The sequence below is a fragment of the Bufo bufo genome, chromosome 2, assembly GCF_905171765.1.
Source record: "Bufo bufo chromosome 2, aBufBuf1.1, whole genome shotgun sequence".
In the NCBI taxonomy this organism is placed as follows: Eukaryota; Metazoa; Chordata; class Amphibia; order Anura; family Bufonidae; genus Bufo; species Bufo bufo.
The window spans coordinates 454,904,667-455,048,845 of NC_053390.1; the positions used below are offsets into that span (position 1 = coordinate 454,904,667).

General features: G+C 44.5%; 2 protein-coding genes across 4 annotated transcripts; both read left to right on the forward strand.

Moving 5' to 3' along the window:
* Positions 1 to 15,137: 15,137 nt before the first annotated feature.
* SLC39A3 (solute carrier family 39 member 3) lies at positions 15,138 to 26,243 on the forward strand. 3 transcript variants are annotated; one of them, XM_040417601.1, is made up of 3 exons: positions 15,138 to 15,388; positions 24,372 to 24,694; positions 25,315 to 26,243. In XM_040417601.1, the coding sequence occupies exons 2-3, from the start codon at positions 24,488 to 24,490 to the stop codon at positions 26,050 to 26,052; spliced, it is 945 nt and encodes a 314-aa protein (XP_040273535.1). In that variant the 5' UTR covers positions 15,138 to 15,388; positions 24,372 to 24,487; the 3' UTR covers positions 26,053 to 26,243. The 3 variants fall into 3 exon arrangements, with proteins under 3 accessions (XP_040273535.1, XP_040273534.1, XP_040273536.1); XM_040417600.1 differs by having other exon boundaries at positions 15,138 to 15,364; XM_040417602.1 differs by lacking the exon at positions 15,138 to 15,388 and adding an exon at positions 15,542 to 15,735.
* Positions 26,244 to 40,705: 14,462 nt separating this feature from the next.
* On the forward strand, positions 40,706 to 78,966 carry DIRAS1 (DIRAS family GTPase 1). The gene is made up of 2 exons (XM_040420414.1): positions 40,706 to 40,975; positions 77,276 to 78,966. The coding sequence occupies exon 2, from the start codon at positions 77,295 to 77,297 to the stop codon at positions 77,889 to 77,891; it is 597 nt and encodes a 198-aa protein (XP_040276348.1). The 5' UTR covers positions 40,706 to 40,975; positions 77,276 to 77,294; the 3' UTR covers positions 77,892 to 78,966.
* The last annotated feature ends 65,213 nt before the right edge of the window (positions 78,967 to 144,179 follow it).

The window sequence follows — 144,179 nt, forward strand, 5'->3', positions numbered from 1 at the left end:
CATCTAAAAACAAGCTCTGCGGCATCCCCTGCGAAGGTGATAGGGTGTCCTGGACGACATCCTAGAAAAGGCCACAGACAAAAAGAAGGGATTTCCCTCTGAACAAAGGAATTTTCGTCAAAGACTATTTTTTCCTACATCTAGGGGCAGACAAGACCAGAAAAGAAAAGATTTTTCTCCCCGGTGGCGTTCGGGAAGAGAAAGAGGTCGAGGTTTTTTATTCAACCCCTCAGACTCCTCCCAAAAGCCATCAAAACAATGATGCCAGAAGCAGGGTAGGAGGAAGACTAAAATACTTCCTCCCAGCCTGGGAGAATATTTCCAACTCCCCTTGGGTGTTGGATGTAGTCTCATCAGGCCTAAAGTTGGAATTTTCCTCTCTTCCCCAGGAGGTGTTCCACATCACCAAAAAAAACGATCCAGTTCAAGCGTTAATTCTAGATCAGATAAAGATCCTCTTACAAAAGGAAGCGATAGTGTCAGTTCCCCCAGAAGAACAGGGAACAGGTTATTATTCTCCTATATTTCTAGTCAAAAAACCAAACTGCTCATACAGAGCCATTATAAACTTAAAAGGACTGAACCAACATCTACTTTACAAACGATTCAAGATGGAGAGCATAAAATCCACAATAAATCTATTACAGAAAAACATCTTTATGGCAACCCTAGACCTCACCGACGCGTACTACCATATCTCCAATCTGCAGAGAACATCAGAAATTCCTCAGATTTGCAGTACAACAAAATTCGGTGGTACACCATTACCAATTCCAAGTCCTTCCTTTCGGCATTATGTCAGCACCAAGAGTCTTCTCCAAAGTGATGGCAGAGGTGATAGCAGACCTTCATCTAAGAGGCATATTAGTTGTGCCTTACTTAGGGCTCTTTCACACTTGCGTTGTCTGGATCCGGCGTGTACTCCATTTGCCGGAATTACACGCCGGATCCGGAAAAACGCAAGTGAACTGAAAGCATTTGAAGACGGATCCGTCTTCAAAATGCGTTCAGTGTTACTATGGCAGCCAGGACGCTATTAACCACTTCAGCCCCCAGTGCTTAAACACCCTGAAACACCAGGCCACTTTTTACACTTCTGACCTACACTACTTTCACCGTTTATTGCTCGGTCATGCAACTTACCACCCAAATGAATTTTACCTCCTTTTCTTCTCACTAATAGAGCTTTCATTTGGTGGTATTTCATTGCTGCTGACATTTTTACTTTTTTTGTTATTAATCGAAATTTAATTTAAAATAAAAACTTCCATGAACTCACTATGCCCATCAGCGAATACCTTGGGGTCTCTTCTTTCCAAAATGGGGTCACTTGTGGGGTAGTTATACTGCCCTGGCATTCTAGGGGCCCAAATGTGTGGTAAGGAGTTTGAAATCAAATTCTGAAAAAAATGACCTGTCAAATCCGAAAGGTGCTCTTTGGAATATGGGCCCCTTTGCCCACCTAGGCTGCAAAAAAGTGTCACACATCTGGTATCTCCGTACTCAGGAGAAGGTGGGGAATGTGTTTTGGGGTGTCATTTTATATATACCCATGCTGGGTGAGAGAAATATCTTGGCAAAAGACAACTTTTCCCATTTTTTTATACAAAGTTGGCATTTGACCAAGATATTTATCTCACCCAGCATGGGTATATATAAAATGACACCCCAAAACACATTCCCCACCTTCTCCTGAGTACGGAGATACCAGATGTGTGACACTTTTTTGCAGCCTAGGTGGGCAAAGGGGCCCATATTCCAAAGAGCACCTTTCGGATTTGACAGGTCATTTTTTTCAGAATTTGATTTCAAACTCCTTACCACACATTTGGGCCCCTAGAATGCCAGGGCAGTATAACTACCCCACAAGTGACCCCATTTTGGAAAGAAGACACCCCAAGGTATTCCGTGAGGGGCATGGCGAGTTCCTAGAATTTTTTATTTTTTGTCACAAGTTAGTGGAAAATGATGATTTTTTTTTTTTATTTATTTATTTTTTTTTTTCATACAAAGTCTCATATTCCACTAACTTGTGACAAAAAATAAAAACTTCCATGAACTCACTATGCCCATCAGCGAATACCTTGGGGTCTCTTCTTTCCAAAATGGGGTCACTTGTGGGGTAGTTATACTGCCCTGGCATTCTAGGGGCCCAAATGTGTGGTAAGGAGTTTGAAATCAAATTCAGTAAAAAATGACCTATGAAATCCAAAAGGTGCTCTTTGGAATGTGGGCCCCTTTGCCCACCTAGGCTGCAAAAGAGTGTCACACATCTGGTATCCCCGTACTCAGGAGAAGTTGAGGAATGTGTTTTAGGGTGTCTTTTTACATATACCCATGCTGGGTGAGATAAATATCTTGGTCAAATGCCAACTTTGTATAAAAAAATGGGAAAAGTTGTCTTTTGCCAAGATATTTCTCTCACCCAGCATGGGTATATGTAAAATGACACCCCAAAACACATTCCCCACCTTCTCCTGAGTACGGAGATACCAGATGTGTGACACTTTTTTGCAGCCTAGGTGGGCAAAGGGGCCCATATTCCAAAGAGCACCTTTCGGATTTGACAGGTCATTTTTTTCAGAATTTGATTTCAAACTCCTTACCACACATTTGGGCCCCTAGAATGCCAGGGCAGTATAACTACCCCACAAGTGACCCCATTTTGGAAAGAAGAGACCCCAAGGTATTCGCTGATGGGCATAGTGAGTTCATGGAAATTTTTATTTTTTGTCACAAGTTAGTGGAATATGAGACTTTGTATGAAAAAAAAAAAAAAAAAAAATCATCATTTTCCACTAACTTGTGACAAAAAATAAAAAATTCTAGGAACTTGCCATGCCCCTCACGGAATACCTTGGGGTGTCTTCTTTCCAAAATGGGGTCACTTGTGGGGTAGTTATACTGCCCTGGCATTTTCCAGGGGCCCTAATGTCTGGTAAGTAGGTAAATGACCTGTGAAATCCGAAAGGTGCTCTTTGGAATGTGGGCCCCTTTGCCCACCTAGGCTGCAAAAAAGTGTCACACATCTGGTATCTCCGTACTCAGGAGAAGGTGGGGAATGTGTTTTGGGGTGTCATTTTACATATACCCATGCGGGGTGAGAGAAATATCTTGGCAAAAGACAACTTTTCCCATTTTTTTTATACAAAGTTGGCATTTGACCAAGATATTTATCTCACCCAGCATGGGTATATGTAAAATGACACCCCAAAACATATTCCCCAACTTCTGCTGAATACGGAGATACCACATGTGTGACACTTTTTTGCAGCCTAGGTGGGCAAAGGTGCCCAAATTCCTTTTAGGAGGGCATTTTTAGACATTTGGATACCAGACTTCTTCTCACGCTTTGGGGCCCCTAAAATGGCAGGGCAGTATAAATACCCCACATGTGACCCCATTTTGGAAAGAAGACACCCCAAGGTATTCAATGAGGGGCATGGCGAGTTCATTGAAAAAAAAAATTTTGGCACAAGTTAGCGGAAATAGATTTTTTTGATTTTGTTCTCACAAAGTCTCCCTTTCCGCTAACTTGGGACAAAAATTTCAATCTTTCATGGACTCAATATGCCCCTCAGCGAATACCTTGGGGTGTCTTCTTTCCAAAATGGTGTTATTTGTGGGGTGTTTGTACTGCCCTGGCATTTGAGGGTCTCCGCAATCATTACATGTATGCCCAGCATTAGGAGTTTCTGCTATTCTCCTTATATTGAGCATACGGGTAATGAGATTTTTTTTTTCCGTTCAGCCTCTGGGCTGAAAGAAAAAAATGAACGGCACAGATTTCTTCATTCGCATCGATCAATGTGGATGAAAAAATCTCTGCCAAAAAAAGAAAAAGGAGGGGAAAGGCGTCTGCCAGGACATAGGAGCTCCGCCCAACATCCATACCCACTTCAGCTCGTATGCCCTGGCAAACCAGATTTCTCCATTCACATCAATCGATGTGGATGAATAAATCATTGCCGGGATTTTTTTTTTTATATATACAAAGTGTTTGCCAAAGTATATGAACACCGCCACCTCCTCAGCTCATATGCCTCGGCAAACGTATCTTTTACTGCAGAGGAGAAATCTCGTCTTGCAGCGCCGCATACACCGACTTGCGTGTAATCTGACAGCAGCGCAATGCTTCTGTCCGAATGCACATCAGTGCTGCAGCTAGTCGATCGGTTGGTCCACCTGAAAGGTAAAAAAAACAAAACAAAAAAGAAAAAACCAGGCCGCAAAGCAATAACTTTATTAACTGTTGAACAGAACATAGAAACTTTTTTTAAACTTTTTTAACTGAACATTTAACTTTTTTACTTACCGGTATTTTTTTTTTTGTTTAGTTTTTTTTACCTTTTATAGAACAAACCTCTCCTTCCCCATGGGACAATGTGCAAAGCGCAAATCGCCCAAAGATGTGGCGAAGTACGTTATGCACTTTATCCCAGGTGAAAGGAGAGGTTTGCAGCAGCTGTGAGTGAATGGGCCCTAATAGCCCTGTGTGCCTGTCCTGGTGAGATGTGATCCCTATGCTAGGTGTACCTGTGTGTGGTACTTCCGGAAACACTCTCCATAGCATAGGGCAGGGTGGTCAGCACAGTCAGGACAGAAATAGCGGGTGTCACGCCTTATTCCACTCCTGCTACAGACACGACATCTTTTTCGGGGTGACGGTTGGGTTGAGGTACCAGGAACGACACTGGGGAAATGTCGCTCGTGTAGACGGCTAACTACACTGGTGGATGGGGCCACGGAACCTCCTGGGTAAAGGAGGTTCTCGATGATCTCTTCCTGGAATTTGAGGAAGGATCCTGTTCTCCCAGCCTTACTGTAGAGAACAAAACTATTGTAGAGCGCCAATTGAATTAAATATACAGACACCTTCTTATACCAGCGTCTGGTTCTGCGGGAAACTAAATACGGAGACAACATCTGGTCATTGAAGTCCACCCCTCCCATGAGCGCATTATAGTCGTGGACACAGAGGGGCTTTTCAATGACACGGGTTGCTCGCTCAATTTGGATTGTCGTGTCTGCGTGAATGGAGGAGAGCATGTAAACGTCACGCTTGTCTCTCCATTTCACCGCGAGCAGTTCTTCGTTACACAAGGCAGCCCTCTGCCCCCTTGCAAGACGGGTGGTTACAAGCCGTTGGGGGAAGCCCACTCGACTAGTTCGCGCGGTGCCACAGGCGCAAATCCGTTCTATAAACAAATGCCTAAAGAGGGCCACACTTGTGTAGAAATTGTCCACATAAAGATGGTACCCCTTGCCGAATAAGGGTGACACCAAGTCCCAGACTGTCTTCCCACTGCTCCCCAGGTAGTCAGGGCAACCGACCGGCTCCAGGGTCTGATCTTTTCCCTCATAGATCCGAAATTTGTGGGTATAGCCTGTGGCCCTTTCACAGAGCTTATACAATTTGACCCCATACCGGGCACGCTTGCTTGGGATGTATTGTTTGAAGCCAAGGCGCCCGGTAAAATGTATTAGGGACTCGTCTACGCAGATGTTTTGCTCAGGGGTATACAAATCTGCAAATTTCAGGTTGAAATGGTCTATGAGGGGCCGAATTTTGTGGAGCCGGTCAAAAGCAGGGTGGCCTCTGGGACGGGAGGTGGTATTGTCGCTAAAATGCAGAAAACGTAGGATGGTCTCAAATCGTGTCCTGGACATAGCAGCAGAGAACATGGGCATGTGATGAATTGGGTGCGTTGACCAATATGACCGCAATTCATGCTTTTTTGTCAGGCCCATGTTGAGGAGAAGGCCCAAAAAAATTTTAAGTTCGGAAACTTGGACTGGTTTCCACCGGAAAGGCTGGGCATAATAGCTTCCCGGGTTAGCGGTTATAAATTGTGTGGCATATTGGTTGGTCTCTGCCACGACTAAGTCCAAGAGCTCCGCAGTCAAGAACAGCTCAAAAAATCCCAGGGCCGAACCGATTTGAGCCGTCTCAACCCGAACTCCAGACTGGGCGGTGAAAGGGGGAACTACTGGTGCGGCTGAAGTTGGTGACTGCCAATCAGGATTTGCCAGCACCTCAGGGACTCTAGGGGCTCTACGGGCCTGTCTTTGCGGTGGCTGCGACGGGGTAACTATTGCACGTGCCACCGTACCAGCTTCAACTGCCCTTCTGGTGCTCGCCACGTCACCATGTTGTACGGCAGTGCTGGTACTAGGTCCAGGAAGGGCTGCGCTGCTGGTGTATGCCTCACCACGTGATCCGGCAGCGATAGCCCCACTCTGCTGCTCTTGAAGCGGATCCTGCGTAACCTGTGGTCTAGCGACATGGGGCCGGGTACGCCTGGTGCTGCCAGGGACCTCCACCTCCTCGTCCGAACTTTGGGTCAGAGAGCCACTGCTTTCCACAGGTTCATATTCTGACCCGCTAGATTCGTCAGATGAGGGTTCCCACTCCTCATCCGACTGGGTCAGAATCCTGTAGGCCTCTTCAGAAGAATACCCCCTGTTTGACATTTTGGACTACTAAATTTAGGGGTATTCCCTGAGACTACCCAAGAAAAAAAGCAAACCTGTCTTACAAAGGGGAGGCTAGCGAAGTACCGGAGGCTGCTGCGGTTGATAAAAAATATCAAAACTGATTTTTTTATCGCCGCAGTGCGTGTAAAATGAATGTGCAGTGATCAAAAAATAATAATTTTTTGTCACTGCGGTGGGGCGGGCGTGGGTGAACGCACGTGTGGGCGACCGATCAGGCCTGATCGGGCAAACACTGCGTTTTGGGTGGAGGGCAAACTAAAGTGACACTAATACTATTATAGATCTGACCGTGATCAGTTTTGATCACTTACAGATACTATAAAAGTACAAATGCTGATTAGCGATACGCTAAACAGCGAATAAAAGTGATTGTGGTGCGGTGGGGTGGGCGCTAACTGACGCTAACTACCTAACCAAGGGGCCTAAACTATCCCTAAAACCTAACAGCCAATACCAGTGAAAAAAAAAAAGTGACAGTTTACACTGATCACTTTTTTTTCCTTTCACTAGTGATTGACAGGGGCGATCAAAGGGGTGATCAAAGGGTTAATTGGGGTGCAGGTGGGTGATCTGGGGCTAAGGTGTAGTGTTGGTGCTACTCACAGTTCAGTCTGCTCCTGTGCTGGATCCAACCGACGAAAAGGACCAGCACAGGAGCAGACAAGCCATATAACAGATCATATTTACTAATATGATCTGTTATATGACTTTGGATTGGATTTTTTGAAAATCGCCAGCCTGCCAGCCAATGATCGTTGCTGGCAGGCTGGTGACGAAATACTTCTTTTAATTTTGCCGGCCCGCGATGCGCATGCGCGGGCCGGCTTTGAGCGAAATCTCGCGTCTCGCGAGATGACGCGTATATGCGTGACTCTGCGCAGCGCTGCCACCTCCGGAACGCAATCCTGCGTTAGGCGGTCCGGAGGTGGTTAAAGTCCTGGTTGCCATAGTAGTAGTGGCGAGCGGGGGAGCAGTATACTTACCGTCCGTGCGGCTCCCATGGCGCTCCAGAATGACGTCAGAGCGCCCCATGCGCATGGATGACGTGTCCATGTGATCACGTCACCCATGCGCCTGAGGCGCCCTGACGTCACTCTGGAGCGCCCGGGGAGCCGCACGGATGGTAAGTATACTGCTCCCCCGCTCCCCACTACACTTTACCATGGCTGCCAGGACTTTAGCGTCTTGGCAGCCAAGGTAACCATTCAGAAAAAGCTAAACGTCGGATCCGGCAATGCGCCGAAACGACGTTTAGCTTAAGGCCGGATCCGGATTAATGCCTTTCAATGGGCATTAATTCCGGATCCGGCCTTGCGGCAAGTGTTCAGGATTTTTGGCCGGAGCAAAAAGCGCAGCATGCTGCAGTATTTTCTCCGGCCAAAAAACGTTCCGGTCCGGAACTGAAGACATCCTGATGCATCCTGAACGGATTTCTCTCCATTCAGAATGCATTAGGATAAAACTGATCAGGATTCTTCCGGCATAGAGCCCCGACGACGGAACTCTATGCCGGAAGAAAAGAACGCAAGTGTGAAAGAGCCCTTAGACGACTTCCTAATAGCAGCAGGATCAGAGAGTCTTCTATTAGAACAGATAGGCTTTGCTTCACTAACTCTAACAAATCTGGGGTGGCTAATAAATATAGAAAAGTCAGACCTCCGGCCAGAAAAAAGAAAGATCTTTTTAGGAATGCTGCTGGACTCAGGTCTCATGAGGACCTTCCTCCCACAGGAGAAAATTCAGACTATCAAGCAGGAATTTACTCTATTCCGCAGCAAATCAAGAGTGACAATCAGGTCAATAATGAAGATCTTGGGTCTGATGTCCTCAACTATCCCAGCAGTAAAGTGGGCTCAGGCTCACTCACGAACCCTTCAGTCTTTCATGCTCAGAAGGTGGAACAAGAGCATAGCTTCTCTAGAGCTGAAGGTAAAACCGTTTTGTTAGTAGCTATCACCACGGCTAGAAGGGTGGGGGAAATCCAGGCCTTCTCGTGCAGGCCCCCATACCTGTCCATCAAGGATGATAGGATAGTACTGAGACATTCTCCCTCTTTTTTTGCCTAAGGTGGTCTCTAAGTTCCACTGTCTACAGGAAGTGTCTCTCCCTTCCTTTGCATCCCCATCAGGCAGCCAGGAGCAAAGACTGTTCCATAACCTGGACGTAAGAAGAGCAGTACTTGCCTACCTAAAGTCTACGGAAGATCTCAGGAAAACAGACTATTTTATTCAATTTGCAGGTCCAAATAAAGGGAACGCAGCAAGCAAAACATCTGTTAGTCGATGGATCAGATCTGCAATCTTGACTTGTTATGACTTAAGGGAGGTTCCTCCTCCGGCGGGATTGAAGGCCCATTCAACCCGATCTGTAGCAGCCTCTTGGGCTGAATCAGCAGAGGTTCCGTTAGAACAAATTTGCCAGGCAGCCACCTGGTCATCACCTTCCACTTTCTTTAGACATTATCAGTTAGACGTGTTGAAGAACAGGGAGTTATCATTTGCTCGCAGAGTATTATCTGCGGTTGTCCCCCCCTGATATAGGATTCCTGTTATTCCTCCTGTCGTGCCGCTGGGGGGGGCGTTTGAAAAGATTTCAATTACTTACCGGTAATTGGTTTTTCCTCTAGCCCCCACAGCGGCACGGGGAATTTCCCTCCCAGTAATTATTCTAACTTTTATTAAAAAAAAAAAGTATCCTTGTCTAATTTCAATAACACATAAAGATTAACATTGTTGCATCCATTCTAGAGTCTCTCGGTTATTTACTGGAGCAGGTAAGGGGAGGGGAGTATTTAAAGATCTCCACGTTGTTTCCTGTCCCTGGGGAGGCGGGGTATCCTCCTGTCGTGCCTCTGTGGGGGCTAGAGGAAAAACCAATTACCGGTAAGTAATTGAAATCTTTTGTCACCTTAATCACAAAAAGTACAACAGCAAGCGATCAAAAAGGCGTTTGCCCACCAAAATAGTACCAATCTAACCGTCACCTCATCCAGCAAAGAATGAGCCCCTACCTGAGATAATCGCCCAAAAAAAAACTAAAAACTATGGCTCAGAATATGGAGTCACTAAAACATCTTTTTTTTTTTTAAAAAAAGATGTTATTGTGTAAAACTTACATAAATAAAAAAAAGTATACATATTAGGTATCGCCGCGTCCGTATCGACTGGCTCTATAAAAATATCACATTACCTAACCCCTCAGATGAACACCGTAAAAAATGAAAAATAAAAACTGTGCTAAATAAACAATTTTTTGTCACCTTACATCACAAAAAGTGTAATAGCAAGCGATCAAAAAGTCACACGCACCCCAAAATAGTGCCAATAAAACAGTCATCTCATCGCAAAAATCATAACGTACCCAAGGTAATTACCCAAAAACTGAAAAAATTTGGACTCTCAGACTATGGAAACACTAAAACATGCTTATTTTTTTTGCTTCAAAAATGAAATCATTGTGTAAAACTTACATAAAGAAAAAAAAAGTATACATATTAGGTATCGCCGCATCCGTGACAACCTGGTCTATAAAAATATCACATGATCTAACCTGTCAGATGAATGTTGTAAATAACAAAAAATAAAAACTGTGCCAAAACAGCTATTTCTTGTTATCTTGCCTCACAAAAAGTGTAATATAGAGCAACCAAAAATCATATGTACCCTAAACTAGTACCAACAAAACTTCCACCCTATCCCGTAGTTTCTAAAATGGGGTCACTTTTATGGAGTTTCTACTCTAGGGGTGCATCAGGGGGGCTTCAAATGGCACTTGGTGTCAAAAAAAACAGTCCAGCAAAATCTGCCTTCCAAAAACCGTATGGCATTCCTTTCCTTCTGCGCCCTGCCGTGTGCCCGTACAGCAGTTTACGATCACATATGGGGTGTTTCTGTAAACTACAGAATCAGGGCCATAAATATTGAGTTTTGTTTGGCTGTTAACCCTTGCTTTGTAAAAAAAAATATTTTAATGGAAAATCTGCCAAAAAAGTGAAATTTTTAAATTGTATCTCTATTTTCCATTTATTCTTGTGGAACACCTAAAGGGTTAACGACGTTTGTAAAATCAGTTTTGAATACCTTTTGAGGGGTGTAGTTTCTAGAATGGGGTCATTTTTGGGTGGTTTCTATTATGTAAGCCTCACAAAGTGACTTCAGATCTTAAAAAGTTGGTTTTTGAAAATTTCTGAGAAATTTCAAGATTTGCTTCTAAACTTCTAAGCCTTGTAACATCCCCAAAAAATAAAATGTCATTTCCAAAATGATCCAAACATGAAGTAGACATATGGGGAATGTAAAGTAATAACTATTTTTGTAGGTATTAGGCCTCATGCACACGACCGTTGTGTGCATCCGTGGCCGTTGTTCCGTTTTCTGTGATTTTCTGCGGACCCATTGACTTTCAATGGGTCAATTGAAAACTCGGAAAATGCACCGTTGTTCATCCGCGGCCGTGATCCGTGTTTCCTGTCCATCAAAAAAATACGACCTGTCCTATTTTTTGGACGGACAACGGTTCACGGACCCATTCAAGTCAATGGGTCCGTGAAAAAACACGGATGCACACAAGATTGGCATCCGTGGTCCGTGGCCGTAGGCTACTTTCACACAGACGGATCACAGATCCGTATGCATAAAAGCTTTTTCAGAGCGGAGTTTTCACTTTGTGAAAACTCAGATCCGACAGTATATTCTAACACAGAAGCGTTCCCATAGTGATGGGGACGCTTCAAGTTAGAATATACTAAGAACTGTGTACATGACTGCCCCCTGCTGCCTGGCATCACCCGATCTCTTACAGGGGCTGTGATCCGCACAATTAACCCCTCAGGTGCCACACCTAAGGGGTTAATTGTGCGTATCATAGCCCCCTGTAAGAGATCAGGTGCTGCCAGGCAGGAGGGGGCACACCCCCCTCCCTCCCCAGTTTTAAATTCAGTGGTGGCCAGTGTGCCCCCCCTCCCTCCCTCCCCCCCCTGTATTACATTCATTGGTGGCCAGTGGGCCCCCCCTCCCCTGTATTACTGTACATTCATTGGTGGCAAGTGGGCCCCCCCTCCCTCCCCTGTATTACATTCATTGGTGACCAGTGCGGCCCCCCTCCCTCCCCCTCCTAATTAAAACCCCCCCCCCCCCCTATTATTGGTGGCAGCGGAGAGTTCCGATCGGAGTCCCAGTTTAATCGCTGGGACTCCGATCGGTAACCATGGCAACCAGGAGGCTACTGCAGTCCTGGTTGCCATGGTTACTTAGCAATTTTTAGATGTCTGTGACTGGCCGGGCTCTCCTCCTACTGGTAAGTGAAAGGTCTGTGCTATAAGCAATGCGCCGCACAGACCTTTCACTTACCAGTAGGAGGAGCGCCCGGCCAGTCACAGACAGCGAAGGTAAGTATAATGCTTCTAAAATTGCTAAGTAACCATGGCAACCAGGACTGCAGTAGCATCCTGGTTGCCATGGTTACCGATGGGGGGGGGGGGATTTTAATTAGGAGGGGGAGGGAGGGAGGGAGGGAGGGGGGGGAGTTTGTGAAGGTAGACCGAGCCTCTAGGTGCTAATGACGCCCCCATAGCACCTAGAGGCTCATTAGCATATCAATATAAGTTCTTTTTTTAGCGAAACGGCTGCCCCAAATGCAATTATATTAGGATGGTTCGGTAGAGCAGACACAAGCAGACCGCTAGTGTCTGAAAGCTAATTATGTGAAAACAAAGTGGTAGAAACCCTTTTAACCCCTCAGGTGCGGCACCTGAGGGGTTAATTGTGCAGATCACAGCCCCCTGTAAGAGATCGGGTTCTGCCAGGCAGCAGGGGGCAGTCATGTACACAGTTCGTAGTATATTCTAACTTGAAGCGTCCCCATCACTATGGGAACTCCTATGTGTTAGAATATACTGTCGGATATGAGTTATCTAACTCAAATCCGATGGTATATTATAACATAGAGGCGTTCCCATGGTGATGGGGACGTGTCAAGTTAAAATATACCATCGGATTGGAGAAAACTCTGATCCGATGGTATAATGGGGACTCTTGACTTTACATTGAAAGTCAAGGGGGAACGGATCCGTTTGCAATTGCACCATATTGTGTCAACGTCAAACGGATCCGTCCCCATTGACTTGCATTGTAAGTCAGGACGGATCCGTTTGCCTCCGCACGGCCAGGCGGACACCAAAACGACTTTTTCCTTCATGTCCGTGGATCCTCCAAAAATCAAGGAAGACCCACGGTTGAAAAAACGGACACGGATCACGGACCTATGGACCCCAAAAAAAAAACGGTCGTGTGCATGAGGCCTTACTAGGTATTATAGAAGTAGAGAAATTGAAACTTGAAAATTTCCAAATTTTTCAAAATTTTTGGCAAATTTGGTATTTTTTTTTTATAAATAAAAGTGTTTTTTTTTTTTTTTTACTCCATTTTACCAGTGTCATGAAGTATAATACAATCAGCCGGCACTCAGTGGTCAGCCGGCACTCAGTGGTCAGCCGGCACTCTGTTCAAGAGGCGTGGTGCACGAGTCCGAGACAACGATCCCACTTGTATAGACAGAAAAGACCGGCACTCACTTTTTCTTCTGCTGATTAAATCTCTTTATTCGTCACATATGAGATATTCTGTGACGCGCGTTTCGGCTCCAATACGAGCTTTTCTCAAACAGATAGATATAGCATACAAAATGACACAGTATACACGATTTAAATAAGCGGAAATGACATCAGGTAACCATAGTGATTAAACAAACAAAAGTAAAGCAAAAACAGAAACACGTGAGAAGCGACCCAACTGCAGCAGCATCAATCAAAATAGTAGTATTTGAAGAGCATACGGAATTCTTTCAATGATCATGGCGGCTTCTAATTCAGATGATGCAGTTGGGGGTTCCTCACGTTTTCTGAAAGAATACATGAAAAGACAAATAAATACAAAAATGTATATATACATTATATAAAATGGAGCTTGGAAAATTACAGGAAGCTATTCAAATCATACTCCCGGTTTAACCCCATGGGTTCCAATGTCTGTAATGTATGAATCCAATAGGATTCGCGTTTTTTCAACATTTTAATCCGATTACCCCCTCTGCGAGGTTGTGCCACATGTTCAATGATTTGAAAGCGCAATTGCGCAATATTATGTTTACAGCGATTAAAATGGTAAGGAACCGGTAGAAGCAAGTTGTTTTTCCTTATAGTGGACTTGTGTTTAGAGAAGCGATCTTTCATTCGCATGGATGTTTCTCCTATGTATAGGAGTCCACAAGGGCACTTTAGTAAGTATACAATATAATTAGTTACATGTGAACAAACCCCTAACTGGGAATCGCTTGCCTGTGTGGGGATGTGTGAAATATTCCCCTTTAATTACACTTGAACAATGTATACACCCCAGGCAAGGAAACGTGCCCTTTCTGGGAGTAGATAAAATCTGTTGACGCTTCTCAGTCTGAATACTGCTCACATCGGCCCTTACCACCATGTCGCGGATATTTTTATTGCGTTTGTAGCACATTAAAGGAGGGCTCTTAAATTCTTCAACAGAGGGGTATGCCCGGGACAAAATGTTCCAATGTCGAGTGAAAATATACCGACATTTGTTAACCCATGGGTGGTATTTAGTAACAAATGGAATATGCGGCCCCCTTGGCTCCTCTCATTACCTAGCAGTGCAGCGGGATAACCTCGATTCTCAAATCTCATTAACATTTCATCAAGGCGTTTCTCTTTAACACCCGCATCAGATACAATCCTGTGCACCCTCTGGAACTGAGAGTGGGGTAACGCTTTTTTGACTGTAGGGGGATGATAACTAGAAAAATGGAGAAGAGAATTTCTATCGGTGTTTTTAATATACAGATCAGTCTCAACCAACCCATTCTCACCCTTTATGACCAGGGTGTCCAGAAAGTTAATTTCATGATCGTTATAATGCAGAGTAAACTAAAGCTCGGACCCAACCGAGTTCAGGTAATCTGCAAAATCACGAAGGGATCGAATGCCGCCCTGCCACACGCAAAACACGTGACGTGTTTTGCGTGAAGTACAATACGTGATGAAAAAACAATCTCAGAATGGCCTGGATAAGTCAAAGCGTTTTAAAGTTATCAGCGCTTAAAGTGACACTGGTCAGATTTGCAAAAAATGGCCAAGTCCTTAAGGTGAAATAAGGCTGTGTCCTGAAGGAGTTATGGTAGTTTTTTTTTTTTTATTCTGCCCATTTGAATGGAAAGTTTGGATGTGGATTTAATGCAGAATCCACACCAAGAATGAACGTCTATTATTTTTTTCCCCATGCAGTGTAAATTAACAAGCAGTTTTTCCCATTTAAATCAGGGGAACTGTTTGTTTAAAAAAAAAAAAAATCAATCCTATTGTAATAAAACATTGCAGACTATAGCCGCGGGCTATAGCACAGTAACCCTCTCATGTATGCAGCCTGCATCCTCCCTATAAACCCCTGCACGGGTCTCTGCTGATGGGCTTGCACTTCCGCCTTGAGAAAGCACGCAAACAGCCTAACGTCATGTACGCATGTAACTAATCACATGACCGTGACATCATCAAAGGTCCTTATGCTCACTACCAATAGCGAACGCTTTGCTTGCAAGTGGGATCACGAGGTCATGACGTCACGAAAGTCCAAGTCTTTACTTGCGTGCAGACAAATCAAATGAAGGGTTAAGTTCCTATTACCTCATCTGCAGCCAATCAGCGTGGAAGACCCTTCAGAGGGCGTGTCCTGTGTGCGGACCACCGGAGCTTAGGTCCTGGAAATATCAGTGCTGCCGGTTGTTGTCTTGGAAAAAAAAAAAAAAAAAGAGAGAGACCACGTGACCGGCTCTGCAACCGACATGTCACCTGCAGGTAGAAGGCTCGTCATTAACACAGGTGACGGGGACGTACTGGACATCCAGTGCACAGGGAATGCTGAGGGTCAGAAGCTAAGTCGGAGAAATGCCGCCATGTCCCTAATGATAAACCCTGTTACTGGCTCTCATAGGAATGTTATGTTATAACTATGGAGGGAGGTGGCTGCCAGTCATGATGCCAACAGTTTCAGCAAATAACTCATAGGATGGCAGATGAGCTGCATTTGGGCAGGTCACCCTCAGGACTGAACAGCACTTGGCATTTTGCTCCAGCTCCACTGTAGCCAGTCACCTGTTATAAACGTGACCACCGAGGTCACTGATTGGCTGCAGTCAGTATGTACCAGATCGCCGGGGATTGAAGAGGTGAGCAGTGCTTTTGTTATTTTTATAACATTTGCGGCTCCCTTAAAAAAGACGTGCCCACATACTCCACTTGACTACTGCAGCCAATCAGTGGTCATATGCCATGGAAGCCAGTGATTGGTTATTGCCGATGGGGATGATCAGAGTGGTGGTGGGTGAAATAAGGGAATATATTCTTTTATTTGATGACCTTTTCTTCCTGGGGGAACCTTTTTAATAAAGGCTCATGCACACAACTGTATTTTGCAAATGTGTCCGATCTGCATTTTAGGGTCCATTCTCACTTCTGCAAAATGGGTCCGCATCCGTTCCGGAACAGGTGCGATCCCATTCGTTTTCAATCCGCAAAAAATAGAACATGTCCTATTCTTGTCTGCAGCCACGGACAAGAAAAGGCATTTCTATTATAGTGCCGGCCATGTGCGGTCAGCAAAATGTGAAACGCACATGGCCGGTGACCGTGTTTTGCAGACCACAAAACAGTTGCGGACGTGGGAATGGACCCTTAGCACACAGACCCATTCATTTCCGTGGGTCCGCAGTAAAAACGAACATCACACCGATTTCCACTCCGCAAATTATTCAACATGTCTTATTCTTGTCATTTCTAGTGATGGTGGGAAAATTCCGGATAGCACATGGATGGTATACATATTTTGGCAGACCTAAATACAGACACGATAGTGTGCATGAGGCCTACCACTGACAAACCCTTTATTCCGCCTGTCACAAGTAATTTCCATCAGTGATCACTGTGTAAAAGCGGGTAGAAGCCCCCAAAAAAGCTTAACAGGGTATTCCCATCTCAGACAATGGGGGCTTATCACTAGGATATGCCCCCATTGTCTGATAGGTGCGGGTCCCACCTCTGGGAACCCCACCTATCTCTAAAACAAAGGCTAACACGAGGCCAGCAAAGTGATTGCTGGCCACCACCAAGCCTTCCTATTGACCTGCCGAAAATCCCCATAGAAATGAATGGGAGCTGTGGCCGCACAAGCACTCCCGTTTATTTCTATTTTCGGCGGCCCCATAGAAATGAATGGAGGGTAGCCGCACATGCGTGGTGCGCCTTCCGGTACTTTTCCAGCTCTGTTTACGAGATCCCACCTCTGGGACCCGCACCATCATACAATGGGGGCATTTCCTAGCAATATGTACCCATTGTCTGAGATAACACAACCCTTTTAACCACCTCAGCCCCCAGTGCTTAAACACCCTGAAAGACCAGGCCACTTTTTACACTTCTGACCTACACTACTTTCACCGTTTATTGCTCGGTCATGCAACTTACCACCCAAATGAATTTTACCTCCTTTTCTTCTCACTAATAGAGCTTTCATTTGGTGGTATTTCATTGCTGCTGACATTTTTACTTTTTTTGTTATTAATCGAAATTTAACGATTTTTTTTGCAAAAAAATGACATTTTTCACTTTCAGTTGTAAAATTTTGCAAAAAAAAACGACATCCATATAGAAATTTTGCTCTAAATTTATAGTTCTACATGTCTTTGATAAAAAAAAAATGTTTGGGTAAAAAAAAAATGGTTTGGGTAAAAGTTATAGCGTTTACAAACTATGGTACAAAAATGTGAATTTCCGCTTTTTGAAGCAGCTCTGACTTTCTGAGCACCTGTCATGTTTCCTGAGGTTCTACAATGCCCAGACAGTACAAACACCCCACAAATGACCCCATTTCTGAAAGTACACACCCTAAGGTATTCGCTGATGGGCATAGTGAGTTCATAGAACTTTTTATTTTTTGTCACAAGTTAGCGGAAAATGATGATTTTTTTTTTTTTTTTTTTTTTTTTCTTACAAAGTCTCATATTCCACTAACTTGTGACAAAAAATAAAAAGTTCTATGAACTCACTATGCCCATCAGCGAATACCTTGGGGTCTCTTCTTTCCAAAATGGGGTCACTTGTGGGGTAGTTATACTGCCCTGGCATTCTAGGGGCCCAAATGTGTGGTAAAGAGTTTGAAATCAAATTCAGTAAAAAATGACGAGTGAAATCCGAAAGGTGCTCTTTGGAATATGGGCCCCTTTGCCCACCTAGGCTGCAAAAAAGTGTCACACATCTGGTATCCCCGTACTCAGGAGAAGTTGAGGAATGTGTTTTGGGGTGTCTTTTTACATATACCCATGCTGGGTGAGATAAATATCTTGGTCAAATGACAACTTTGTATAAAAAAATGGGAAAAGTTGTCTTTTGCCAAGATATTTCTCTCACCCAGCATGGGTATATATAAAATGACACCCCAAAACACATTCCCCACCTTCTCCTGAGTACGGAGATACCAGATGTGTGACACTTTTTTGCAGCCTAGGTGGGCAAAGGGGCCCATATTCCAAAGAGCACCTTTCGGATTTCACTCATCATTTTTTACAGAATTTGATTTCTAACTCCTTACCACACATTTGGGCCCCTAGAATGCCAGGGCAGTATAACTACCCCACAAGTGACCCCATTTTGGAAAGAAGACACCCCAAGCTATTCCGTGAGGGGCATGGCGAGTTCCTAGAATTTTTTATTTTTTGTCACAAGTTAGTGGAAAATGATGATTTTTTTTTTTTTTTTTTTTTTCATACAAAGTCTCATATTCCACTAACTTGTGACAAAAAATAAAAACTTCCATGAACTCACTATGCCCATCAGCGAATACCTTGGGGTCTCTTCTTTCCAAAATGGGGTCACTTGTGGGGTAGTTATACTGCCCTGGCATTCTAGGGGCCCAAATGTGTGGTAAAGAGTTTGAAATCAAATTCAGTAAAAAATGACGAGTGAAATCCGAAAGGTGCTCTTTGGAATATGGGCCCCTTTGCCCACCTAGGCTGCAAAAAAGTGTCACACATCTGGTATCCCCGTACTCAGGAGAAGTTGAGGAATGTGTTTTGGGGTGTCTTTTTACATATACCCATGCTGGGTGAGATAAATATCTTGGTCAAATGACAACTTTGTATAAAAAAATGGGAAAAGTTGTCTTTTGCCAAGATATTTCTCTCACCCAGCATGGGTATATATAAAATGACACCCCAAAACACATTCCCCACCTTCTCCTGAGTACGGAGATACCAGATGTGTGACACTTTTTTGCAGCCTAGGTGGGCAAAGGGGCCCATATTCCAAAGAGCACCTTTTGGATTTCACAGGTCATTTTTTACTGAATTTGATTTCAAACTCCTTACCACACATTTGGGCCCCTAGAATGCCAGGGCAGTATAACTACCCCACAAGTGACCCCATTTTGGAAAGAAGAGACCCCAAGGTATTCGCTGATGGGCATAGTGAGTTCATGGAAATTTTTTTTTTTTGTCACAAGTTAGTGGAATAGGAGACTTTGTATGAAAAAAAAAAAAAAAAAAAAAAATCATCATTTTCCACTAACTTGTGACAAAAAATAAAAAATTCTAGGAACTTGCCATGCCCCTCACGGAATACCTTGGGGTGTCTTCTTTCCAAAATGGGGTCACTTGTGGGGCAGTTATACTGCCCTGGCATTTTCCAGGGGCCCTAATGTCTGGTAAGTAGGTAAATGACCTGTGAAATCTGAAAGGTGCTCTTTGGAATGTGGGCCCCTTTGCCCAGCTAGGCTGCAAAAAAGTGTCACACATCTGGTATCTCCGTACTCAGAAGAAGGTAAGGAATGTGTTTTGGGGTGTCATTTTACATATACCCATGCTGGGTGAGAGAAATATCTTGGCAAAAGACAACTTTTCCCATTTTTTTTATACAAAGTTGGCATTTGACCAAGATATTTATCTCACCCAGCATGGGTATATGTAAAATGACACCCCAAAACATATTCCCCAACTTCTGCTGAATACGGAGATACCACATGTGTGACACTTTTTTGCAGCCTAGGTGGGCAAAGGGGCCCAAATTCCTTTTAGGAGGGCATTTTTAGACATTTGGATACCAGACTTCTTCTCACGCTTTGGGGCCCCTAAAATGCCAGGGCAGTATAAATACCCCACATGTGACCCCATTTTGGAAAGAAGACACCCCAAGGTATTCAATGAGGGGCATGGCGAGTTCATTGAAAAAAAAAAATTTTGGCACAAGTTAGCGGAAATTGATTTTTTTGGATTTTGTTCTCACAAAGTCTCCCTTTCCGCTAACTTGGGACAAAAATTTCAATCTTTCATGGACTCAATATGCCCCTCAGCAAATACCTTGGGGTGTCTTCTTTCCAAAATGGTGTTATTTGTGGGGTGTTTGTACTGCCCTGGCATTTGAGGGTCTCCGCAATCATTACATGTATGCCCAGCATTAGGAGTTTCTGCTATTCTCCTTATATTGAGCATACGGGTAATGAGATTTTTTTTTTCCGTTCAGCCTCTGGGCTGAAAGAAAAAAATGAACGGCACAGATTTCTTCATTCGCATCGATCAATGTGGATGAAAAAATCTCTGCCAAAAAAAGAAAAAGGAGGGGAAAGGCGTCTGCCAGGACATAGGAGCTCCGCCCAACATCCATACCCACTTCAGCTCGTATGCCCTGGCAAACCAGATTTCTCCATTCACATCAATCGATGTGGATGAATAAATCATTGCCGGGATTTTTTTTTTTATATATACAAAGTGTTTGCCAAAGTATATGAACACCGCCACCTCCTCAGCTCATATGCCTCGGCAAACATATCTTTTACTGCAGAGGAGAAATCTCGTCTTGCAGCGCCGCATACACCGACTTGCGTGTAATCTGACAGCAGCACAATGCTTCTGTCCGAATGCACATCAGTGCTGCAGCTGGTCGATCGGTTGGTCCACCTGGAAGGTAAAAAAAACAAAACAAAAAAGAAAAAACCAGGCCGCAAAGCAATAACTTTATTAACTTTAGAACAGAACATATTAACTTTTTTAAACTTTTTTAACTTTTTTACTTACCGGTAATTTTTTTTTTGTTTAGTTTTTTTTACCTTTATAGAACAAACCTCTCCTTCCCCATGGGACAATGTGCAAAGCGCAAATCGCCCAAAGATGTGGCGAAGTACGTTATGCACTTTATCCCAGGTGAAAGGAGAGGTTTGCAGCAGCTGAGAGTAAAAGGGCCCTAATAGCCCTGTGTGCCTGTCCTGTGAGATGCAATCCCTATGCTAGGTGTACCTGTGTGTGGTACTTCCGGAAACACTCTCCATAGCATAGGGCAGGGTGGTCAGCACAGTCAGGACAGAAATAGCGGGTGTCACGCCTTATTCCACTCCTGCTACAGACACGACATCTTTTTCGGGGTGACGGTTGGGTTGAGGTACCAGGAACGACACTGGGGAAATGTCGCTCGTGTAGACGGCTAACTACACTGGGGGATGGGGCCACGGAACCTCCTGGGTAAAGGAGGTTCTCGATGATCTCTTCCTGGAATTTGAGGAAAGATCGTGTTCTCCCAGCCTTACTGTAGAGAACAAAACTATTGTACAGCGCCAATTGAATTAAATATACAGACACCTTCTTATACCAGCGTCTGGTTCTGCGGGAAACTAAATACGGAGACAACATCTGGTCATTGAAGTCCACCCCTCCCATGAGCGCATTATAGTCGTGGACACAGAGGGGCTTTTCAATGACACGGGTTGCTCGCTCAATTTGGATTGTCGTGTCTGCGTGAATGGAGGAGAGCATGTAAACGTCACGCTTGTCTCTCCATTTCACCGCGAGCAGTTCTTCGTTACACAAGGCAGCCCTCTGCCCCCTTGCAAGACGGGTGGTTACAAGCCGTTGGGGGAAGCCCACGCGACTAGTTCGCGCGGTGCCACAGGCGCAAATCCGTTCTAGAAACAAATGCCTAAAGAGGGCCACACTTGTGTAAAAATTGTCCACATAAAGATGGTACCCCTTGCCGAATAAGGGTGACACCAAGTCCCAGACTGTCTTCCCACTGCTCCCCAGGTAGTCAGGGCAACCGACCGGCTCCAGGGTCTGATCTTTTCCCTCATAGACACGAAATTTGTGGGTATAGCCTGTGGCCCTTTCACAGAGCTTATACAATTTGACCCCATACCGGGCACGCTTGCTTGGGATGTACTGTTTGAAGCCAAGGCGCCCGGTAAAATGTATTAGGGAATCGTCTACGCAGATGTTTTGCTCGGGGGTATACAAATCTGCAAATTTCTGGTTGAAATGGTCTATGAGGGGCCGAATTTTGTGGAGCCGGTCAAAAGCTGGGTGGCCTCTGGGACGGGAGGTGGTGTTGTCGCTAAAATGCAGGAAACGGAGGATGGCCTCAAATCGTGCCCTGGACATAGCAGCAGAGAACATGGGCATGTGATGAATCGGGTGCGTTGACCAATATGACCGCAATTCATGCTTTTTTGTCAGGCCCATGTTGAGGAGAAGGCCCAAAAAAATTTTAATTTCGGAAACTTGGACTGGTTTCCACCGGAAAGGCTGGGCATAAAAGCTTCCCGGGTTGGCGGATATAAATTGTGTGGCATACTGGTTGGTCTCTGCCACGACTAAGTCCAAGAGCTCCGCAGTCAAGAACAGCTCAAAAAATCCCAGGGCCGAACCGATTTGAGCCGTCTCAACCCGAACTCCAGACTGGGCGGTGAAAGGGGGAACTACAGGTGCGGCTGAAGTTGGTGACTGCCAATCAGGGTTTGCCAGCACCTCAGGGATTCTAGGGGCTCTACGGGCCTGTCTTTGCGGTGGCTGCGACGGGGTAACTAGTGCACGTGCCACCGTACCAGCTTCAACTGCCCTTCTGGTGCTCGCCACGTCACCATGTTGTACGGCAGTGCTGGTACTAGGTCCAGGGAGGGCTGCGCTGCTGGTGTATGCCTCACCACGTGATCCGGCAGCGACAGCCCCACTCTGCTGCTCTTGAAGCGGATCCTGCATAACCTGTGGTCTAGCGACATGGGGCCGGGTACGCCTGGTGCTGCCAGGGACCTCCACCTCCTCGTCCGAACTTTGGGTCAGAGAGCCACTGCTTTCCACAGGTTCATATTCTGACCCGCTAGATTCATCAGATGAGGGTTCCCACTCCTCATCCGACTGGGTCAGAATCCTGTAGGCCTCTTCAGAAGAATACCCCCTGTTTGACATTTTGGACTACTAAATTTAGGGGTATTCCCTGAGACTACCCAAGAAAAAAAGCAAACCTGTCTTACAAAGGGGAGGCTAGCGAAGTACCGGAGGCCGCTGCGGTTGATAAAAAATATCAAAACTGATTTTTTTATCGCCGCAGTGCGTGTAAAATGAATGTGCAGTGATCAAAAAATATATATTTTTTGTCACTGCGGTGGGGCGGGCGTGGGTGAACGCACGTGTGGGCGACCGATCAGGCCTGATCGGTCGCCCACACGTGCGTTTTGGGTGGAGGGCGAACTAAAGTGACACTAATACTATTATAGATCTGACCGTGATCAGTTTTGATCACTTACAGATACTATAAAAGTACAAATGCTGATTAGCGATACGCTATTCAGCGAATAAAAGTGACTGCGGTGCGGTGGGGTGGGCGCTAACTGACGCTAACTACCTAACCAAGGGGCCTAAACTATCCCTAAAACCTAACAGCCAATACTAGTGAAAAAAAAAAAGTGACAGTTTACACTGATCACTTTTTTTCCTTTCACTGGTGATTGACAGGGGCGATCAAAGGGGTGATCAAAGGGTTAATTGGGGTGCAGGGGGGTGATCTGGGGCTAAGGTGTAGTGTTGGTGCTACTCACTGTGAAGTCTGCTCCTGTGCTGGATCCAACCGACGAAAAGGACCAGCACAGGAGCAGACAAGCCATATAACAGATCATATTTACTAATATGATCTGTTATATGGCTTGTGATTGGATTTTTTAAAAATCGCCAGCCTGCCAGCCAATGATCGTTGCTGGCAGGCTGGTGACTAACTTGTTCTTTAACTTTTGCCGGCCCGCGATGCGCATGCGCGGGCCGGCTTGGAGCGAAATCTCGCGTCTCGCGAGATGACGCGTATATGCGTGACTGTGCGCAGCGCTGCCACCTCCGGAACGCGAATCTGCGTTAGGCGGTCCGGAGGTGGTTAAAAGGGGTTCAGCAGGAATAGAAAAACATGGCTGCTTACTTCCAAAAAACAGCAGCACACCTCTTCACAGGTTGTGTGCGGTATTACAGCTCTGCCCCATTGACTCCAGTGGAGCTGAACTGCAATACCAGGCACAACCCATTGAAGAAAGCAGCCATGTTTTCCTAATCCTGGACAACCACTTTAAAGAGTTTGTCCCACAAAAAATATTCTACGTTTTTCAAACCAGCACCTGGATCTGAATACTTTTGTATTTGCATGTGAGTTATTCACTGAAATCTACCTGTATAGCGTCACCTGCTGACAGGACACGCTCCCGGAGCTGCAATACTGCACACAACCTGTGGACAGGAATGCTGCTGTTTTTTTGGAAGTAGACAGCCAATAAATATAGCAGAGCAATTGCACCAATGAATGAGGAGATCTCTGGCTCCATCTCAGGCACAGGGCTGGCTCGGGCTTTGATAGAAAGAGACTTTCCTGTACTATGTGATATCTGATTTTAATTTTTACACATTACTCATGGGATAACCCCTTTACCGGGGCTTTAAAGATTATTTAAAGTTCTGTCCTGTTCCTTTACTTGCACTTGTATTATTTATTGTTCCTCTTTTTGTTCTCATTGTAGTTACTTGAAAAGACATGACGGGAAGTTGCCCTCTCCCCTTGTGTCCTGAAGCTCTTACCATCCCAGCTTGACACTGGCATTATTCTGCATCTTCTACGAAGACCTCAGCCGTCAGAATGAACCTCATAGTGGCAAAGCTGCTGTGCTTGCTGGCGGTGTTTGTGTTGATGATGTTGGGTTCTCTCCTCCCAGTGAAAATGATGGAGGCAGACTCTGAGAAGGCTTCTCGCTCTCGGAGGGTCCTTGCCTTGTGCAATTCTTTTGCTGGAGGCGTATTTTTGGCTACTTGCTTCAATGCGCTTCTACCCACAGTGAGAGAAAAGGTATCTAATGATCCTGAAGAACCATTCACCTTACATTTTGCTTTTGTTTGCCCGTGTGTCTGCTCTTCAGTGAATTTCACTGGCATATTATATGTCTAAAACAGGGACGGCCAACTGGCGGCTCTCAAGCTGTTGTAAAACTACAATTCCCACCATGCCCTTCTGTAGGCAGTCTGGGCAAGCTAGGAGTTGTAATTTTGCAACAGCTGGAGAGCCTCAGGTTGGCCATCCCTGGTTTAGAACATTGCTTTGATACTTTGCTTTCTTAGTATTTCTTATCTCTTGGGTGTGCTCACTTGAATGGTAGCTGAGCTGCAGTAACCGGGCATAGCCCCTATACTTTGAATGGCGTTGGTCTTCCAGCTTCGTTCAAGGTGGTAGTTTCTTCGTCTGCAGGGAACAGTTGATCAGATCGGTGGGAGATGCCAGGTATTGAACCCGTACAGATTTAGGTTATCAATATCAGAAGTATGGGAAAAAAAAATAATTAAAATGTACTCTAAATATTGCTGCTCCATTCACATGACCCACATATGATGTCAATGTAGTTGTAATTTGTACCCAACCTCTATAATATAAATGTGTGATTCCATTTTGCATATCTCTTTTCATTCATCTAGATTTTCGAGGTTCTGAAGATGGCGAACATCAACACAGATTATCCACTGGCTGAGACTATAATGCTAGTTGGGTTTTTCCTCACAGTCTTTGTGGAGCAAGCTATTCTGACATTCAGGAAAGAGAAGCCTTCTTTCATTGACATGGAAACGTTTAATGCAGGATCTGACGCTGGCAGCGACTCTGAATATGAAAGCCCTTTCATATCTTCTAACAGAGGCCATAATTTATATGAAGTTGGCCACAGTCACCACTCTCATGGCTTAAATATCCAAGAGCTGTCCCGTTCAAGTCCACTTCGACTCTTCAGCTTGGTGTTCGCGCTCTCTGCCCACTCAGTCTTTGAGGGCCTGGCACTTGGCCTTCAGGAGCAGGGTGATAAAGTGCTAAGCCTTTTCATTGGTGTTGTCATCCATGAAACACTAGTAGCAGTGGCACTTGGAGTCAGCATGGCTAAGGTGAACATTCTGCTTCGTGATGCAGCTAAGATGGCCATATTAGTAAGCATTATGATTCCCATTGGCATCGCCACTGGAATGGCGATTCAGAGTGCCCAAAATTTGGCCAGCAGTATTACCTCTGCTTTGCTGCAGGGCATTGCAGGAGGAACTTTTTTGTTTGTTACATTTTTTGAAATTTTGGCGAAGGAGCTGGAAGATAAACATGACCGATTATTAAAAGTGCTTTTCCTGGTTCTTGGGTACACTGTTCTAGCAGGACTTGTCTTCTTCAAATGGTAACAGAAGATGGAGTGTAGTTACAGAAAATATTTCTATGTGTACATACCTTAGATGAAACATCATATTGTAAAAAATGTCTTCTTTTTTTTAAAAGATCTGATTGTAGCTTTAAAGGGAAACTGTCATCAACATTATGCTGCCCATACTAACGGCAGAATAAAGTAGAGACAGGTGAGATGATTTCAGCGGTCTGTCATCTATAAGTTAAAAGTAAGTGGTTGCTGAGAACCAACATCACAATCATTGCAGACTGGGCCTGGAAAATAGTCCCGGCCTTATGAGAAGAGTCCTGGTTATTCATGAAGTCCTGCTCTCCTGCCCACCTGCTGATGACTGACAGTCTTCTACCTAGTTTTCTCCCTTTCTCTCTAGGAAAGAACTGCCAACCATCAGCAGATGGGTGAGAGAGCAGGAGATTAGGAATAACCAGGACTCTTCTCAGGGAGATTTGACTCTTTTCAAGGCCTGGGCTGTAATGATTATGATGCTGGTTCTCAGCAACCACTTACTTTTAGCTGATGAGCGACACACCGCTGACATCAGCATTTCTGTCACTACTTTATACTGCCCTCAGTACGGTCAGCATAAAGGTGATGACAGGTTCCCTTTAAGTCATTTGTTTTCTAAATGTCTTTGTCTAGTTTTGAAAGACATGTATAGTCTTTTGTGTCTTCTGTATGATGAAGTGCCACATGAGATCTTCCAAATAACTTACATGGCAACTGAAATTGCCTATTATTGTAATAACGTACAAGTCACCAAATAAAATGTATCTATAGAAGTTCTAAACCTTAATGAGAATCTATCATGTGGTACATACAACCTAATCTGCAGGTTATAGAGGAGGAGGAGCTGAGCAGATTGATGTATAGTTTTGTGGGAAAAGATGGAGTATAATCTGTATTTTATTCTTGTAAATCCCTGCTTTTTCTGTGCTTAGGAGTCCAGTGGTTGGTCCCACTTAGTAACTGACCACTATCGCTCTGTGCACATAAAGGGAAGGTTAGTAAGCCTAGAAAGAGCAGGGATTAAAATGAATACTGAACCTTTTCCCACAAAACCTTCAGTTTTTCATTGCTTACTTCTAGGGGATAAATGGTCACTGGATGGACCATTGGATATCTGTACTGTGACTGTCATTCGTCCTGAACCTGTATGTCCCATCACGTGACCATGGATGGATTTTTTATGCCCTATAATTCAACAATGAGTATTCTGTTTGGCTTGATTTCTAGACCTCTGCTTGCTGTCATTCAATAGGAATCTTTAGGCCCCTTTCACACAGGCGTTGCGGATTGGGGCAGGGTGCGTTCAGGGAAAATGGTGCGATTTTGACACTAAAACAAGTCAGTTTTCACTGTGATTGCGTTCCATGTTTGCGTTTTTTTTGGCCGCGCGGGTGCAAAACATTGTAATGCGTTTTGCACGCGCGTGAGAAAAATCAGCATGTTTGGTACCCAGACCCGAACCCGGACTTCTTCACAGAAGTTCGGATTTGGGTTAGGTGTTGTGTAGATTTTATTATTTTCCCTTATAACTGCGCTCATCACATGGTCCATCACATGATCTTTTTTACCATGGTGATGGATCATGTGACGGACCACGTGATGAGCGCAGTGACGTCATCAAAGGCCCTTTTCCTGTGCACAGCAAAGAAGAAGACAGAAGAGAAGCCGGGTTGCGCGTTCAAGTGGATTAAGGTGAGTTATATTTTTTAGAATTTTTTAACCCCTCCAGCCCTATTGTACTATGCATTCTGTATATTAAGAATGCTATTATTTTCCCTTATAACCATGTTATAAGGGGAAATAATAATGATCGGGTCCCCATCCCGATCGTCTCCTGGCAACCGTGCGTGAAAATTGCACCACATCCGCACTTGCTTGCGGATGCTTGTGATTTTCACGCAGCCCCATTCACTTCTATGGGGTCTGCGTTGCATGAAAAATGCAGAATATAGAACATACTGCGATTTTCACGCAACGCACAAGTGATGCGTGAAAATCACCGCTCGTGTGCACAGCCCCATAGAAATGATATGGTCCGGATTCAGTGCGGGTGCAATGCGTTCACGTCACGCGTGGAAAACTCGCTCGTGTGAAAGGGGCCTTACTGTTTACTTGCAGGTCATGTGATGGACACCCAGGTTCAGGACTGATTACAGTACAGGTTTGAGGCTGGGCTTCCACACTTTGGCAGTAGTTTGCCATGTGGCAAAATCGCTTCTGCAAACTGTCGTGGTTTCTCCCGAAGTGCAGGCAGAGCACTTAAAAAAAATCACGTTTTTCACCATTATTTGTCAAGAAATTATAGCAATTCACTGTAAACTGCTGTCAGCTTCATTCTGCAGTGAGCAGAATGTAGCATCAAACTAGGAGCCCGCTGTCACTCAGAGCAGGGGGGCTGTGAAACCTCTCAATGCAGAGAGCACTTCACAGTGAAGCTCCACCTTTTGGACACTTGCAGGAACAGTGCACAGCAGAATAAAAGTGCATATTCACACTAGAGATGGGAAGTTCGGATCTTTTACATGAATCGGTTCATTTGAATCAGTTAATTCAAATGAACCGATTCATGAGTCAAATCTTCGGTTCACTTGCTGAGTCGGCTGATAAGCAAGTGAACCGAAGCTCAGGTGGCATGCGCAGTGGATCGAATCTTCGTTTCACTTGCTGAGTCAGCTCTCGGGCTGACAAGGAAGTGAACCGAAGCTCAGGACAGGAGCCGTGGTGCGCAATGTCACCCAGTCTACAGTACCAACTACTAAGTGAATGTGAATATGTGATAATAACAGTAACATTGGCTGATCATTTAGACATAAAATAGTACACAGTGCAGACATCACACAGGTAATTGAAAATAATGTGTGCATAATTTTCTAATAAACCAGAAATTTCTGTATAAAGAGAGCCTAATCTAAATATGGATCTCCTGTAATCTAAACGGTGTCATGTAATTTCTGTTATCTCTCTGCTGACTGTCCAGCTGTCTGTCCCTTATCACTGCTGCAACAAAAGCATTAGACTCAGTGTATAATTTTCTGGTGACACACAGTTCTTTTAACTCTGTAACTCATCTGATGACTCGCCATTCTTCAAGGGTCCATTCACACATCCGTATGTGTTTTGCGGATCCGCAAAACACAGTGTCATGCCCTGCTCAGGCTATGTGCGGAGGTCTGCCAGGTTAGCAGCACGTGTGTAGCCTTTTGTTTTTGTTTTGGAGCTGAGCTATATCCGCCTCCCTTCAGGTGCACTGGGTGGGGTCGTTGGTTTGAGTTTAAATTACGCCCACTCCCAGTGTCCTGTGCGGGTTATAGCTTTTGTCTGGCTCAGAGGAAGGAAGGAAGGATTTGCTGTTCCTGCTCAGAAAGATAAGTTGGTTTTGTTTATCTTGTGGTTGTCTGTCTAGGCTGTTAGAGAGACGCCTGCCCCCTCCAGGTCTGAGGGAGCAGGCTGCCTCTTTCCCTCTTTCACCATCTTAGGGATTTTAGGGAATCTTCAGCCAAGGCACGAGGACATGCTCATTGCCACCTTCAGGGTCTGAACGTGGGCATAGAAGTCTAGGGAGAGCTGGTAGGGATTTGTCAGGAGGTGACCTTGATCCCCAGCTTCTTGCCTAGACACTTGTTTGTTGACATTCTGTGAATCTTGTATCCTGTCCGCCGTGACACACAGACACAGGCAATGTGCATTCCGCATTTTGCGTGTCGCACCTCATCGGAACTGTCATAGAAGATGCCTTTTCTTGTCCGCAATTGCGGACAAGAATAGGACATGTTCTATTTTTTTGCGGAACGGAAGTGCGGATCCGGAAATAAAAATGAATGGGTCTGCTCCTGTCCGAACATATGCAGACGTGTGAATGGACCCTTAGTCATTTAGGTGGTTTTTTTTTGTTACAAACTTTCATGTGTGTTTTACTGAGGAGATGCTTCTTTCTAGCCACTCTGCCATAAAGCCCAGATTGGTGGAGTGCTGCAGTAATGGTTGACCTTCTGGAAGTTTCTCCCATCTGCACACAGAATCATTGTAGCTCAGCCAGAGTCAACATTGGATTCTTGGTCATCTCTCTTACCAAGGCCCTTACTCCCCATTTACTTAGTTTTTTGGGGTGGCCAGCTCTAAGAAGAATTCTGGTTGTTCCAAACTTCTTATATTTAAGAATTATTTCAGTGCAGCAGAAGTATTTGTACCCTTCTCCTGATCTGTGCCTCCATAAGATTATGTCTCAGGGCTCTCCAGGCAGTTCTTTCCTCTTCATGGCTTCGTCTTTACTCTGATATACATTCTTAGGCCGGGTTTACATCACCGTTTCGTTTTCTGTTCTTCTGATCCCTCAGAAGAACGGAAAATAAAAAAAACACCCTGTATTTTAAGCATCCGTTATGCTCAGTTGTGCACATTTTGCATCCATTTTGGCAGTTTCTATTTGAGATCTGCTTTTTTAAATGGGGAAAAAAGTCCTACACAAAGTAGGAAATTGCTAAAACAGATGCAAAATGTACATAACTGAGCATAATGGATGCTTAAACTACAGGATCTGTTTTCTTTGTTGTTTTCTGTTCTTCTGACGGAAAACTAAATGGTAGTGCGAACCCGTCCTTATATAGACAGGGTTGTGTCTTTCCAAATCATGTCTAATCAACTGATTTCACCACAGGTGGACTCCAATCAAGGTGTAGAAACATCTCAAAGATGATTAGGAAAAATAGGAGGACGCTAGAATTAAATTTTAAGTGTCACAGTAAAGGGTCCAAACTAAATTATAGCTTTTCCTTTTTAATAAATTTGCAAACATCTCTAAAATGATGTTTTCACTTTCTCATTAAGGGGGATTGAGTGCAGATTGATGGGGGGGGGGATGTAATAATGTGGAATAATACTGTACAGAGAGATGGCACTCAGAGCCTTAGACTTTTCCTGCCATTCATCAGTTGCAGTTTAGGCACTCTTCAAAAGGTTCGCCATCACCAGTACATATGAATATAAGAAACTTTTAACTATATCTTATCAGAGAAACAAATGCCTTGTTCTCCACTTATTTGGTCTCCCATCATTTCCTAAACCAACATTCTTTCTGAATTCTGTAATGAATTTGTCTTAAGAGACCAATAGGGGCTGCCAACTCACTGAGGGATCAGATTACATCAGCCCATAGAAGTCAATAGAGGAAAAGGGAGGAATGTCCGGGAGAAACAGAGACAGGCACTGCACATACAGCAGCTATTAGTGTTATATATCATATATATCACTCCAAATGCATTATTCACATCTATACTGCTCAATACTTCTCTATGTCCTGTACTGCTTCTGAGTGATTCTCGGTGAGGAATCAGTATCTGCTATCTCCATGTACAGTCTATGGGGTGCAGCTTGTCTTCACCCACCAGTTCAGAAAAAGCTGAGATGCAGCAAGAGGAGAACACTGCTAAAAATTCCAGTTACAAGTCATATAATGGTCAGAAATTATTCTATCATATATACACATATGGCAGCGAATTCTGAAAAGACAGGTACACGATAAGTTTTGTAAGTTGCAAGATGAGGCCTCTATGGACTGGACTAGTTTTTCGAGCACATCCCACAGATGCACAATTATATTGAGATCTGGGAAATATGGAGGCCAAGTCAACACTCTTGTTCATTCCTACACTGCAATGTGGCAGGGCTCATTATCCTGAAATTAGGAAACGCCATTGCCATTAAGGGGTGAACTTGGTCATTAACAGCGTTTACGTAGGTGGTAGGTGTCAAAGTGACATCTAAATAATGCCAAGATCCAGGGTTTCCCTGCAGAACATTGCTCAGAGCTTCTCACTGCTTCTGCTAGATTGCATTCTGCTTCTAGTGCATCCTGGGCCATCTCTTCCCCCAAGTAATCAACATGCAGTCCTGGCCGTCCAAATGATGTAAAAAAAAATAGAAAATTTGAGATTTTATATGGAACAGCTTTTCACCATATTTTGTGTACAGGCGATTTAATTAACTATGTCAGCTCTGAATAAATCCAATCATTTTAATCTCACCCTTCATGCTCCTTATCAGTTTAATCTCCTTTCTCTGTACTTTTTCCAGTTTCAGAGCATCCTTTCTATGAACAAGTGCCCAGAACTGAACTGAATATTCTAGATAAGACTGCACCAAAGCTTTGTAAAGTGGTAATTAGAGATGAGCGAATTTAATATTTTGAAATTCGTTCACGCTTCGTTTACTGGTATAAGCTGAATTCCGTTATGGATTCCGTTACCACGGACCATAACACAATTCTATGCCGAAATGCATAACAGAATGCCTTTAGAGGCAATCCATTATTTATTCCGTCAAAATAGAAGTCTATGGGCTGCAAAACAGATCCGTCCTGTTTCTGTTATGCAGGAGAGGACTCCCTTGCATAACTGAAACGAGACGGATGCGTTTTGCAGCCCATAGACTTTTATTATGACGGAATAAATAATGGATTGCTTCTGCATTTCGTCATAGAATTGCGTTATGGTCCATGGTAAAGGAATCCATAATGCAGTTCAGCTTATACCAGTAAACGAAGCGTGAACGAATTTCATAACCTGAAATTCGCTTATCTCTAGTGGTAATATTTTGTTCCTATTCCGCAAATCCATGGCCCTTTTAAAACACAAGAGTATTCTGGTGGTCTTAGAAGCAGCTGATTGAGATTGCATGCCGTTATATAGTCTATTATACCAGATCCTTCTCTGAGATACTTACAGTATCTCACTAAAGTGAGTACACCCCTCACATTTTTGTAAATATTTTATTATATCTTTTCATGGGACAACACTGAAGATATGACATTTTGATATAATGTAAAGTAATCAGTGTACAGCTTCTATAAATGTAAATTTGATGTGCCTTAAAAATAACTGAACACACAGCCATTAATGTCTAAACCACTGGCAACAAAAGTAAGTACACCCCCTAAGTGAAAATGGTCAAATTGTGCCCAAAGTGTAAATATTTTCTGTGGCCACCTTTATTGTCCAGCACTGCCTTAATTCTCTTGGGCATGGAGTCCACTATAGCTTCAGAGGTTGCCACTGGAATCCTCTTCGACTCCTCCATGACGACATCACAGAGCTGGTGGATGTTAGAGACATTGCACCCCTCCACCTTCCGGTTGAGGATGCACCACAGATGCTCAATAGAGTTTAGGTCTGGAGACATGCTTGGCCACTCCAGCACCTTTACCCTCAGTTTCTTTAGCAAGGCAGTAGTCGTCTTGGAGGTAGGTTCGGGGTCGTTATGATGTTGGAATGCTGCCATGCGGCCCGGTTTCCGAAGGGAGGGGGATCATGCTCTGCTTCAGTATGTCACAGTACATGTTGGCATTTATGGTTCCCTCACTGAACTGTAGCTCCTCACAGCTGGCAGCACTCATGCAGCCCCAAACTATGACACTCTTACCACCATGCTTAACTGTAGGCAAGACACACATGTCTTTGTACTCCTCACCTGATTGCCGCCACACACGCTTGATACCATCTGAACCAAATAAGTTTATCTTGGTCTCATCAGACCACAAGACATGATTCCACTAATCCATGTCTTTAGTCTGTATGTCTTCAGCAAACTATTTGCAGGTTTTCTTGTGTGTCATCTTTAGAAGAGGCTTTCTTCTGGGATGGCAGCCATGCGGACCAATTTGATGCAGTGTGTGTAGCATATGGTCTGAGCACTGACGGGCTGAACCTCCACCCCTTTAACCTCTGCAGCAATGCTGACAGCACTCATACGTCTATTTTGAGAAGACAACCTCTGGATATGATGATGTGCACGTGCACTCAACTTCTTTGGTCAACCATGGTGAGGCCTGTTCTGAGTGGAACCTGTCTTGTTAAAGGGGTTCTCCAGGAATTAAGAAAATAAAAAATACATAAATATTACTTTTATTATAAATGTATTCCCAAATACCTTTCATTAGTTATAATGGCTCGTTTTGTCTAGGGAGCAATCATCAGGAGAAATTAAATGGCCGCCATCCTATTAGTGCACACAAAACCTGTCCTAATCACACAGGAGGACAAGATACTTCACAACACTAAGGTAAAGAGCTGACTCATCCTGGTCTGCTACTTGTCAGGAATTATAATCCTGAATACAGCTGATAAGATCTTCAGCTGAATCTCTGTAGGAAGGGAGCTCATGAGGAGACGGAGAAGAGGTGGGGATGTGGTTAATGAGCGGCAGCACTTGTATCCAGTCTCCATTACCAGTCTGTCCTGTCTGTACTTCATGTCTCCTCCTGCACTCCATTCCCATAGAGATTCAGCTAAAGTTCTTCAGCTGTATAATTCCTGACAAGTAGGAGAGGAGGATGAGGCAGCTCTTGTTGTGAAGTAACTTTTCCTGCTGTGTGATTAGGACAGCTTTTGTGTGCACTAATTGGACGGTGGCCATTTTGTTTCTCCTGATGTTTGCTCCCTAGACAAAACAAGCCATTATAACTAATGAAAGGTATTTTGGAATATATTCATAATAAAGTTATATTTAAGTATTTTTGTTTTCTTGAATCCCAGAGAACCCCTTTTAAACCGCTGTATGGTCTTGGGCACCGTGCTGCAGCACAGTTTCAGGGTGTTGGCAATCTTCTTATAGCCTAGGCCATCTTTATGTACAGTCGTGGCCAAAGGTTTTGAGAATGACACAAATATTAGTTTTTACAAAGTTTGCTGCTAAACTGCTTTTAGATCTTTGTTTCAGTTGTTTCTGTGATGTAGTGAAATATAATTACACGCACTTCATACGTTTCAAAGGCTTTTATTGACAATTACATGACATTTATGCAAAGAGTCAGTATTTGCAGTGTTGGCCCTTCTTTTTCAGGACCTCTGCAATTCGACTGGGCATGCTCTCAATCAACTTCTGGGCCAATTCCTGACTGATAGCAACCCATTCTTTCATAATCACTTCTTGGAGTTTGTCAGAATTAGTGGGTTTTTGTTTGTCCACCCGCCTCTTGAGGATTGACCACAAGTTCTCAATGGGATTAAGATCTGGGGAGTTTCCAGGTCATGGACCCAAAATGTCAACGTTTTGGTCCCCGAGCCACTTAGTTATCACTTTTGCCTTATGGCACGGTGCTCCATCGTGCTGGAAAATGCATTGTTCTTCACCAAACTGTTGTTGGATTGTTGGAAGAAGTTGCTGTTGGAGGGTGTTTTGGTACCATTCTTTATTCATGGCTGTGTTTTTGGGCAAAATTGTGAGTGAGCCCACTCCCTTGGATGAGAAGCAAGCCCACACATGAATGGTCTCAGGATGCTTTACTGTTGGCATGACACAGGACTGATGGTAGCGCTCACCTTTTCTTCTCCGGACAAGCCTTTTTCCAGATGCCCCAAACAATCGGAAAGAGGCTTCATCGGAGAATATGACTTTGCCCCAGTCCTCAGCAGTCCATTCACCATACTTTCTGCAGAAGATCAATCTGTCCCTGATGTTTTTTTTGGAGAGAAGTGGCTTCTTTGCTGGCCTTCTTGACACCAGGCCATCTTCCAAAAGTCTTTGCCTCACTGTGCGTGCAGATGCGCTCACACCTGCCTGCTGCCATTCCTGAGCAAGCTCTGCACTGGTGGCACTCCGATCCCGCAGCTGAATCCTCTTTAGGAGACGATCCTGGCGCTTGCTGGACTTTCTTGGACGCCCTAAAGCCTTCTTAACAAGAATTGAACCTCTTTCCTTGAAGTTCTTGATGATCCTATAAATTGTTGATTGAGGTGCAATCTTAGTAGCCACAATATCCTTGCCTGTGAAGCCATTTTTATGCAACGCAATGATGGCTGCACGCGTTTCTTTGCAGGTCACCATGGCTAACAATGGAAGAACAATGATTTCAAGCATCACCCTCCTTTTAACATGTCAAGTCTGCCATTTTAACCCAATCAGCCTGACATAATGATCTCCAGCCTTGTGCTCGTCAACATTCTCACCTGAGTTAACAAGACGATTACTGAAATGATCTCAGCAGGTCCTTTAATGACAGCAATGAAATGCAGTGGAAAGGTTTTTTTGGGATTAAGTTAATTTTCATGGCAAAGAAGGACTATGCAATTCATCTGATCACTCTTCATAACATTCTGGAGTATATGCAAATTGCTATTATAAAAACTTAAGCAGCAACTTTTCCAATTTCCAATATTTATGTAATTCTCAAAACTTTTGGCCACGACTGTAGAGCAACAATTCTTTTTTTTTCAGATCCTCAGAGAGTTCTTTGCCATGAGGTGCCAATTTGAACTTCCAGTGATGAGTGTGAGAGCTATAACACCAAATTTCACACACCTGCTCCCCATTCACACCTGAGACCTTGAAACACTAATGAGTCACATGACACCGGGGAGGGAAAGTACCTAATTGGGCACAATTTGGCCATTTTCACTTAGGGTGTGCTCCCTTTTGTTGCCAGGGGTTTAGACATTTAATGTGTTGAGTCATTTTGAGGGCACACCAAATTTTTAGTGTTATACAAGCTGTACACTGACTACTTTACATTGTATCAAAGTGTCATATCTTCAGTGTTGTCCCATGAAAAGGCATAATAAAATATTTACAAAAATGTGAGGGGTGTACTCACGTTAGTGAGATACTGTATAAAAGCACTTCAGAATTCATCCTGCTGTTTTTGTCAGCAGTCACATCATCAATAAATACAAGAGAACCAGTTCCATTGGCAGCCATACATGCCCACGCCATGACACTACCACCACCATGCTTCACTGATGAGGTGGTATGATTAGGATCATGAGCAGTTCCTTTCCTTCTCCATACTCTTCTCTTCCCATCACTCTGGTACAAGTTGATCTTGGTCTCATCTGTCCATAGGATGTTGTTCCAGAACTGTGAAGGCTTTTTTAGATGTCGTTTGTCAAAGTCTAATCTGGCCTTCCTGTTTTTGAGGCTCACCAATGGTTTACATCTTGTGGTGAACCCTCTGTATTAACTCTGGTGAAGTCTTCTCTTGATTGTTGACTTTGACACACATACACCTACCTCCTGGAGAGTGTTCTTGATCTGGCCAACTGTTGTGAAGACCGTTTTCTTCACCAGGGAAAGAATTCTTCGGTCATCCACCACAGTTGTTTTCCGTGGTCTTCCGGGTCTTTTGGTGTTGCTGAACTCACCGGTGCGTTCCTCCTTTTTAAGAATGTTCCAAACAGTTGTTTTGGCCACGCCTAATGTTTTTGCTATCTCTCTGATGGGTTTGTTTTGTTTTTTCAGCCTAATGATGGCTTGCTTCACTGATAGTGACAGCTCTTTGGATCTCATCTTGAGAGTTGACAGCAAAAGATTCCAAATGCAAATAGCACACTTGAAATTAACTCTGGACCTTTTATCTGCTCATTGTAATTGGGATAATGAGGGAATAACACACACCTGGCCATGGAACAGCTAAGTAGCCAATTGTCCCATTACTTTTGGTCCCTTAACCAGTGGGAGGCACATATGCAAACTGTTGTAATTCCTACACCGTTCAACTGATTTGGATGTAAATACCCTCAAATTAATGCTGACAGTCTGCGGTTAAAGCACATCTTGTTCGTTTCATTTCAAATCCATTGTGGTGGTGTATAGAGCCAAAAATGTTAGAATTGTGTTGATGTCCCAATATTTATGGACCTGACTGTAAGTAGGCACCGTACAGCATCTCAACCAGCCTATGGCAAATAAAACCTGGGTGGTTGGGGGGAGGGTAGGAAAAAATTGAAAATGATGTGGAAAGATGGACTTGAATTATGATCAATGATATGTAAAATGTCATTATTTTCTGTATGATACAAATATTTGTATTGTATGTAATCTTCCACTTCAATAAAAAGATGTTTTAAAAAAAACAAAAAAAAACCTGGGTGGATTATTCAGCAGTTTATTATATACAGTCGTGGCCAAAAGTTTTGAGAATTACATAAATATTGGAAATTGGAAAAGTTGCTGCTTAAGTTTTTATAATAGCAATTTGCATATACTCTAGAATGTTATGAAGAGTGATCAGATGAATTGCATAGTCCTTCTTTGCCATCAAAATTAACTTAATCCCATTAAAGGACCTGCTGAGATCATTTCAGTAATCGTCTTGTTAACTCAGGTGAGAATGTTGACGAGCACAAGGCTGGAGATCATTATGTCAGGCTGATTGGGTTAAAATGGCAGACTTGACATGTTAAAAGGAGGGTGATGCTTGAAATCATTGTTCTTCCATTGTTAACCATGGTGACCTGCAAAGAAACGCGTGCAGCCATCATTGCGTTGCATAAAAATGGCTTCACAGGCAAGGATATTGTGGCTACTAAGATTGCACCTCAATCAACAATTTATAGGATCATCAAGAACTTCAAGGAAAGAGGTTCAATTCTTGTTAAGAAGGCTTTAGGGCGTCCAAGAAAGTCCAGCAAGTGCCAGGATTGTCTCCTAAAGAGGATTCAGCTGCGGGATCGGAGTGCCACCAGTGCAGAGCTTGCTCAGGAATGGCAGCAGGCAGGTGTGAGCGCATCTGCACGCACAGTGAGGCGAAGACTTTTGGAAGATGGCCTGGTGTCAAGAAGGCCAGCAAAGAAGCCACTTCTCTCCAAAAAAAACATCAGGGACAGATTGATCTTCTGCAGAAAATATGGTGAATGGACTGCTGAGGACTGGGGCAAAGTCATATTCTCCGATGAAGCCTCTTTCCAATTGTTTGGGGCATCAGGAAAAAGGCTTGTCCGGAGAAGAAAAGGTGAGCGCTACCATCAGTCCTGTGTCATGCCAACAGTAAAGCATCCTGAGACCATTCATGTGTGGGGTTGCTTCTCATCCAAGGGAGTGGGCTCACTCACAATTTTGCCCAAAAACACAACCATGAATAAAGAATGGTACCAAAACACACTCCAACAGCAACTTCTTCCAACAAGCCAAAAACAGTTTGGTGAAGAACAATGCATTTTCCAGCACGATGGAGCACCGTGCCATAAGGCAAAAGTGATAACTAAGTGGCTCGGGGACCAAAACGTTGACATTTTGGGTCCATGGCCTGGAAACTCCCCAGATCTTAATCCCATTGAGAACTTGTGGTCAATCCTCAAGAGGCGGGTGGACAAACAAAAACCCACTAATTCTGACAAACTCCAAGAAGTGATTATGAAAGAATGGGTTGCTATCAGTCAGGAATTGGCCCAGAAGTTGATTGAGAGCATGCCCAGTCGAATTGCAGAGGTCCTGAAAAAGAAGGGCCAACACTGCAAATACTGACTCTTTGCATAAATGTCATGTAATTGTCGATAAAAGCCTTTGAAACGTATGAAGTACGTGTAATTATATTTCACTACATCACAGAAACAACTGAAACAAAGATCTAAAAGCAGTTTAGCAGCAAACTTTGTGAAAACTAATATTTGTGTCATTCTCAAAACTTTTGGCCATGACTGTAGATGCATTGGGTGGCTGAGATGTCTTCTAACCAACATCGAGGCAGGGAGCCAGTAGCCTCGTTTCCTAGGGATTTGCCTTCTTGAAGTTGCTGCAGGGGCCGCCATAATCAATACCCTTGTAACATCTTGCTGCTGTGTGAGCAGGTAATATTTGTTTATATCTGTATAGTGGGCCCCCAGAAAGAATTTTACAGGTGGGCCCTAGGTACCCCAGTCCGACACTGCTCACTGCTGTTTGGGAACGCAATTGATAACCTCTCTCCAGTTGACACCAAATGGTGTCTCGAGCAGTTATCACTTTGTGTAGCCCGCTGAACCTCTACCCAAGGGAAGAGAGCTGGCGCCACAGGTTACTTTACCAGAATGTGTGCTTTATATCTTTATGCGTGGATTATAGTATGGCTAGAATCGCTTTTCAGCTATTTTTCTTTTGGGGAAACCCCTGCATGGATTTCAGTGCAGAAACAAACACGACAGGCCTAATTCCTTTGTGTGCATGCTCTGGCAACAAGCAGCCGGGTATTTGCAGCTCGAAAAGGATTCATAACCATTGGGGAATAGAGGAATCATCAGACAGCTTTGGTGCGTTCAGTAGAAGCTGATGAAGCTCTCCACACGTAGTGAGAGAAGGCCCGAGAGCCCTCAAGACTCAGGGCACGTCAGCTCTGGTAAACGTCAATAACGCAATGAGCCCAAATTGGCGGTGAGTGACCAATGCAGAGGATAACCCACATGTACAGCTATAACCTCTGGTCACACATGGAAGCTGCTTCCCCAGGGGGTATTCCAGCAGACCCTGCACCAGTGTGCTTCAGCCCATGCTTGTCATATAAATGAAAACCAATTAGGCACCATTACAGCCTATCCTCTCCCCCTCACTGATGTGGGGATGTCTTCTCCTCTTGGCCTTGTTGTTCCTCAGCTGCATCCTGTAACAGTCAATGTCTGTATTATGTAAGAGCTATATATATATATATATATATATATATATATATATATACACACACACACATACATACATATGTGGGTGTGTAACATGAGCACAAGGCGAGCTGCCATCATCACGTTGGACACATGCACACCCTCATCCACATCCCTCCCTCCGATACCTCCATGCAGCCCACGGGTTCCTGCAGAATCCTGAGGAGTCACCCGAAGGGCTGCTCATCAGTGACAAATTAGCCCGTGTCCCTGAATGATTAATCACCGAGTGCAGTGCCACAGACTGAGGGATGAGGGAGAGCAGGACGTGCGGCTCTTTATAGGAGAGGTGGATGTGTGTGAGGAGCTGTCAGCATCCTGACCAGAAGCACCAGCCCACCGACTGCACACGGCAGCCTAGATCAGGACACAAGGGGCTACATGTGTGAGGGGACAGAGTAGACACACAGAAGCCGGGGACATCCGGAGCGGAGAGCGGCAGCAGCTCCACACTGCAGAGGACCCGCGGGCGGCAGCACTGCGAACAATGCTGTGAGAGGCAGAGAGCAGGACACCACTGACGAGGTAAGAGGCTGCACCACTGCTTCCATCCTCACCCCTCACTAGTACTATTACCCTCATCAGCTACAGTGATGGCATCTCTGCAAAAATCCTGCAGCACGGGAGTGGGCATTGTCAGGAGGGAAGAGAAGGGAGGGTGGCATTTTCCAGCATCAAGCCCTGTGAGAAAGCCTCATGCAGTGTACCAGAGCTGATAGGTGCTGTGTCTATCTATCTATCTATCTATCTATCTATCTATCTACTGTCTATCTACTATCTATTTCATATCTATTATCTATTATCTATCTAATATCTATCTATGTTATGTATCTATATATCTATTATCTATCTATCTATCTATCTATCTATCTATATCTATCTATATATCTATCTATATATCTCCTATATATTATCTATCTACTATCTATCTATCTATCTATTTCATATCTATCTATATATCTCCTATCTATTATCTATCTACTATCTATTTCATATCTATCTATCTATATATCTCCTATCTATTATCTATCTACTATCTATCTACTATCTATCTACTATCTATTTCATATCTATCTATCTATCTATCTATCTATCCTATGTATCTATATATCTCATATCTATCTCTTTATACCTCTCTCATGTCTATGTATCTATTTCATATCTTTCTTTCTTTCTATTTATTATATATATATATTTAATTATTATCTATCTAATTTCATATCTATCATCTATCTATCTAATATCTATGTATGTATCTATCTAATATCCATCTATCTACTATCTGTCTATCAACTAATATCCATCTATCTACTATCTGTCTATCTATCTCATATATCTATCTCTCACATCTATCGCTATCATTTATATATATGTATACTCGAACACACCTACCTTGTTCTAAAATTAGGGTCAGAAGGTGCCCTTTGTAAAGCAAGGAGTGACCACAGTGCCACTACCCTTGACCGAGCAGAAGTTCGGGCACTGACCATGTGCTCCGCTCGCCCTGTGGCTGGAGGACATTGGACCAAGACCCCTCATGCTGTCTGCAATGCAACGTGAGACTGAGCAGGAGAGGTCTTCTCCACACAAGTCCATGTTCGGCGTGTATAGCAGTATAGTACAGGTTCTCTGATTCAGCATATCTCCGCCATTATCATAGACTGCTGCCTCTGCTATTTATTTTTTTTGCAATGAAATATTGCAGTGAAAGCTAGGTTATTCCACTCCAAGCCCACATTATACATACGCTGATGTGAAGTATTTGCCAGCAGGTTATTATCACACAGGCACTTGCAGTTCTTCATTATGTAGTAAGGGGCCCAGCGTCCTGTCATCTGGCTATAGATTGCTGGATTAGCCATGACTTCTACAGGTCAGGCTTACTTGTGCTGCAATGCATGTCCCATTATGGTGGTATCCCCCCACACAACAGGAATACGTCACATAGAAGACCTGGATGACTCACATGATAAAACAGAACCGCATCTCCAGTTAGGCTCTGCTATTCCTCCTCGCGGTGTCCTCAGCTACATCAGTACAATCTCTGCTATAATGGACTTAATGTTCACTGTCAGGATAGACTGAACTCCTATACTTTGGCTCTTGATAATCATTTGAAGAGCAATTCCTAATTAGAGACCACATTTTATATTATTGGTGTTCTTAAAGGGTCACCACCATCAATTTCATTGCCTATATGTAACTATTCTACTTATTTATTTTTTAACAAAATACAATAGGATGGTTTTCTGGATGTCATTTTGAAGTCTCTCTATGTATTCTACTTCCTGTGCTATCCCCTGGATAGGTCATCAGTATCTGATCAGTGGGGGTCCAACACCCAAGACTACCGCCGATCAGCTGTTTTGAGAAGGCATCGTCACTTCTGTGAGCGCCTCTGCCCTCTCACAGTTTACCAAACACAGCGCCATACATTGTATAGCGGCTGCGCCTGGTATCGGCGGTCAGCCGCAATCACTTCTATGGGGCTGAGCTGCTCCTAGGCCAGATAATTGATGAACGTGATGTCACAGGCCTAGGAAAAGCAGAGAGAAGGCCATGGGGCTTAGAGTAGCGCCACGGTCTTCTTAAATAGCTGATCAGTGGGGGTCCTGTTTGTTGGACCCCTGTCGATCAGATAGTGATGACCTATTCTAAGAACAGGTCATCAGTATTAAAATCTCGGAAAACCCCTTTAACTCCCTTCGTTGTTTGGAGGTTTAGCACAGTAGACAGCCTCGCTTGACTTTTTACAGTCAGGCCATTCACTCCCACCAAGGAAGGAAGGGGGATGAATGACTCAAGTAGAGCATGGCACATTACTCTGATAAGTGCATGCTCTTCTGGGTATCTTTATCTAGGCCTATCAAGAACTGTCATATTGTTAACCTAACTCTACTAGTCTACTAGTTTACTAGCAGTTAACATCTTCCCCTCACAGCACAAGTAAACTGACAGTAGATTACATAGGACAATAATTTGTACTGTATTTAAAGGGTTATCTCACTTCAACAAGTGGCATTTATCATGTAGAGAAAGTTAACACAAGGCACTTAGGGTACTTTCGCACTAGCGGCAAGGGACTCCGGGCAGGCTGTTCCGGACGGCTGTTCCTGGATCCGTGCTGCCGCTAGTGCACTCGTGCCCCCGTACTACCGCTCCGGCCCCATTGACTATAATGGGGGTGGTCGGAGTTCCGGTGGCAGCACGGCAAACATGCCCGAGAGGTGGCCGGAACAAAACTCCGGCCCGCCCCCATTATAGTCAATGGGGCTGGAGCGGTAGACCAGGGGCACGCGTGCACTAGTGGCAGCACGGATCCAACAGGCTGTTCACCCACCGGAACAGCCTGCCAGAGTTCCTTGCCGCTAGTGTGAAACTAGCCTTACTAATGTATTATGATTGTCCATATTGCTTCCTTTACTGGCTGGAATCATTTTTCCATCACATTATACACTGCTCGTATTCAGGGGTTACGACCACCCTGCAGTCCAGCAGTGGTGGTCTTGCTTATGCACTATAGCAAAAGGTGCTGGCCTCTCTGGTGGCCGGGACCGTGGTAGTGTGCATAGGTCGGTGCTTCTTTCTATAGTGTACAAGCACGACCACCACTGCTAGATGGCAGGATGGTCGTAACCCCCGGAGAAGTGTATAATGGGATGGAAAAATGAATCAAGCCAGCAAAGGAGACAATATGGACAATCATAATACATTAGTAAGTGCCTTGTATTAACGTTTTCTACATGATAAATGCCTGAGTGAGACAGCCCCCTATAATTAGTTTCACTCCAGATTTATAACTGCGATATTTTGAGAAATCTGCAAAAAAGTTGCAAACTCACTCCATTAGGGGGTGGTGTAGAAAAACGGAAGTAGCATTTGTTGACAAAAGTGTAAGATTTAACCTCAATAATATATATCACACCAAGAAACTTCAAGTATATGCTGTTATTTGGGAAAGAGGGGGTATTATCTTCTAGCGCTCTATCCCAATTTGGGAAACTGAATGTCACTGAAAATGTTGTAGGTGTATTCACTGGGAGCGCAATATGTTCATAAAGTGTCCACAGGAATCCTGATAATGTGAAAAGTCTCTTATAGCATATCCTTTTATGGTCGATATGAGCTTTGGATTGAAGAAAACTTTAAATCGATATTTGGCTTACCGTCTAGCGTCTGCTGTCTCCCTATTGCTTCAATGGAGCTTTAAATATTTGCCGGCTTATTCAGTCGCTCCATACAGCAAGCTGGTTTAAATTTTGCGGGAGTTCCAAAGATCGCGGGAGTTGCCACTCTGTTCCGCAATTTCCTTTGGTGCAGCTTTCGACGATAAGAATAGTTAATCCTTTACTGTAGAGATTTTCTTCTGTATGGCCATACAGTATTATCGGAGGCTTTTCAATGCAGGTACATCACTTGTTTCACCATACGTGTTACGGGTAGATTCACTCTCCCGCCGCTGTTCAATGCGTGCTCAAGAATTGTCCGCCCCCGGCCTGATGCTATTTTGAGAAATAAAGCTGTTTATCTACACACGGGTGAGTGCCGCTGCCTATTTTCTCTTCTACATTGACCCCATAGAAGAGGTTTGTGTCGGGTGAACGATCGCATCGAGTCCCCGCGCTGCTGTGGCGGGGACCCGATGCGACACAAGGCAGCCCGATGCCGTGCAGAGGCTGCCCAATGCCTTGCACGGCATCGGGAACTGCCTTCTACGGGAGCCGAGGAGATCCAGCCTCAGGCTGGGTCTCCTAGGCCACCTGTTAGTGTATGACACTGAGTCATACACTAACAGGCAATGCATTACAATACAGATTTATTGTAATGCATTGCAGAGGGGATCAGACCCCCAAAAGTGAATGTCATAAATAAAGTAAAGTAAAAAAAAAAAAGTGTTTTTAATAAAAATTAATAAAGTAAAAAAATGTATAAAGTAAAAAAGAAAAAAAACGCCCCTTTCCCCTTATTTTATAATAAAAAACTGAAAAAACAAAACCCACACATATTAGGTATTGCCGCGTCCGTAATGACCGGCTCTATAAATATGTCCGATAAACACCATAAAAAATAAAAACAGTGTAAAAAAAAAGCACCTTACATCACAAAAAGTGCAACACCAAGCGATCAAAAAAGCGTATGCCCCCCAAAATGGTATCAATAGAACCATCACCTCATCCCGCAAAAAATGAGCCCCTACCTAAGACAATCGCCCAAAAAATAAAAAAACTATAGCTCTCAGAACATGGAGACACTAAAACACCATTTTTGTTGTGTCAAAACTGCTATTATTGTGCTAAAGTGAAAAAAATAAAAAGTATACATATTAGGTATCGCCATGTCCGTAACAAACAGCTCTATAAAAATATCACATGACATAACCACTCAGGTGAACACCGTAAAAAATTAAAATAAAAACTGTGTAAAAAAAAATTCCATTTTTGTCACAGTACATCACAAAAATTGCAACACCAAGTGATCAAAAAGGCGTATGCCCCCAAAATAGTACCAATCAGACCGTCACCTCATCCCGCAAAAAATTAGACCCTACCTGAGAGAATCGGTCAAAAAATAAAAAAGCTATGGCTCTCAGACTATGAGACACTAAAATATGATTATTTTTTGCTTCAAAACTGCTATTATTGTGCTAAAGTGAAAAAAATAAAAAAAAGTATACATATTAGGTATTGCCACGTGCATAACGATCTGCTCTATAAAAAAATCACATGACCTAATCCCTCGGTTAAACGCTGTAAAAATAAAAACGGTGTCAAAACGTAATATAGAGCAATAAAAAAATCATATGTACCCCAAAATACTACCAATAAAACTGGCATTTTATCCCGTAGTTTCCAAAATGTGGTCACTTTTTTGAGTTTCTACTGTAGGGGTGCATCAGGGGGGCTTCAAATGGGACATGGCATCTAAAAATCAGTTCAGCTAAATTTGCCTTCCAAAAACCATATGGCGTTCCTTTCCTTCTGCGCCCTGCCGTGTGCCCGTACAGCAGTTTACGATCACATGTGGGGTGTTTCTGTAAACTGCAGAATCAGGGTAATAAATATTGAGTTTTATTTGGCTGTTAACCCTTGCTTTGCTACTGAAAAAAATTGATTAAAATGTAAAATCTGCCAAAGAAGTGAAATTTCATCTCCATTTTCCATCAATTCTTGTGGAACACCTAAAGGGTTAAGAAAGTTTGTAAAATCAGTTTTGTATACCTTGAGGGGTGTAGTTTCTAAAATGAGGGTGGTTTCTATTATGTAAGCCTCACAAAGTGACTTCAGACCTGAACTGGTCCTTAAAAAGTGGGTTTTGGAAATTTGCCGAAAAATTTCTAAATTTGCTTCCATACTTCTAAGCCTTCTAACGTCCCCAAAAAATAAAATGTCATTTTCAAAATGATCTAAACATGAAGTAGACATATGGGGAATGTAAAGTAATTACTATTTTTGAAGGTATTACTATCTATTATAAGAGTAGAGAAATTGAAATTTGGAAATTTGCAAATTTTTCAAATTTTTGGGAAAATGTGGTATTTTTTTATCAATAAAAATGTTTTTTTTTTAACTTATTTTTACCACTGTCATGAAGTACAATATGTGACGAGAAAACAATATCAGAATAGCCTGTATAAGTAAAAGCGTTTTAAAGTTATCACCACATAAAGTGACATGTCAGATCTGCAAAAAATGGCCTGTTCAGGAAGGTGAAAAAAGGCCCGGGGTTGAAGGGGTTAAAAACAATACAAACATTTAAAATCACCCTTCTTTCCTCAAATGAAAAATTAAATTACATAAACAATTAAAAAAATAAACATCAAGGGTATCACCACATGCGAAAACGCCCATACTGTTAAAATGTAAAAATATTTATCCCATACGGCAAATGGTGAAACAGAAACAAAAAGTCAATTTTCAACATTTTTTGGTCACTTTACAAAAAATGTAATAAAGGGTAAGGCCTAGTTCACACGAACATATGGCTTTTATCATTCAAAACGTTTATTTTTCCAGAAAAAGTATTGACAAGGTTACAAGGTAAATACAAGATTCTTACTGGTGAGTGTAGAATACATAAGGCAACAATAGTTTTTCAATACAATTGGGAGCCTATCCCAATAACAGTAATAACCGCAAAAGAGGAATAGTACCAAAAAGAGAAAAAATAAAAAAATAAAAATTCAACAATTACAAGGGACGAAAAAACAAGACACGGACAAGAGAGAGAGAAACGACAAGGGAGAAAGGAGGGGAGGAAAGGGGGGAACCCTATACGAACACTTGCTGCAGACACGCTTCCCGGAATTCGTCAGAAGTGCGAAACAGCTCCCAGGGGCTCCATACTTTAGTAAAACGAGCAACATCTGGAGGGGTAACACAGATCAGGTCCTCCATTCTTTGGTGGAGAGCAATTTCCTCAAACCACTCCTTGAGTACAGGGGGGGAAGATGACTTCCAATGACGAGGGATGACCGTTCTAGCGGCTTGAAGCATATATTTCAGGAGGGAGGCTTTGTAGGCTGGGATAGTCAGGTCAAATATGGACAGTAAGAGGGATTCAGGCGTATTGGGAATAGGAATCCCTGTCACGCTCCGCGTGACTTTATGCACCGAGTCCCAAAAAGGTCGCAGGAGGGGGCATTGCCACCAGACATGAAGCATGGTGCCTTCTTCCGACAAACATCTCCAACAGTTATTGGAAACAGTCGGGAACCATTTATGTAGGAGAGCAGGGACTCTGTACCATCTAGACAGGACCTTATAATTTGTCTCCTGCGCCCTTGTGGGAATCAGCGCCTTGTGAGTCAGGAGGAAGGCTCTCCTCCACTGAGAAGGGGTGAGCTGCACATCCAAGTCACGTTCCCAGGCTGAACAGAAAGGGGGGAGTTGGGTAGAGTGTTGGAGGGTGAGTAGGTTGTAGATGGTGGAAATATCCCTGAACACTGCCGAAGGGGCCAGACACATTTGTTCGAATGACGTTAGGGATCTAGACAGAGCGTGGGTTTTGCGCATGGACGAGTAAAAGTGTTGGAGCTGGAGATATTGAAAAGTGTGACCGGGGCGAGTAGTAGAGGGCTCTATTAGCTGATTAAGAGGTTTCAACGAGGACCCATGTAGGACATGACAGAATCGGAGAGGGCGCAAGGAACATATGGCTTTTATAGTTTTTTGCGGTCCGTTTTTCACGGATCCGTTGTTCCGTTTTTGAGTTCCGTTGTGTTTCCGTTTCCTTTCCGTTTTTCCGTTCCGTTTTTCCGTATGGCATATACAGTATACAGTAATTACATAGAAAAAATTGGGCTGGCCATAACATTTTCAATAGATGGTTCAGAAAAAACGGAACGGATACGGAAGACATACGGATGCATTTCCGTATGTGTTCTGTTTTTTTTGCGGACCCATTGACTTTAATGGAGCCACGGATCGTGATTTACGGCCAAATATAGGACATGTTCTATCTTTCAACGGAACGGAAAAACGGAAATACAGAAACGGAATGCATACGGAACACATTCCGTTTTTTTTGCGAAACCATTGAAATGAATGGTTCCGTATACGGACCGTATACGGAACACAAAAAAACGGCCCGTACACCCGCAAAAAAAACGTTCGTGTGAACTAGGCCTAAACAAAGATCATACATACCCCAAAATGATATCATTGCCACACACAAAAACTGAGCCCTCACACAGCTCAGTACACATAAAAATAAAAAGGTTATGGCAATCAGAATATGACGATGCAATGATGCAATGCAATTCGTTTTTTTAAGTATTGAAACATTTAAAAAAAACTATACATATGTGGTATCGTTGTAATCGGACAGACCCGGGGAATGTAAGTAACAGGTCAGTTTTAGCACATAGGAAATGCTGAAAAAAACTTTGGCCGAATGGTGTTTTTTTTTTTTTTATAATTCCACCCCATTTAGATTTTTTCCCACTTCCCCTACATTGTATGCAACTGTAATTGGCCATTAGAAAGTACAACTTGTCCCGCAAAAAACAAGCCCTCATATGGCTGTGTTAATGGAATAATAAAAAAGTTATGGCTTTGGGAAGGCTGGAAGTAAAAAAAGAAAATGGAAAATCACCTGGTCATTAAGGGGTTGATGCGCAAAATTTATCAACAATTTGTGACATTTCATAAATTTGCCACAAAGTACTCACAACGCAGACTTAAGCAAAAGACTATTTAAAGGTTACACTCATGATAAATTTCCCCCATAATGTCTTTATTTTCAGCTATATTACTATTATTTGTGTCTCAACTTTTCACACAACTTTGCATAAACTAATAGTATTAAGAGACCACAAGAAACTTTGTAAAATGTTTTTTTCAGAGAGCAATGTCTTTGCTTGTAACACACTAAACAAATGGCGTTGAAAAATGTACGTTCACCGTAAATCACAAATTCTCAGCCTGGTTGAACGTTAAAACAGAAAATAAAATACTGGGGGCCAAAACTCCCTTATCAGTGTAAGAACAGGCTAACAAGATACCCGGCATGTATCGAGGGACTCAGACACACGCCATCTACATGTCCGAATGTAGTGCCCTGTGTGTATGCAGCCTCACTCTTGTTCTTGATTTTGGTAAAGTGAGTGTGTGTCCCACAGAGGTCACTAAAAGACAGCCAAAATCCCAGCAGGTATTGGGGGAGTGTTGCCAATCCCCCTAATTTGTTATACCTCTCAGTGTTACTAACTGAACCACCTGGGGGTCATGGGGCTAAGTACACTAACACCTAGAGACTGTGATGTCACACGGACAAAGCACAGCTTCTCCCAATCCTGCCAAACATATTAAGATGCGGTAATAGACGCTCACTCAACACGTTTCTGCGTGGGAAAACCCACGCTTCATCAGGAGCAATGAGTACAAAATAACCAGATGAGTGCTGTCAGAAGTTACACTTATGGCGCACTATAGCGTGCGGAAATCGGCGCTGTGATGGCCATGCGCGGCCGAAAGAACGCCAGACTAAAGTAATGTTAGACCCTGCCAGCCAATCAGGAGTATGGGCGCGTCAGAATGACACGCCCCCCCAACTGCCTGAAGCGAGAAGTATTGCGGTAGCATCTGGAAGGGGAGCGCATGCGCGCTCGTCGGTGTGGGAGAATAGAAGATGCGGCTAAGTGTCGCCCGGCGCAGGGCATCATATGTATTAGGTGGGCATCGTACAAACGAGGTTCCCCCGTAGGAAGCAATCAGTAAACACATGACAGCAGAGGATGCTTAATTAATAAAGGAAAACCACAGGGTATAACGGGGGATGTATACATGTGTGGGTAAAATTAATAACAGTACGGGGCCAATTATAAGACATTAGATAGTTACACAGAAGGAGAGATGTGCAACTTAAGTCAACAGGAAAGAAGCAATGGGTACAAGGGGAGTACAAGTAATAACATATAAGTATATAATAGCACTAAATATACGGTGGATGAAAACCACACTAAAGGTCAGATGAAGCACGCAAATTATATGTCCTCATTCAGTCCTTTAGGACTGACTGTCCGTAGTTTAAAGATCCATTGAGTTTCTTTGCGGAGTAACATCGTGTTGATGTCACCACCACGGATGGGTCTCTTGATGTGTTCAATCCCCTGGACCCTGAGTCCACTAGCATTGCCACCATGATGATCACATATGTGACGTGCTACTGATGTTTCACAATTGTTTCTTATATCCAATAGGTGCTCACCTACTCTCCTCCGTAGTTCACGCTTCGTCTTGCCCACATATTCTTGCCCACATATTGTAAACCACACTGGCAAGTAAGCAAATAGATGACCCCCACCAGCTAAGTGAGCACCTATTGGATATAAGAAACAATCGGGAAACATCAGTAGCACGTCACATATGTGATCATCATGGTGGCAATGCTAGTGGACTCAGGGTCCAGGGGATTGAACATATGAAGAGACCTAACATTACTTTAGTCCGGCATTCTTTCGGCCGTGCTCGGCTATCACAGCGCCTGTTTCCGCACGCTATAGTGCGCCATAAGTGTAACTTCTGACAGCACTCATCTGGTTATTTTGTACTCATTGCTCCTGATGAAGCGTGGGTTTTCCCACGCAGAAATGCGTTGAGCGAGCGTCTATTATCGCATCTTAATATGTTAGGCAGGATTGGGAGAAGCTGGGCTTTGTCCGTGTAACATCACAGTCTCTAGGTGTTAGTGTACTTAGCCCCATGACCCCCAGGTGGTTCAGTTAGTAACACTGAGAGGTATAACAAATTAGGGGCATTGGCAACACTCCCCAATACCTGCTGTGATTTTGTCTGTCTTTTAGTGACCTCTGTGACGCACACTCACTTTACCAAAATCAAGAACAAGAGTGAGGCTGCATACACACAGGGCACTACATTCGGGCATGTAGATGGCGTGTATCTGAGTCCCTCTATACATGCCAGGTATCTTGTTAGCCTGTTCTTACACTGATAAGGTGGTTTTGGCCCCCAGTATTTTAGATAGATACGATTCTAATAAAATGTATTATTTTGTGTTTTAATGTTCGATCAGGCTGAGAAATGTCTTTGCTTTCAGAACATTGAAATTCATCATAGCTTAAAGGGGTTATCCCACCCCTATAATGCCTCCCAAAGTGCCTGGGCCCCTCATACTGGTCATACTTACATCCGGCGGCAGGGGGGCAGCCAATAGCAGGCCACAACGGGAACAAGCCTCCATAGTGTCACCGGCGAGGCTAGGGAGGTTTATTCCCATCGTGGCCTGCTATTGGCTGCCCGCCCAGTCGTCAGATGTTTTGATCCACACGACGGGGAGATGCATTGGCGGCCGTGTGGCCATCAGAAGCAACTCAGATGTCGGGGAGCATGACCAGCCTGAGAGGCCCGGGCATTTTGGTGGTTGAATAATCCCTTTAAATTCAAATAGATACAGGAGGATTATATTTTTTTTATTATGGTTACTGTGCGGGCCGTTTTAGCTCACTGATATTGTTAACATGATTGTGAGATGGCTAGAAAGATGCTGTAGGGGGACATGGCAGTGGTCAGAAGAAAAGGAGTGCCATATGGTTTTTGAAGGGCAGATTTTCAGAATGGTTTTTGGGCGCCATTTTGTATTTGAAGAGACCCTGAGGTACCCCTACAGTAGAAACCCTAAAAGGTCACCTCATTTTATAAACTACACTGCTCAAGGAATTTATTAAGGGTTGTACTGAGCACTTTGACCCAATAGGCATTTTACAGGATTTAGAAACACTTGGCTGTAAAAATGAAAAGTTTTATTTCTTCCAATAAAATGCCGCTCTAGCCCCAAATTTTTCATTTTTACAAGGGGTAACAGGAGAAAAAACACCCTATAATTTGTTACCCATTTTCTCCTGAATACGGCAACACCCTATTTGTGGTGGTAAACTGCTGTAGGGGTACATGGCAGGAGAGAAGGAGCGCCATATGGCTTTTGCAGCGCAGATTTTAATGCATTGGTTTACAGGTGCAATTGTTTTTTATTTTTTGGGTGATTGTATTATGTAGGGGCTCATTTTTTGCGGAATGAGGTGATTTTTTTCATTGATACCAATTTGGGGTACATATGACTTTTTGATCACTCAATATTACACCTGATGGGGTGGATCATGTGATATTTTTATAGAGCCAGTCGATACCGACTCGGCAATACCTAATATGTGTTTTATTTTATTTTTGTAAAGTTTTACACTGTAAAAGCATTTTTGAAAAGAAAAAGATCTTGTTTTTGTGTTGCCATTTTCTGAGAGCCATATATTTTATTTTTTTGAGCGATTGTCTTATGTAGGATCTCATTTTTTCGGAATGAGATGATGGTTTGATGGGGTGGATCATGTGATTTTTTGAATCAGTCGTTACGGACGCGGTGATTCCTAATATGTGTATTTTTACTTATTTTTTTCCAATTTTATATGACTTAGGGCTCCTTCAGACAGCCATATGAATAAGTCCGCATCCGTTCCCCAATTTTGTGGAACGGATGTGGACTTATTCATCTCAATGGGGCCACAAAAGATACGGACAGCACGCAGTGTGCTATCCCCAACCGTGGTTCCGTTCAGCAGCTCCATGGAAAAGATAGAACATGTCCTATTCTTGTCCGCAATTGGACAAGAATAGGCATTTTCTATTATGGTTGCGGACATGTGCGGTGTTTTTTTACACTTTGAACTTTTTTTTTTTTTTTTTATGTCTGATGCCCTCTGCAATGCATTCGAATATATGTATATTGTAATGCATTGACTGTCAGTGTATTATCATTTAAATACAGAGGGCTGGATCTCACAGGCTTCCATTAAAGGCAAGCCTCGATGCCTGTGGAACGTATCAGTCTGCCTTCCCAGCCATTGGGTCCCCATCTCTACAGCGTGGGAACCCGATGTGGACAGGGAGGGAACACCCTCTCTCCACAAATCACATACATGCATACAGAGGGTTACAGTGTTTTCACCAATGCCCGCATTTACAGCAGTGGCTTGACTGTCAGTGACTGCCGGGCCCCTGCTGCTGATTGGCAGCGCTGTACGGCACTGGGGCTTAACTCATGACCCGCAGTGCAGTCAGGGCCGGTTTTAGACAAAATGTGGCCCTGGGCAAAATCAAAAGTTGGGTCCCAAATCTTCTAATAATGTACTAACAACACAGTTACATTCTGTCGATTCCGGCCCTACCTCACAGATTTACACCCCATAAAGCTCCTCACACAGATCTGCACCCTCATGGCCCCAGAATACGCTACATGCCCCCACAGTGAACTGTGATATAGTGATTTCTATACAGAATAATGGAGCAATTTACATCTGATGATTGTAAGTTGTGGTCCACTTGGGGGATTTAACAAAAAGAAGAAAAAGTTTAAAAAAAAGTTTTGAAAATATATATATAAAAAAGTTAAAATTAAAATCACCCCCCCATTCCCCAAAATAATAATAATTTAAAAAAAATGGGCATCTCCACATGCGAAAATGCACATATGGTGAATGGCGTAAGAGAAAAAAATGTCAAAAGGCTGATTTGCCGTTTCTTCGGCAATTTATCTCCCAAGAAAATGTAATAAAAAGTGATCAAGTCATACACACCCTAAAATGGTATTGTCAAAAACGACAGATCGTCCTGCAAAAAATTATCCCCAACATATCTCTGTAGACATAACTATAAAAAAGTTATGAGGGTCAGAATATCATGATAAAAAGAAAAAAATAATTTTTTACGAAGTGAGTCCTGATGAGACCTCTATTTTTAAAATGTTTCTGTGGGAATTCAAACTCACAACCTTCTACAGTAAAGGAAAGAACCTTAACCACTGAGCTATAGAGCTCCACGTTAAACTATTCAAAATATATTATGGCTAAAAACCTGAGTTGTAGATTCCCCTGAATTATGCATTTGCTTATATCAGAGGTATCATTTTATATATTTTTTTTTAGTAATTACATACAGTACAGACCAAAAATTTGGACACACCTTCTCATTCAAAGAGTTTTCTTTATTTTAATGACTATGAAGGCTTTAAAACTATGAATTAACACATGTGGAATTATATACATAACAAACAAGTGTGAAACAACTGAAAATATGTCATATTCTAGGTTCTTCAAAGTAGCCACCTTTTGCTTTGATTACTGCTTTGCACACTCTTGGCATTCTCTTGATGAGCTTCAAGAGGTAGTCCCCTGAAATGGTCTTCCAACAGTCTTGAAGGAGTTCCCAGAGATGCTTAGCACTTGTTGGCCCTTTTGCCTTCACTCTGCGGTCCAGCTCACCCCAAACCATCTCGATTGGGTTCAGGTCCGGTGACTGTGGAGGCCAGGTGATCTGGCGCAGCACCCCATCACTCTCCTTCATGGTCAAATAGCCCTTACTTTCAAAGTTTTCCCAATTTTTCGGCTGACTGACTGACCTTTATTTCTTAAAGTAATGATGACCACTCGTTTTTCTTTACTTAGCTGCTTTTTTCTTGCCATAATACAAATTCTAACAGTCTATTCAGTAGGACTATCAGCTGTGTATCCACCTGACTTCTCCTCAACGCAACTGATGGTCCCAACCCCATTTATAAGGCAAGAAATCCCACTTATTAAACCTGACAGGTCTCACCTGTGAAGTGAAAACCATTTCAGGGGACTACCTCTTGAAGCTCATCAAGAGAATGCCAAGAGTGTGCAAAGCAGTAATCAAAGCAAAAGGTTGCTACTTTGAAGAACCTAGAATATGACATATTTTCAGTTGTTTCACACTTGTTTGTTATGTATATAATTCCACATGTGTTAATTCATAGTTTTGATGCCTTCATAGTCATGAAAATAAAGAAAACTCTTTGAATGAGAAGGTGTGTCCAAACTTTTGGTCTGTACTGTATTTGGGCCATACATTTTTGTACAATTACTAAAAAAAATATATAAAATGATACTTCTGCTGTATATGCATACCTAATAAAAGAGAAACTTCTGTGAGGTTTTTCAGCAATTGCTTTCAGAATTGAGCTCTATAGCTCAGTGCTTAAGGTTCTTGCTTTTAATGTAGGTGGTTGTGAGTTTGAATCCCCACAGACACATTTCAAAAATAGAGTCTAAATTAGACTTATATGCACAGGGTGTCCCCAAGCATAGTGACCATTTTTTGAAATACCCATTTTATGTTCATAACACTGACTCCATATATGTGGAGTCAGAGTAGGGACTCCTAAGCTGGGAAATTCCCCACTCTTCAATAACACTGGAGTCCTGACTGTTCAAGGATCTGCTGGGACTGAAGTAGGGGGCCCCTTAAATGGCTCTGGGCAATTGTGTGTGTACCCTGAGTGTGGTACATGTACAGCACCGGTTGGGAAGAGGTTAAAGGATAACTGTCACATTTAGACCCTAATTAAAATTTTCATATACGTAGTTACTAATAACATGATATTCCAGAATCAGTTACTATTAGACTGACTTACCCCATATTTAACCCCTTAAGGACTTAGGAAGTACCGGTATGCCACGTTTGCCGAGTCCTTAAGGACTCAGGACGTCCTAACTTTAAAACGCGATTGCGGCGCGGCGGGGGTTAATTGGAACAGGATGTCCACTGAAATCATTCAGCGGGCATCCTGTCACAACGTCGGGGGGAGGGTCATGTGACCCCCCCGCATCGGCGATCGCAGCAAACCGCAGGTCAATTCAGACCTGCGGTTTGCTGCGTTTCCGGTCCATTCAGGTCTCCGGTGACCCGATGAACCGGAAAAGGACGGTGATCGGTGGTGTGATTACACACCACCAATCACAGTCCGAGCATTTGGGGGAGGCGGTGCTGGCCGTGGTGCTAATGGGTGCTGTCCATGGTGCTGATTGGTGCTGGAGAGAGGCGGGAGATTCAAAATCCCAGCACTCCTCTCTCCCCTCCTCTTCCTACTGCTGCACCTGCACCATCCAGGACCAGCTCCTGTGATCCCCCCGTCGGCACCCATCACCCTCCTGCACCCATCACCCTCCAGGTAGGTTAGGGTCAGTGAGGGAGAAGCACCATTAGGCAGGGATAGAAGGGAAAAGTTAGTTAGGTGGAAAAAAAAAAAAAAACACTTTATCTGATTTATTGTTTCTGGTGGTTGGGGTCCACAGCACTTAGCTGTGAGACCCTAGACCCACCCCTGCCCCTTGCCCCCCCCCCCCCCCCACGTGCGCTGACTGGCCAGTACTCTTAGCATCCGGCCACTGTAAGCGCATCGCCCGCCCCACCGCTGATCAGCGCTTGAGGGGTGCGTAGAGTTTGGGTCATAAGTTCATATGTCTTTAGACAACGGACAACACATTATTTATTATGGGAGGGGAAAGCTGGGTAGAAGACCGTGTGTAGATTGGTTTTGGTTCGTCTAACAATACGGAAGGTTACTCCGTTAGGGGTAAAAGATCTGTTAGAGATGTCCAACGCTCTGACGTCTGAGACTCTCTTAATAGAGATGAGACATAAGAGAACCATGAGTTTAAAGGAAAGTAGTTTTAGGGATAGGTGTTCGTTGTCTTCCCAAGATGAGAAGAGGTTTAGGAGGAGGGTAATATCCCAAGTAGAATGATATCTAGGCTCAGGGGGATTCCTAAAACGTATGCCCTTCATAAGTCTGCAGACCATCGGGTGTTTACCAACAGGGATGGAGTTAACGGGGGTATGTTCCCATGATATGGCAGATCGGTAAAGGTTTATGGTTCTATAGGCTTTTCCTGATTCAAAGGATGCGGATAAAAAATTTCAGATGTGGGTAATAGATGCATGAACGGGATCCAAGTTCCGTTGAGCGCACCAATGAAGCCAAATTTTTCAGGCTGATCTATAAGCCTTTCTGGTACCTGGTGCCCATGCGTCAGAGAGGATGTCAAGAGTAGATTGTGAAAGGCCGTGATCGAATCTTGATTGCCCGAGATCAACCAGGCTACTAATGATAGGTGTCCCGACAAGATCAGAGTATGAGGATGTCCTGAAGGATCTTGGAAGAGATCCTGGGAAAGTGGGAGAATACTTGGAATATCTATGGCCAGGCTGAGTAGATTGGGGAACCATGTTTGAGAGGAGTGATGATCACTAATGTGGATCTCTGGGATATCGTCTGAAGCAGAACTCTGGGGATTAAAGTGAAGGGGGGAAAAGCGTAAAGGCGTCTCTGTGGCCAGATTTGGCAAAGGGCATCCATGGCCAGAGCATCCGGATCTGGGCGCCAGCTAAAAAAGATGGGTAGTTGGGTGTTTAGTCGTGACGCATATAGATCCATGTGGAGGGGACCCCATAAGTTGTTGATTTGTTGGAAAAGGAGAGGATTCAGTTGCCAGTCACTGGAATCCGATAGGTATCGGGAGTTCCAATCGGCAACCGAATTGATCAAACCCGGAATGTATTCTGCTTTCAGGGTAATGTCCTTGTCCAAGCAGAAATGACAAAAATCCTTGGCAATGTCGCTCAACATTTTGGAAGTGGTGCCCCCTAAACGATTGATGTACTGTACTGCGGCAATATTTTCCATATGCAGTAGGATGCAGCAGTGTGACTTGTCTTTCGCAAAGCTCTTCAGAGCGAAATAAGCTGCCAGGAGCTCCAAGCAGTTGATGTGTAGGAGAGATTCTGTTTCTGACCATTTCCCTCCTGTGGAATAAGGGCCACAACGAGCACCCCAGCCTGATTGACTGGCGTCTGATTCTAGGACCAGATCTGGTAAGGAATTGAATATAATTTTCCCATTCCAGATCTGGATGTGTTGGAGCCACCATAGAAGTTCTTCTTTGGCTTCTGGAGATAGGGAAATTTTGTTGGAATATTGTAGGCCTTCCCGTAGATGTTGTGCCTTGAGTCATTGAAGGGCCCTGTAGTGTAAGGGGGCAGGAAAGATGGCTTGTATGGAGGCCGATAACAGCCCTACTATCCGTGCAATAGTGCGTAGGGATACCAAATGTTTGTTTAATACTGATCGGATTTCCTTCCGAATCAGGGAGAGTTTCCTGGTAGGGAGACTCAGGAGAGCGGAAACAGTATTTATATTGAAACCTAGAAATTCTATTTCCTTGGATGGGGAAAGAATGGATTTCTTGGAATTGATTAGGAACCCCAGGTTGGTGAGAAGGGATACTGTGCATGAAGTCGAATTAGAGGAAGGGACTGTGCCATAATTAGGATGTCGTCCAAATAGATGATTAGACGTACACCCCAGGATCTTAATGATGAGATCACTGGTTTTATTAGCTTGGTGAAGCACCAAGGGGCCGATGATAGGCCGAATGGGAGGCAAGTTAATTGCCATTTTTGGTCGTTCCAAAAGAATTGTAGGTAAGATTGGTGGTGATCGTGTACAGGAACAGCAAGATAGGCGTCTTTTAGGTCTATCTTTATGAGTCAATCCTGAGGGAGTAACAAGTCCCTGAGAAGATGGATTCCCTCCATCTTGAAGTGATGGTAAGTTACAAAGTCGTTGAGGGTTCTTAAATTTATGACCCCCCCCATAAAGATGTGACCCCCATCTTTCTTTTTTACTAGAAAGATGTTGCTGATGAAACCCTGTGATAGGAGGGGAACTTGGATGATGGCTCCTTTGTAGAAGAGATCTTTTATCTCTGATTCTATGAGGTTTTGGTCTGTGGTAGAGAAGAGTATTGGTTGAGGTATGTGGTTTTGGGATGGAGGGGATAGGAAATCTATTTGATAACCTGAGATAATATTCAGGATCCATGAGTCTGAGGTTAGCGAAACCCAAGTCTGGAAAAAAAAAAAAACAGTCTTCCCCCTAAGGGTATGTGGGAATAGTTTAGGGTAGAAAAGCTTACCTGATGATGGTCTTGATCTAGGGAAGCCTCGATGGCCTCGGGCTCTCCATGGGCGTCCTCTGGTAGGGAAGAATGGTGTAGGTATGGCAGAAGATGTGGAGGTGGTAGGTCTGTTTTCTGTGTGGTAGGGGGCCTGTTGAGAATTTTTGGGTTGCCCTACTTTTCTAAGGGATGTTTTTGCTTTGTCGAGAGAGGTAAATACTCAGACAAATTTTCCAATTTCTTTAATGAGGGTGTCTCCGAAGAAAAGACCCTCTGCCGAGGAATCTGGTTCTGAGTTAGCCAGGTGAGAAAGCTGTGGGTCCAGCTTCATTAAGATATTTTGTCTTCTCTCTGCGCTGATGGCAGAATTAATATTGCCGAAGAAGCATATGGCTCTTTGTGCCCATCCGCGGAGTACTGCAGTATTTACTGGTTGGCCTGTAGCGGCAGCTTGTTCGGAAAGGTCTAGTATTTTTGTTAGAGGTCCTAATAGGTCTAGGAGTTTGTCTTGACATAATTTGAATGATCTGTCCAGGCCTCTTTTGGGATTTCTACCCGTTTTATTTAGGTATTTGGTGATGATTGGGTCTAATTCCGGAGTCTGGGAAATTTTCTGAGGCAGGGTAGGTCTCGGACACTCTGCTTTCAATTTATTCCTGGAAGCTTTGTCTAGGGATTTGTTGACCCATAAAGAATTTTGAGATTTGAAAGTGGGGAACCCACTCCCCAGATCTGGGGTGTTTCATTTGGTCAGGGCTGAAAAAGGGAATGCCCTGACTATCTAGTATTAGGGAGTCCGAGAGCTGGATAGTTGGGACTGACTCGTCAGGATTATCTGATGAGTCCTCTTCAGAATAAAAAGGCAATCCGTCTTCCAAGTCAGAGTCAGGCTCACTGGAAGGTGATATGGAAGACATTTCTTTGTAAGAGATGTTCTTAGCCCTCTTACTGGCTGTCATAGCCCGGCTATTAGTCTCCTCCCGAGCGGGGGGTCTTTTGTGGGATTTTTCGCCACCTTTATCATTACCGCTTAAAATATGCGGGTTTTCATTGGGTATTTGACCCGTCCCCATGGTCTGGGTTTTAGAAATATTGGAGATATTAGGGTCGCTACGGAACCTTCTCTTTCTGGCAATCTTGCCTGATTTTTTGAATCCTTTAGCTAATTCCGTGATGGCATCTTCTGCGGAAAGGAAGTTATCTGAAGGGGTAGAAGGGTAGACCTGAGGTGTTCTTTGGTCTATTACTAAAGAAGGAGATTTTGAAATGGAGTCTTGGAGAGAAACCATGGCAGATTGTATGGCCACTGATACTGATCTAGAAACAGATTGGTCCACCATATGTTGGATGGACTCCGTGGTTACTACTTCATACTTAACCGGCATGGGTTGACTAGTCGGTTGTTCTTGTGAGGGATTCATGTTGCTAATGTGTGAGGAAAGATAAGGGAAAGAAAAACTGGAGTAAATAGGATAGATATGTAAATGTCATTAAACATACAGTATATATATATATATATATATATATATATATAAATTATATATATAGAAATATATGTATGTGTATATATATATATATATATATATATATATAAATGACTGTATTAGGTATACTTACAGAGGAAATGAGGTAAGTTATGTAATTAATTAGTCGAGTGTATTCAGTGAGAGGTGTGGAGTATGCTCTGTGAGGTGAAGAGACGCACTCTGAGGAAAAATCAGGAGCGTGCGCGAATTACCATACAGATTAAGCAGAGCGCCCGAAATCTTGCGATATCTGAGATTACGGCGTTCAGTGTGAGATGGCGCTTCTGAATGCAAGGGAGCGAATGGGAGACTCGTATAGAGGGAATAGAAGTAAGTAAGACAACGTTGAAGGTGAAATGGAGTGACAGAAAAGAGTAGAAGATTATAATAGTAGTTAAAACAAAAAAAAATCTTATGCGCTAGTGGAATAAACGGCAATAGGGGATTCAGTAGGTAACATATAGGTAATACGAATATAATTTAAATGATTAAAGCAAATTTTTACCTCAGAAATGAATTATAATAACAGAAGAAAAAATCTATACTTATCTCTTGTTTGGGAGCAGCAAGAAAGAGAAGGGGTCTATGCTCTCTTCACCTTATATAAACTGGGATGCTTATTGATTGGCTACCTGTGATTCCTCATTTACATACTGATTACCTGTTTTGAAAAAACTTTTCATTCACCTGTTGTAATAGTTCTTGCTGCTATGGGAGTAGTAAAAGAAAGTTAAAAAATTTCCCAAAACTTTTCACTGCAGAGATGGTTTTAGGGCATGTTGCACCCCTGGTAGGCAGGACAAATTATTTAAATTTTGACATACATAAATAAAACAAAAAAGAAATCATCCTACGCCCATACTCATATTTTCTAGATATAGACACCTGAAATATTGTCTTTTTTTATTTATTTTTTATTAAATATTTATTTTTCTTTTAAAAACCACAATATAGATAAACAATGCATTATAGTAAACAAGACAGTCTACACAGGATAGCCATTGTCAACAACAATCAGCTACCCTATAAAGAAAGGCAGAACCCTGCCTAAATTATACAAATCACTATACATTCAAAGTTGATATACAGAAAATAGAATTGTAAACTCCCCCCCCCCCCCCCAATTGGCTGTCGTCAAAGCCGCTCAATCAAGTATACCCACAGTGACAATATTAATTATAGCTAAGCAGTCATACGTGCCACTCTCCGTTTCCTTTCAATATCCTCAAACATTCTAATTTGTTGAAGGTACAGGATCCATTCATTTATCGAGGGTGGAGAAACAGAGCCCCAGTGTTTAATTAAGATAACTTTTGCCACCATCAGGCCCCTCATCCAAATCTGTCTGGCCCGAACCGGGATTTCCATTTCTGGAGCATAGTATCCCAATATCACTGTCAACATCCCAGGGTTATATATCGTAGAAGACTCCTTTTGTAGGGTTACAAAGACCTGCTCCCAGTACTTTTTTAGTTTGCTACAATTCCAAAGTAAATGGCCATAATCCGCATTCACATATCCACATTTAGGGCAGCAGCAATCCTGGCCTTTATTTTGGGGGAATTCCGCTTGCATTTTTGGCGTATAATACAATCGGTGCAGGATCTTAAATTGAATTAATCTATGAGGATTGGAAACTGTAGCCTTTCTCACATTCCTATAAATACTGGTCCACTGTAGTGGAGAGCAATTCAACTCTTGCTCCCACTTACTTGGGCTTTTAAAAAGTGTTACAGTTGCCAATGCCGTTCGGAGTTTATCGTATAATCTAGATATCTTAACCTTCTCATCTTTCTGGGCATAACAGTAATCAAAAAATAAATTCTCTCGTGGAAAAATGTAGCCTTTATTTCTAGTGGTCTCCTATGTATGTTTTAAACGTGAATACATAAACAAATCTAATGGTGAACTATCAGTGAAATTAAATTCCCAAAACGATTTAAAATGTCCCAAATAAAAAAGGTGACCCACATTACTAACACCCTTACGTAGCCAATAAACAAAATCTGTAATTTTGAAGAATTCCACCAGGCACCTGTTCTCCCACAGAGGGGTGAAGGCAAAAGGACAAGAAACTTTGAGAATCTCCTTAAGCTTGTTCCAAACCCTCTGTAGGGACCAAGGTATCAGCAAAGACTTCCTCAATCCCTTATACCCAAACATGTGAAAATATTCTCTATTGGTTTACCCATAACCTTAGTCAAGTATTGTGGAAGTGAACTATCTTTAAAGTTACAACAACGCTGAATCTGTGCACATAAATAATATCCTTGAAAAAAAGGAAATGATAACCCGCCGTCTGACTCCGACAGCCATAGATATCTCTGCTTTATACGCACCCTCTTCCTTCCCCAAATTAGATAATTAATAAGAACCTCCAATCTATGGAAAAAGATGTCATCGATCCAAACAGGGGAAGCACACATCGGGTACATCACAATAGGCAAGATAATCATCTTAATCAATGCTATTCGATCTGTCTGTGCCAATATCAATTTCTGCCAAGCGCATATTTTGGACTTAACTTTATTCAAAACCGGGGCCAAATTAAGCTCATAAAACCTATTTATGGGAACCCCAATCTTAACCACCAAATAATTCAATGTGTCATTTGGGGCAAGCACACGAACTCCACTCCCCTCATCTACGGCCTTACGGTTCAGCAGGAGGAGCGATGACTTTGTCCAGTTGATCAGATAGCCTGATAATTTACCAAAATCCTCTATTGCTTCTATCACATAGGGAAGGATTTTCCATCCCTGATCCAGGAACAGAATCACATCATCGGCATATAAGCTTATTTTATCGCTCACTCCCGCCACCCCGAAGCCGTCTATACGATTATCTAAACGGATCTTACAGGCCAATGGTTCAATAAATAGGGCAAAAAGAAGGGGAGATAGGGGGCATCCCTGTCTCATCCCTCGCCGCATCCTAACGGGAGAAGAACTAATGCCATTAATATTGATACATGCCACCGGCTGTTCATATAGCATTTGAGTCATTTCTATAAATATATTCCCCAGACCAAAATGAGACATAGTAGCCCACAAAAAAGGCCACTCCATCCTGTCAAACGCCTTTGCGGCATCTAAAGACAGGACGGAGTGGTCTATGCTACCCCCAACAGAGAGATTCAGATACACCCTATAAAGGCTCATCTGTATTTGCCGGCACGGGATAAAACCTGTCTGGTTGTAGTGTACCAGAGAGGCTATAACCCTCTTCAAGCGATTAGCCAGAATTTTAGCAAATATCTTGTAGTCTGTTTTTAAAAGCGATATGGGTCTATATGACCCCATATCGCATATATCGTTATCCTTTTTTAGCACCAGGATAATCACTGCCTCTCTGAATGATGGAGGTAAAGAGCCAACTAAACAGGATTCAATCAAAACCCCCATAAGAATCGGAAGGAGCGATTTAGCATGGTACCTATACAATTCAAACGGCAAGCCGTCTGGACCAGGGGATGAATTATACTTTAGGGATGGGAGTATCGCTTGCAATTCCTTCAAAATAATAGGGCGATCCGGCATCTCTCTGTCCTGTACGACTAAATGGGGAAGATCCAATTGTTGTAAATATTGGTCCATATCATTACGACTAAACGTGGAATCAGACTTATATAGAGTAGAGTAATATTTCACAAATTCCTCCCTAATCTCCTCTGAGGACCTCACCCTATTTCCTTGTGCGTTCCTAATTTCCCTTATACTGGTAGCCTCTATCTGATTAGCCACTAATCGTGCAAGGAACTTGCCCGTTTTACCTGATTCACAAAAACGATTTTGACCTTGGAAAAGAAGCTTATGTTGTGCTTTACTATACAAAAGTGTCTTGAGCTGTAGATTAGCCTCCTTTAACTGTCATATTGCTCATTATGACAGACAATTAATGAAGCACGTAAACTCCTAATTGACTCTGTCAACTGTTGTTCCCTTTGATGGAGTTCAAATCTATACCTATTAATTTTAGTAAAGTATAGGCCCCTTATATGGGCCTTCAATGCATCCCAGACATAATGAATATTGTTAAGCCTACGTTAAATCCCCAGAATTCCTGTATATCCTGGTCAATTCGGCATTGCTCCCCTATCACATCAAACCAGTGCGAGTTCAGTTTAAAGGTTCTGCCCAAAGCTGGAGCCTCCGCCTCTCTGAACACGATCAGGACCGGGGAGTGATCTGAGATTCCATGAGGTTCATACTTCATAGTCTATTAAAGAAAGAGATTTTGAAATGGAGTCTTGGAGAGAAACCATGGCAGATTGTATGGCCACTGATACTGATCCAGAAACAGATTGGTCCACCATATGTTGGATGGACTCCATGGTTACTACTTCATAGTTACCCGGCATGGGTTGACTAGTCGGTTGTTCTTGTGAGGGATTCATGTTGCTAATGTGTGAGGAAAGATAAGGGAAAGAAAAACTGGAGTAAATAGGAGAGATATGTAAATGACATTAAACATACAGTATATATATATATATGAGCTTGAGGAAGGCTCCTGTACAGCCTTATGGGTAAATAAAGTTATTTTTAATTTTTATCTATTGGAGTGCTGCCCTTTTTTCATCGTTTGCAATTTATTGGATTGGCTTATATCCATACTGGGCTTTTTGCACCCTCCATTCACTTTTTATCTGTGACGGTGCTGCCATTTTTTTTCTTTTTATATATATATATATATATATATATATATATATATATATATATATAAAAATTATATACACTGCTCAAAAAAATAAAGGGAACACTTAAACAACACAATGTAACTCCAAGTCAATCACACTTCTGTGAAATCAAACTGTCCACTTAGGAAGCAACATTGAGTGACAATCAATTTCAAATGCTGTTGTGCAAATGGGATAGACAACAGGTGGAAATTATAGGCAATTAGCAAGACACCCCCAATAAAGGAGTGGTTCTCCAGGTGGTGACCTGACCACTTCTCAGTTCCTATGCTTCCTGGCTGATGTTTTGGTCACTTTTGAATGCTGCCAGGGCTTTCACTCTAGTGGTAGCATGAGACGGAGTCTACAACCCACACAAGTGGCTCAGGTAGTGCAGCTTATCCAGGATGGCACATCAATGCGAGCTGTGGCAAGAAGGTTTGCTGTCTCTGTCAGCGTAGTGTCCAGAGCATGGAGGCGCTACCAGGAGACAGGCCAGTACATCAGGAGACGTGGAGGAGGCCGTAGGAGGGCAACAACCCAGCAGCAGGACCGCTACCTCCGCCTTTGTGCAAGGAGGAACAGGAGGAGCACTGCCAGAGCCCTGCAAAATGACCTCCAGCAGGCCACAAATGTGCATGTGTCTGCTCAAACGGTCAGAAACAGACTCCATGAGGGTCCGACGTCCACAGGTGGGGGTTGTGCTTACAGCCCAACACCGTGCAGGACGTTTGGCATTTGCCAGAAAACACCAAGATTGGCAAATTCGCCACTGGCGCCCTGTGCTCTTCACAGATGAAAGCAGGTTCACACTGAGCACATGTGACAGACATGACAGAGTCTGGAGACGCCGTGGAGAACTGCAACATCCTCCAACTGCCTGCAACATCCTCCAGCATGACCGGTTTGGCATTGGGTCAGTAATGGTGTGGGGTGGCATTTCTTTGGAGGGCCGCACAGCTCTCCATGTGCTCGCCAGAGGTAGCCTGACTGCCATTAGGTGCTGAGATGAGATCCTCAGACCCCTTGTGAGACCATATGCTGGTGCGGTTGGCCCTGGGTTCCTCCTAATGCAAGACAATGCTAGACCTCATGTGGCTGGAGTGTGTCAGCAGTTCCTGCAAGACGAAGGCATTGATGCTATGGACTGGCCCGCCCGTTCCCCAGACCTGAATCCAATTGAGCACATCTGGGACATCACGTCTCGCTCTATCCACCAACGTCACGTTGCACCACAGACTGTCCAGGAGTTGGCAGATGCTTTAGTCCAGGTCTGGGAGGAGATCCCTCAGGAGACCGTCTGCCACCTCATCAGGAGCATGCACAGGCGTTGTAGGGAGGTCATACAGGCACGTGGAGGCCACACACACTACTGAGCCTCATTTTGACTTGTTTTAAGGACATTACATCAAAGTTGGATCAGCCTGTAGTGTGTTTTTCCACTTTAATTTTGAGGGTGACTCCAAATCCAGACCTCCATGGGTTAAAAAATTTGATTTCCATTTTTTTTTTTGTGTGTGATTTTGTTGTCAGCACATTCAACTATGTAAAGAACAAAGTATTTCAGAAGAATATTTAATTAATTCAGATCTAGGATGTGTTATTTTTGTGTTCCCTTTATTTTTTTGAGCAGTGTATATATAGAAATATATGTATATATATATATATATATATATATATAAATGACTGTATTAGGTATACTTACAGAGGAAATGAGGTAAGTTATGTAATTAATTAGTCGAGTGTATTCAGTGAGAGGTGTGGAGTATGCTCTGTGAGGTGAGACGCACTCTGAGGAAAAATCAGGAGCACGCGCGAATTACCATACAGATTAAGCAGAGCGCCCGAAATCTCGCAATATCTGAGATTACGGCGTTCAGTGTGAGATGGCGCTTCTGAATGCAAGGGAGCGAACGGGAGACTCGTATAGAGGGAATAGAAGTAAGGCTACTTTCACACTAGCATTCGGAGCGGATCCGTCTGATGTTTCATCAGACGGATCCGCTCCGATAATGCAGACGTTTGCATCCGTTCAGAACGGATCCGTCTGCATTATTACTTAGAAAATTTGCTAAGTCTGAAAGTAGCCTGAGCGGATCCGTTCAGACTTTACATTGAAAGTCAATGGGGAACGGATCCGCTTGAAGATTGAGCCATATAGTGTCATCTTCAAGCGGATCCGTCCCCATTGACTTACATTGTAAGTCTGGACGGATCCGCTCGCCTCCGCACGGCCAGGCGGACACCCGAACGCTGCAAGCAGCGTTCAGGTGTCCGCTCACTGAGCGGAGCGGAGGCTGAACGCTGCCAGACTGAGGCATTCTCAGTGGATCCGCCTCCACTGAGAAAGCATTAGGGCCAGACGGATGCGTTCGGGGCCGCTCGTGAGCCCCTTCAAACGGAGCTCACGAGCGGAGCCCCGAACGCTAGTGTGAAAGTAGCCTATGTAAGACAACGTTGAAGGTGAAATGGAGTGACAGAAAAGAGCAGAAGATTATAATAGTGGTTAAAACAAAAAAAAATCTTATGCGCTAGTGGAATAAACGGCAATAGGGGATTCAGTAGGTAACATATAGGTAATACGAATATAATTTAAATGATTAAAGCAAATAATTCGCAAATTTTTACCTCAGAAATGAATTATAATAACAGAAGAAAAAATCTATACTTATCTCTTGTTTGGGAGCAGCAAGAAAGAGGAGGGGTCTATGCTCTCTTCACCTTATATAAACTGGGATGCTTATTGATTGGCTACCTGTGATTCCTCATTTACATACTGATTACCTGTTTTGAAAAACTTTTCATTCACCTGTTGTAATAGTTCTTGCTGCTATGGGAGTAGTAAAAGAAAGTTAAGCACAATGAGAGCCTCCTGTTGAAATAAAATTAAAATATTGCCCAAAACTTTTCACTGCAGAGATGGTTTTAGGGCATGTTGCACCTCTGGTAGGCAGGACAAATTATTTAAATTTTGACATACGTAAATAAAACAAAAACAAAAAAGAAATCATCCTACGCCCATACTCATATTTTCTGGATGTAGACACCTGGAATATTGTCAAAATACAACTCAGCAGTTTATACACACAGACGCCTTCATGCAGTTTCATCAAATTGTCATTTTTATTTTTATAACAATTGCATAAAAGTTTAATTGGATATATATATATATATATATATATATATATATATACACTGCTCAAAAAAATAAAGGGAACACAAAAATAACACATCCTAGATCTGAATTAATTAAATATTCTTCTGAAATACTTTGTTGTTTACATAGTTGAATGTGCTGACAACAAAATCACACAAAAAAAAAATATGGAAATCAAATTTTTTAACCCATGGAGGTCTGGATTTGGAGTCACACTCAAAATTAAAGTGGAAAAACACACTACAGGCTGATCCAACTTTGATGTAATGTCCTTAAAACAAGTCAAAATGAGGCTCAGTAGTGTGTGTGGCCTCCACGTGCCTGTATGACCTCCCTTCAACGCCTGTGCATGCTCCTGATGAGGTGGCGGACGGTCTCCTGAGGGATCTCCTCCCAGACCTGGACTAAAGCATCTGCCAACTCCTGGACAGTCTGTGGTGCAACGTGACGTTGGTGGATAGAGCAAGACATGATGTCCCAGATGTGCTCAATTGGATTCAGGTCTGGGGAACGGGCGGGCCAGTCCATAGCATCAATGCCTTCGTCTTGCAGGAACTGCTGACACACTCCAGCCACATGAGGTCTAGCATTGTCTTGCATTAGGAGGAACCCAGGGCCAACCGCACCAGCATATGGTCTCACAAGGGGTCTGAGGATCTCATCTCGGTACCTAATGGCAGTCAGGCTACCTCTGGCAAACACATGGAGGGCTGTGCGGGCCTCCAAAGAAATGCCACCCCACACCATTACTGATCCAATGCCAAACCGGTCATGCTGGAGGATGTTGCAGGCAGCAGAACATTCTCCACGGCGTCTCCAGACTCTGTCACGTCTGTCACATGTGCTCAGTGTGAACCTGCTTTCATGTGTGAAGAGCACAGGGCGCCAGTGGCGAATTTGCCAATCTTGGTGTTCTCTGGCAAATGCCAAACGTCCTGCACGGTGTTGGGCTGTAAGCACAACCCCCACCTGTGGACGTCGGGCCCTCATGGAGTCTGTTTCTGACCGTTTGAGCAGACACATGCACATTTGTGGCCTGCTGGAGGTCATTTTGCAGGGCTCTGGCAGTGCTCCTCCTTGCACAAAGGCGGAGGTAGCGGTCCTGCTGCTGGGTTGTTGCCCTCTTACGGCCTCCTCCACGTCTCCTGATGTACTGGCCTGTCTCCTGGTAGCGCCTCCATGCTCTGGACACTACGCTGACAGACATAGCAAACCTTCTTGCCACAGCTCGCATTGATGTGCCATCCTGGATAAGCTGCACTACATGAGCCACTTGTGTGGGTTGTAGACTCCGTCTCATGCTACCACTAGAGTGAAAGCACCGGCAGCATTCAAAAGTGACCAAAACATCAGCCAGGAAGCATAGGAACTGAGAAGTGGTCTGTGGTCACGACATGCAGAACCATTCCTTTATTGGGGGTGTCTTGCTAATTGCCTATAATTTCCACCTGTTGTCTATCCCATTTGCACAACAGCATGTGAAATTGATTGTCACTCAGTGTTGCTTCCTAAGTGGACAGTTTGATTTCACAGAAGTGTGATTGACTTGGAGTTACATTGTGTTGTTTAAGTGTTCCCTTTATTTTTTTTGAGCAGTGTACATACACACATTTTAGTTTTTTGTTTTTTTTTCACATAAAAAAATAGGAAACATCACCAAGATTTTTTTATTAAAATATGTCAATATAAAATCTTGATTTAAAAAAAATGGATTGTTTTTATATAATATTTTTCCTTTAAATTGGTTTAAATCCCCCCTGCCATTATAAAATCAGCCAGACCTGTTGACGCAATGAAGGATGTATCCTTGGGTTCATGTGGTTGCTGCTGGATTTTGACTCTTCCGTCTACATGGCATAGTAGAATTTGCATTTGCTTTGTAGCAAATGCACTTCAAGCTGTGACGTGCTGCGCTTTCCGAGATTCTCTTCTCTGCACCACTGTTTAACAGCTGCTTATTTGATTCTTATCAGCTTGAACCAATCTATTCATCATGCGCCATGTGATTGGTGGAGTATTTACTTGTAGGGTATATTTCGTGCGGCGCACCAATGGCCCGTGTAAATACACAAGTAGGGTGTAGGTAACCTGCCAACTGGTACTGTGGAGGGTAAAAAAGACATTGGGTATGATGGAACCCTAAGGGCTCATGCACACAAACGTATTTTCTTTCCGCTTCCGTTCCGTTTTATTTTGCAGACCGTTTGCCGAACCATTCATTTCAATAGGTCCGCAAAAACAATGTAAGGTACTCCGTGTGCATTTCGTTTCCGTATTTCCGTTCCGCAAAAAAGTTGTGGAATAACGGAACGGAAGAGGACTTAAATTAGAGAGAGAAAAAAAACTCAGATACGGAACAACGGATCCGTGAAAAGCGAACCGCAAAACAACGACGGTCGTGTGCATAAGCACTTATACTGAGATTAGTTATGTGTTCTTCCACAGGTAATTCATCAGTAAAATGTACAATTAGGGTGGGTTCACACTAGCATTATGGAGTCCGTTATGGCTTTCCGTTATAACAGGGTTATAACGGAACATAACGGAATCCATAAGACTGAAGGACGGATCCGTTTTGCTGCCCATAGACTTGCATTATGACGGAATGCAAAACGGACGCCTTTAAAAGGCATTCCGTTTGCTCTCTGTCCTAATAGAAGTTTATGGGAATCAAAACGGATCCGTCTGGTTCCCGTTATGCAAGACAGAAAACAAAGTCCTGTCGACAGGACTTTGTTTTCCGTTTTGCATAACGGGACCCAGATGGTCTATTAGGCCGGAGCAAAACGGAATGCCTCTTAAAGGCTTCTGTTTTGCATTCCGTCTTATGGATTCCGTTATGTTCCATTATAACCTTGTTATAACGGAAAGCAATAATGGACTCCATAACGCTAGTGTGAACCCACCCTTATTATATTTGTATGTTATAATTTGAGATTAAGAACTAACCCCAAGGTTACTTTACCTAGGCTTGTCCATTTGCTTCACCAGTCTAAACACTAAGCCACAATTTTTCCCATGACTTTTCTAATTGTAACATCCCAATTGTAACATCCCAAAGCAAAAAAAAAATTGTCCACATATGACCGCGCTGTGTTTTGCGGTCCGCAAAACATGGATGCCGCCTGTGTGTGTTCTGCAATTTGTGGAATGGAATGGGCGGCCCATTATAGAAATACCTATGTCCGCAAAACGGACAAGAATAGGACATGTATTTTTTTTGCGGCCCTCTGTACGTTAAAACTGACCTGTTACTTTCATGCTCCAGGTCAGTACGATTACGACGATACCAATATTTAAGGTTTTTCTTGGGTTTTAATACTGGAAAAAATAAAAACATTGAAAAAAATAATTTTTTTCTTTTCATAGCTATATTGTGACTCCTATAATTTTTTTGTAGCTATATGTATGAAGCTATGTGTGCAAATTTTTTGAAGGCTAATCTGTTTTTTCATTGATACCAAGTTGGGGCATGCATAACTTTTTGATCACTTTTTGAATAACATTTTTTGTGGGAGATGAAGTGACCAAAAAAACGTAGAATCGGCCATTTAGACTTTTTTTCCATTTTGCCTTTTGCCGTATGGGGTAAATATTTTCATATTTTAATAGTACGGGCCTTTTCGCATGCGGCAATGCCCATAATGTGTATTTTTTTATTGTTTATATATTTTTATTTACATTTTGAGGAAAGTGGGATGATTTGAATTTTTCTTATCATCAGATTGCTTCTCTCATACACGCATTAGTGTTGGAGTGTATGAGAAATAGGGCTCAGGCACACAGCCGTTGCCCGGCCGTGGCCGTATTGCGGCCCACATACAGAGGCTCTGTAATACACGGGCACCGGCCGTGTGCACCCCGCATCACCGATGCGAACCCATTTATTTGTGGGTCCGCAATCCGGGAGATGCAGTGCAGAGCGGGGCGGAACGGAAGCACGGATCGGAACCCCACGGAAGCACTATGGAGTGCTTCCGTGGTGTTACTGTCCTTGCCTCCGCACCGCAAAAAAATAGAACATGTTCTATTTTTTTACGGTGTGGACGGATCACGGACCCAGTCAAGTTGAATGGGTCTCGATCTGTTCCAGCCGCCGCACGGATGTTGCCGTGCAATGCACGGAACGGCCGCACAACGGCTGTGTGCATGAGCCCATACACTGTATTCCTGTGGAGTCCTGCCACACGCAAGGGCTCCATAATGCTGGGTTCACATGGGCGTTGCGGGTGACATACGGGAAAAGATGCGGGTGCGTTGCGGGAAAATGCACGATTTTTCCCCGCGAGTGCAAAGCGTTTTAATGCGTTTTGCACGCGCGTGAGAAAAATCGGCATGTTTGGTACTCAGACTCGAACCCGGACTTCTTCACAGAAGTTCGGGTTTGGGTTAAGTGTTGTGTAGATTTTATTATTTTCCCTTATAACATGGTTATAAGGGGAAATAATAGCATTCTTAATACAGAATGCTTAGTAAAATGTCCATTGAGGGGTTAAAAATAATAAACAAATTTAACTCACCCCATCCACTTGGTCGCGTAGCGGAACTCCTCTTCTTTCTTCAGGACCTGGGTAAAGGACCTTTGATGACGTCACTGTGCAGCCAATAGCAGGTCGCTAGGGAGACTCGTCCCTGTCACGGTCTTCTATTGGCTGCTCCCTCCATCACCGGATGTTTTAATCCATGTGAGGGCTCGTTCACACGACCGTTGGTGTCCTGTTCCCGTATTGTGGACCTCATTTGCAGATTATTATTCATTTTAATGGGTCCGCAAATCCCGAGATGCAGAACGGAACACTACGGAAGCACTACGGAGTGCTTTCTGGGGTTCCGTTCCGTGCCTCCGCACCGCAAAAAGATAGAACATGCTCTATCTTTTTGCGGAACGGAGGGATCGCGGACCCATTCAAGTAAATGGGTCTGCGATCCCCATGCGCCTGCCACACGGAAGGTGCCCGTGCATTTCGGAGCGCAATTTGCGTTTCACAGCATGGCACACTAACAGTCGTGTGAACGAGCCATGATGAGGAGATTCAGCGGTGGCCGTGCGGGGATCAGGAGCGACACGGATGCTGGGGAGCGGGGTAAGTATAATCTAAATGAGGGGCATGTTTTATAGTTTGGATAACCCCTTTAAGGCCAAAAACAGGCTGGTCACTAAGGGGTTATCCCAAGAATAGTATTATTATACGAATAATTGTTATACAGTGAACAGGGCATTTCAAATTAAGTATTATTGCAATATACATTCTGAAAAACTATTTTTTTTAATGTAATTACATTTTCCTCTGTGATAGTGCCCCCTGCTGTTTATCCTTCTGGTTCACCTTCCACTGCATTCAGTGTTGGACTAACACGCACAGTAGCTTCCCTGCTGTCGTCCCCTCCCCTCAGCGCTAGTGTAGTGACCTTATAGACAAGCAGGTGTAGTGGTTGAGACAGAGTTTATTCATTCATTTCTACTTCTATAGCCATAAAAATATCTAGATATATGAGCGCCTTTACACGCGGCAGATTTTGTGGCAGAAAATTCAGCGACTGAAAATCTGTTCCATTCTCCTGATTGAGGCTTGCAGAAATCCATGTGCTTGCTGCCCCATTCAAATGAAAGAAACTGATTTTTCAGTCGTGGAATTTTCTGCCACAAAATCTGCCGGGTGTAAGGGCTGTTTCACACGAGCGGCTGCTGTGCGGGTAATCCGCAGCGTGAATGACAGCCAAGCCCCGCTCTGGACTCGTGTGAAACAGCCCTAAAATCTCCCTATCTCTCTAGAAAGTGTAGAAAGAAATTTTAGGAGCATAACATACCATATACACCCTGTAACTACTAAGGAGTGAGCCACTACAACCCACTACTATTTTCTCACCATATACATTGCTGGGGCTAAATAATCTTTTCTATGCAGGTAGGAAAGGGTTAATAAGAGCTAATTGCAATGCATTCTGGGAGGTGCAGGTGATTAATGAGCTCCTGCCCAGCCACAGAAAGAGAACAAAGTTTTCAAAATATGCGAGTAAGGGCTCATGCACACGGCCGTTGGCAACATCCGTGCGGATACCTCAGCGGGATCCTGACTCAACTTGAATGAGTCCGTGATCTATCCGCACTGAAAAAAAATAGAACATGCTTAATTGTTTTTTTGCGGTGCAGAGGCATGGAGAGAAACCCGTGATGAGGGGTGCACACGGCCGGTGCCCGCAAATTGCGGACCCACTGTTTGCATGCCGCAATACGGGAACGGTTGGGCAGCGGCTGTCTGCATGAGCCCTAAAGAAAGAGTTTTTTCGTTGCTTCATTTTTCACGTCAGGTACACTGGTAAAAAAAAAAAATAAAATGGTTATAAAGGTGGACAAGTGAAAAACAAGATTACAAAAACTGATATTTTGTGCCTCAGGTTCATCTATTTCAAAAGTCTAGTTTACAGATTTCAGAACATAGTCTCGTCATTCCTTAAAAGGGTTGTTCACCCTTGTGGGGGGGGGGGGGGGGCATTACAAGTAGACCCCACTCACAGTGCCAGACCTGTGGAGGGAAGCATACTTACTTGCTCTGTACCGCTGCCACTGCTGCCTCCTCCTGGTCTCCATGCGAGTGTGAAATATAGTTTGCAGCCATGCCAAAAAAAACACGTAAGGTAGTCTTGCAAAAATCTAAAAATACATGTAGATGATTTAAAAAATAATTATATAGCAGTTTGGCATCTATTAGCCAAAGAAGAAAGCTGCTACCAAAGAGTAGCTTTTGTTCTTGCACACCTAGCCAAGCCATGTAATACTTGGTCAGCCAATCATTTCAGCAGCCAACATGCAATACTACATATTCCCTGTAGTGGCCAGGACAATTCCTTTAAATAGTGCCACCTATGAGATTCTAGAAGGTCCTATGGGATACATGGTACAGCCTCCCTAACCAGGGATGCGAGCTGCCACTCTTTCAATACACCAGTTTTATGACACATTTCATAAATATTTTTACAGTGCTAACCCTCTTTCTAATTGATCATCTCAAACACCGTTCATTCAGGCACTAAAGGACAATACTGTATTGAATGAACTGTGTTTGGGCTGTGTGGCTGCAATTCTGTGGGCTACAATTGAGCTAGAGCTGCGATCTTGACCTTGTTTGACAGTTGACAACTATCACGGATGGATCCTGAGTGTGGAAAGCCCACTGCTAGTGATAGAAGGGCTTCCCATAGAGTCAGTGATTGTTTTTGACTGCCGCATTCTGCTCTGGTCCCAGTGTTCATGTGGTTGCTGGGAGTCTGTGCAAGCTGCTGGGTCTTAGCAGACCCAGATCAGCTCTGCAGTGAGATTGTACAGCCCTGTACAACCTCTCTGGAGGCTGTATTCCCCCTGTAACTGGGGCTACTATGTCAGCCCCAGTTTCAAGAGAAATCAGCATAAATATATGTAAAAAATGTAATGTTAAATGCCCCCCAAAAGTCTTGTATGTTCTTATGGGGGCGGCCCAAAGTGTAAAATAAATAAATAAAAAGATATATAAATCACCACTACACTCCAAACTGCAGATTCTAGCCCAGCATCCATAACCCATACCGCCCATTTATGAAAATGACTGTTATGAAAAGGGGAAACAAAATAATATATTTTAGTTGCAACATGTGCTATGACAAAAAGGTAACAAAAGTTGGCAGAAAATGTTCTAAATACAGCTGTAATTTACAGCTGTAAAAAAAAAACAATTTATACCAGCTTTAGGATGGGTCCAAAAGCATAAGCCTTCAAACAGCATAAATACAGGGGATAACCCAACTTCTTTTTATTATTATGGTCGACCTTGACAATGATACTTTATCTAGTTTGTATATTCGATTTATTATGTGACTCTGTCTGTATATTTTTTTAGGTCTCATGCACACAACCATTTTTTTGATCCTCATTTTTGGCAGATCGCATGCATTTCTGGTGGGCCGCAAAAATTTGGAGTGCACATGAATGTCATGCATGTGCTGTCCGCATCGTGCAGCCATTTCTCAAACTATAGAACATGTCCTATTCTTGTCTGTTTTGCAGACCACAATTGGCATTTCTACAAACAATTTGCGGCAGCACACAAACGGTATCCGTATTTGGCGAATGCTCTTTTGCGGACTGCAGAATACAAATAGTGATGTGCATGTAGTCTTAAGCTTAAACATATTCTTTTTTGTGACCACTTATTCTTATCTCATATTTTAGGGTTCAACAAGCCGTTAAAATGCCAGAACAAAGTAATGATTATCGAGTAGTTGTGTTTGGTGCCGGAGGTGTTGGGAAGAGCTCATTGGTTCTACGATTTGTGAAAGGAACATTTCGAGACACGTATATTCCCACGATCGAGGACACATATCGGCAAGTCATCAGCTGTGACAAAAGTGTTTGCACTCTACAAATCACAGATACAACTGGAAGTCACCAGTTTCCAGCCATGCAGCGACTCTCCATTTCTAAGGGTCATGCCTTCATCCTGGTCTTCTCAGTCACCAGCAAACAGTCTATTGAGGAGCTGAAACCTATCTATCAACAGATCCTGCAGATTAAAGGAAGTATAGAGAGTATTCCAGTAATGCTGGTGGGAAACAAGTGTGATGAGACACAACGTGAAGTGGATACAAAAGAAGTAGAGGCGTTGGCCAAAGAGTGGAAATGTGCCTTCATGGAGACCTCTGCCAAGATGAATTACAATGTGAAGGAACTTTTCCAAGAGCTTCTAAACTTGGAGAAAAGGAGAAACATGAGTCTAAATATTGATGGCAAAAGGTCTAGCAAGCAGAAGAGGGCAGAAAAAATTAAGGGGAAGTGCAGTGTCATGTAAGCAATCAAAATACTGGTGCATCCATTTCATTCATGTATATGCACAGTCATGCCAGTTTTCTCTTTTGTTCTTGCTTTGAAGAGAGAAGTCCATGCCCCTTGCTGCATCTTAACACTGTGACTGCCCAAGCATACAGAAACTGCCTTGCACATTCATTGTGCAACAACTACAGGTTTTGCTTTACATTCAAATGTCATTAATTTTTATTTTTTGAGAATGCAAAAATATGACAGAACAATACCCCGTTCTCCCTTTTCTATTTTATTTTTTTAACAAAGGACATTGGAAGCGTGAAATATCTATCCTGCTTCACCATGCATATGTAACACAGTGGTATACAAGTTCATGGATGGTAGCCTTATGATCACATATACAGTTGTATGATTTACTCCATTATAAAAGGGTGGTGCTTAAATAAAGTTTCAGGAATGTGTCCTGGTCCAAAAGAACACTAGGAGGAGATGTTTTGAGGGCCACAAACAGGGACTTCAGAGAGTACAGAGTCACCTTTGATCTTATCTATGTAGTCCTGAGATGACAGAGAAGGCCTAAAACAAGAGAAAGTCAACTTCCAAGACTTGACATGGAAAAGCATTCTGCATGCTTCTATTAAATTGTTCATCAGAACGGAAATCCTGGCCATCTGAATTTAAAGAAGAGAAAACCTTGGCTTTACAGATTAAGAATTTATATACTTGAAGGTTAAGTTGCTTATGAGTACAATTATGAATTTGGAGGTATGGACTAGACCACACAGAAATATATATATATATATATAATGAAAAAAAGATGACACTTTGGCACTTATTATTTCATATACTTCATACAGGTTCTTAAAAAACACCCCATTCCAACCAAAAAGAAAAAAAAACATAGAAGTTTGGCTTACCACTCTCTGTAAGAAAGGAAAATGCCATTTAGACACTATTGTTATATATTTTATGTGACACTTCATTGAAAAGTATTTTTATACATAATAACATTCATCATCTTGTTGACTATATGTATTGTAAAAGGAAAAGAAATCTTCGAAAAGCTGGTTTCCTGGACCAGCAGAGTATTATAAAACATTGCATTAGTCTCCAATATGGGACAACTGCTATCTGAAAGATACTATAGAGGTAGTAAGAGTATTCATTGTCTGTAGTGCAGGATATCATGATTATTTCATGGTACATGTTATCATATCCTCTAATTTATATACAAAATATTGAAAATGAACATGACATATTTATTAAGATATTATCCTGAAAGAATGTGTACTATGGAAAGGGGTTGTCGAGTACTATGTTATCAACCATCATAATTATATATACAACACACGTCTTGTAATCCTTACATTTCCATGATGCACAGTAGCAGTCTAGCAACGTATGTATAATGCTCATTGTCCATGTGTAATATTAAGCTACTACAGAACAAAGTGTTCAAGGCACAAGAAGTAGGTGAATCCAGACACATACATCTTAGGTCCATATGGACGCGCTCCCAAGCACAATTTTCAGTCGTTTCCAAATAAACTGAATAGCACAGAACCTATAATTTACCAAGAGTGAACTTTGAAGGCTAACTTATACAAGGTTAAATGGTAACCAAGGAACACAATCATGTTTGACTACAGCCTAATAACCTACAGAAGGTGTTCTAATTGGTGCCACTGGCAAGATGGTTCTCTTTCTCAGGCGATAACCTATTTGCATAAATTGGAGAAACCCATTGTTGTAACCAATTGTGAAGTAGTGTAAGTCAATTGCACTATGCTTTGCCAGTATTGGAAAAAGTTGATTATCCAAAAAAGTAAGGAGCACAAAACCTAATTTTAAAAGCACAAGGATTTGAAAAATATAAAGCAAAATAACCATTTTTTCACGTTTAGAGCATTGCAGATGGGTACAGGGTCATTCCACACTAGAGTTAAGGAAATAGTTACTCTTCCATTTGAATTACTGCATAGTTGCAATTTATGTCAAATAACTATTCTTGCAACCTACAAGAACATGCATACAGCCAGACAGGAACTAAAGAGGAACAAAAAGTAGTATATGTCAAAAGAAGCAGGAACGGGCTGTACAGAGACATATGCAATATAATTATTGTGCATAGCAGAGAGAACAGTATAGAGACAGGAACCTATCATATGCATATGAAGAGGAACCAGCAGCATGTGTCTGTAGAGCTTGGAATTTAGGTCTACAGATGTCTGCAAAGATTTACTTTATAGACAGAAGTATTGGGACACCTACACATTGCACCTACAGGAGCTTTTATGACAACCCACTCTAAATCTATAGGCATAATATGGAGTTGCCCCCCTTCCCCTAAGCTACCACTTGTCTGGGAAGGCTTTGTATAAGATTTTAGAGTGTGTATGTGAGAATTTATGCCCATTCATCCAGAAGAGTCTTTGTGAGGTCAGACACTGATGTTGGACAAGAGGGCCTGGCTCACAATCTCCATTCTAGGTCATCCCAAAGTCGTTCGATGGGGTTGAGGTCAGGACTCTGGGTGAGCCAGTCAAATCCTTCCACTCCAAATTCACCCAACCATGCCCTTATGGACCTTGCTTTGAGCACTGGGGCACAGTAATGTTGGAACAAAAAAAAAAAAGCCTTCCCCAAACTGTTCCCACAAAGTTGGACGCATACAGTTATCCAGAATGTCTTGGTATTCTGAAGCATTAAAGGGCTTCCCTGAGATTTTCATATTGATGGCCTACCCTCAGGATAGGTCATCAATATGAGATTGGTGGGGGTCTGACTCCCGGCACCTCTGCACCAGTCGGCTATTTGAGCACTGCAGCCTTCTTACCAAGCACAGTACCATCCTTTGCATAGCAGCTGTGCTTGGTATTGCAGCTGAGCCCCATTCACTTAAATCGGACTGAGCTGCATCTGGGCCATGTGATGATGAATGTGATGTCACATGACCTAAGAAGAGGCCTTAATGCTCTGGCCTCTTTATACAGTTGATCGGTGGAGGTGCCAGAAGTCGGACCCCCGACAATTTGATATTGAGGATAGACCATCAATATCCAAATCCTGGGGAACACCTTTAAGATTTAGAACAACCCCTGAAATACAACTCCATAGTATTACGCCTCTACCACCAAACTTTACAGTGCAGTCAGACAGGTAACATTCTCCTGGGATTCCCTAAACCCAGACTCATGCATCAAACTGACAGATAGTGAAGTGTGATAAATCACTCCACAGAACTCGTTTCCACTGCTCCCGAGTCCAGTGGCAGCGTGCTTTACACCACTCCATCTGACTCTTAGCATTGTGCTTGGTGATAGAAGGTGGCCCACAGCTGCTCTCCGGTGGAAACCCATGCTGTTAATCTCCTGGTGCACAGATTTGGTTCTGATGGTACTGCCAGAGAAGGTTTGGAACTCTGCAGATATTGAGTCAGCAGAGCACTATGCTTCTCAGTACTAGAAACCCCTCATCTACGACATCTAGGAGGAAAGAAATTTCACAACCTGACTTGTTGCAGTGGTGGCCTATTACAGTACCACACTGTATGATTTGTACCACACTGTATGATTTATACACCTGTGATAATGGGACTGAGTAAAACACCCAAATTCAATGATAACGAAGTGTGCCCCAATACTTGTGTCTCTATAGTGTGTGTATAAGGGCTAAGAATCTTAGGAGACAAGAAAATGTATCATAGAGATTGATACCAAGAATACATGTGTACATAAAGAAAGGAACCATTGACGTGTTCTTAGGGCAACTCCTTCAATAAGAAAGGAACCAGATATTTGTACATATAGAAATTATCTATATCTGACACTAGACCAGGCATAAGTCTTAGGGCTCTTTCACACGACCGTTTTTTTTTCCATTTACGGACTGTTTTTTGCGTTCCGTATACGGAACCATTAATTTCAATGGTTCCGCAAAAAAGAGGAATGTACTCCGTATGCATTCCGTTTCCGTTTTTCCGTTCCGTTGAAAGATAGAACATGTCCTATTATTGCCCGCAATTCACGTTCCGTGGCTCCATTCAAGTAAAAAAAAACGGAACACATACGGAAATGCATCCGTATGTCTTCCATATCCGTTTCGTTTTTGCGGAACCATCTATTGAAAATTTTATGCCCAGACCAATTTTTTCTATGTAATTACTGTATACTGTATATGCCATATGGAAAAACGGAAACACAACGGAAACAAAAACGGAACAACGGATCCGTGAAAAACGGACCGCAAAATACTGAAAAAGCCATACGGTCGTGTGAAAGAGGCCTTAGGGTGTGTTCAGATGGAGGATGTTGTCTGCAACAAAATCTACCACATATCCCATGGCAGATGGGTTTTCATGCAGACCCGTTCTAGGTTTAGCTACATTGAATGAAGCTAAACCGCTCGCAGGCTCCCACTGCGGCTTTGCAAGAGGTCTGCATGATGACTGTGACAAGAATGGACCTGTACATTCTTGGTGCCGCCATGAAAATCATTGGCTGTGACGTGGCCGCCTATCGAAAACAATGGGAGGCAGTTTCAGCGCAGATTCAGCCAGGTTTCCGTCACCAAATCCACGCTGAAACCCGTGGCCAAAATCCTCCTTCTGAACATACCCTCACAGAGATGAGGAACAAGTGCACAAGATGAGGAACAAGTGCACTTCTGTCTTCAGGCAAAGCATGTTGTGGGTGATCAAGTGCCCATATTTATAGACACTGGGATGAATGCCCATAGAAAGAGGAAAGATGTAAGATCTGTAAAAAATGGAAAGAAATTATAGTTGAATAAGAGCTTTTGTGAGATTATGATAAAGATTCACTCGAATGACTTTATATAAATCATGAATAATGCATGATCTTAAATGAAAAAATGCAGTAATGAACAATAATTGTATAATATTAATGTATATATGCAATATCTTTCATCCAAATGCTTACCCCAAATTAACTAAAAAGGAGCATGTTAAGGCTGGTTTCACATTACATCTTTTTTTTTACAAAAATGCTGTTTGTGGCTTTTTTTTTTAGCAAAAAATGCCATGAGAAGAATTTACAACCTAGCCAATAGGAAATTATAAGATGTATACAAACACTGTCGATTTTTTTTTGTAGCGCTGTTTTAAGACGGTTTCCTGGCCACCATTTCATGGCATTTATTTACAAGCCAAAAAAAGGACATCTGGCGGGTCTTTAAAGAGTTTTCCCATCTCAGACAAATAGGGCATATCGATAGGACATGCCCCCATTGTCTAATAGGTGCCGGATCAACCTCTGTGGCCCCCACCTATCTTGTAAACACAGCCAGCAAAGTGAAGGAGGGAGTACCACACATCTCTATGGAGCCGCTGAAAATAGCCGAGCACTGGCTCGGCTATTTCCATCGGCCCCATAAAATTTAACGGAAGCGGTGGCTGCGCAAGCGCTGTGTGCTCCCATTCATTTCTAAGGGGATTCTGAAAATAGCGTGCTGCTCGGCTATTTTCAGTGGGCCAATAGGAATGCTTAGTGGTGGTCAGACACATTTTCAGCTGGTACCTATCTGACAATAGAGGCATATCCTAGCGATATGTCCCCCATTGTCTGAGATGGGAATTCCCCTTTAAGTGCTTGTCTGCTTTTCAGACAACTACCTTTCAAGTGCTGTTTTATGGCGTATTTAGTTAATCATATAGAGCAGGGATCAGCAACCTCCGACACTCCAGCTGTTCTGAGACTATAACTCCCAGAAACCTCCTTTCACTTCTATGGGAATTACAAAAACAGCCATATAAGTGTGCATGCTTGTGTGTCAAAGGTTGCTGCCCCATGATATAAAGTAACCCCCAGAGTTAATGCTCTGCAGTGGAGGACTTTTAGGTCTTGTCCACAGTGAGGTTTTCATCTGTGGAATTTGATTCTGGATTCCATGACAAAGACCACAGGGTGGGTTCGTGGAAAACACCTCCAGAAGTATTCAATGGGAGATCATATTGCAGCCACAGTTTATTTCCTCACAGTTTGGCCTCATGCACACGGCCGTTGTTTTGGTCCGCATCCGAGCCGCAGTTTGGGCGGCTCGGATGCGGACCCATTCACTTCAATAGTGCCGCAAAAGATGCGGACAGCACTCCGTGTGCTGTCCGCATCCGTTGCTCTATTCCGTGGTCCGCAAAAAAAACCACAAAAAATCGAACCTGTCCTATTCTTGTCCGCGCTTTGCGGTCAACAATAGGCAGCTATATTAAAGGCTGTCCGTGCCGTTCCGCAAATTGCGGAACGCACACGGATGCCATCCGTGGTTTGCGGATCCGCGGTTTGCGGACCGCAAAACACACAACGGTCGTGTGCATGAGGCCTTTTACAGACTTGTCCTTTCTGTGCTCGGTTTCTGGTTGGACACAGCTGGAATCATGTTGGGAGTCTGCCCATAGAATGGATGTCCTGCATTCAAATACAAAAATGTGCGAGACACCAGAGGGTTTCTGCCATTGTGTCTGTACATCATATTGTTAACATATGCATGAGTTCTTAGATCCACAACATGTTGTAATTGTTTTCTAGACTTATATAGGTGAAAAAACATAAGTCTACTGTTTAAAAGATGGTTTCCTGTCCTCCGGATAGATCAGCAATATCAGACAGGTGGGGTCCGACACCCCACATCCACACCAATCAGCTCTTTCAGGCAACTGCTGGTGTCGGAAACTATAGAGTGGATTAGCCAGAAGCAGAATATTCCATACACTGTGTAGTGGCTGTACCGGAATACTGCAGCTCGGCTCCCATTCAATGAAAAATCTATACAGTGGACAGAGCCATGCGGCCGCCACCAATCTCTGATAATGCTTACCTATCCTGTGAGAATTATCAAAAGTACCAGAAAACCTTTCAAATAGCAGATTACAACCTTCATCTGATAAACACAAGTCTGTTTAAAATTATTATGGGGGGGGGTGAGTACAGGCTTTCATTGTAGAGGATCATGTTTACTACTTATTTTCAGGCAATGGGCCATAGAGAAAAAAGTATGCAATTTACCCATCTATAGACCTGAAAATATGGTCTGTATTCTACTATGCGATCAGGTGACAATTGTTGGGAGGAAAGCGTTCCTTCCCAGCAAATCGCCTGCTCGTCAGTGGAGGAGACCGCTGCATTTACATACAGCAATCTTCTCCACAGTATGGGGAGGAGCGATCACTAATGCCATCGCTCGTCCTCATACTGAATTATTGTTTGCTGGCAGCAGAGTGCGATTAGACAGTACAATCTGCTGCAGGCAAACCTGCTGAAAGATTCTGATTGCCTGATGCACCGCGGCAGTATTATACATGCAGATCATCGTTAACGAGCGTTCATACGAACGCTTGTCAGTGATGATCGACCCGACAATCGCCTGGTGTAATACCGGCTTAAGTGTCTGTACACCTCTTAGCCTCTTCAGTGGGAGCCATTCACAAATCATTTTGTTCTGTATGAAAGCAATAACTGAGTTTTTGGGTCCCGCACCCAACAGACATTTTTTGCGGATGTTCCACAAATGTGTAAGATGGGAAAACCTCTATAGGCCTCGAGTACAGAATCATATTTTTCTTTAGTGTTCTAAAACTGATAGCACACCGACCCATACAAGCCAATGGGTCTATGCACACATCCATTTTTTTTTTCATGGATCCGTGTGTCTGATCTTTGAACCGAGCTGCAGGTCGTATTCATGTCCAGAATGCACATGAAAGCTATCAGTTTTTCAGGGAGCAGGGGGGGGGTTTTGCAGACCAAAAATCGGAGATGATCGTGTGTATTTACATGGACACTGTCAATGGGTTGGGGACGTGTAAAGGGATGGAGCTTTTGGGAATACATGAAGTTAGTAAGACATTGCAGAGAATCTATTAAAGGGGTTGTCCGGGTTCAGAGATGAACCCAGACAAACCTCCATTTTCACCCAGGCAGCCCTCCTGACTCCGATGCTCTCCTTTGCCCTGCTCTAAATCGCGCAGGGCAAAGGCATTTTCAAGAGTTCCGGTGACGTACCAGGCTCTCCATTGGGCTGCCAGGAAGCCCGGTGACGTCACCGGCACTGATGGGCGGGCTTTAGGTCTGCCCTAGCCAGTAAAATGGCTAGTGCAGCGCTAAAGCACGCCCATCAGAGACGGAGACATCACCGAACTTCCGCCCCGCAGTGTGATATTGTAAACTAAAGAGCCCGTGTCCTGCGCGATCTAGCGCAGGGCAAGGGAGCACATCCCTTTAAGGGCCTAAAAAATGTTTATGCTGATCAGTACTTTAAAAAAAAGAGAGCAGGTTTAATGTAAGAGGTGTGTCCCCTTGCAGCCTGACAGATTTACTATAATTTATACCACAAAACTGCTCAAGTATGTACCAGCTCATAGCTGGCATAGATTTGATTTTCTGGCACAATGAATACCAGAAGATATGCCAAATTTATAAAATAGCCGACCTCTTTTAATAAATTTGGCAGATCTTACTACCAGGAATAAAAAAAAATAAAAAATCCGTATGAAACTCCAATCTAAAAAATTCCATCCACAGTGTTTAGTAGTCTTTTTACACAAGGTGATCCACCAGTTGTCATATCCTGTATAATTGTATTGTCTTCCCTTCAGATGTTCACCCTGTTAGCATGAATTAGTTCATGTTACATTTGCTCTGTTATATTTCAGTCTCATCAATAGTTGCTTTATGTAAATGCATTTTACACATTTCATTGCATTATGGCTCTCTACAAAGTTCAAGTTGTATGGAGCCATAAAAGGGCATCCATTGAGGCTGCATGTGGCCTAAGGCTACGTCTACACGACGACATTTGTCGCGCGACAGATAGGGCACAACTACACTGCAACATTTGTAGCGCAACATTTTGTTGCACTAATGTCGCGTGACAATTTTTATAATGGCAGTCTATGGTGTCGCACTGCAACATGCTGTGACTGCGACGCAACAGTCGCAGAAAAATCCATTTCGAATGGCTTTTCTGCGACTGTTGCGTCGCAGCATGTTGCATGTTGCAGTGCGACACCATAGACTGCCATTATAAAATTTGTCGCGCGACAAATGTCGTCGTGTAGACGAAGCCTTACTTTTACCTCTATATGCCTCTGAACTTCATATCAATGTGCCAGAAAAGAAATCAGGGCATATTCAATCAGATGCTGTTTTACAGAAGTATGAACCCCTAGGCACCGTATTAGGGAGCTGCAATAACTCTGGTTGCCTCTGTGCACTTGGCACTGCCATGCATGACACATTTTAGATGTATTAGTGGTTCTTTAAATTTTTTATTTTTTTTACACCTACTAGTAGTCCTACCAACTTGTAAACCCACTTAAGAAGAGCACCTTTTGCTCTGGAAGACTTGGTACATTAGATGTAACATGTAATGTTTGAATAGACACTATATAATACAACATTTCCAAGCCAAACATGACCAATAATGGTCCCACTTCCAGGACTCCCACCTATCTGGAGAATGGCAGTTCCCTTTCACCCATTCAGGCTTTAAAAAGAAAAGGACCATGAATGAATGCATGCAGCTCTTTTTATCTCCATTAGGCTACTTTCACACTGGTGTTTTTGGCTTTCCGTTTGCAAGATCCGTTCAGGTCTCTCACAAGCGGTCCAAAACGGATCAGTTTTGCCCTAATGCATTCTGAATGGAAAAGGATCCGCTCAGAATGCATCAGTTTGCCTCCAGTCAGTCTCCATTCCGCTCTGGAGGCGGACACCAAAACGCTGCTTGCAGTGTTTTGCTGTCCGCTTGACGAAACTGAGCCAAACGGATCCGTTCTGACACACAATGAAAGTCAATGGGGACAGATCCGTTTTCACTGACACAATCTGGCACAATAGAAAACGGATCAGTCCCCCGTTGACTTTCAATGGTGTTCAAGACGGATCCATCATGGCTATAGAAGACATAATACAACCGGGTCTGTTCATGACGGATGCATGCGGTTGTATTATTGTAAGGGAAGAGTTTTTGGAAATCCATGACGCTAGTGTGAAAGTAGCCTAATTCGGAAGAATGAGGGTCTCCCAAACCCTGTGTAGCACTCCAGAAAGGAGTAGATAAGCTGGACAGGTGGCCATGCATGCACGTGGCTATAATCATTGTAGAGTGTTTCAGTGTTCACTACTCCCATAAATGACAATAAAGATAGCCACACGTATGCATGGCTACCGCACCAGCTTACCTCTTCCTTTCTGGAGTGCAACACAGGGTTCAGGAGACCCTCCTTCTGCCAATATATGGGGATTCCAGAGGTGGCCACACAGTGAATCCTTCATACTTGCATATCCCTGAGCCCACGCTCTGTGCCTCACTCTTATCAGATGGTTGGGGGCCGCATAGAATTGCATGGTGGCCTGCAGGTATGTTGGCTAGACCTAATAAGAACCAGGAATATGAGCTTCTTCTACAACCCTGCAGTATGTTTGGAGGATCATCGCAACATGCTGAAATAGGCAACTGATGGATTTATTGCATTGCATACATAACTATTTTAGTAACCGTATGTGACCTTTCAGTTATTGCCAACCCGGCTGTGACATCCCATTAGCTTGCACTGATGTGCAAAAGTTGAAACCGCTTATTTTCTTCCATTCACTTTATAATAGTTTGTATGGTAATATGCATAGTTTTACCAGGAAGTTTGCATTAAAGCAAAAGCAAATGAATACTCAAAATGGAGATATGGTTTTATAACATTTTTACTTGGTAAAAAACACAAGGTGCAAAGTTATGTTATTCCATGCTAGGGCATAAGGCTTTGGGCTATGGAGGGCATGAAAGCAGGCGCACAATTCTGCAATGCACTGTCTGGTTCCATATTGCCTGTCCTGGTGAGAATTCACTTGTATTAACCTCTCGGTTGTTGTAGATTAAAGAACACTGATCCTGCAGTACCCATTTTATAATGTCCCTGTATGCCAACAGAACCCTTGATATGAATATATCCATATGTGGTCAGTTCTCAAACTGGAATATATACATATCCATTTCTTACTGTAATCGATACCGGTGAAATGCTACATGCAAAGGTCACGTGTCATCAGAGTACATTTATGAAAATCCTAATAAAACATTTTTATTCCTAATATTATATGTGATATCAGTTGTCATTGTATTAGGCTTTATACACTCTTTTCATGTACGTTTGTAATCTGTGTCTACCAGAGCCAGCATGCTCGCAGCACCAGGAGTAAAGAGCAATGCAAAGCAAGTTCTAGACCTAGTCTTCCTCAAATGACCTAAACTGCATCCCAAAAGGACTGCGTGTAATCAATCTTGTAATTAAATAAACCTAATGAGAAAAACAGATGCTTAGCAAAATTCTTTTTGTTTATATATATATATACACATTTAAATCAGGGTCCTGCAATCAGCTGATCACTGCAGGTCTGACTCCTGAAACTCCTCTGCACCAGCTAGTTTTGCTGGGTCAAGCCTTGTCTGGTCATATGTGTAATCTAGGAAAAATCAGGCAATGCATGCCTGTCAGCGTCCCTTTATTTCAAAATAATAAAGAGGAGTATGACATGTCCATCGTAAAATTATGAGAATAGAATGGCCACATGAATAAAAACTGTTTCTACATAAATTAAGTTGTTTTAAGATACACACTTAGGCCTCCTGACAGTATTTTTTCACGGTCCGCAAAACGGGGTTCCGTTGGTCCGTGATCCGTGACCGTTTTTTCGTCCGTGAGTCTTCCTTGATTTTTGGAGGATCCACGGACATGAAAAAAAAAATCTAAGTCAAGTTTGCCATTGAAATGATAGGAAAAAACAGACACGGATCACGGACGCGGATGACAATCTTGTGTGCTTCCGTGATTTTTCATGGACCCATTGACTTGAATGGGTCCGCGAACCGTTGACCGTTTAAAAAATAGGACAGGTCATATTTTTTTCACGGCCAGGAAACACGGATCACGGATGCGGCTGCCAAACGGTGCATTTTCCGATTTTTCCACGGACCCATTGAAAGTCAATGGGTCCGCGAAAAAAAACGGAAAACGGAACCACTGACGCGGATGCACACAACGGTCGTGTGCAGGAGGCCTTTATATTTGTAAAGAAATTTTCAGGAAGTAGAGTATTGATGATCTATCCTCAGGATCTAATCGGTGAGGTCCAACATCCAGCATCACCACCGATTAGCTAATTGAAGAGTCTGAGGGGCTCTAGTGCAGGGATAGCCAACCTGCAACTCTCCAGCTATTGTAAAACTCCCACCATGCCCTGCTCTAGGCTGATAGCTGTAGGCAGTTTGGACATGCTGGGAGTTGTAGTTTTGCAACAGCTGGAGAGCCGCAGGTTGGCTATCCCTGCTCTAGTGAGTGCTGCGGCCTCCTCACAGCATACCAAGCATAGCGCCATATATTGTATAGTGGCTGTGGTTGGTATTGCAGCCCAGTATTGAGTGTCAGCCCCCACCCATTAGATATTGATGACCTATCCTGAGGACAGGCCATCAATATTCCACTCCTACAAAACCCATTAAATGAAGGCAATAACTTTTGCATTATGTATGTTTGGGATAGAACATTATATTGTGACTTGTATATAACAATTATTGTTTCTCTGCCATTACCGAAATAGGACAACCTATCGAATTTTCTATTTTTCCATATTCAAACAGTGTTAAGACGCTCGTCTTAGAACACAGACCACAATACGTTTGCTTTTTCACCAAATCTATAAAAGTGAAATTCTATCATGCAGAAATTGGATTTAACAACTAGATGACCACAATATTTGGCGCATATTGCCACTATGTGGTGCATCTAGTTTGGAAAATCCTTGACAAGGGGAGTGGCTTAGTGGGAAAGGGGTGTGACCTAAGAGGCAACATTTTGCAGCACAATTCTGCCATAAAATTTTGTTGCGAACTAACCCAACCAGTAGTGACTAGCCAGGCTCCACATTTATCATGGAGCACGAGCCACTGCAATAAATCTGGTGCAGGTCTAGACAATGTCTAAAGGCCCCATTACACTGGCCAAGAATCACCAAGATAATCGCTAACAAGTGTTTATAGGAAACGCTCATTCATAGGGTAATATGGTCCTTTGCGCGGTCACCTAAATCTTAGTTTGCCGGCAGTGGATCATGCACTCTGCTGCCAACAAACAATGATTATGTATGGGGACGAGCGATGGCATTAGCGATCACTGCTCTCCATACTGTGAAGGAGATTACAGCATGTAAATACAGCCGTCTCCTCCACTGACCAGCAGACAATTGCCTGGAAGGATCACCTGCTAGAATGGTCCCATGTAAAGGGACCTTTAGTAAATCTGCCCCATTGTCTTTACTGTACTATAATAAGCAATAAACAAACAGGTTTTTTATGCTACAAAACTGCATTTGTTATCTTATTGATATATATTTTATATTACATTATTATTATTACAGTAAGAATTACGTAGATCTTTTGCACATACAGTGGCTGGATAGAATGTGTAGTAGAGAGCAACACAGGGATCAGCCTCCAGCTTGTTTACTGGGATACGTGATGCATGAAGGACATAAGAATAGCTAGGACCAGCCACTGACAAAGAAAGATGGCTGCCTTCCTTGTAGGGGTCACTGAGAGGGTGCCTAGTAGTGAATCCACAACCATCTAATACAATTGTCAGCTTGACTTTAACAGGGACTTAAATCCTGTTGTAGCCAGATGGCTGCAGATAGGATGTAAAATTGGTAATAAACAGTAATGACGAGATATTTAGCTACACATCTAAATGTAATTAAGATGGGAAGATATGTCTGCAAGTAAATGGGCCATGAAGCACATCTCCTCTACCTCAGTCCTGCATCCTATTTGTGAATGGACTGCTCAGAGGAAGTGGCAGGCTTCTGCTATGACTATGTGTCTTCAGCAGCTTGACAAACACTAGGCCCTTTTCTTTGTGGAGAGGCATCTTGACACATTTTGCTGAATCTTAAAATGCTATTTCCCATCTGTTTCCTTAGACACTATAATATCGGATCTCCTGTTCATTTTCCATTCACAGATAAGAGTCGGCATCTCTTTGGTGGAGAGCTGCGTGCGTCATCTGCTGGTTTCTATAGAAACCATTTCATCCCTTACAATAGTCAGAGCCAGATGATGGTGGGCATAAGCATAGCATGTGACATCAGATAAGACCCACTTCTGGAGCTGGGACATAGTTATTATTCCCCATACTGAAAGAGATTCCCAATGCGCTCACTAAATTTCCATTTTTCTTTTTTAGAATCCAGACGTCTATTCTGCTGCTGATTATCACAGTCCCTGAGTTAACATGCCTGGTTTGGCCAGAGGTAATAATAACAGCTCTACTCACTATGGTTTTTGTACACATTATCGGATGATACAATATTTGTTACAATATTAAAAGCTGTCTTAGGCCTCGTTCACATCACCGTTTCTCCTTTCCGTTCTCCGGCTCCGTTGAGGAGCAGGAGAACGGAAAGGACGGATTCTGCAGATAACTGAGACCTAACGGAACCTAAAGACCCCATAGACTATAATGGGGTCCGTTCGGTGTCCGCTCAGAACTTGATTTTTGAGCAGAGACGAAAGTCCTGCGTGCAGTATATGTGTGTGAGTCGCTTTAGCAGGTGAGAGGCGCATACAGGGCCGTAGCTATAGGGGGTGCAGAGGTAGCAGTCGCTACCGGGCCCAGGAGCCTGAGGGGGCCAAAGACCCTTGTGTCACATAAGAAGACACCAGGATTATAGAAAGTGCATGCTGGTCAAGCTGCACCTCTGGCTGGAGGGAAGGGGTTAGGGCAAGAATTTAGAACAGGAAGGGGGGGGGGGGGGCGCCATTTCAATTTTTGCCACAGGCAGCACGAAGGCTACTGTATGTGCTTCCCTGGCTACAAAGTTCTGAGGGAAGGGGGCCCAAGCTGAACTCCTGCACCAGGGCCCATGAGCCTTTCGCTACGCCCCTGGGCGCATACACCTATTTGTATAGTCCTGCAGTGTGAATGCAGGGGGAGTGCTGGGAGGAGGGGTGTGGTAGTTGTGTTACAGATAGGAGTGGTGGTGGTACATAGTGGCTTTCCTCACTCCAACTCTTCCTGGGGCTATGCAGTGAATAGAAAGAGCAACCTTTCTTCTTTAGGGCAGATGGAGGGGCCAGAAGATGGATGGTGGAGTCAATGACCAGGCCCATTAGGTTACTATAAACAAAAGCTCTCTTTAATGTATAGCAGCAACAGACACAGTTCTGAGGTATATTACAGAGTAGTCCTTTCACAATAACTGTGTATAGGCAGCAGCAATGATGGTAGTGGTCCTCCACGAATCTCACTCTAGGTACACTTTGACATTTTCCCAAATAACCAGTGTGCAGTTAAGTTCTCATTAGCCCTTTCTGCAATTCCCATGCTACGTTGTGCAGATCTTAGATCAGATGGCCTGTCCATCTCAAAATGTGGTAAGCGCTGAAGCAAAATACCCTTTCCACAAGCAGTAAAGTCTTTTGCCATAAACAAGCGATACTTTACTGTCTTCCCAGGCAGGACCTTGAAAGTGGTTCTAAAGCTTCATAAACATGTCTATTCTCTTTCCCTCAGGGGTAGTCTCTCAGTTAAGTTGAGCTCTGGCAGAATTCTCTCTCAGGGATGAAGATGCCCTGGACCAGGCTTCTCCCCAAGCCCACTTTTCAGAAGTTCACACATGCACATGTTGCCTCTAGCTCTGATGACTACACACTCCCTCTACTAACCAGGTCCAGTCTGTCTCCCGCCAACCTAACTAGGACTGCCAATGTTAACTATTTGTTGCCCATACATAACCATTAGGCTCAATTCACACCTGAGCGTTTTACAGCGCGTTCCTACGCGCTGTAAAACGCTCAACAAGGAGAAACCAATGCTTCCCTATGGGAATGGTTCTCACCCGGGCGTTTTACAGCGCGTACGATCGCGCTGTAAAACGCCCGACGCTCACACAAGTACAGGAGCGTTTTTTTGGGCGCTTGTCGCGCGTTCCCGTACATAGACTTTCGGGAACGCGCGACACTGTGTGCACACTTGTCTCTGTATGCGCGCTTGTAAACGTCCGTACAATCGCGCATACAGAGCGCTCCTTTCAGAACGCTCAGGTGTGAATTGAGCCTTAGGGATATACATGCAGAGAAAAGAGGACTTTAACAATAAATAACATTTAACTCCTTAGCATATGGTAAAAATTTTTACATAAAATTTAGCACCCTTTGCAGTGAACTTCCTAGGGACTGACTTATTATGAGGTGGCTGCTCCATGGTGGCTCTGACAGTCGTTCTGTGTACAATATATACTTAGGCTACTTTCCCACTTGCGCTTTTGCTGGATTCGGCAGAGTCCAGCAAAAATGCTTGTGTTACTGATAATACTACAGTCTGCATCCGTTATGAACGGACCCGGTTGTATTATCTTTTTACATAGCCAAGACGGATGCGTCATGAACTCCATTGAAAGTCAATGGGGGACGGATCCGTTTCTATTGTGGTCAACGGATCCGTCCCCCATTGACTTGCATTGTGGGTGATGACGGATCCATTTTGCTTCGCTTCCTAGGATGGAAAGCAAACTGCAGCATGCTGCGGTTTTCTCTCCGGTAGGTGAAGGGAACGGAATGCATTTTGGAGCATTCCGTTCTGTTCAGTTACGTTTTGTCCCCATTGACAATGAACAGGGACAAAACGGAAGTGTTTTTTTCCGGTATTGAGACCCTATGACTGATCTCAATACCGGAGAATAATAATGCTAGTGTGAAAGTAGCCTAAATGGACAAGAGTATTGGGACACCTACACATTACACTAAAAGCTACCTTTATGACATCTCATTCCAAATCCATAGCCATGAATAAAGAGTCGGTCGCCCTTTGCAGCTTAAACAGCATCCACTCTTCTACCAGGCCTTTCTACAAGATTTTAGAGTGTGTCTCTGGAATTTATGCACCATTTGTGAGGTCAGACACCGGTGTTCGACGAGAGGGCCTGGCTCACAATGTCCATTCTAGTTCATCCCAAAGATGTTTTGATGGGGTTGAGGTCAGGACTCTGTGCAGGCCAGTCAAGTTCTTTGATGCCAAACTCACCCCAATCATGCCTTTATGGATCTTGCTTTGTGCACTGGGGCACAGTCATGCTAGAACAGAAAAGGGCCTTCCCTAAACTGTTTGCACAATGTCTTAGGGTCCATTCACACGTACGTAAGTGTTCTGCGGCTCCGCAAAACACGGCCACTGGCAATGTGCATTCCGCAATTTGCAGACCGCACATCGCCGGCACTATAATAGAAAATGCCTAATCTTGTCCGCAATTGTGGACAAGAATAGGACATGTTCAATTTTTTTGCGGAAACTGAAGCACGGATGCGGAAGTGCAGATCCGCGGATGCGGATACGCAAATGCGGATGTGGACAGCACATTCCGGCCCCATTGAAAATGAAAGTGTCTGCACCCGTTTTTGCAAAATTGCGGAACGGATGCGGACCCATTTTGCGATGTGTTAATGGACCCTTAGTATGCTAAAGCATTATGATTTCCCTTCACTTGAACTAAGGAGCATAGACCAACACCTTAAAAACAAGGCCATAGTATTATCCCAAACTTTTACAGGCACAGTGCAGTCAGGCAGATAACATTCTCCTGGCATTTACCTTAGGGCTACTTTCACACCTGCGATCCGGTGCGGATCCGTCTTTTATCTGCACAGACGGATCCGCACCGATAATGCAAACGCTTGTATCCGTTCAGAACGGATCCGTTTGCATTATTCATTCAAAAAAAAAGTCTAAGTCAAAATGGATCCGTCCTGACTTACACTGAAAGTCAATGGGGGACGGATCCGTTTTCAATTGCACCATATTGTGTCAGTGAAAACGGATGGGCCCCTATTGACTCAAAAGCGGAACGGAGACCAAACGCAGCCAAACTTATGCATTCTGAACGGATCCTTATCCATTCAGACTGCATTGGGGCTGGACTGATCTGTTTTGGCCCGATTGTGAGAGCCCTGAAACAGATCTCACAGGCGGACCCAGAAACGCCAGTGTGAAAGTAGCCTAAACCGGACTCGTCCATGACTGCCAGATAGTGAAGCGATTCATCACTCCACAGAACACATTTACACTATAAAACTATATATAAGATATAAAACTCTGGAGTTATTGAGTCAGCAGAGTGTTAACAACTTATATACGCTATGCGCCTCAGCACTCATCAACTCACTCTGTAACCTTTCATAGCCTGCCGCATAGCCACTTTTTGGCTAAGTTGCTATGATTCTTAAACATTTCTACTTTACAATAAGGGTCCATTCACACGTCCGTATGTGTTTTGCGGATCCGCAAAACTCGGACACCAGCAATGTGCGTTCCACATTTTGCGAACCGCACATCGCTGGCACTCTCATAGAAAATGCCTTTTCTTGTCGCAATTGCGGACAAGAATAGGACATGTTCTATTTTTTTGCGAAACGGAAGTGCGGATCCGAGATTGTGGATCCGCAAATGCAGATGCGGACAGCACATTCCGGCCCCATTGAAAATGAATGGATCCGCACCTGTTTCGCAAAATATCGGTATGGATGCGGACCCATTTTGCGGACGTGTGAATGGACCCTAATACCACTCACAGTTGATTGTGGAATATCTAGGAGGGAATTTGACAATGTTGCGAATGCGGGTGGGGATTTGGCTTAGGACTACTCTTAAGGATGTCATCTGAGCGGCTCCCTTGTCACTACCTCTTGGAGTAGTCTCCATTCAGTGACTGATGACCCACATGGCACTAAGGGATCAGGCAAAATCATAATCAATGGATGAGCCAATAAGTAAGGCAGGCAGTGAGCATACCCTAAGACAGAGAAGTTGCAGTCAGGAGATAAACAGGCCACATGTTTTAAAGCCATTCCAGCCCACTAAATAAAGAGTTTTATATCTAACCTTCTTCACATCAAGAATGCTCTTGATCTCATACTCATCTCTGGAGAAGGAGCAGAAACAGAACCTCTGGAATATTAGTTGTACACCATTGGTTTGTAGAGAGAGACATGGAAGGAATTGGGGACAAGTAAAAAGGGTGTAAGGTGCAACTTGTAACACACAGGGTTAATTTGCTTCAAAACTTCAAAAGGGCATATGAATTGGGGTGCAAACTTGTAAGAATTTTCCTTTAGCCGGATGTTTCTGGAGGTCAGCTAGACTTTGCCTTCAGGAGAAAAGTGCCATGGTGCCTTGCATCTCCGATCTTCAAACTTATTTATGGAGGTAGTCACCTGGACCAAGGACAATTTAGTCTTCTGGCAGATCTGTAGGTAATCAGTAACTGTAGACTCGCAGGCTACTTTCACACTCGCGTTTGGTACGGATCCATCATGGATCTGCACAGACTGATCCGTTTAGATAATACAAACGCCTGCATCCGTTCAGAACGGATCAGTTTGTATTATCTTTAGGACCTCAGGACCACCGTATGCAGGATTGCGTCCTGGCGGCAGCCCTGTTATTCTGAGTGGACGCATATATGCGTCCTCTCGGGAGAGGCGAGATTTCCTGTGAACGCGCGCGCCCGTGTGCGCGCGTTCACAGGAACCGAAGGTAAGCGAGTTGGATCTGCAGCCTGCCAGCGGCGATCGTTCGCTGCCAGGCTGTAGATGCGACTTTTTAACCCCTAAAAGGTATATTAGACGCTGTTTTGATAACAGCGTCTAATATACCTGCTACCTGGTCCTCTGGTGGTCCTTTTTGCTTGGATCGACCACCAGAGGACACAGGCAGCTCTGTAATAAGTAGAACCAAACACCACTACACTACACCCCCCCCCCCCCCGACACTTATTAACCCCTTATTAACCCCTGATCACCCCATATTAGACTCCCTGATCACCCCCCTGTCATTGATCACCCCCCGTCATTGATCACCCCCCTGTAAGGGCTCCATTCAGACGTCCGTATGTGTTTTTGCGGATCCGATCCATGGATCCGCGGATCCGATCCATGGATCCGCGGATCCGCAAACACATACGGACGTCTGAATGGAGCCTTACAGGGGGTGATCAATGACATATAGCCCATATAGACTCCTGATCACCCGCTGTCATTGATCACCCCCCTTGTAAGGCTGGCTCCATTCAGAGGTCCGTATGTGTTTTTGCGGATCCACGGATCCATGGATCGTGATCTGCAAAACACATACGGACGTCTGAATGGAGCCTTACAGGGGGGTGATCAATGACAGGGGGGTGATCACCCATATAGACTCCCTGATCACCCCCCTGTCATTGTTCACCCCCCCCTGTCATTGATCACACCCCCCTGTAAGGCTCCATTCAGACGTCCGTATGTGTTTGCAGATCCGATCCATGATCCGTGGATCCGCAAAACACATACGGACCTCTGAATGGAGCCTTACAGGGGGGTGATCAATGACAGGGGGGTGATCACCCCATATAGACTCCCTGATCACCCCCTGTCATTGATCACCCTCCTGTAAGGCTCCATTCAGACGTCCGTATGTGTTTTGCGGATCCGATCCATGGATCCGTGGATCTGCAAAACACATACAACCTCTAAATGGAGACTTCTAGGGGGGTGGATCAATGACAGGGGGTGATCAATGACATGGTGGTGATCACCCCATATAGACTCCCTGATCACCCCCCTGTCATAGATCACCCACCTGTAAGGCTCCATTCAGACATTTTTTTGGCACAAGTTAGCGGAAATTGATATTTTTTTATTTTTTTGTTTTTTCTTACAAAGTCTCATATTCCACTAACTTGTGACAAAAAATAAAATCTCACATGAACTCACTATACCCCTCACAGAATCCAAATGCGTAAAAAAATTTTGACATTTATATTCCAGACTTCTTCTCACGCATTAGGGGTCCCTAAAATGCCAGGCAGTATAACTACCCCACAAGTGACCCCATTTTGGAAAGAAGACACCCCAAGGTATTTCGTGATGGGCATAGTGAGTTCATGTAAAATTTAATTTTTTGTCACAAGTTAGTGGAATATGAGACTTTGTAAGGAAAAATAAATAAATTAAAAAAAACTCATCATTTTCGCTAAATTGTGACAAAAATAAAAAGTTCTATGAAACTCGCCATGCCCCTCACGGAATACCTTGGGGTGTCTTCTTTCCAAAATGGGGTCACATGTGGGGTTATTATCTGCCCTGGCATTTTTGGGGCCCTAAAGCGTGAGAAGAAGTCTGGAATCCAAATGCCCTCCTAAAAGATACTCATTGGAATTTGGGCCCCTTTGCGCACCTATGCTGCAAAAAAGTGTCACACATGTGGTATCCTCGCTGTACTCAGGAGAAGTTGGGCAATGTGTTTTGGGGTGTCTTTTTACATATACCCATGCTGGGTGAGAGAAATATCATCTCTATAATGACAACTTTGTATAAAAAAAATGGGAAAAGTTGGTATATGTAAAAATAACACCACAAAACACATTGCCCTACTTCTCCTGAGTACGGCGATACCACATGTGTGACACCTTTTTTGCAGCCTAGGTGGGCAAAGGGGCCCAAATTCCAATGAGTACTTTTAGGATTTTACAGGGCATTTTTTACAACATTTGGATTCCAGACTTCTTCTCACGCATTAGGGCCCCTAAAATGCCCAGGGCAGTATAACTACCCCACAAGTGACCCCATTTTGGAAAGAAGACACCCCAAGGTATTCCGTGAGGGGCATGGCGAGTTCCTAGAATTTTTTATTTTTTAGTCACAAATTAGCGTAAAATGATGATTTTTTTTTATTTTTTTTCTTACAAAGTCTCATATTCCACTAACTTGTGACAAAAAATAAAACTTCCATGAACTCACTATGCCCATCACAAAATACCTTGGGGTGTCTTCTTTCCAAAATGGGTCACTTGTGGGGTAGTTATACTGCCCCTGGCATTTTAGGGGCCCTAATGCGTGAGAAGTAGTTTGAAATCAAAATGTGTAAAAAATGCCCTGTGAAATTCTAAAGTTGTTCTTTGGAATGTGGGCCCCTTTGCCCACCTAGGCTGCAAAAAAGTGTCACACATGTGGTATTGCCGTACTCAGGAGAAGTTGGGCAATGTGATTTTGGGGTGTCATTTTACATATACCCATGCTGGGTGAGATAAATATCTCGGTCAAATGCCAACTTTGTATAACAAAAATGGGAAAAGTTGTCTTTGGCTGAGATATTTCTCTCACCCCAGCATGGGTATATGTAAAAAGACACCCCAAAACACATTTCCCTACTTCATCCTAAGTACGGCGATACCACATATGTGACACTTTTTTGCAGCCTAGGTGGGCAAAGGGGCCCACATTCCAAAGAGCACCTTTAGGATTTTCACGGGCATTTTTTACACATTTTGATTTCAAACTACTTCCTCACGATTAGGGCCCCTAAAATGCCAGGGGCAGTATAACTACCCCACAAGTGACCCCCATTTGGTAAGAAGACAACCCCAAGGTATTTTCGTGGATGGGCATAGTGCGTTCAATGGAAGTTTTATTTTTGTCACTAGTTAGTGGAATATGAGACCTTTGTAGGGAAAAAAAATAAAAATAAAAAAAATCATCATTTTCCGCTAACTTGTGGACAAAAAATAAAAAGTTCTATGAACTCACTATGCCCATCAGCGAATACCTTAGGTTGTCTACATTTCCGAAATGGGGGTCATTTGAGGGGTTTATCTACTGTCCTAGGGCATGTAGAAACCTCAGGAAACAGGACAAGGTGCTCAGAAAGTCAGAGCTGCTTCAAAAAGCGGAAATTCACATTTTTGTACCATAGTTTGTAAACGCTATAACTTTTACCCAAACCATTTTTTTTTTACCCAAACATTATTTTTTTATCAAAGACATGTAGAACAATAAATTTAGAGAAAAATTTATATATAGATGTCGCTTTTTTTCACTGAAAGTGAAAAAAAATCGTTAAATTTCGATTAATAACAAAAAAAGTAAAAATGTCAGCAGTAATGAAATACCACCAAATGAAAGCTCTATTAGTGAGAAGAAAATGAGGTAAAATTCATTTGGGTGGTAAGTTGCATGACCGAGCAATAAACGGTGAAAGTAGTGTAGTGCAGAATTGTAAAAAGTGGTCTGGTCATTAAGGGTGTTTAAGCTAGGGGGGCTGAGGTGGTTAACATAGCCAAGACAGATCCGTCTTGAACACCATTGAAAGTCAATGGAGGACGGATCAGTTTTCTATTGTGTCATAGAAAACGGATCCGTCCCCACTGACTTACATTGTGCGTCAGAACGGATCCGTTTGCCTCAGTTTTCGTCAGACGGACACCAAAACGCTCCAAAGCCAAATGGAGACGGAACGGAGGCAAACTGATGCATTCTAAGCGGATCCTTATCTATTCAGAATGCATTAGGGTAAAACTGATCCGTTTTGGACCGCTTGTGAGAGCCCTGAACGGATCTCACAAACGGAAAGCCAGTGTGAAAGTAGCCTTAATGAACAGGTTGGCCAGTTGACTAGTGGAAGAAAATCTGGTCAGAATGCATAGACCATGGAAGCAGCAGACCAGCAGGGTTTTGTCTAGAGGACTTATTCTGAGTACACGTGGCACAGGAGATTACGTAGTTACAGCTATCTTGAGAAAGTGCAGGCCACTAATAGTGTTGGCAGATAAGGTTCAAAGACTTGCTAAGACCAGAGTGACGAGCTAGTTTAGACTTACAGTATGTTCCCATGCCAGGACTATCCTCCTCTTGGCCACATGAACATATGTTTTTCCTGGAAGAAAGTCTTTAACCAAGACAGGGGCTACAGAAATAATTTGATCTGGAGTGATGAGATGTTGCAGTTCTACAATCTGGTCTGCTGAGTCAATGGAGCATGAGAGAGGATCCGCCTTGATGTTCTTTTCTGCGAGCTTAAAGCGCAGAGCAAAGTGAAAGCATGCAAAAAACAGACCACTGGGCCTGCCCTGGATAGAGATGCTCAATTGAGGATGGAGACGCTTGGCAGTCTGGAGATAAAAAAAAGGTCACCTCTCCTCTAGCGCTAGATTATTTCCAGTGGTCCTATAGAGAATGAATCAGATGAGGGAAACAAGACCACCATTATTGGTATCAGTGGGTGTCCTAGCAGTCGACCCCCGCCAATCAGTTAGTTATCCCCTATGGATAGGAGATAACTACAAAACTTGACCCAACCCCTTTAAGAGCTGTCTTCCACTTGTCACTTTCACAGCTGCATATCAGGTTGTAGACATCTCAGAGATCCTACTTAGTGAAGATGCTGGCCCCATTGATCCTGTCAAAGTTTGGAATACAGTGGCAGAGAGTTTTAGATTTTTACAGTGACCTTGTTCAGACCTTGATAGAGTCGCAGAGAACATCCTTTTTTCCACACAAATAATTTAGCTCCAGCCAGGAAGAGAAACTTTAAGATGAATCCCCTAAATTCTCCTTAATGTAATCTGATATAGCTTTCTTCTCTGGATAAGACAACAGACACATCCAAGCTAACGAAAAGGGGTGGGGGGTTTTCCAGGCAGAAGATCAAAGGGGCAATCATAGGAACGATGCAGTCCCAGAATCTCGGATTCCTTCTTCTTAAATATGTCTGCATAGCTGGCATAGGCCAAAGGCAGGCGCTAAAGTCTTTGCGAGACCTGAGCCATGTCAAACCCAGCAACAGGGAGCTAGTTGACTTTGGGAGCACATAAAATTAAGTCTTCTTTGTATGTAAGGCCTCCTCCTGGAGATCCATAGGAACAGTAGTATAGTGGATGGATTCCAGAAGAGGTACTCCGGTAACAGAGAGCAAAACCAAAGCCTTCTCCAGGAGCACTGTGGGTATGCGGTTCTGAGTCAGTAAGGCCTGAAACAGGAAGTTGCCAGCTGAACCTGAGTACAGAAAGTCTTGATCAGAGAACCAATTGGCACCATAGAACAGGATAACTGTAGTCATTATCTTCAGAGAAGGGATATTGTCATCTAGAGTCACCTCTCCTATAGATCCTGGCCTGCCAATTTAGTTTTGATGTAACCTGCCAACCTGACAAGGACAGGGTATGGAATTAGATAGCATACTTCCCAAAAATTAAGTTGCCCTGGTGGAGACAGAGTAAGGACAATGCTGCAAAAGCTGACTGGCCAGGCTCTTTAAAGACCTTACATAGTGTCACCAGGAATTCTTCAAGGTTATAGGTCAGAGGATCCCCTCGCTCCCAGAGGAGTTTAGCCCAGGCCAACACTTCAGTGAACAGAAGTGACATCAGGAAAGCAATCTTGGTACGGCCGGAGGGGAAACTGGGTGGTCTGAAGTTCAAAATGGACAGGTACAGTGTAACGGAGCACCAAAGGCGCACTCGGTCTCCCATCAGCCGCAGACCTGCTGCTTAGCTTCGGGAGCGAGGATCTGTGTTTGGCCTCGTTCCCAGGGCGGCTTTGCTAGCTGGGAGGCTCCCTGTTCCTAGGTCTGCCTTGAGCGCCGAGCTGATCACTCAGTGCTCGACTTGTCTGTCTGTCGGTCATGTGACGCTGGCCAAGTCACATGACCCTCACTCCCCACTATAAATACAGGCGGCCTGCTGGCTACGGGTTGCCTGTGATTTTCATCCTATAGGCTGTGTACTTTATTGTTATTAAGCTATCTCTGGAATTGAACCTCGATCCGCCTCTTGACACCTCTTCTGCCTGCTCCCTGTACCTTGACACTACCTCTCGGATTTTGACCTCGGCTTGTTTACGGATTTGTCTTTGCCTCTTCCCTTGTTCTGACGTGACCTCCTGGACTGACCTCAGCTAGTTGACCCACCTCGCCTTCTGTTTTTGTTCTACCTCTTGTCCACTTATTGTAACTTCTCAGTGGCTGTCCTCTTCCCTGCTGTCTCTTTCTCTCTGCTTGCACTTAGTAGGTTAGGTACTGTCGCCCAGTTATGCTCCGTCACCTAGGGCGGGTGGTGCAAGTAGGCAGGGACAGGGTGGCAGCTCAGGGGGTGCACCTCCGCTCTATCTTGATTCCCGTGACTCTACCCGTGACAAAATCACAGACCCAAATTCAGCATAAACCCTATACAGAGCCTCACCGAACATGTGCAGGGTCTTTCTCAAATAGTACAGGAACTTGGGGAGAGACTACAAGTTCAGGAGACCGTCTGAACTCCCCCTATTCTTGCTCCCGCCACCGTTCAGGTGGAACTTCACATTAAATTGCCCGATCGGTTTTCGGGTGACCGCCGAAGTTTTTTAGCTTTCAAGGAAAGCTGTAAACTTTATTTTCGACTACGACCCCACTCCTCCGGCCCTGACCCACAGAGGGTTGGTATTATAATTTCCTTACTTCAAGGGGACCCCCAGGAATGGGCCTTTTCTTTACCACCAGATTCACCTTGTCTTAGCTCTGTGGACCTCTTTTTCCTGGCGTTAGGGGTTCTTTATGATGAACCTGACCGAGCCTGTGTGGCAGAATCCAATCTTAAGGTGCTCACTCAGGGAAATCGTCCCGTGGAGGATTATTGTACACAGTTTCGCAAGTAGTGTGTTCCTTCAGGCTGGAATGAACCCGCGCTCAAATGTCAATTTAGGGCAGGCTTGACTGAAAAGTTAAAGGATATGTTGGTTTGTTATCCCTGTCCTGACTCTTTAGAGGAGACCATGACGCTAGCCATCAGACTAGATAGACAGATCAGAGAGAGACAGCGGGAGCATTTGTTTTCTCCTCATACCCTTCTTCAACCTGAGACTCTCCTTCTTGAAACCAGGATGGAAGCCCACTCAGACGAGCCCATGCAACTCGGGATGACGCGAAGAAAACTACGTCGTCGTCGTCGCGGCTCTTGTTTTTATTGTGGGGATCCCGAACACTGGATTCATCAGTGTCCTAAAGCTCCGCCTTCTGGAAAATCATCCAAGTCTGAGGGATTCAAGGACAAGGTACTCCCGGAGGTGGTAAGAAGTAAACCATTGCTGCCGGTTTCTATTGCCTTTGGGGTCTTAAAGGGGTCAGGAAATGCCTTTGTGGATTCAGGGTCAGCTTTTAGTTTTATTGATTACAAATTCGTTGATCAGATGGGAATTCCTATACTAGAATTACCCACCCCGATCCAGGTTGTCGCCATCGATTCTACCCCCCTGCTAGGGGGCACAGTAAAACTCCGTACTCCGGAGGTTACCCTATCTGTAGGGATCTGCCACTCTGAGAAATGTTCCTTCTTTGTTTTAGAGAATCTTCCAGTTCAGGTAGTCCTTGGTATAACCTGGCTTCAGCAACACAATCCGGTCATTAACTGGAGTTCGGGCGAGTTAGAGAGATGGGGGCCTAACTGTAAGTCTTGCTCAACCGTAGTTCAAGCTGGGGTCTCATCAGATATTGCTCATTTTATTGCTGATTATTCAGATGTTTTTTCCACCACTGAGACAGATACTCTCCTCCCCATAGGTCTTATGACTGTGTTATTAACTTGATACCTGAGTCCAAATTTCCAGAAGGACGAATTTATAATCTGAGGGGTTGAGTCAGCACAACCTGCCTGCAGGTGCACATCACTATGGCGAACTACATACACAAACGGAAAATGCAAATGTGATCGCACACTGCATCCAGCACTCTGCCCTCCATGCTGGATGAGACATTGGTTTATATTTTGGCCAAAGCATAGTAAGCCACTCACCGCGTCAAGGTCGTCTCAATTGAGTGGTCCCTAACTCTTGTTCCTACCTGTTCATGGGCCATGACAGCCACATAAAATCCAGGGAATGCAGGTCAGCATGCAAGCCAAGTACACTTTGCTTGTAACCCCGTCCGGTGCCATTACAGCTTTCATCGGATCCAGGGATGCAAGTACCAACATGCATGCTGAACCCACCATATACTTCTCCTGGAGCCAGATGGCCAATGGTAGGTTCTATATAAGCAGACTCAGTTTTATACTGACTTTAAAACCAGCCTCCAGGACAGATTAACTGGTCAGGTGTGCTTGACTCAAAGGAGATCGCCACGCCTCCAATATATGCTACAAAGAAAAAATATAAGGGGTTGAGTCAGCACAACCTGCCTGCAGGTGCACATCACTATGGCGAACTACATACACAAACGGAAAATGCAAATGTGATCGCACACTGCATCCAGCACTCTGCCCTCCATGCTGGATGAGACATTGGTTTATATTTTGGCCAAAGCATAGTAAGCCACTCACCGCGTCAAGGTCGTCTCAATTGAGTGGTCCCTAACTCTTGTTCCTACCTGTTCATGGGCCATGACAGCCACATAAAATCCAGGGAATGCAGGTCAGCATGCAAGCCAAGTACACTTTGCTTGTAACCCCGTCCGGTGCCATTACAGCTTTCATCGGATCCAGGGATGCAAGTACCAACATGCATGCTGAACCCACCATATACTTCTCCTGGAGCCAGATGGCCAATGGTAGGTTCTATATAAGCAGACTCAGTTTTATACTGACTTTAAAACCAGCCTCCAGGACAGATAAACTGGTCAGGTGTGCATGTTGGTACTTGCATCCCTGGATCCGATGAAAGCTGTAATGGCACCGGACGGGGTTACAAGCAAAGTGTACTTGGCTTGCATGCTGACCTGCATTCCCTGGATTTTATGTGGCTGTCATGGCCCATGAACAGGTAGGAACAAGAGTTAGGGACCACTCAATTGAGACGACCTTGACGCGGTGAGTGGCTTACTATGCTTTGGCCAAAATATAAACCAATGTCTCATCCAGCATGGAGGGCAGAGTGCTGGATGCAGTGTGCGATCACATTTGCATTTTCCGAATTTATAATCTGTCCAGTCCTGAGCGCAAGTCCATGAAAGACTACATCCAGGAGAGTCTCAAGAAGGGACATATTAGGCCTTCCACCTCTCCCCTGGGAGCAGGATTCCTTTTCGTTAAAAAGAAAGACGGTGGTCTCAGGCCCTGCATTGACTACAGAAATTTGAATAAAATTACTATTAGGAATCAGTATCCCATCCCATTGATTCCTGATTTGTTTAACCAGATTTTGGGTGCTTCTTGGTTTTCTAAATTTGATTTGAGAGGAGCTTATAACCTAGTTCGTATTAAGGAGGGAGATGAGTGGAAAACTGCTTTTAATACTCCAGAGGGACACTTTGAGTATCTGGTTATGCCATTCGGTCTTTGCAATGCCCCAGCTGTGTTTCAGAATTTCATGAATGATATTTTTAGAGAACTTATTGGCAAAGTGATGATTGTTTATCTCGATGATATTCTTGTCTTTTCACCTGACTGGGATTCTCATGTGTCTCACATCAGACTGGTTCTTAAAATCTTCAGGGAGAACCATTTGTCTGTTAAATTAGAGAAATGTGTATTTGGAGTTCAAGAGATCCCCTATCTTGGTTATATTCTTACTCCTCATTCATTTAAAATGGATCCCAGTAAGGTTCAGGCTATCCAAGACTAGGTAAGACCATCCTCCTTAAAGGCACTCCAAAGTTTTTTAGGATTCGCCAATTTTTACAGTAAATTCATAAAGAATTTTTCTGTTATTGCCAAACCCCTCACGGATCTAACCAAAAAAGGTTTGGATCTGGTTAACTGGTCGTTGGAGGCCTGTCGAGCCTTTGATACCCTAAAATTTTTTTTCCAAATGGCTCCAGTCTTGGTTCAGCCCGATACCGAGGAACCTTTTGTGGTGGAGGCTGATGCCTCAGAGGATGGTGTGGGGGCCGTCCTTTCACAGGGGTCCTCTAACCTCACTAATTTAAGGCCATGCGCCTACTTCTTTCGCAAGTTCTCTCCTTCGGAGAGAAATTACGATATTGGAAACCACAAGTTACTGGCCATTAAATGGGTATTTGAGGAGTGGAGGCATTTTTTAGAAGGGGCTAGACACCGTATTACTGTTCTCACTGATCATAAGAACTTAGTGTTTCTTGAGGTGGCCAAACGCCTTAATCGTAGACAAGCTAGAAGGGCCCTGTTTTTTACTAGTTTTAACTTTTCTGTTACTTTCAGACCAGAAAGTAAAAATGTTAAGGCAGATGCCTTGTCCCGGAGTTTTAATGCCATCCAACCTCCTGATACCCCCCCCCCCCCCGGCCCATTGTAGAAAGGCCTATTCTTGTCCGCAAAACGGACAAGAATAGGACATGCTATATTTTTTTTGCGGGGCCACGGAACAGTGCAACGGATGCGGACAGCACATGGAGTGCTGTCCGCATCTTTTGCGGCCCTATTGAAATGCGGCTCGGATGCGGACCACAAAAACGGTCGTGTGCATGAGGCCTTAGTAGGGTTGTTGCGGGTATCGAAATTTCGATACCCAATCAATACTTACCGGAATTTCCATTTTTTTCGATACTGGGCTGCGCTGCTGCGCAGTCTAGTATCACAGAACATGAGCGCGCAGTTGTCGGCGCGCTCATGTTCCCTCAGCAGCACAGGGGAGAAGGGAGCAGTCTCTCCCTCCCCCTGTGCTGCTGCTGCTACCAATGAGAAGAAAGAGGCGGGCGCACTGCGCCATTAATGATAGGACTTTTCCTGGGTCCAGACTTTAAGTTAGCAGGCTACACAGAGCGGCGCCCAGAGATGTCCCAGCACTTACTATTATTCCTGGGCGCCACTCTGTTCGCCTGCTGTGCCCCATTACTGTCTCCATATGCTAATTACTATCAGAGCAATGGGGAGGAGACATCAGCTTCTCTAGTGGGCGTTCCTTCTCTCTGCGCTGCGATTGGACAGCGCTACAGCCCGGGAGAAGGAACGCCCACTAGAGAAGCTGATGTCTCCTCCCCATTGCTCCAATAGTAATTAGCATATGGAGCAGGAGACAGTAATAGGGCACAGCGGGCGAACGGAGCGGCGCCCAGGAATAATACTAAGTGCAGGGAAATGCCGGCAGCAGAATCGTATAGCCGGCACCCTGCCTCTGACAGGGAGCTGCGATCACCTGAGGGGTTAACTGCCGCTGATCTACTGCCAGTACCCGCCTTAATTATCATTGGTGGCGCAGTGCACCCTCCTCCCCTCAACCCCCCACCCCATTAAAATCATTGGTGGCGCAGTGCGCCCCCCCTCATCCCCCCACCCCATTAAAATCATTGGTGGTGCAGTGCACCCTCCCCCCCTCAACCCATTAAAATCATTGTGCAGTGCACCCCCCCCCTCCCCATTCACACAGTGCACCCGCTCCTCTCAACTCCCCAGTATTTAAATCATTGGTGGCAGTGGCCACAGGGTCCCCTCCTCTTCATTGGTGGCAGTGGCATTTTCTGATCGGAGCCCCAGCAGTGTAATTCTGGAGCTCCTATCGGTTACCATGGCAGCCAGGACGCTACTGAAGCCCTGGCTGCCATAGTCAGCCTCCTGCTGCTGTGTGCACTATGCACAGGGCAGCAGGGAGAGTGTGAAGTCCTATTCACCCTGATAGAGATCTGGCAACTGAAATTTAATGTTGATAAGTGCAAGATAATGCACCTGGGACGTAAAAACCCAAGAGCAGAATATAAAATCAGTGATACAGTCCTAACCTCAGTATCTGAGGAAAGGGATTTAGGGGTCATTATTTCAGAAGACTTAAAGGTAGGCAGACAATGTCATAGAGCAGCAGGAAATGCTAGCAGAATGCTTGGGTGTATAGGGAGAGGAATTACCAGTAGAAAGAGGGAGGTGCTCATGCCGCTCTACAGAGCACTAGTGAGACCTCATTTGGAGTATTGTGCTCAGTACTGGAGACCATATCTCCAGAAGGATATTGATACTTTGGAGAGAGTTCAGAGAAGAGCTACTAAACTGGTACATGGATTGCAGGATAAAACTTACCAGGAAAGATTAAAGAACCTTAACATGTATAGCTTGGAAGAAAGACGAGACAGAGGGGATATGATAGAAACTTTTAAATACATAAAGGGAATCAACAAGGTAAAAGAGGAGAGAATATTTAAAAGAAGAAAAACTGCTACAAGAGGACATAGTTTTAAATTAGAGGGGCAAAGGTTTAAAAGTAATATCAGGAAGTATTACTTTACTGAGAGAGTAGTGGATGCATGGAATAGCCTTCCTGCAGAAGTGGTAGCTGCAAATACAGTGGAGGAGTTTAAGCATGCATGGGATAGGCATAAGGCCATCCTTCATATAAGATAGGGCCAGGGGCTATCCATAGTATTTAGTATATTGGGCAGACTGGATGGGCCAAATGGTTCTTATCTGCCGACACATTCTATGTTTCTATGTTTCTATGAATAGGACAAGGGAATAGAAAATCCCAGGTTCTGGCCCCTAAGGGGGGAAATAGTTATTAAATAAAAAGTGTGAATTATTATTTTTTTTTTTTTAAAACCCCACCTAAATATTAAGTATAAAATCACCCCCTTTCCCAATTTCCCATATAAAATATATAAACAATAAATAAATAAACATACATATCACATATCGCCACGTCAGAAAAGTCCAAACTATTAAAATATTAAAAAAATCTATGCGGTGAACGCCGGAACTGAAAAAATAAATAAATAAAAACTGCGTGATTCGACATTTTTTAAAATGCGGAATGCACGTGGCTTTTTTGGTTTATTTTTTTGCGTGGTATCGAATGGTATCGGGTATCGCAATACTTTTTTATGGTATCGAAATCTAATAAAAAATATGGTATCGCAACAACTCTAGGCCTTAGTCTACTCTTTGAACATATCCTGTAAACCCAACTTGGGTGGGCCAGCATGGTCCATGGGCTACTCCTAAAGGTGTTATCTAAGTGGCCACCCTGGTCCTTAGCCTTTCTCCCTTGTAAAGGAATCTTGGAGTTGTTTTAGCTCAGTGGCAGCTGACCCATGGGGGAGATGGGGGGTCAAGAGAAGCATGTGCGTGGCACCAAGGGATCTAGTAATACTGTAGTCAGTGTACGAGCCAGGATCAGGACAGACTGTGCACATAAGTCCAAAGCTCGGGGCAGGCAGCAAAGTTTCAAATCCAGTAAACAGGCATAGGCAAACAAAATTATAGCACACTGTAGCAGGACATCTGGGAAACCAATTGCTCAGGCACCTTCCCACAGGGGAAAGTTCCTTAAATACACAGAGGTGAACAGCCATAGGCTGGAGACTAGGGCACATGCAGGCTGGACCTTCAAAAGCTGGAGAGAGTGCACACTTATCCTAAGGCAGAGAGGCTTCAGGCAGGAAGTGAACAGACCACATAGGCCTGGAGCCAGGTAGACAAGCAGCATCAGTGCTCCAGTGGCCATGCTCACTGGGAAGACACAGGAGGAGGCCAGGTGATACGGATAACTGGAGCTGACAGAGCATCTAAGTGAGTATCCTGGTAGCTATGTCCACCGGGAACAGGGGAGCACCAGCTGGCACGGACCACCAACATTACACATTACAATTATTTGTTGCAATAGTGGCACACTATTACAATACCATGCTTGAATTCAGTGAGCTCTTTAGAACGACCCATTCTGTCACAAATGTTTGTAAAGGCAGACTGCATGACTAGCTTCTTGGTTACATACACCTGTGGCAATGAGACTAAATGAAACAACTGAATGCATTGATAAAGAGGAGCGTCCCAATACTTCTGTCTATATACACCCACAAGTGAAAGGTCCCTCACACAAGTGATAACACATATCTGTAAAGTCCTGCTCCTCTAAATGTGGTGGCGGTGGCCATACCTCTGGAAACTGGTGGTGGGTGTGAGGGCCGTGCCCATATACATGTACAGTTGTGTTCAAAATTATTCAACCCCCACTGAAATTGAGTGTTTTGGCCAGTTTGACATTGATTTTGATCATTTCAGTCATCTTGTTTACAATTAAATCAAAGAGGCACTTGTAAGTCAGACAAATATAACATAACATTTATAATGAAATAACCACAAATGTATTTTCTGTGCTCACATCATTATCAGTTTTATTCAACCCCCAAGTGACATTCAATCTTAGTACTTAGTACAACATCCTTTTCCAGTTATAACAGCTTTTAAACGTGAAGCATAGCTTGACACAAGTGTCTTGCAGCGATCTACGGGTATCGTCGCCCATTCTTCATGGGCAAAAGCCTCCAGTTCAGTCACATTCTTAGGCTTGCGCGCTGCAACTGCTTTCTTTAAGTCCCACCAGAGGTTCTCAATTGTATTTAAGTCTGGTGACTGCGATGGCCACTTCAAAATGTTCCAGCCTTTAATCTGCAACCATGCTCTAGTGGATTTGGAGGTATGCTTGGGATCATTGTCCTGTTGAAAGGTCCAACGTCTCCCAAGCCTCAGGTTTGTGACGGACTGCATCACATTTTCATCCAATATCTCCTGGTACTGAAGAGAATTCATGGTACCTTGCACACGCTGAAGCTTCCCTGTACCTGTAGAAGCAAAACAGCCCCAAAGCATCATTGACCCCCCCGCCATGCTTCACAGTAGGCAAGGTGTTCTTTTCTTCATAGGCCTTGTTCTTCCTCCTCCAAACATAGCGTTGATCCATGGGCACAAACAGTTCTAATTTTGTTTCATCAGTCCACAGAACACTATTCCAAAACTTTTGTGGTTTGTCCACATGACTTTTGGCATACTGCAGTCGACTCTTCTTATTCTTTGGAGACAGCAAGGGGGTGTGCCTGGGAGTTCTGGCATGGAGGCCTTCATTACGCAGTGTGCGCCTTATTGTCTGAGCTGAAACTTCAGTACCCACATCTGACAAATCTTTTTTCAGTTCCTCAGCAGTCACACGGGGACTTTTCTCCACTTTGCGCTTCAGGTAGCGCACAGCAGTCGAAGTCAGCATCTTCTTTCTGCCACAACCAGGTAGCGTTTCAACAGTGCCCTTTGCCTTGAATTTGCGAATGATGCTTCCTATGGTGTCTCTTGGTATGTTTAACATCTTTGTAATCTTCTTATAGCCATTGCCCTTCCTGTGAAGAGAAATCACCTCTTCTCTGGTCTTCCTGGACCATTCTCTTGACTTCACCATGTTTGTTAACACACCAGTAAATGTCTAGAAGGAGCTGAGTATCACAGTCCTTTTAAAGAGGACCTTTCACCAGAAGAAAGTATCTAAACTGACTATACAGACGTGTAGAGCGGCACCCAGGGATCCCCCTGCACTTACTGTTATCCCCGGGCGCCGCTCCGTTCTCCGGTTATAGCCTCCGGTATGTTCGTAGTTAGGCTCCACCCAGGGGAACCTGCCGGCGTCTCTTTCTCCTATGCTGTAGCGCTGGCCAATCGCAGCGCTCAGCTCATAGCTAGGGGGATCCCTGGGCGCCGCTCTACACGTCTGTATAGTTAGTTTAGATACTTTCTTCTGGTGAAAGGTCCTCTTTAAATCTGCCTAATTGGTGCTTATTATGCTTGATTGCTGCTCCTTGACATCCACAGGTGTTTTCAATACCTGATCGAAAACACTTGAATGAACCTCTGTTCTTAAGAGTGGTAGTCTTTAAGGGGTTGAATAATTGTGTCAATGAAGAAATCACAAAAAAAACATTTAATACTGTATTACAAAAACAATTGATTTCATTTTAGTTGCATTTGGTTCTTTAAAAAGTCCTTGTAAGATTTCATTCTGAACACAATTACAAATGTACACTAAATTCCCTAAAACCCTTTACAGCATTGGGGGTTGAATAATTTTGAACACAACTGTACACACTTGTATAGTCCTGCAACCTCCTCCCCGTATGTGAGGTGGCAGTGTATATCTACTCGGGGAAAACAGTGGGTGCTACATATACATTATAGATGTACACACTTGTTTTGTCTTGCTTCCTTGTCCCCTATATGAGCGGCAGCAGTATGTACAGTTCATCCAGGGACTGACATTTTACAGTCAGGTCCATAAATATTGGGACATCGACACAATTCTAAAATTTTTGCTCTATACACCACCACAATGGATTTGAAATGAAACGAACAAGATGTGCTTTAACTGCAGACTGTCAGCTTTAATTTGAGGGTATTTACATCCAAATCAAGTGAGCGGTGTAGGAATTACAACAGTTTGCATATGTGCCTCCCACTTGTTAATTGACCAAAAGTAATGGGACAATTGGCTTCTCAGCTGTTCCATGGCCAGTGTGTGTTATTCCCTTATTATCCCAATTACAATGAGCAGAATAAAAGGTCCAGAGTTCATTTCAAGTGTGCTATTTGCATTTGGAATATGTTGCTGTCAACTCTCAAGATGAGATTCAAAGAGCTGTCACTATCAGTGAAGCAAGCCATCATTAGGCTGAAAAAACAAAACAAACCCATCAGAGAGATAGCAAAAACATTAGGCGTGGCCAAAACAACTGTTTGGAACATCCTTAAAAAGAAGGAATGCACGGTGAGCTCAGCAACACCAAAAGACCCGGGAGACCACGGAAAACAACTGTGGTGGATGACCGAAGAATTCTTTCCCTGGTGAAGAAAACACCCTTCACAACAGTTGGCCAGATCAAGAACACTCTCCAGGAGGTAGGTGTATGTGTGTCAAAGTCAACAATCAAGAGAAGACTTCACCAGAGTGAATACAGAGGGTTCACCACAAGATGTAAACCATTGGTGAGCCTCAAAAACAGGAAGGCCAGATTAGAGTTTGCCAAACGACATCTAAAAAAGCCTTCACAGTTCTGGAATAACATACTATGGACAGATGAGACAAAGGTCAACTTGTACCAGAGTGATTAGAAGAAAAGAGTATGAAGAAGGAAAGGAACTGCTCATGATCCTAAGCATACCACCTCATCAGTGAAGCATGGTGGTGGTAGTGTCATGGTGTGGGCATGTATGGCTGCCAATGGAACTGGTTCTCTTGTATTTATTGGTGATGTGACTGCTGACAAAAGCAGCAGGATGAATTCTGAAGTGTTTCGGGCAATATTATCTGCTCATATTCAGCCAAATGCTTCAGAACTCATTGGACGGCACTTCACAGTGCAGATGGACAATGACCCAAAGCATACTGCAAAAGCAACCAAAGAGTTTTTTAAGCGAAAGAAGTGTAATCTTATGCAATGGCCAAGTCAATCACCTGACCTGAATCCGATTGAACATGCATTTCACTTGCTGAAGATAAAACTGAAGGGAAAATGCCCCAAGAACAAGCAGGAACTGAAGACAGTTGCAGTAGAGGCCTGGCAGAGCATCACCAGGGATGAAACCCAGCGTCTGGTGATGTCTATGCGTTCCAGACTTCAGGCTGTAATTGACTGCAAAGGATTTGCAACCAAGTATTAAAAAGTGAAAGTTTGATTTATGATTATTATTCTGTCCCATTACTTTTGGTTCCTTAGCAAGTGGGAGGCACATATGCAAACTGTGGTAATTCCTACACCGTTCACCTGATTTGGATGTAAATACCCTCAAATTAAAGCTGACAGTCTGCAGTTAAAGTACATCTTGTTCGTTTAATTTCAAATCCATTGTGGTGGTGTATAGAGCCAAACATGTTAGAATTGTGTTGATGTCCCAATATTTATGGACCTGACTGTATAAGCAGCATCCCGCTCCTTATAATAAGCCAGTCCCCAGGAGGAACATTTGCCGGAAGCCCCAGTGGAGCGGAGCAGAGTATGGGAGTGTCAGTGGCTCTATACACCACCACAATGGATTTGAAATGAAACGAACAAGATGTGCTTTAACTGCAGACTGTCAGCTTTTTGAGGCTCACCAATGGTTTACATCTAGTGGTCAACCCTCTGTATTCACTCTGGTGAAGTCTTCTCTTGATTGTTGACTTTGACACACATACACCTACCTCCTGGAGAGTGTTCTTGATCTGGCCAACTGTTGTGAAGGGTGTTTTTTTCACCAGGGAAAGAATTCTTCGGTCATCCACCACAGTTGTTTTCCGTGGTCTTCCGGGTCTTTCAGTGTTGCTGAGCTCACCGGTGTGTTCCTTCTTTTTCAGAATGTTCCAAACAGTTGTTTTGGCCATGCCTAATGTTTTTGCTATCTCTAATGGGTTTGTTTTGTTTTTTCAGCCTAATGATGGCTTGCTTCACTGATAGTGACAGCTCTTTGGATCTCATCTTGGGAGTTGACAGCAACAGATGACAAATGCAAATAGCATACTTGAAATGAACTCTGGACCATTTATCTGCTCATTGTAATTGGGATAATGAGGGAATAACACACACCTGGCCATGGAACAGCTGAGAAGCCAATTGTCCCATTACTTTTGGTCCCTTAACAAGTGGGAGGCACATATGCGAACTGTTATAATTCCTACACCGTTCACCTGATTTGGATGTAAATACCCTCAAATTAAAGCTGACAGTCTGCAGTTAAAGCACATCTTGTTAGTTTCATTTCAAATCCATTGTAGTGGTGTAGAGGAAAAAATGTTAGAATTGTGTCAATGTCCCAATATTTATGGACCTGACTGGTAAGTGCTGTGGCCAGGCCAGTTGTAGAAGATAAATGTCTCTTTTTACTTAAGTGTAGAATGGGAGTTGCAGTACATCCAACAATATCAAGGCACAGATCCAAGGCAAATCACAGTGTAGTCTGTTCCCAATAGCTGTACATAGGAAAACAGCAACAATGATAGTAGGAATAATAGTCCCTGAGCTCCTTTTAAACATTTTGCAACCTTTCCAAGATGATCACAGGCATGCAAAAACCTGAAAAATGTGGTAGGCGTCCCGGACTACAAACTATTCACACACATAGCAAGAAAGTGTGGTAGGCGGCAGAGACTACAAATCATCTACATGCAAAAAGTCTCACAATCTGCTGTGCAATCCCCAGATTGAGGGATGCAGATCGTCAAACAGTTGGCAAAACCATTATATAAGTGTGAAAGGTGGTGTTAACTGTTAATCCTTGCACAAGCAGCAAAGTCTATATTGGCCAAAAAACAGCGAATACCCTGCTAGCACACACAACCTTGTGTTCCTGGACAGTCTATGACTGTTCTCTCCAGATTTCTCTCAGGGATTATTCTCTAAACAGGAATGATGTTTCTCTTGGAGCTGAAATAGCATTTGCCCTGAACGAGGCAGAGCTAAACTGAAGTGGCTGATATACTAGCTGAAAACTCACTAGAAAGCTCCTCCCTCAGACGGGAAAGCGAATTCCCTCTGCTACAGACAGCTTTTGGGAATACAAATAGGATTAAGTAACATCAAATCAAGAACGATTTGCAAGTACCGTATTCTGGGGAACTGCACATTCAGCTGATGCTCAAACACTGAAAGAGGGAGCAGGATTGCACAAACCAGGGAATAGATTGTCAAACACTCGCAGTGGCTGAGTTTGTGGTGGTCCAAAGCTAAGCTGAGTACCGCGGACACTGTCAAGGTGTCAGAATGTGTTGCTTCTCTCCAGAGGGGTTCACAGAGTCAGTTTACAGTAAACCAGTGTGCTTCTTTACTGGAGGAACTCAAGTGCTAATTAATACAGGCTTCTCCAGTCTCCTCCTTGGCAGAAGAAAGTTCTGTGCTGAGGAAAGGCCTGAGTTAGCTGTCCCTCTCTCTCTCTCAGAAGGCTGGTACCCTGGCCAAAGGGTTTGGTGGCCCAGGGTGTGTCTCAGTCCTCAGTACTCTGGCTGACCCTCTGGTCAAAGGGCTGGTGATCCAGGGTCTGTGGCACAGTATTGCAGTCTCAGTGTTCTTCTGGACACTCGTGCAGTTTCTTCCGGTAAACACTGGTCCCCGTCTTCAGACAAATAGGAGCTCTAACTGCTCTCCTTATATACAATTTCTAACTGAACTAGAACCTTCTAGTGGGAGGGGTGGATTGGAGAATCACAGCCTAACAGAAACAATGTAGCAATTTCAGTCTGTCATAGATGTGAACAGAGTTGCAATACAAGTTTATAGAAATGACTAAGCAGTTTTTCCCAACATAAACAAGTCTTTATGCGTAAACAACAGAGCTAAACCAGACAGTCAAAAGGTCAGTGTGTCTATTTTTTTCCTTCCAAAACTTTGCATAGTCCCTTATAGTAGCTGTAGAAGATTTCTAACTTCTCAGTGCATAGATAGAAAGTGCCAAAGTCTCTCAGTACTAACTGGCTGTGCATTAATCCTTTCAACAGTGCAGTACAGATATAGTGCAATAACTGCAAATAAACAGGACATATTACAAAATAAAAAATATAAAATGCAGTTCAACAATATAAAACAGTATAATTGTAAACAATGGCATAAATCATAGTGCAAGTTAACCCTTTCAAGTTGAACAAAGACGACTGTGATAGTGATAAGATGAGCAAGGAAGCCCCTACCTAAGGAGTTAAACTAAATAGCAAGTATGTGAAGGCAGTGGTTATGGATGGAGAGGGAGTATGGGATTTCAATGCAGGAATGGTCATGCAGATCATGGGAAATATAGTTTATCTTTTAATACTAGTGGAGTGAATCTTTTGAAGAGGTGCATGCAAACAATGGTGTCATGAGACACAGGGAAAAAAAACTGCAGTAAAGGACACAAGGCATTTGTGAGAATATATTTTTGGTATGCAAATTTTTTAGGGAAGTCCGATTTAGTGAAACTAGCCTTTAGTTTCACACTAGCGTTAGACTGCTCCCTGCCGGAGATGGATCCGCCATTGCCAGACACTAGCTGATACCCATCGGCCCCATTAACTATAATAGGGACAGGCGGACATCTGGCCACAAATGGCAATGCAGTGGTTTTCGTCCAGCCAATTCTCAGCATATTTGCTGGGTTGCGGCCGGATCTCTGCTGGTCTCAATTATAGTTCATCTTAAGCTTCTGACAATGCCGTAATGCAGAGAGAACAGCCTGCTGGATCTAAAAGCGCTAGTGTGAAACTAGCCTTAACCTTTTGAGCATTATTTTATGCTTCCAAACACATGCCTTTTATTTGTGGATGCTGACTGCTCAGCTTTCTAAGCACGGCTCAATAATGCTATTCATATCAGTTGACATGTTAGGAAAGTTAAGTATGCAAGCAAGTCATGTAAAGCTGTAACAATGATACGCAGGGAAACTCAATAACCCTATTGATTCAGAAGTATGTATTTTATATCCAATAATGTATATATGGTATGTATAAACCTTAAAGAGGACCTTTCACTACAATAAAAAATCTAAACTAAGCATACAGACATGGAGAGTGGCGCCCATGGATCTCCCTGCACTTACTATTATCCCTGGGCGCCGCTCCGTTCTCCCGGTATAGGCTCCGGTATCTTCATAGTTAGGCTCCACCCAGGGGAACCTGCCGGCGTCTCCTTCTCCCAGGCTGTAGTGCTGGCCAATCGCAGCGCTCAGCTCATAGCCTGAGAGTTTTTTTTTTCTCTCAGGCTATGAGCTGAGCGCTGCGATTGGCCAGCGCTACAGCCTGGGAGAAAGAGACGCTGGCAGGCTCCTCCCAGTTGAGCAGAAAATATGAAGATACCGGAGCGGCGCCCAGGGATAATAGTAAGTGCAGGGAGATCCCTGGGTGCCACTCTCCATGTCTGTATGCTTAGTTTAGATTTTTTAGTGTAGTGAAAGGTCCTCTTTAAAATGGTTACCTAACTATATCAATAATCAAAGTACGTGGGCTCATCAGGGGTCATTGGCATGCGTTGGAACTGTTCAATACAAGATTTAGCAAAACGGATAAAGAAAGTGACCCTAGAGTTTTGCCAAGGGGATCTGTTAGGCTACATGCACACGAACGTTAGGGCTCCGTGCCCGTGCTGCAAATTGCGGTCCGCAATGCACGGGCACAGACCGTGGGGCAGCCAAAATTGGATCGCGGACCCATTCACTTGAATGGGGTCTGCGATCCGCATCCGACGGTCCGCACCGCAAACAAGTAGTGCATGCGCTGCTTTTTTGAGCACCACGGAAGCACTCCGTAGTGCTTCCGTGGGATTCCAATCCGTGTCTCAGTTCCGCAAAAAAGCAGCACATGCACTATTTTTTTTGCTGTGCGGGACCGTCGGATGCGGATCGCGGACCCCATTTCAAGGGAATGGGTCCGCGATCCTCAGGCGGCTGCCCCACTGTCTGTGCCCGTGCATTGCGGACCGCAATTTTGCAGCACGGGCACTCCGTAGTGCTTCTGTGGGGTTCCGATCCGTGCCTCCCGTTCAGCATCTCCGCTGGATTGTGGACCCATTCAAGTGAATGGGTTCACAGCTGTGATGCGGAATGCACACGGCTGGTGCCCGGGTATTGCGGATCCCGCTGTATGCGGGCCGCAAACAGCCACGGGGGGCACACGGTCGTGTGCATGTAGCCTTACGCTGGTGACCCATGATCTATGGGTCCATGACCTATCCTGGTAATTTTATTTGTAATTGAGGTAAAGAGTCAATAAATTTTTCTTACAAAAAGTAGCCCACAAGGCTAAATCCAAAGGGAACCTGACAGTGTTTCACTCATGAAACCTTTTTAGGCAAAGTCACCAACAAAAGCCAACTACTTTACAATAAGGAATGAAATTAACTTTGTTCTGCAAGGTTTTCTAGATTTCACAAGCCCTGCACCCTTCTACAGCAAGTGTTCTTGTGCCATCAGCACAGGGATCCCATCCAAATGATTGCTGCTGATTGAGGGGCATGTGATCAGACATGGTGTGTTTGACTAATGAGGCTGAGTGACTTGTGTCCTGAGGCTAGTGTATTAACTGGAAAACCCCTTTAACTTGCAGGCATTTCACAAAACTGTCACCAACTAGCTGTCTCTATCATAAAACTTGAAAAGGGAAAGAGAAAGGTGCTGAAAAGGTTTTCTAACAATTACAAAGAGTCATCAGGCAGGAAAAGCAGGAATACAGGTTGCTTGAAAGTAAAGAAGACCTTTCGAATGATTATAGAGATATTACCATAATAATAGGTACACGTCAATTCCCTTCCAACATCCGCTGACACAGTACAGCAACGCAGGCAATGGAGTCCCCTCAATGCACTGTACTTGTTTGGTGGGTTCACTGGGCAGCAAAGGAGCTCTTCCTGCATGATCATTGCAGGAATCTGGCTGTGACTGAAAAGTTATAGCTTTTAGAAATCGTGACACAAATTTTTTTTTTTAAGAGTGTTTTTATTGAGTTAAAAGTTGTAAAACCTAAAACACTATATAAAGGCTACTTTCACACTAGCGTTTTTTCTGGATCCGGCAGGGTTCAGCAAAAAGGCTTCCGTTACTGATAATTAGAGTTGAGCGAACACCTGGATGTTCGGGTTCGAGAAGTTCGGTCCGACACTTCCCGGAAATGTTCGGGTTCGGGATCCGAAACCCGATCCGAACTTCGTCCCGAACCCGAACCCCATTGAAATCAATTGGGGACCCCGAAACTTTTGGGCACTAAAAAGGCTGTAAACAGCCCAGGAAAGAGCTAGAGGGCTGCAAAAGGCAGCAACATGTAGGTAAATCCCCTGCAAACAAATGTGAATAGGGAAATGAATTAAAATTAAAATAAAAAAAATAAAAATGAACCAATATCAATTGGACAGAGGTCCCATAGCAGAGAATCTGGCTTCACGTCAGCAGAGAATCAGTCTCTTCATGCCATAGCAAAGAATCTGGCTTCATGTCAGCAGAGAATCAGTCTCTTCATGCCATAGCAGAGAATCTGGCTTCATGTCAGCGCAGAATCTGTCTTCATGTCATAGCAGAGAATCAGGCTTCACGTCACCCACCACTGGAACAGGCCACTGTCACACATTTAGGCCCCGGCACCCAGACAGAGGAGAGCGGTCCCGTAACAGAGAATCTGGCCTTATGTCAGCGCAGAATCTGTCTTCATGTCATAGCAGAGAATCAGGCTTCACGTCACCCACCACTGAACAGGCCACTGTCCACACATTTAGGCCCAGGCACCCAGGCAGAGGAGAGAGGTCCCGTAACAGAGAATCTGGCCTTATGTCAGCGCAGAATCTGTATTCATGTCATAGCAGAGAATCAGGCTTCACGTCACCCACCACTGGAACAGGCCACTGTCACACATTTAGGCCCCGGCACCCAGACAGAGGAGAGCGGGTCCCGTAACAGAGAATCTGGCCTTATGTCAGCGCAGAATCTGTCTTCATGTCATAGCAGAGAATCAGGCTTCACGTCACCCACCACTGGAACAGGCCACTGTCCACACATTTAGGCCCAGGCACCCAGGCAGAGGAGAGAGGTCCCGTAACAGAGAATCTGGCCTTATGTCAGCGCAGAATCTGTATTCATGTCATAGCAGAGAATCAGGCTTCACGTCACCCACCACTGGAACAGGCCACTGTCACACATTTAGGCCCCGGCACCCAGACAGAGGAGAGCGGTCCCGTAACAGAGAATCTGGCCTTATGTCAGCGCAGAATCTGTCTTCATGTCATAGCCAGAGAATCAGGCTTCACGTCACCCACCACTGGAACAGGCCACTGTCACACATTTAGGCCCCGGCACCCAGACAGAGGAGAGCAGTCCCGTAACAGAGATCTGGCCTTATGTCAGCGCAGAATCTGTATTCATGTTATAGCAGAGATCAGGCTTCACGTCACCCACCACTGGAACAGGCACTGTCACACATTTAGGCCCAGGCACCCAGGCAGAGGAGAGAGGTCCCGTAACAGAGAATCTGGCCTTATGTCAGCGCAGAATCTGTCTTCATGTCATAGCAGAGAATCAGGCTTCACGTCACCCACCACTGGAACAGGCCACTGTCACACATTTAGGCCAGGCACCCAGGCAGAGGAGAGAGGTCCCGTAACAGAGAATCTGGCCTTATGTCAGCGCAGAATCTGTATTCATGTCATAGCAGAGAATCAGGCTTCACGTCACCCACCACTGGAACAGGCCACTGTCACACATTTAGGCCCCGGCACCCAGACAGAGGAGAGCGGTCCCGTAACAGAGAATCTGGCCTTATGTCAGCGCAGAATCTGTCTTCATGTCATAGCAGAGAATCAGGCTTCACGTCACCCACCACTGGAACAGGCCACTGTCACACATTTAGGCCCAGGCACCCAGGCAGAGGAGAGAGGTACCGTAACAGAGAATCTGGCCTTATGTCAGCGCAGAATCTGTATTCATGTCATAGCAGAGAATCAGGCTTCACGTCACCCACCACTGGAACAGGCCACTGTCACACATTTAGGCCCCGGCACCCAGACAGAGGAGAGCGGTCCCGTAACAGAGAATCTGGCCTTATGTCAGCGCAGAATCTGTCTTCATGTCATAGCAGAGAATCAGGCTTCACGTCACCCACCACTGGAACAGGCCACTGTCACACATTTAGGCCCAGGCACCCAGGCAGAGGAGAGAGGTCCCGTAACAGAGAATCTGGCCTTATGTCAGCGCAGAATCTGTCTTCATGTCATAGCAGAGAATCAGGCTTCACGTCACCCACCACTGGAACAGGCCACTGTCACACATTTAGGCCCAGGCACCCAGGCAGAGGAGAGAGGTCCGTAACAGAGAATCTGGCCTTATGTCAGCGCAGAATCTGTCTTCATGTCATAGCAGAGAATCAGGCTTCACGTCACCCACCACTGGAACAGGCCACTGTCACACATTTAGGCCAGGCACCCAGGCAGAGGAGAGAGGTCCCGTAACAGAGAATCTGGCCTTATGTCAGCGCAGAATCTGTATTCATGTCATAGCAGAGAATCAGGCTTCACGTCACCCACCACTGGAACAGGCCACTGTCACACATTTAGGCCCCGGCACCCAGACAGAGGAGAGCGGTCCCGTACAGAGAATCTGGCCTTATGTCAGCGCAGAATCTGTCTTCATGTCATAGCAGAGAATCAGGCTTCACGTCACCCACCACTGGAACAGGCCACTGTCACACATTTAGGCCCAGGCACCCAGGCAGAGGAGAGAGGTCCCGTAACAGAGAATCTGGCCTTATGTCAGCGCAGAATCTGTATTCATGTCATAGCAGAGAATCAGGCTTCACGTCACCCACCACTGGAACAGGCCACTGTCACACATTTAGGCCCCGGCACCCAGACAGAGGAGAGCGGTCCCGTAACAGAGAATCTGGCCTTATGTCAGCGCAGAATCTGTATTCATGTCATAGCAGAGAATCAGGCTTCACGTCACCCACCACTGGAACAGGCCACTGTCACACATTTAGGCCCCGGCACCCAGACAGAGGAGAGCGATCCCCGTAACAGAGAATCTGGCCTTATGTCAGCGCAGAATCTGTCTTCATGTCATAGCAGAGAATCAGGCTTCACGTCACCCACCACTGGAACAGGCCACTGTCACACATTTAGGCCCCGGCACCCAGACAGAGGAGAGCGGTCCCGTAACAGAGAATCTGGCCTTATGTCAGCGCAGAATCTGTCTTCATGTCATAGCAGAGAATCAGGCTTCACGTCACCCACCACTGGAACAGGCCACTGTCACACATTTAGGCCCAGGCACCCAGGCAGAGGAGAGAGGTCCCGTAACAGAGAATCTGGCCTTATGTCAGCGCAGAATCTGTATTCATGTCATAGCAGAGAATCAGGCTTCACGTCACCCACCACTGGAACAGGCCACTGTCACACATTTAGGCCCCGGCACCCAGACAGAGGAGAGCGGTCCCGTAACAGAGAATCTGGCCTTATGTCAGCGCAGAATCTGTCTTCATGTCATAGCAGAGAATCAGGCTTCACGTCACCCACCACTGGAACAGGCCACTGTCACACATTTAGGCCCAGGCACCCAGGCAGAGGAGAGAGGTCCCGTAACAGAGAATCTGGCCTTATGTCAGCGCAGAATCTGTATTCATGTCATAGCAGAGAATCAGGCTTCACGTCACCCACCACTGGAACAGGCCACTGTCACACATTTAGGCCCCGGCACCCAGACAGAGGAGAGCGGTCCCGTAACAGAGAATCTGGCCTTATGTCAGCGCAGAATCTGTCTTCATGTCATAGCAGAGAATCAGGCTTCACGTCACCCACCACTGGAACAGGCCACTGTCACACATTTAGGCCCCGGCACCCAGACAGAGGAGAGCAGTCCCGTAACAGAGAATCTGGCCTTATGTCAGCGCAGAATCTGTATTCATGTTATAGCAGAGAATCAGGCTTCACGTCACCCACCACTGGAACAGGCCACTGTCACACATTTAGGCCCAGGCACCCAGGCAGAGGAGAGAGGTCCCGTAACAGAGAATCTGGCCTTATGTCAGCGCAGAATCTGTCTTCATGTCATAGCAGAGAATCAGGCTTCACGTCACCCACCACTGGAACAGGCCACTGTCACACATTTAGGCCCAGGCACCCAGGCAGAGGAGAGAGGTCCCGTAACAGAGAATCTGGCCTTATGTCAGCGCAGAATCTGTATTCATGTCATAGCAGAGAATCAGGCTTCACGTCACCCACCACTGGAACAGGCCACTGTCACACATTTAGGCCCCGGCACCCAGACAGAGGAGAGCGGTCCCGTAACAGAGAATCTGGCCTTATGTCAGCGCAGAATCTGTCTTCATGTCATAGCAGAGAATCAGGCTTCACGTCACCCACCACTGGAACAGGCCACTGTCACACATTTAGGCCCAGGCACCCAGGCAGAGGAGAGAGGTCCCGTAACAGAGAATCTGGCCTTATGTCAGCGCAGAATCTGTATTCATGTCATAGCAGAGAATCAGGCTTCACGTCACCCACCACTGGAACAGGCCACTGTCACACATTTAGGCCCAGGCACCCAGGCAGAGGAGAGAGGTCCCGTAACAGAGAATCTGGCCTTATGTCAGCGCAGAATCTGTCTTCATGTCATAGCAGAGAATCAGGCTTCACGTCACCCACCACTGGAACAGGCCACTGTCACACATTTAGGCCCAGGCACCCAGGCAGAGGAGAGAGGTCCCGTAACAGAGAATCTGGCCTTATGTCAGCGCAGAATCTGTATTCATGTCATAGCAGAGAATCAGGCTTCACGTCACCCACCACTGGAACAGGCCACTGTCACACATTTAGGCCCCGGCACCCAGACAGAGGAGAGCGGTCCCGTAACAGAGAATCTGGCCTTATGTCAGCGCAGAATCTGTCTTCATGTCATAGCAGAGAATCAGGCTTCACGTCACCCACCACTGGAACAGGCCACTGTCACACATTTAGGCCCAGGCACCCAGGCAGAGGAGAGAGGTCCCGTAACAGAGAATCTGGCCTTATGTCAGCGCAGAATCTGTATTCATGTCATAGCAGAGAATCAGGCTTCACGTCACCCACCACTGGAACAGGCCACTGTCACACATTTAGGCCCCGGCACCCGGACAGAGGAGAGCGGTCCCGTAACAGAGAATCTGGCCTTATGTCAGCGCAGAATCTGTCTTCATGTCATAGCAGAGAATCAGGCTTCACGTCACCCACCACACGAACAGGCCACTGTCACACATTAGGCCCAGGCACCCAGGCAGAGGAGAGAGGTCCCGTAACAGAGAATCTGGCCTTATGTCAGCGCAGAATCTGTATTCATGTCATAGCAGAGAATCAGGCTTCACGTCACCCACCACTGGAACAGGCCACTGTCACACATTTAGGCCCAGGCACCCAGGCAGAGGAGAGAGGTCCCGTAACAGAGAATCTGGCCTTATGTCAGCGCAGAATCTGTCTTCATGTCATAGCAGAGAATCAGGCTTCACGTCACCCACCACTGGAACAGGCCACTGTCACACATTTAGGCCCAGGCACCCAGGCAGAGGAGAGAGGTCCCGTAACAGAGAATCTGGCCTTATGTCAGCGCAGAATCTGTATTCATGTCATAGCAGAGAATCAGGCTTCACGTCACCCACCACTGGAACAGGCCACTGTCACACATTTAGGCCCCGGCACCCAGACAGAGGAGAGCGGTCCCGTAACAGAGAATCTGGCCTTATGTCAGCGCAGAATCTGTCTTCATGTCATAGCAGAGAATCAGGCTTCACGTCACCCACCACTGGAACAGGCCACTGTCACACATTTAGGCCCAGGCACCCAGGCAGAGGAGAGAGGTCCCGTAACAGAGAATCTGGCCTTATGTCAGCGCAGAATCTGTATTCATGTCATAGCAGAGAATCAGGCTTCACGTCACCCACCACTGGAACAGGCCACTGTCACACATTTAGGCCCCGGCACCCAGACAGAGGAGAGCGGTCCCGTAACAGAGAATCTGGCCTTATGTCAGCGCAGAATCTGTCTTCATGTCATAGCAGAGAATCAGGCTTCACGTCACCCACCACTGGAACAGGCCACTGTCACACATTTAGGCCCCGGCACCCAGACAGAGGAGAGGTTCATTCAACTTTGGGTTGCCCCGCAATATAATGGTAAAATGAAATTAAAAATAGTATTGAATGAGGAAGTGCCCTGGAGTAGAATAATATATTGTTAAGGGGAGGTAGTTAATATCTAATCTGCACAAGGGATGGACAGGTGTGGGATCCATGCCTGGTTCATTTTTATGAACGTCAGCTTGTCCACATTGGCTGTAGACAGGCGGCTGCTTTTGTCTGTAATGACGCCCCCTGCCGTGCTGAATACACGTTCAGACAAAACGCTGGCCGCCGGGCAGGCCAGCACCTCCAAGGCATAAAAGGCTAGCTCTGGCCACGTGGACAATTTGGAGACCCAGAAGTTGAATGGGGCCGAACCATCAGTCAGTACGTGGAGGGGTGTGCACAGGTACTGTTCCACCATGTTAGTGAAATGTTGCCTCCTGCTAACACGTTCCGTATCAGGTGGTGGTGCACTTAGCTGTGGCGTGTTGACAAAACTTTTCCACATCTCTGCCATGCTAACCCTGCCCTCAGAGGAGCTGGGCGTGACACAGCTGCGTTGGCGACCTCTTGCTCCTCCTCTGCCTTCGCCTTGGGCTTCCACTGGTTCCCCTGTGACATTTGGGAATGCTCTCAGTAGTGCGTCTACTAACGTGCGCTTGTACTCGCGCATCTTCCTATCACGCTCCAGTGTAGGAAGTAAGGTGGGTACATTGTCTTTGTACCGGGGATCCAGTAGGGTGGCAACCCAGTAGTCCACACGCGTTAAAATGTGGGCAACTCTGCTGTCGTTGCGCAGGCACTGCAGCATGTAGTCGCTCATGTGTGCCAGGCTGCCCAGAGGTAAGGACAAGCTGTCCTCTGTGGGAGGCGTATCGTCATCGTCCTGTGTTTCCCCCCAGCCACGCACCAGTGATGGGCCCGAGCTGCTTTGGGTGCCACCCCGCTGTGAACATGCTTCATCCTCATCCTCCTCCTCCTCATCCTCGTCCTCCTCGTCCTCCAGTAGTGGGCCCTGTCTGGCCACATTTGTACCTGGCCTCTGGTGTTGCAAAAAACCTCCCTCTGAGTCACTTCGAAGAGACTGGCCTGAAAGTGCTAAAAATGACCCCTCTTCCTCCTCTTCCTCCTGGGCCACCTCCTCTTCCATCATCGCCCTAAGTGTTTTCTCAAGGAGACATAGAAGTGGTATTGTAACGCTGATAACGGCGTCATCGCCACTGGCCATGTTGGTGGAGTACTCGAAACAGCGCAACAGGGCACACAGGTCTCGCATGGAGGCCCAGTCATTGGTGGTGAAGTGGGTCTGATCCACAGTGCGACTGACCCGTGCGTGCTGCAGCTGAAACTCCACTATGGCCTGCTGCTGCTCGCACAGTCTGTCCAGCATATGCAAGGTGGAGTTCCACCTGGTGGGCACGTCGCATATGAGGCGGTGAGCGGGAAGGCCGAAGTTACGCTGTAGCTCAGACAGGCGAGCAGCGGCAGGGTGTGAACGCCGGAAGCGCGAACAGACGGCCCGCACTTTATGCAGCAGCTCTGACATGTCGGGGTAGTTGCGAATGAACTTCTGCACCAACAAATTCACCACATGCGCCAGGCAAGGGATGTGCGTCAAACCGGCTAGTCCCAGAGCTGCAACGAGATTTCGCCCATTATCGCACACCACCAGGCCGGGCTTGAGGCTCACCGGCAGCAACCACTCGTCGGTCTGTTGTTCTATACCCCGCCACAACTCCTGTGCGGTGTGGGGCCTGTCCCCCAAACATATGAGTTTCAGAATGGCCTGCTGACGTTTACCCCGTGCTGTGCTGAAGTTGGTGGTGAAGGTGTGTGGCTGACTGGATGAGCAGGTGGAAGAAGAGGAGGAGGAAGCTGAGTAGGAGGAGGAGGAGACAGGAGGCAAAGAATTTTGCCCTGCGATCCTTGGCGGCGGGAGGACGTGCGCCAAACAGCTCTCCGCCTGGGGCCCAGCCGCCACTACATTTACCCAGTGTGCAGTTAGGGAGATATAGCGTCCCTGGCCGTGCTTACTGGTCCACGTATCTGTGGTTAGGTGTATTTGCCACAGATGGCATTGCGCAGTGCACACTTGATTTTATCGGACACTTGTTTGTGCAGGGAAGGCACGGCTCTCTTGGAGAAGTAGTGGCGGCTGGGAACAACATACTGTGGGACAGCAAGTGACATGAGCTGTTTGAAGCTGTGTGTGTCCACCAGCCTAAATGACAGCATTTCATAGGCCAGTAGTTTAGAAATGCTGGCATTCAGGGCCAGGGATCGAGGGTGGCTAGGTGGGAATTTACGCTTTCTCTCAAATGTTTGTGAGATGGAGAGCTGAACGCTGCCGTGTGACATGGTTGAGATGCTTGGTGACGCAGGTGGTGGTGTTGGTGGTACATCCCATGTTTGCTGGGTGGCAGGTGCCAACGTTCCTCCAGAGGCGGAGGAAGAGGCCGAGGCGGCGGCAGCAGCAGCAGAAGAGGCCGAGGCGGCGGCAGCAGCAGAAGAGGCCGAGGCGGCAGCAGCAGAAGAGGTAGCAGGGGGAGCCTGAGTGACTTCCTTGTTTTTAAGGTGTTTACTCCACTGCAGTTCATGCTTTGCATGCAGGTGCCTGGTCATGCAGGTTGTGCTAAGGTTCAGAACGTTAATGCCTCGCTTCAGGCTCTGATGGCACAGCGTGCAAACCACTCGGGTCTTGTCGTCAGCACATTGTTTGAAGAAGTGCCATGCCAGGGAACTCCTTGAAGCTGCCTTTGGGGTGCTCGGTCCCAGATGGCGGCGGTCAGTAGCAGGCGGAGTCTCTTGGCGGCGGGGGTTCTGATTTTGCACACTGCTCCCTCTTTTGCTACGCTGTTGGCTCGGTCTCACCACTGCCTCTTCCTCCGAACTGTGAAAGTCAGTGGCACGACCTTAATTCCATGTGGGGTCTAGGACCTCATCGTCCCCTGCATCGTCTTCCACCCAGTCTTGATCCCTGACCTCCTGTTCAGTCTGCACACTGCAGAAAGACGCAGCAGTTGGCACCTGTGTTTCGTCATCATCAGAGACGTGCTGAGGTGGTATTCCCATGTCCTCATCATCAGGAAAAATAAGTGGTTGTGCGTTAGTGCATTCTATCTCTTCCACCCCTGGGGAAGGGCTAGGTGGATGCCCTTGGGAAACCCTGGCAGCAGAGTCTTCAAACAGCATAAGAGACTGCTGCATAACTTGAGGCTCAGGCAGTTTCCCTGATATGCATGGGGGTGATGTGACAGACCGATGGGCTTGGTTTTCATGCGCCATCTGTGCGCTTTCTGCAGAAGACTGGGTGGGAGATAATGTGAACGTGCTGGATCCACTGTCGGCCACCCAATTGACTAATGCCTGTACCTGCTCAGGCCTTACCATCCTTAGAACGGCATTGGGCCCCACCAAATATCGCTGTAAATTCTGCTGGCTACTGGGACCTGAGGTAGTTGGTTCACTAGGACGTGTGGCTGTGGCAGAACGGCCACGTCCTCTCCCAGCACCAGAGGGTCCACTAACACCACCACGACCATGTCCACGTCCGCGTCCCTTATTAGATGTTTTCCTCATTGTTCCCGTTCACCATAATTTTGAGAATGGCAAATTTGGGAATGCTTTTTCAACCCAGAACAAAAAGTGTGCTTTTACGGTCACTACAAATAACTTGACCAGCTAAAACAGTGCAGATTTGGTTGAATAGAGATGTGAGACCTGTTTTTTTTTGCGCTGTGTGACAGGTATAGGTTTAATCACAGAATCACACTTCTATCAGCACGCTAGCGTGTGTCTTAGGTTTTTCTGAATAACACTATCAATACCTTCAATGTAAGATTTTCTTTTTGGGATAGATTTCAAGTAGGCCTCAAATACCAGAAACTAGTTATTTTGAGAATGGCAAATTTGGGAATGCTTTTTCAACCCAGAAAAAAAAGTGTGCTTTTACGGTCAATACAAATAACTTGACCAGCTAAAACAGTACAGATTTGGTTGAATAGAAATGTCAGGTCTATTTTTTAGGCGCTGGGTGACAGGCTCAACTTGCCCCTGATGTAATATATGGCCAAAAAATAACCACACTGTTGATGGTTAAATGCACTTGGGTGACACAGGCTCAGCCTGCACCAGATGTAGTATATGGCCAAAAAATAATCAGACTGTTGATGGTTAAATGCACTTGGGTGACACAGGCTCAGCCTGCAGCTGATGTAGGATATAGCACAAAATAACCACACTATCGATGGTTAAATACACTTGGGTGACACAGGCTCAGCCTGCAGCTGATGTAGTATATGGCCAAAAAATAACCAGACTGTTGATGGTTAAATGCACTTCGGTGACACAGGCTCAGCCTGCAGCTGATGTAGGATATAGCACAAAATAACCACACTATCGATGGTTAAATACACTTGGTGATAGCTCGTGCTGGCGCACCACAAGTCACAAAATGGCCGCCGATCACCCCAGAAAAAAAGTGATCTAAAAACTCTCTGGGCAGCCTCAAAAAAGTGAGCAAGTCAATAATAGCAGTTCAATGATCCACAGCTGCAGATCGATCACAGAATGAAGTCTTTTGGAGGAGTTAATCTGCCTAATCTCGCCCTAACGTCGCAGCTGCAACCTCTCCCTATACTGATCATAGCAGAGTGACGTGCGGCGCTACGTGACTCCAGCTTAAATAGAGGCTGGGTCACATGGTGCACTGGCCAATCACAGCCATGCCAATAGTAGGCATGGCTGTGATGGCCTCTTGGGCCAAGTAGTATGACGCTTGTTGATTGGCTGCTTTGCAGCCTTTCAAAAAGCGCCAAGAAAGCGCCGAACACCGAACCCGGACTTTTACGAAAATGTTCGGGTTCGGGTCCGTGTCACGGACACCCCAAAATTCGGTACGAACCCGAACTATACAGTTCGGGTTCGCTCATCCCTACTGATAATACAACCATCTGCATCTGCATATGAACAAATCCGGTTTTATTAACTTTAAAGAGGACCTTGCATGCGATTTTATTAAAGGAGTATATACCTGTACTTGCGGGGTACCCCCCGCTGATGCTGCCACCCTGCTTGATTTTTTAAAATATTCCTCCTCCGAATTTCTCCCACTCAGTATGCTAATACTGAGCATCGGAATAGGAAGGATGATTTTTTCTGTAGATTTCTATGTGTTAGGCTACATGCACACGACCGTATGTGTTTTGCGGTCCGCACCCGGTGTGCTGTCCGCATTTTTTGCGGACCCATTAAAATGAATGGGTCCGCATCCTATCCACAAAAAAAACTGAATGGACACGGAAACAAAATACGTTGGTGTGCATGTAGCCTAAGGCCTCATGCACACGACCGTTGTGTGCATCCGTGGCCGTTGTGCCGTTTTCCGTTTTTTTTCGCGGACCCATTGACTTTCAATGGTTCCGTGGAAAAAACGGAAAATGCACCGTTTGGCAGCCGCATCCGTGAGCCGTGTTTCCTGGCCGTGAAAAAAATATGACCTGTCCTATTTTTTTCACGGCCAACGGTTCACGGACCCATTCAAGTCAATGGGTCCGTGAAAGAACACGGATGCACACAAGATTGGCATCCGTGTCCGTGATCCGTGGCCGTAGGTTAGTTTTTATACAGACGGATCCGAAGATCCGTCTGCATAAAAGCTTTTTCAAAGCTGAGTTTTCACTTCGTGAAAACTCAGAACCGACAGTATATTCTAACACAGAAGCGTTCCCATGGTGATGGGGACGCTTCTAGTTAGAATACACTACAAACTGTGTACAAGACTGCCCCCTGCTGCCTGGCAGCACCCGATCTCTTACAGGGGGCCGTGATCAGCACAATTAACCCCTTCAGGTGCGGCACCTGAAGGGGTTAATTGTGCTGATCACGGCCCCCTGTAAGAGATCAGGGCTGCCAGGCAGCAGGGGGCAGACCCTCCCCCCCCTCCCCAGTTTGAATATCATTGGTGGCCAGTGCGGCCCCCCCCCCCTCCCTCTATTGTAATAAATCGTTGGTGGCACAGTGTGCGCCCCCCCCTCCCTCCCGCTATTGTAATAATTCGTTGGTGGCACAGTGTGCGCCCCCCATCGGCCCCCCTCCCTCTATAGCATTAACAACATTGGTGGCCAGTGTGCGGCCTCCCATCTCTCCCCCCCCCCCCCCATCATTGGTGGCAGCGGAGTTCCGATCGGAGTCCCAGTTTAATCGCTGGGGCTCCGATCGGTAACCATGGCAACCGGGACGCTACTACAGTCCTGGTTGCCATGGTTACTTAGCAATAGTACAATAGTAGAAGATTCATACTTACCTGCTCCAGGCTGCTGCTGCGATGTTCGTGTCCGGCCGAGAGCTCCACCTACTGGTAAGTGACAGGTCTGTGCGGCGCATTGCTAAATGAACTGCTCCCGGCCGGACACGAACCTCGCAGCTCCCAAGCTCCCAGGTAAAGTATGAATCTTTTACTATTGTACTATTGCTAGTAACCCGCTGCCACCAATGATCGGGGGGGCGGGGGGAAGATGGGAGGCCGCACACTAGCCACCAATGTTGTTAATGCTATAGAGGGAGGGGGGGCCAATGGGGGGCGCACACTGTGCCACCAACGATTTATTACAATAGAGGGAGGAAGGGGGGGGGCACACTGTGCCACCAACGAATTATTACAATAGAGGGAGGGGGGGGGGGCCGCACTGGCCACCAATGATATTCAAACTGGGGAGGGGGGGGTCTGCCCCCTGCTGCCTGGCAGCCCTGATCTCTTACAGGGGGATATGATAGTACAATTAACCCCTTCAGGTGCGGCACCTAAGGGGTTAATTGTGCTGATCACGGCCCCCTGTAAGAGATCGGATGCTGCTAGGCAGCAGGGGGCAGTCATGTACACAGTTTGTAGTATATTCTAACTAGAAGCGTTCCCATCACCATGGGAACGCCTCTGTGTTAGAATATACTGTCGGAAATGAGGTTTCACGATCTCACTCATATCCGACAGTATATTCTAACATAGAGGCGTTCCCATGGTGATGGGGACGCTTCAAGTTAAAATATACCATCGGATTGGAGAAAACTCCGATCTGATGGTATAAAAGGGACTCCAGACTTTACATTGAAAGTCAATGGGGACGGATCCGTTTGAAATGGCACCATATTGTGTCAACGTCAAACGGATCCGTCCCCATTGACTTGCATTGTAATTCAGGACGGATCCGTTTGGCTCCGCACGGCCAGGCGGACACCAAAACGACTTTTTTTTCATGTCCGTGGATCCTCCAAAAATCAAGGAAGACCCACGGACGAAAAAACGGTCACGGATCACGGGAAAACGGAACCCCGTTTTGCGGACCGCAAAAAAATACGGTCGTGTGCATGAGGCCTTACTTGCGGTTTTTGGTGTGAATTAGATGCGGTTTTGCCACACATCTCACCTTTGCATTATAAAGGGTGAAATCCACACAAAAAAAATCGTACAAACAATTGATATGCTGTGGATTTCAAAATCGGGAAGTCAGGTCAATTTCCACACCATAGAAATTAGCAAAGTGTATATAAGATTTGTCTAATCTCATAGACATTGCTGGTAGTGTACTACGCTGCGGTTTATCTGCATGAGAATCTGCATAGAAAGGGCTCATGCACACGACCGTTGTGTGTTTTGCAGTCCACAAATCGTGGATCCGCAAAACACGGATGGCGTCCGTGTGCGTTCCGCAATTTGCGGAACGGCACGGACAGCCTTTAATATAACTGCCTATTCTTGTCCGCAAAGCGCAGACAAGAATAGGACATGTTATATTTTTTTTGCGGGGCCACAGAACGGAGCGACGGATGCGGACAGCACATGGACTGCTGTCCGCATCTTTTGCGGCCCCATTGAAGTGAATGGGTCCGCACCCAAGCCGCCAAAACTGCGGCTCGGATGCGGACCAAAACAACGGCCGTGTGCATGAGGCCAAAAACTGTGTATAATCCACAATGTGTGCAGGTCAACTTACAGGTAAGGCCTCATGCACACGACCGTTTTTTTTTGCTGTCCGCAAAAACGGGGTCCGTAGGTCCGTGATCCGTGTCCGTTTTTTCTTCCGTGGGTCTTCCTTGATTTTTGGAGGATCCACGGACATGAAGGAAAAAGTCGTTTTGGTGTCCGCCTGGCCGTGCGGAGCCAAACGGATCCATCCTGACTTACGATGCAAGTCAATGGGGACGGATCCGCTTGACGTTGACACAGTATGGTGCAATTGCAAACGGATCCGTCCCCCATTGACTTTCAATGCAGCGCATTGCTTATAGCACAGACCTTTCACTTACCAGTAGGAGCGCCTGGCCGGTCACAGACATCGCAGGTAAGTATAATGCTTCTAAAATTGCTAAGTAACCATGGCAGCCAGGACTGCAGTAGCGCCCTGGTTGCCATGGTTACCGATCGGAGTCCCAGCGATTAAACTGGGACTCCGATCGGAACTCTCCGCTGCCACCAATGATGGGCATCTACACCTGGTGCCGGCCCAGACTTAAAGGCCATACAGAAGTCAGCGCATGCTTGCTGAGATATATGTACATATACAATGAGAAATAGCAACAGCATAAGCTTATAAACAGGTAAAATATACATGTATTTTTTTTAGTGAAGATTTTAAATGTCCAGGTCAGACTTGCGCGGTGTGTAGATAGTGAGACACAGAGATATTTAAGAAGATATGATGTTGAGTCAATATTTGTTTTTGACTGTATTTTGTCTAAGGGAACAGCTTTTGCTCATGTTAGGTTTTTTTCGTGTTATATTGCAAATGGAGGTATCAAACAATATATATACATTTATATGCTGGATAAATGCAGACATTTATCCTGCGCTGGTTGCAGACCGCTATTAAACTAACCAAGGGAGGGTGGGGGGATTTTAATTAGGAGGGGGGGGAGAGGGGAGGCCGCACTGGCCACCAATAAATGTAATACAGGGGAGGGAGGGGGGTGTGCCCCCTGCTGCCTGGCAGCACCTGATCTCTTACAGGGGGCTATGATACGCACAAATAACCCCTCAGGTGCGGCACCTGAGGGGTTAATTGTGCGGATCACACCCCTCTGTAAGAGATCGGGTGCTGCCAGGCAGCAGGGGGCAGTCATGTACACAGTTCGTAGTATATTCTAACTTGAAGCGTCCCTATCACTATGGCAACGCCTCTGTGTTAGAATATACTGTCGGATCTGAGTTTTCACAAAGTGAAAACTCAGCTCTGAAAAATCTTTTATGCAGACGGATCTGCGGATCCGTCTGTGTGAAAGTAGCCTACGGCCACGGACCACGGACGGGGATGTCAATCTTGTGTGCATCCGTGTTTTTTCACGGACCCATTGACTTGAATGGGTCCGTGAACAGTTGTCCGTCAAAAAAATAGGACAGGTCATATTTTTTGGATGGACAGGAAACACGGATCACGGCCTCGGATGAACAACGGTGCATTTTCCGAGTTTTCAACTGACCCATTGAAAGTCAATGGGTCCACAGAAAATTACGGAAAATGGAACAACGGCCACGGATGCACACAACGGTCATGTGCATGAGGCCTAATCCGCAACTTATGCAAGTCAATGTGCAGCAGAAATGCGGATTTCTGTGTGTTTCTGCACCCAAACATTTCTAATGAAGGGTGAGATCTGCAGCAAGACTGCATCAAATCCGCATCGAAAAACACTGTTATAAATTGTGGGTTTTGCTGCAGATCTCACCCTTCATTAGAAAAGTGTGAAATCCGCAGCTAAACCTGCAAACGTAATTGACATGCTGAGGATTTCTAAATTCACACAGCAGGTCCATTTCCGCATGGGAAACATCTGCAAAGTTTAATTGTTTAAAAAACGTGCGTATTCCGCTACGTGTGCAGTTACCCTCAAGAGAAAAATAAAAAAGTTATGGTTCTCAGAAAATCTGTCAAAGTATTAATATTAGGTAGCTCATCCTGTCACAATTAGGACAAATATGCTGGGTATGCTTGTTAGTTCTGGTACCTTCAAACAATAAACTGGTAAGGCTACTTTCACACTTGCGGTAGAGGATTCTGGTAGGCAGTTCCGTCGCCGGAACTGCCTGCCTTATCCGGCAATCCGGACGCAAATGGATGCATTTGTGAGACAGATCCGGATGCGGATCCGTCTGACAAATGCATTGCAAAACCGGATCCGTCTTTCCGGTTGTCGTCGAAAAACGGATCCGGTATTTATTTTTAAAGGTCTGCGCATGCGCAGATCGGGAAACCGGATCCGGTTTTCCAGAACACTTAGTACTGGATCCGGCATTAATACATTTCAATGGGAATTAATGCCAGATCTGGTATTCCGGCAAGTGTTCAGGATTTTCGGCCGGAGAGAAAAATACAGCATGCTACGGTATTTTCTCCGGCCAAAAAACGTAAGAGGGACTGAACTGAAGACATCCTGAACAGATTTCTCTCCATTCAGAATGCATTAGGATAAAACTGATCATATTTTTCCAGTATTGAGCCCCTAGGACGGAACTCAATACCGGAAAAGAAAAACGCTAGTGTGAAAGTACCCTAAGTCAAATAGTGACCCTTTCACTTTTTTCATATTTTGGTTTGTAGTGGCCTTTTGCTTAGATAAAAAAGTTCTGATTTTCTCCTATCAGTCTGCACTTAATACCCCGTAATGACAAAGGGTAGGTTCACACCTCCATTATACAGGGTGGGCCATTTATATGGATACACCTTAATAAAATGGGAATGGTTGGTGATATTAACTTCCTGTTTGTGGCACATTAGTATATGTTAGGGGGGAAACTTTTCAAGATGGGTGGTGACCATGGTGGCCATTTTGAAGTCGGACATTTTGAATCCAACATTTGTTTTTTCAATAGGAAGAGGGTCATGTGACACATCAAACTTATTGGGAATTTCACAAGAAAAACAATGGTGTACTTGGTTTTAACGTAACTTTATTCTTTCATGAGTTATTTACAAGTTTCTCTTTGTTTACAGCCATTGACATGTCGCCGAGGTTAACACGTGAGGAGCGGATAGAAATTGTGTTGATGTCTGGTGAACACAGTAACCGGGTCATTGCAGCAGATTTAAATGCAAGACACCCTACGAGACCACCCATCTCCCATGCTACAGTTAGCAAACTGCTTGCTAAATTTCGTGAAACTGGTTCAGTGTTGGATTTGCCAAAATGTGGATGCATGAAATCTGTCTCTAATGAACAAACATCAGTGGCTGTCCTAGCTTCATTAAGCAAGAGCCCACAGCGTAACACTTGCCACATGTCACTGGAGAGTGGCATTAGTCGAACATCCCTTCGGCGGATATTAGCTACTTACAAATGGCACCCTTACAAACTCCAGCTACTGCAGCATCTCAACGACGAGGACCCAGATCGGCGCACTGAATTTCTCAAAAACTACACATTGGATTGCTGCAAAAGGGGGGTCTTGAGGGGTCAGTATGAAGAACCCTTCCGGACAGATTTACTAGGGTGAATCATGCTGATAGATGCTCTTGAAGAGCAGAAAATTAAACATTTTAAAAACAGCAAATTTGTATACATCTGCAGTAAATAGCTCATTGCCCACCTTGGCGATAGGTAAATCAGAGACAACCGTTTCTTTTTTTGCTATATGATATAAACAAAAAATATTTAAAAAAAAAACTGAAGTTTGTTAGTTTTAATAGGTATCTGTTGTTGTATTTTACTATTATTCAGCTAATGGTGTCCCAGACAAACTTTTATGCCCAAAACAATCGTGGTCTTGGTCAAGAGGAATAACCTCTTCTGGGGAAAGACTTAGGGAAAACCCTGAAAAAAGACAAAAAGAAGGTAACACCAAGAGATAGAAGGGAACCCTACTGGAAAGACGACCAGGCGTGGAAAACCTGCAACCAGGGCCGGTGCTATAATAAGGCAGACCAAGCAGCTGCCTTAGGGCGCAGAGACAGGGGCTACGGAAAAAATTAGACTTTTTTTTTAAATACCCTATATTTTTCGCCCCTGGGTCTTATGGGGCGAATACTAATGAAGCTGACTAATGGCTGACATGGGGGCATGATGGCTGACATGCGGGCATGACGGCTGACATGGGGGGGGGCTGATGGCTGACATGGGAGGGGGGCATGATGCACCGGGCCTGCCCGCAACTGTCCTAGATCAAAGAACTGTCCTAGATCAAAGAACATGGCAGACACCTATGTGATGGCCTAACTGGTGGGTTGGACATATTGAGATATGGAATAAATAATTTTCACTAAATGGAGGAAGCAAAAACTCCCTCCTCTGCAATGCCAGCTGGAAAAGAATGAAGCAGAGGCATCCATTAAAAAAAGCATCTACCACATGGTACAAATGGGTTTCTCTTACTGCCATGTTCCAGAATAAAACAGTGGCCATATCAGCACCTGTAGCAGATGAGTGCCTTCCTTCCCTCCATATTTGATGACAACAGGTACTGAAAACATGTGGTATCAAACTATCGCCAAGAAGCATCTGGGTACAGTCAAAAAAGCACAAAATGACGGACTGAATATAAATTAAAAACTCAGTCGCTGATCCTATATTTAAGATACATCTCTAAGGATGAGGAAGGGGTAAAGGGGAGGGGGAAGAAAGGGGTTGGGAAACATACTTCTGAGGCACGTGGATCCAACTCCAGTGGATCCAACTCCAGTCACCTCACATAAGGTGATGATCACAGTGGGGGTCAGAAGTGATGGAATGTTCTAAGCACCAGGTAGTAAACTGAAAATGAGTGCTCAGTTTCTGCTTAATTGTTGGGGGGAGTTTTTGCATGAAGAGATCCCACAAAGTGAAAAAGGTTTTAACCTTATGCTCCTTTTGAAGATTAGCATTCATCGCATCCATGCAGAACACAAATCTAAATTTTTGAAGAAAGAGTCTAAGGGAAGTAAGGTTGGGCGAAAACAATTCCTGTTATATAGAATTACGCTCTACTGCAGAGCCTATGGATAACAGCTTTTTGGCCATTCTCATCCTGGGATATACAGAATGGTCAATAAATCCCAATATGGCCCATTTCGGTGTCAAAGTAGGAAAATATAATAGGTAAGTTTTTGCAAATGGAGGGACAACCCCAAAAGCTAAGATAAAAATCTGCATTTAGGGCATTACATCCTCTTTAGAGTTGAGCGGACACCTGGATGTTCGGGTTCGACGGGTTCGGCCGAACTTGAGAAAAAAGTTCGAGTTCGGGACCCGAACTTGACCCAAACTTGACCCCGAACCACATTGAAGTCAATGGGGACCCGAACTTTTGAGCACTAAAATGGCTGTAAAAATGTCATGGAAAGGGCTAGAGGCCTGCAAATGGCATCAAAATGTGGTTAAGAGCATGGCAAGTGCTCTACAAACAAATGTGGATAGGGAAATTACTTTAAATAACATAAAATACGTAAAAATAAAAAATAATCTTGATCTAGGAGGACGAGGTCCATATGGAGTAGGAGGTTGAGGAGGCGGTGGATGTGGCGGTGTAGGTGGAAGCAGTGGTGGAGGAGGAGGAGGTAGCCTACACTGCTTTTTTGTTTTAAATTTTATTTTAAAAATTAGGGTACACCCCAAAACATTGGGAAATATAACCTGTGATAACCCCCTCCAGTCATGCTAAACACACGTTCAGACAATACACTGGCTGCAAGGCAGGCCAGCACCTCCAAGGGATAAAGGGCAAGCTCAGGCCATGTGCCCGATTTGGAGACCCAGAAGTTGCAGGGGCTGACCCCTGTCAGTCAGTTCGTGTAGGCGTGTGCACACTTACTGCCCCACCATGTCGCACGTCCCCGTGATGTTCACGATCCAATTTGATATCTGCTTTCGATGTTCTTTTATGCGCCTACCATGGTGATCACGGGTGGCGGGGAATCAGGGTTCCAGACCAGAGAGGGAGCGTGAGAAAGAGAGACCACATCCAAGGGAGGATTCATTTTTTCAAATTTAAAATGATAGAGTTGAAATATGGGAGAAATTATTGAAGCATAAAAGTGTGACAACTTTTCAAAGTTTAAGCATTGAATGAAAAGATGTGGCACGCATTAATTACTGAATAATATATTAAATTTTATTCCCTGTCACCTATGCATAGCAGGTGTTTATTCACGTCTAAAATTGTATAATGTCAACCCAAGAATGGAACAGAAAAATTATTGAAATTTATTAAGCTGTCAACTAGTTAGAGGAGGGGTATATTACACCCAAAAATTGGTGAATTTGACCAAAAAATTTAACTGTCACCGCCAGTTCTGTGAGAAGATCTGGAAGATGTTCTTCTCTACCTCTTGTATGATGTTCTTTGTTTTGGTTTCACTTTCTCATCTCCTTTCCTTCTGCCAGGTGTCACTTATTTCGACTAATTGTCTTCCTTTATAATCCCTCCCATACTGCCTCACTTTGCGGTTTATACTACTTCCTGGATGAGGTGTTCACTGCTGGAGGCTGCTTCTGCTGTTTGTTCAGATAAGTCATTTACTTTATTGTGTTTCCTTGCTGGCTTGATTCTAGGTGACCCTGACTCCGTCCGTATTAAGTGCAGGGAGCCGGTGGTCGTGTCCCCTCACTATTATAGGGTTTTCAGGTGTCACACAGTATTAGGTACATGGGCATGCAATCGTCTACCATACAGACCCTTGCATGTGCATAGCAGTCAGGGAGAGCTCTTAGGGTTTTATAGGGCTCACCTATAAGCTCCTTAGTTTGGGATCAAGCCAGTCGCTCGTTTATTTATATGTTCCAGCTATCTGATAACTTCATCCGTCACATTATAAACCGCCATAACCGTCTTAAGCATGGATCCGGTTTCAGCCTTGATTGACCGCATGCAAGGTCTTTCGCTGGAGGTAGCAGATCTCCGTAAAACTGTGTCTCAGTTTCAGGTGACCGGTTCTGCTGGCGTTCATGGAGTTTGTTCCGAGCCTAAGATCTCGCTCCCGGATACGTTCTCCGGGGGTAGTGAGAATTTTGTTCGCTTTAGAGAGGCTTGCAAACTCCATTTTCGCCTACTTCCCCATTCCTCTGGTGATGAGGAGCAGAGGGTGGGGATCATCATCTCGCTGCTCACGGATAACGCTCAGTCTTGGGCATTTTCGCTGCCGGTGGGGGAACGGCCCCTTCAATCGGTGGATGAATTTTTTGTAGCCCTGGGGAAGATATATGATGACCCGGATCGAATTGCTCTGGCTGAATCTAAACTGCGTCTTTTATGCCAGGGTAAACAGTCTGCAGAGATATATTGTTCTGACTAATTGTCTTCCTTTATAATCCCTCCCATACTGCCTCACTTTGCGGTTTATACTACTTCCTGGATGAGGTGTTCACTGCTGGAGGCTGCTTCTGCTGTTTGTTCAGATAAGTCATTTACTTTATTGTGTTTCCTTGCTGGCTTGATTCTACAGTCGTGGCCAAAAGTTTTGAGAATCACATAAATATTGGAAATTGGAAAAGTTGCTGCTTAAGTTTTTATAATAGCAATTTGCATATACTCCAGAATGTTATGAAGAGTGATCAGATGAATTGCATAGTCCTTCTTTGCCATGAAAATTAACTTAATCCCCAAAAAACCTTTCCACTGCATTTCATTGCTGTCATTAAAGGACCTGCTGAGATCATTTCATTAATCGTCTTGTTAACTCAGGTGAGAATGTTGACGAGCACAAGGCTGGAGATCATTATGTCAGGCTGATTGGGTTAAAATGGCAGACTTGACATGTTAAAAGTAGGGTGATGCTTGAAATCATTGTTCTTCCATTGTTAACCAAATGGTGACCTGCAAAGAAACGCCTGCAGCCATCATTGTGTTGCATAAAAATGGCTTCACAGGCAAGGATATTGTGGCTACTAAGATTGCACCTCAATCAACAATTTATAGGTTCATCAAGAACTTCAAGGAAAGAGGTTCAATTCTTGTTAAGAAGGCTTCAGGGCGTCCAAGAAAGTCCAGCAAGCACCAGGATCGTCTCCTAAAGAGGATTCAGCTGCGGGATCGGAGTGCCAGCAGTGCAGAGCTTGCTCAGGAATGGCAGCAGGCAGGTGTGAGCGCACCTCCACGCACAGTAAGGCGAAGACTTTTGGAAGATGGCCTGGTGTCAAGAAGGGCAGCAAAGAAGCCACTTCTCTCAATAAAAAACATCAGGGACAGATTGATCTTCTGCAGAAAGTATTGTGAATGGACTGCTGAGGACTGGGGCAAAGTCATATTCTCCGATGAAGCCTCTTTCCGATTGTCTGGGGCATCTGGACTGCATGTGCATAGCAGTCAGGGAGAGCTCTTAGGGTTTTATAGGGCTCACCTATAAGCTCCTTAGTTTGGGATCAAGCCAGTCGCTTGTTTATTTATATGTTCCAGCTATCTGCTAACTTCATCCGTGACAGTAACTGACAATTTTTTTTTTTTAAACTTGTCTACTAGGTATAGCAGTGGTACATCACACCCAAAAATTGGTGACTTTCACTCGAAAATGTAACAGACAATTTTTTTTTTTTCCGATCTACTAGGTATAGGAGTGGTACATCACACCCAAAAATTAGTGAATTTCACCAGAATTATATAACTGACAATTTTTTTGTTTGTTTAACCTGTGTACTAGGTATAGCAGTGGTGCAGTGGTACTATACACCCAAAAATTTGTTAATTTCACCAGCAAATGTAACTGACAATTTTTTTTATTTTTTTTTGCTGGTTCACTAGGTATAGCAGTGGTACTATACACACCAAAATAGGTGAATTTCATCCGAAAATGTAAATGACAATTATTTTTTTTTAACCGGCCTACTAGGTATAGCAGTGGTACTATACACCCAAAAATTTCTTAATTTCGCCAGAAAATGCAATTGACAATTTTTTTGTTTTTTATTTTACTGGTCTACTAGGTATAGCAGTGGTACTATACCTCCAAAAATTGGTGAATTTCACCCGAAAATGTAAATGACAAAGTAGTGAAATGATATAAAATAAAATACGTACAAATAAAAAAATGTATGAGGTAGAGTTCCATATGGAGTAGGAGTTTGAGGAGGCGGTGGACGTAGCGGTGTAGGTGGAAGCGGCAGTGGAGGATGAGGTAGCCTACACAGGTTTTTGGTTTTAATTTTATTTTTTTAAATTAGGGTACACTCTAAGGGCTCTTTCACACCTGCGTTATTGTCTTCCGGCATAGAGTTCCGTCGTCGGGGCTCTATGCCGGAAGAATCCTGATCAGGATTATCCTAATGCATTCTGAATGGAGAGTAATCCGTTCAGGATGCATCAGGATGTCTTCAGTTCCGG

What these genes read in the sequence shown, in the direction of transcription:
- DIRAS1 (XM_040420414.1), top strand. Translation starts at nt 77,295, where the DNA reads ATGCCAGAACAAAGTAATGATTATCGAGTAGTTGTGTTTGGTGCCGGA.
- SLC39A3 (XM_040417601.1), top strand. Translation starts at nt 24,488, where the DNA reads ATGAACCTCATAGTGGCAAAGCTGCTGTGCTTGCTGGCGGTGTTTGTG. An exon ending in TACCCACAGTGAGAGAAAAG is followed by an intron (nt 24,695 to 25,314) that starts GTATCTAATGAT and finishes TCATTCATCTAG; the next exon opens with ATTTTCGAGGTTCTGAAGAT.